Source organism: Sebastes umbrosus, chromosome 9 (genome assembly GCF_015220745.1).
Source record: "Sebastes umbrosus isolate fSebUmb1 chromosome 9, fSebUmb1.pri, whole genome shotgun sequence".
In the NCBI taxonomy this organism is placed as follows: domain Eukaryota; kingdom Metazoa; phylum Chordata; class Actinopteri; order Perciformes; family Sebastidae; genus Sebastes; species Sebastes umbrosus.
The window spans coordinates 7,025,686-7,169,864 of NC_051277.1; the positions used below are offsets into that span (position 1 = coordinate 7,025,686).

The window sequence follows — 144,179 nt, forward strand, 5'->3', positions numbered from 1 at the left end:
GATATTGTCCAGAAACCCTCACAGGTACTACATTTAGCATAACAAATATGCTTAAATCATAACATGGCAAACTGCAGCCCAACAGCTGTCAGTGTGTCAGTGTGCTGACTTGACTATGACTTGCCCCAAACTGCATGTGATTATCATAAAGTGGGCATGTCTGTAAAGGGGAGACTCGTGGGTACCCATAGAACCCATTTTCATTCACATATCTTGAGGTCAGAGGTCAAGGGACCTCTTTGAAAATGGCCATGACAGTTTTTCGTCGCCAAAATTTAGCGTAAGTTTGGAGCGTTATTTAACCTCCTTCGCAACAAGCTAGTATGACATGGTTGGTACCGATGGATTCCTTAGGTTTTCCTAGTTCCATAAGATGCCGGTATCTAAAACTGAGCCCGCTACCACCTCCAAAATATCGATTGCGTTAAAGAAATTAGTGACATATAACACATTATTATTGCGTAACCCGACATCATACAACTAAATAAAATCAGACCACATGACAGAAAAAGGAAAGCAAAATAATTTAATAAATTATTTCAAATTTATTCCAACTCCTTCAGCAGCGGCAAACAACCAACGGGAAAATATTATTACACTATTAACACCTTCAAAAATATAATATCCGCCCTCCCAACAGAAATGAAATGACTCCAGCCCCCCACCTTCTCTTGAAGCAGATGTTTAGCAGGCAGATGTGTCCCGTACTAACTTAAAATGCAGAATGAAAAGCAAAAAAAGCACAGTTGCTGTATGTTTCATGCCAATTATTCAAGTAGGAGATAATTCACTTGATAATTTGATGCACGTACTGTACAGGGTGGCATCCTGGATGATTAAAAACCTATTTGAAGACGGGGCTGGTCCAGTCGTTATCATGGACCACTTATTTACATGTGCATCCCTCCAGCACGTCATCTTTGGATCAGTGCAATCAGTCGCCTGCTGATCAGCTGCCAAACCTCACAAGAAAAAGTCACTAAATTTGGAGAACGTCAGAGTTTGGAGTGTGAAGCTGGCAGAAAGAGAAATGAAGTGAAAGAGAGGGATGTTCACTCTTTCTATTTGACCTTGTGTAAAGATCCACATGTCCATTAAATGGTTAATTAACACATTTGTTAGAACTCGTCTTTATAATAACAAAGGAATATAGTGATTTTTACGTGATAACACTCTGTTCTCTAATATTTATTATTTTGCATAAGCTGCTGCTCAATAAGTGCTATCGGATTTAGTTCACTCTTCAACTCTAGCATACAATCAAATGAAAAGTGTAATAGCAATAAAATCTATTCATCACAAACTGTTTTCATTAGAGGAGCTGCAGCAGCATCTTCAGTTCCTCCACTTTTACGTTAAAAGAAAGAAAAAAACATCTAGTATTGTCTAGCAGTTAAATAAATCTGGTTGGAATATGTAGCTCTCCGGTTTCCTTCGTACTAATGAAGGAAACTATCACTGTGGTTCAAGCATCACATTAAAGTAAAGCACAAGTCTAGTAAATGATACTGGTCCTGTTCGCTGAGTTTGCTTTTGAACCAGTCGTGTTTTCAACCAAGTCCAAACACATTCATGCAGGAATGTGAGTTTCAGTAATAGATGTATGTGAGATTTATTTCTCCTAAAATTCAAGCAGACTAATGACAGTTCTTAGTCAGGTTGAATTCTCGGCTAACTGAAGTTCAAGCAACACAAAGAAAGCACGATCACGGCCCGAACGCTGTCCTGGAGTACGACTGGTTGTGGACTATTCTACAGTAAGACTTGATGAGTTGTGCAGAGACGGTTTGTTTTGTGGTGGTCAGGATGGGAGGCAGATATGCGGAGGCAGGCTCGGCCCTCCCTTCACCTTTTCCTCTTCTTATTACAGCAGGACGTTCCCTCAGCACAGACCTGTCAGGTATTATAGAATCTCCAAGTCCACATGACGAACCTCCGGGTTACGTGCCTGCGGAGGAACAAAACAGAGGTTACACACAAATCTGTCTTTGCTGTGCAGATAAATTACAATAAATAAATTAGGGCTGTCAAAGTCCTTACTTTGGATTTTTAGGTTGTAGCGGGCTCAGTTTTAAATACTAGCATCATATGAAACAAGAAAACCTGAGGAATCCATCGGTACCAACCATGTCATACTAGCTTGTCGCGAAGGAGGCTAAATAAGGCTCCAAACTTGCTGCAGTTTGCCATGTTATGATTTGAGTACATTTTGAACACGTAAAAAATGTATAGACAATCATACAACTAATCGCGGTTAAATATTTTAATCGATTGACAGCCCTAAAATAAATAGACAGAATACCATCCTGAAATGGAAAAAAACGGAGAAATGGAGTTTCTAGGTATTTTCTACACAGCAATTTAGACAAGTTGAATATTTCAGTATAGGGCCGTCACAAGAACCAATACTTCGGTACCAAGTCGATGCCAAAATTCTGAAAACCTGCTGGTACTCATTTTTCTACAGTACCGCAGGTACCGTCAGGGTTTGAGACTTACATCATCCAGGGCAGTGGTTTTCAAAGTGGGTCTGAGCACCCCCAAGTGTCCTTAAGGGACTTCCAGGGGGTTCCCAGCAAAAAGTGGAATAATTTATTTTCACAATAATTCCATCTAGAAGTAACACAATGACAGAATCTATGACTATTTTGGTCATGGGTTTCATACACTTAATGTAATAAACCATCTAAAAGCAAAAAATCCTATCAGACCCTGGGACAAAATCTCAACGAATGGGGGTCCGCAATCTAATTTGTGTCACTTGTTCCTGTCCTTGACAAGAAAAAGTTTGGGAGCCACTGGTCCCGGGGACGATAGAAAATGTGTTTGGGACGCAGTTAAACTCACTATCAACGTGTCCAGGGGAGCCAGCCTATTTTTTCCTCTGATAATGCTTCATTGTGAACAACAAATCTGTGTTGAAGTCGGCAGGAAAAGAGCCAGTTAACGTTAGCTGTTAGCTCCGTGCAGGACTGTGCTGCTTACCGGCTGCTAACAGCAGGCGCCATTGATTAACAATATGATGCGTTCAGGCTCTGTTCAGTAAAATGAGTATTGGGCTGTGGTAAATTCTAACGTTATCATGATGTGTTCAAATGTAATCTTGCGAGAAACTTGAATAAATCAAGTTGTTTGAAGGAGAAGTTTTCACAGCAATATAAAATAGATAATAGAGAGTGAATTATGACCCGTTTAACTAAGAAAAAACAGTATGCAAATGATAATAAAGGAGAGTATGTTGAAGGGCATGGGATTTATTGTTTTACTTGTTCTGGAGAATCGTGGAATTTCACTGGTATTGGTATCGACTTCTAAATTTCTGGTATCATGCATCCCTACTTCAGTACCTTGAGTTCTTTCTCCAAGCGGTCCACCTCGGCCCCGAGGGTGTCAATAATGTTCTCCCCGTGTTTCAGCATGAAGTTCTCCAGCTCCTCGGGGGTCTTCACCAGCTGAATTTCCTGCAGAGACACAAAAAGCACACAGTCAGTAAAGATAAAGGTACGCAATATCAATAAATAAAACAATACATGTTTTTCAATAAATGCTTCTTCCAATGTGACATGAATGCAGCAGGAAACGGAGCATCATTGAAGTGACTTTTTTTTACCTAAATGTCCCGATCAGTGTGTGTTATTAAAGGTCGCTGTGTTATCTGCAGTGTGTAATGTGCAGCAGTGTTTCCAGCAATCAAGAGGTACATAAAAATGTATAATCTGGAAAATGCCAACATTTTTTCACTCTTTTACGACTCATAACTGTGATGATGGCATAAAAAACTGGAATTATCCTTTAATGACTGAAAATCTTTGTTTTGAATGGATCTGTGATTTGTTCAATGTGTCCTTGGCAGAAGGATTCATAATGCATTTCCAAAGACACATTTATTGCCTACCATTCATCACAACAGTAAAGTAGAGATTAAAATTCAAAGTAGCGATATTTAAGGAAAATGATGCGGTTTTAAACTACGTAAGAAAATATTTATACCAAACTTACATTGAGGATTTGGTCAATGTCTTGTTTTTCCAGATAAGACCGTGTCACCACTCGGCCATCGAAGTCAACTTCAGCCTTGAAGCGGACTTTGCTCAGTCCCAGATCAGTGGCCTTCACATCGTGGATGGCCCTGCTCATAATAAAATAAAGCATAACAGGAGTTCATCTGGTTAGACAGGTAGAAAAATCATACTTAAACATAGCCAGAGAACAAAACATTGTTACTGGATAATAGTGGATTCCCTCTACAACATGATGTGTTTATAATGTGATGTGAATGATGTACAAACTGGTTACAAGACCACGAGGTTTAATTTCTTAAAGGAACAGTGTGTAACATTTAGCAGAAATGGAATATAATATTCATAACTATGTTTTCATTAGTGTATAAACACCTGAAACTAAGAATCGTTGTGTTTTTCGTTAGCTTAGACCAACGAGGTGGGGGAGTGAGGCGAACACGTCATGACCACGCCCTCTTAGGATACAGGAAGTGTACACCATTTCAAACCATTGGTAGAGCTTAGAATGCATCATCTTTGTTATAGAGCATCTTTGCTCACATTACCACAGTCTCGGAAAGGGAGGAGTGAGCGGAGGGATACTCAGTTGGTCGCAATCTGCAACCACATCAGTAGATGCCGCCTAACCCTCACACAGTACCTTTAAAAACGTTTGTTACTCGCACGTTCATGCTGTGACTGAGGCATTAAACTGGATCACTTTGCACTGCTCGGCGTGCAGCTGGCCCTGATGACGTTCGCAATGTAAAGACCAGTAAATACCAGATGGTCTATTTTAAGCCTGAATGTTGTCCATCAACATCAGCAGACCATAAATTCACTGTTAGACCACGTGGTCTCGAGTTGAGGTTATTTTAGATTCAAATGAATGATTCCAGACCCGACATCAGGACCTGGTTCATGTTTTACAGGCGTGGAGGTGTGTGTGTGTGTGTGTGTGTGTGTGTGTGTGTGTGTGTGTGTGTGTGCGTGTGTGTGTGTGTGCGTGTCTGTTCATTAGCTGACCTCACTGCGGGGTCGTTCTCCAGGAACTCGGTGAGCTTCTGTACACGCTCAGCCTGTATGGAGCGACCCAGCAGAGCCTCGGTGTTGGTGTAGATGAGGAAGGCTGAGACAGCGCCCAGCAACGTGCCCACGCCCAGAGAGCCCAAGCAGTCGTAGTGGGGGTTACCTGGGGACGACACGGAAACAAATAGAAAGACAGAGAATCAGTAAAACTTTAGAAATCTGGATGATTGCAAACACTGACAGTAAAGACCAAAGTACAAAAACATGAGAAAGATTATCCTGATGGTACTTTATCAATAGAATAATAATAAATCAAGAGAATAAAACAATAAAATAGACTGAAACCGACTCCAATAATCCAACAATGCCTCTTAGTTTACCTGTGAGTGAGGTGAGCCCCATGCAGCTAGCAGCCATGATGACTCCTAACACAGCAGCAGTGTCCTCCAGCAGCACCACGTTAGTGCTGGGGTCTCGACTCTGCATTACTGCACACATAAAAACAACAACGCAAGACCACATTTACACCTGAATCTTCAAGCAACATTATACCAATTGGGGATTTATCTACATAACATTTACATTTATTGACACATATGTGTCTTTGGTAGCATGATGGCTGACCTAATGTCCTTCACATTATGCAAATAAACTCGGCCTGAATGACACCTTTAGTGTACAATGACAGAAAACACCTGGTTTCATTTACTCCAGCGTTAAGAATCATCCATATCAAACTGATGGCAGGTATATTCAGCCGCTCTGGGACTTTCTCTCTCCCCTGGCTGTCGATGCCTCGTTCCATACATCCGTCCAAGGAATTTTCAATTCGTTTTATTTTAGTTTTGACTTTTCGATTTCAATTTAGCTTAGTTTTAATTTGCGTTTGCTATTTTAAGTTTAGTATCAGTTTTTCCAGAAAGGTTTAGTTTTAATATATTTAGTTTTAGTTTGTTTTTTGTTGGAATGACAGCCCTCTCGGGGAACTGAAACCGTTGTATCCGTCTATGCTCTCGCCAAAGCCACCAGGCAAAAAAATCTGAATCCAAACTAAACAAAATCACACAATAACACAACCAAATAACCGATCGAGGCAGCGGTAGACCAGCAACCACCGTATTCTGCGAGGTAAAATTACTGCTTTTTTCAATGGAGTCTGGTTGCTTTGGCGAGAGCATAGATTACAACTTCTGTTCTCCGTCGGAAATATAGACTGTATAGCTGTCTCACTGGTTTACCATGCTGGTAAACCAGTGAGAACATTCAAAATATAGCGTACACTTAAACTGATATTGATGTTTTTAGGTGGGCCTTTCTTTTAGGTGGCTGCCCCCGTCCACAGCCCCCGTACTTTGCATTTGTGTGGTAACTCCTGTCTGTTTCTTCAAACTGGGAGTGTGGCGACCGTCATCTACTGTAGGTGATACATTGACTATGGATAAGTACCTCATAAAACCCCAATTCAAAATGCCTGAGCTATCCCTCTAAAGTTTTCTGGGGGGAGTTTTCGCTTATCCGAATTGAGGCTCTAAGGACAGAGGGTGTCTGCTCAGATCAAAACCTTGAGCCATTCCTCTGTATATTGTTAGAGAGATCATACAGTATATGTGGCTTGGAGAAACATTTCTATTTACACTTGGCCATTTTGCAGTCACAAAACCCTGTTGTGTGATTTCAGCAAATTCAATTCAATGAGAATCCATTCCCCTCCCCTACAGTATAACTTCAGTTCATGTTACCTGCAGGTCAGGTAGATAAGGGCTGTGTAAACTGCTGTCGGATCACTACAGAGTCATTGTAATGCCAGGTTGAAAATGGCATCATCAGTTAATAACATAAATATTTCAGATGTACATACCATATTCATAAAAAGACACTCCATGTAGTTGGGCGCTCCTCTTTATCTCATTGACGGCTACTAGTAACGTGGCTGAAAGAGGAAAACAGAAAGAGATGTTTCAGTACAAAATGCTACTTGACATTTTGATGTCATCAAAAGATTTAGAAGTTTTATTTTTTATAAAGTACCTCCTTCAGACACCAGAGAGCCCGCCAAAATACAGTAAGCCTGCAACACACAAACGTGGCGTGTTGGATCATTATTATAAATCTTGTATTACAGACAAGAGTCAACACAGACGAGGACTCACCCATAACAAAGATTCAATGGGCTCTGGGTGCAGCAATCCCATGATGCCGTGGTACCAGGAGAGGCCTGCTCCCATCATAAAAATGCCCACCCCACTGATGAGGGAGGCGATGTAGCGCATGTTGGAGAAGCCATACCTGGAAAAGACAAAGGGTCTCTATTACAGCTATTACACCATCATCATCTTGTAAATGATACACACACTTACCCTCTGCACAAATGCTGTTTGCAAAGGATTAAAGGTTACATTTGCAAATCTATACTTGTACTCTTTGGTGTTATGATGATCCATTTTCCTTTGCTCACGTTCCTCTCATCATCATCTTTTTAAAAAAAAAAAACAGTAAGGTGTGGTGCTTACGGGTGCCCAGCATCGGGGTTGCGGACAGACTGGCTGATTCCCAGAGCGAGCAGAGCCTGGTTGCAGGTGTCGGCCAGAGAGTGGATGGCCTCCGAGAACATGCTAGCTGATCCAGTGTAGACCCAAGCCAGGAGCTTGAAGAAGAAATTCAGCCCATTGCTGAGGACAAGAAACACAAGTAGATGAAGAAATCAATCAGGGGAAACGCTCATCATCTAAAAACATAATTTCATGGTTTAAGGTTCAGTTGGTAACTTTTCGGAGCTCTATAGCCCCTTTCCCACTGGACAAAAAAAAACCACAAACACCCACTAACATCTGGCTTTTGTCTTCAGTGTGCCAGCCGGTGTCTCTGTGACGTCGAATATGACAAACCAGGAAAAGATTTGGGGCATACTCGCAATGGAAAACGAATCTTTCTCCTATTTTTAGCGGGTTTTTTGGTGGAAAAAGGGTATAAGAGGAGGCAGAGGAACCTGATTTTTTCACAGAGTATCTGTGTCATGTTCTACTGTCAGAATATAGTGACAGTTTCCGCAATTATGACAAAAAGTTATTTTTATTACCAAATGAACCTTAAACAGTAGTTCTGACTGAGGTGGTCGACAGATTAGCTTGTACTGGACATAAAAACAAAGTTAGCTACCTGATTATGTGGCTGTCAAGTGTAGACAAACTAATTTGGCTGGAGGTTAATAACAAAATACAATTGCTCCCCATTTTCCACTACTCAACTATTTTCTGTTTATTGAAAAGTATTTCAGCTTTTCTGTTTTGATGCTCCTGAATCACAGAATTTACTTGAACTGGACTGGACCTCTCCTTGACTAAGCACTTAACTTTTTGGAGTCCCGTGAGTCCTTGCGCATACACTAAGTGCAGGAAACATGTTGCTGTTCATGTGACTGCACAGCTCGTCCTCTAACACAATCATCCTAATCCAATAGTCAGGACCAGACGGGACCTCATGTGAGACAAGGTCACATGCAGTTCCCAATACAGATTTTGACATCCTGTAAAATCTCTCCAACGTGTAGTCAGTTTTTTTGTTCAGTTTCCCAAATGTTACACTCTGATATTCGTCCGACATACTGCACGTAGTATCCCCGCTGAGAACAGACTGGTGGTTCCTCTCTAATCCAATACCTCCTACTGTGAGAGCTACAGCTCAGTAAAGTCACTGAGAGCTAGACTTGCCACGGTAGTCAGTGTGACAGTGTGTTTGGTCATACACCGATTACACACTGATTACATTACTTGCCCACCTTTATATATTTATATATTTATATATATATATCTCCGATGTTGGAGGATTTGGTTTCAAAGCTAAAAGCAAAAGTGGGGAAACACGACCAACAATATTTGGCAATATTTCGGATTTAAAGCCCTCTACAGATACTGAATGTCACTGACGAATATCTTTTCTTGTAAAATGTCCAGTGTAATCGGTGACACTGGTGTTGTCATAAGTTTATTAACTGGTGGGAAAATGGGAAAAATGTCCTCACCGTGGCATCCCCACCGAGTACAGAAAGACTTTACAGCAGTCAGTAACAACGAGTATTAAAACTTACATGCAAATAGCGACCATGACCACCTTCCCCGGCCCTTGTAGGAAAGTCGCCCTCTGGACTGATCGAGGCTTTGTGGAACAAAGAAAAGCAAATTTAGCAACCAGCCTTTGATTTAACATTCACATGGTATATTTACATTAGATTTATAATTTCAAGCTTGCTGTTGTCATGACAATCTTATACAGTTGATGTTATCTCGTGAAAGATACTGTGGGAATATTCTAGAAAAAACAAGCCAGCAGAGTACAGAACATACCATGACATACCAGAGGAGTGTGTAGTCACTAAAATAACATCCCTGTACACTAAAGAGGGGGGGACTTCATGAATGACAACAGATAATGACACTGACATATATACGCAGTGACCTCTGTAACAGGGACAAAAGGTCACACAAATACAACACGTTTACTTTCTCTTTCACATATAAAACAGCATGTGGAGAACTGATCATATTATCAAACAAAATGGCAGGCGAAGATAAAAAGCACTCACCTTAGTGTTTCCCCAAAAGTCTTTGTATTCCTTCAACAACTGTTGATTCCGAAAAATATCTGGAGGACAACAAACGAGATACAAATCAAACGATTTGTCCAACAGACCAAAGAAGTAATAACAGCTGTGAAACAATCAGGTAAGTTATACAAATATTCACCCAATATCTGGATTGAGCTCAGCTTTAACATTAAAGGAGTAGTTCGACATTTTGGAAAACACGCTTATTTGCTTTCTGGTGGAGAATTAGATGAGAAGGTCGATACTACGCTCATTTTTGTCTGTTAAATATGAAGCTAAAGCCAGGAAAAGAACTAGCCTGGCACTGTTCAAATGACAAAGTAAGTAACAAAATCTGCCTACCAGCACCTCTACCGCTCAGTAATTACCACGTTATACCTTTGTTTGTTTAATCTATACAAAGACCACAGCGTACTATTTTTTGGCTGCGAGCGGTGACTTCATGGAGCCGTTTGTCTGGCGACTGCTCAGAGCCAAGAAACAGTCTGGCACAGTGTTAAGTCAAGTCAGTCTATTTGTAAAGCCCAATATCACAAATCACAAATTTGCCTCAAGGGGCTTTACTATCTGTACAGGACATGACACCCTCTGTTCTTTACAGTACGAACCTCTCATCGGATAAAACTCAGAAAAGGGACTTTTCAACTTGCAATTTTTAGGTTGTAGCGGGCTAAGTTTTAAAGCTAGAGTGAAGATACTGGTATCATATGAAACTAGGAATCCATTGGTACCAACCATGTCATACTAGCTTGTTACTAAGGAGGCTAAAAATGCTCCAACCTTATGCAACATTTTGGCAAAGAAAAACTGTCATGGCCATTTTCAAAGGGGTCCCTTGACCTCTGACCTCCAGATATGTGAATGAAAATGGGTTCTATAGGTACCCACGAGTCTCCCCTTTACAGGCATGCCTACCTTATGATAATCACATGCAGTTTTGGGGGCAAGTCATAGTCAAGTCAGCACACTGACACACTGACAGCTGTTGTTGCCTGTTGTGTTTGAGTTTGCCAATTTGTGATTTGAGCAAATATATACATACATTTGCATAAAGCAAGCATAGTTGTCCACTCCCATGTTGATGAGAGGATTAAATACTTGGCAAATCTCCCTTTAAGGTACATTTTGAACAGATAAAAAAATGTATGATTCATTTGCGATTAATCATGATTAACTATGGACAATCAGGCGATTAATCACGATTTAATATTTTAATCGATTGACAGCCCTAGTAATGAAACATCTAAAAGCAAGAATTCTATCAGATGGTGGACAAATGGGGGTCCGTGGTTTAATTTGTGTCAGCTTAGGTGTCCTTGGTGTGAAAAGGTTTGGGAACCGCTGGTCTGGCACATAACCCCCGAAAAAATTAAAGTTTTTATTACACTTGTTAACTCAGGCTAGCTGTTTCCCCCTGTTTCCAGTCTTTGTGCTAAGCTAAGCTAACCTGCTGTATATAATATGAAAGTGGTATTAATCTTCTCATCAAACTCTCTGCCAGAAAATAAAAAAATGTTATTTCCCAAAATCTTCAGCATTATTACATGTTCACACAGACGCACATCCAGACAGGGAGAAATAAAAACCTACTCTCTTGGTACTCTCTCTCCACCTCTTTCCTGAGATTTCTCTCTCGGGCTAGAGCTTCATGGCTTCCCCACACCTCCAGTGCTCTAACAGTCACAGAGAGAAATAAATGAAATCAATAAAAGCTGAAGAACATATCAATGAAAATGGGTGGAAGATATATAGTGTTGTATTCTTAATATCTCTTGCGGTGTAAAACGAAAGGGTGTAGAACTAACTTGGCCTCCACGTCCGACCGTAAGAACACAGTGAAAGCCTCTGTGTCGTCGTGGGGGCTGCGTCTTCTGATCTTCCGAAGCTGTTCCAGATCACTGTGAACACATAAGGGGATGGGGGGTAAGAAAAAGATTTAGGAAGACCTGAGTTAAATGAAGTGAGGTGGTCTTTTATCAGCTAATCACAACAGCATGTTTACTTATTAACTCAAAGGAATTTGTGTTGTGGTCTGCAAGCATCTCAGCCAGCACTGAACATGGTTACACTGAACAGATGAGCATTCAGTACCGTTGATTCAGCTTCGTCATGGTGACATACAGTTTAGTGTTACTGTATATTTATCAAATAAATGAAACATGACACAGTTTAAGTTACCTTGGTTTGAGGCAGAACTCATTCATGGCTCTGACTGCTGTGATAAAGTTGTTCTGAGTGTACTTGGCTCCATATTCCCTTTTCTTCAGGACTGCCCGAACTGCATGTGACAACAGAGTGAAATTATAATACAGGGTTTTCATCTTGCATTCATTAGTCCTCATTACAAGAATGAAGCCACTAAATCAAAGCATGCACAAATATAGTTCATTACCTTTCACTTGGATTGTCTCAGCTTTAGTCAGCCCCTGAGGTCTTGGACCTGTGAGAGTAAATATTTAAATGTGACTCAAGACTGAAGAGAAATTCTTCTTGAATTGTTCCTAAACATCTCAACTTACCGGAATCATTTTCCGGTGCTTATGTTGACAGGGCATGCAATGAAAAGGAAAAATGAACATAAACAGAATTAATAATAATAAGGGCTGTCAAAGTTAACGCAATAATAACGAGTGAACACAAACTAATTTTTGTGTCTGTCTCTGTGTGTGTATGTGTGAAAACGCGCCCTGTACTCTTCCTCAAGCAACATCACAACCTTAAAACATAGCGGTAATTCAAAATGAAGAGAACTATTGATTGTTTTGTCAAGCTATATGTTGTGGTGCCGTTACACTTGTAACACCCTGAACGGCCCAGCCCAGACCCGACATCATCGTCAGAGTACCGCTGAGTACACTGTACATTTAATAACACGAGACATCTTTACAGCTAAATTCTTCTCTGCTCCGATCGCCAAACATCTGATCTGAGCGCATCTTTCTCTCTGTCACTCGTACACTCAGTCGCAACGCACACATTACATTACACTACTCTGATACCATCGTAATATGTAAGCATTTGGATACCTGACGGTACCGTAGGTAGACTGCTTGGGACGCAGTAAACTCACTATCGACGCATCCAGGTCAGCGCACTGACACACTGACAGCTGTTGTTGCCTGTTGGGCTGCAGTTTGCCATGTTATGATTTGAGCATATTTTTTTATGCTAAATGCAATACCTGTGAGGGTTTCTGGATAATATTTCTGTCCATTTGTGATGTCACGAAACTACAATATTTAGACAATTCAAAGTTTTAAATGTAAACATTCTAAATGTGTCCCAGTTTATTTCCTGTTGCAGTGTATGTGACTGACATCAGCTGACAGGAAGTAAACATGGACCCTAGCTGTTGCCTAGCAACGCAATTCTGTCGCAATTCCATTGAAATGCACTAAAACGGAGCGTTTCAGACAGAGGGTAAATACAGGTATATTCAAGCAGACAGCATGAGGAAAATAAAGGGTTGTTTAAACATTGAAGTATTTAAACATGTTCTAGTAGAAACCCAAAATACAAGTATGAACCTGAAAATGAGCATGATACGTCCCCTTTAAATACTTGACAAATCTCCCTTTAAGGTACACTTATAACAGATACAAAAATGTGCAATAAATTTGCGATTAATCACGATTAACTATGGACAATCACGCAATTAAATATTTTGATTGACAGGCCTATACACAATACAATGCCACACAAAATGCTAAGAACAGACAGGCATCAAACATAAACAACTTCTGCAGTAACATTGAAGTCAGTCACCTGGGGAGCCTGGAGGAGCTTTGGCAGCAGCAGACAGGACTTGTTCTGCTGATGGAGCATCACCAGGTGTTGATTTTGGGGGACCATCTTTACTGTCGCCAGAGGTAGAGTAGTAGTGCACCTTGCCCAGCCCGAGAGAGGCAGAACGGCAGTCTGGAAGGCTGAACCACAAGTTATGTATGCCTCCACTCTGCCAACCTGTGCAAATGAATGAATGACAACAGTTTCTTCAGTACTAGTAACAGCCATAATAGTATAAAACAGGTGTCTAGTATCACTTGGATAGTCCTCCTCACCGTAGCACAGCTGTGGGAGCCTCGGGGACCGGTGAGACAGGGGCGCCCTGTGCTGCATGGAGACCCTGCAGAAGACATGCCATGGTCTGTGGGCCAGGCTGGGGAACATCCTCTCTGTAGCGGGGCTCGGTACCGGAGAGAGCAGGAGGTTGCTGCACAGATAGTCAGATAGTCACTGTTATGTTAGCTTGCCAACTTAACCCAATTCAGACAGATTAACTCCAAGACATCATCACCTCCTCTCAACTACCATCTGACAGTTACATCAAGCTATAACGTTAGCATGGCTATAACTATATATATATCACATGTTTAACACAGCTGGTGTCTAACTGTTAAATGCTTGTCATTGTTGATAAGACTAAGCTAACAGACGCAGCACCAACCGGCAACTACGGAGCCACAAACCCAGCAAGGCCTGTAGAAGGAGGCTAGGACACGGGTCTTGTTGAGAGGGGTATGACGCATGCGCAGTGTAAGGACAGATAATAATGCACACAGTGCACTGTCATAGACTAAACTACTGGAGTTACCCTGCACTATACTCATTTTTAGCAGTCTCACCTGCACTATATTCAATGTTTTAACACTTTTCTTCATCTCCTTGTATTTTTTTTATCTGGTATATCTTTTTGTACTTTGTACTACTAACTTTTTTATACTATAGAACTGTGATGCTGGAAATTTGAATTTCCCTCGGGATCAATAAAGTTACTAGCTATCCATCTATCTATCCATCAATCTATCTACCTACATATCCATCCATCCATCCATCCATCCATCTATGCAGATAGATTATATAGTGCAGACTAGATTCTACTGCGCATGTGCAATACCCCCGGAGATATGACGCGTGAAGCAGCCTCCTTTATTAGGCCTTGCAAAAACCTCGGCTAACCTAGCTAGTTAGCTAGCATCATAAACTAGCCTCGTTATCCGCAGTAATAAACTGCTGTTTAACTTGTTATTCACACAATAAAACACGTTCCTTGAATAGCGAGTACATTTATCTAGATGAGGTCATTTAAAACAAAGCCATTACCTTTCTATTGTGAGGTTTGTTCAGCATAATATGAGTCCATTTAGAGAATCTATGGTCCAACTGATGGTCGCACTACAACAACACACAACGGTGACCTGTGACACAGCAGTGACGTTGACTGTGTTCTCGCGAGAGTGTCCTCAGTTACAGCGTTGCGTCAGCTGGTATCGCGATATTCTGTAAACAAGGTCATCTGATGTTCAGAGTTTTTTGATCTTGATGCTGTTTGCATAAAACTAAATCATTCATTTTTTGTTAAAGTAGCCTGTAGTTGAAGATTATTTAGTTGGGAGAAACAGGCAATACCACAGACTAATATAAATATAATCCATTACATTATAAATATGAAATATATGTGATATATATATATGTATGGAACACCAAAATACATGTTATCAAGAGCTCGTTATCCTTAGAACATTTTAAAAGGAAATTATCATCACATTTAATTAATGATGTCTAATTATCTTTTTATATGTTTATATATATTTTCTTTTCTTCTGTAATGTTTTTTGTATGTATTTCATTGTTTTTATTGGATTGTTTTCCACTGTTTGTTGGGTTTTTCTGCACATTTTGTGTACTTCTTGTTGTTGTTTAACTTTTGCTGTATTTTTAAAATTATTTTAGTTTAGATCTTTCTTCCTTTTTTGTTATTGTTTTTTTTTCTCCTGGGGTTGGGGGGAGGTCCTTTGTATAAGTCTGTGGCTTCTTGACCTCTCCTGACACATTTCTTGTTTTTATTTTATTGACTGGATTTTGTGCAGTTTTATATATGTGCAAATAAATAAATAGATACAAATAAATAAATCTTACTGTAGTAAAAGTACATTAGTGTTGTCCACAAAATCCCCAATAAGTACCAAAAGTAAAAATACTTACTCAAGCCACAGAATAGCCTCTGTCAGGGTAATACTATATCTATCAATTATTATTGATATATTAACATCTAAACATAATTTTATTGTTGTGTAAATGGTTGACATAGAGATTACTTTATATCATGTTGGGAAGTTTATTATATAATAATGAGTATATCATATGTTTTGTATGTAATAAAGTATCTATTAACTTTCAAAGAAATGTTTTAAAGTACAATATTATCTTTTGAACTGCATTTGAGTACAAATATAAAGTCAGGAAATGGAAACTGAAGTACAAGTACCTCAAAGTACCTTTGTGTTACTGCAGTACACTAAACAAAACATCTGGGTAGTAAATAGCAGGGTAATTATTGTGTTTTTTGTGATGAAATTGTGTGCAAGTTGTCTTAAATACAATGCTGTTATGAAACATTTTGACTTGAGCTATGAGCAGGAATGCAGCTCCCTCTGGCCAAATAAGAGAAGTACTTCATTCATTGCTCAACCCACGTCAACTGTAAACACAGACAGGGAGGGGCGCTAGTAGAGAAACACAGCAATGATTTAAAAAAAACAAAAGTCTTAGTCACAGAGTCAAGCGAGATGAATCACAACAGTTAAGAAAAAACCCTGCGTGTTTATTGAATCTTTAGAACAGTACATTAGATATGTTATGACCTTGCATTGGTAGTAAATAGGTACCGTAAGGAGCAGCAGTGTTTGTAATATATTCATCTGACAAATTACTCACAAATCAAACACATACACTAGGAAAGAGGTCTTTTTGATTTCCCATGCAATAACTTGACAACAATACCTGCAGATCCATCACTTCCATTTCACAATGATTAAAATGGAAAATTCAATCAATAATCAAGACCCACAGTACACTTTAAGGAGGCCATAACTCGGTCTTGGTCCATTTAGGTATAAATTAGAAAAGATGAAACACTGCGCACATGTAAGGTCACTTTAAGTGAGAGAAAATGGAAGTATGTAGTTTTAGAAAGCAAGTCGTCAAGCTGATGCGAGAGTGGTACAGTTACTGGTCGTATAGGGAAGCAAGGGGGGGGGGGGGAGTTTGTGTTTGTGTTAACGCATCGTGACAAACTCCTCAGACGAGGTGGGGTGAATGGCGACGGTCTTGTCAAAGTCTGCTTTGGTAGCACCCATTTTGATGGCCACAGCGAAGCCCTGCAGCATCTCATCACAGCCCAGGCCCTGCATGTGCAGACCCACCACCTGGGGAAATGAGACAATTCAGTCTTTGAAAACAGTAGATGGCGCCAGCGGTCAGCATGCCCCCCAATTTGGAGAAGCAGACGGGAGTTACTGCACAAAAGTAAAGCAATGTACTGCTGTGAACGGGGCCGGCAGCACAACATATTTTAGTCACCTCAAAAAAAGGCTCACGGAAAAAAAAATATCAATATCAGTTTAAGTGTACGCTATATTTAGAATATTTTCCCCGGTTTACCTTGCTGTCAGACAGCTGTACAGTCTATGTTTCTGACGGGGAACTCAAGCCGTTATCTAGGCTCTTGCTAAAGCAACCAGACTCCATTGAAAAAAACAAACAGTAATTTTACCTCACAGAACACAGGAGTTGCTGGTCCATCGCTGCCTCGATCAGTCAGTTTGTTTGTGTTATTGTATGACTTTGGTTAGTTTGGATTTATCAAAGTCACACAATAACACAAACAAACTAACCGATCGAGGCAGCGGTATTCCAACAACTCCCGCGTTCTGCGAGGTAAAATTAGAGTTTTTTTCAATGGAGTCTGGTAGCTTAGACGAGAGCATAGATTCGGCTTCAGTTCCCCGTCAGAAAGGGCTGTCTGACCGCAAGGTAAACCGGCGAAGATATTCTATATATAGCATACACTTGAACTGATATGGATTTTTTTAGGTGAGCTTTTCTTTTAGGTGGCTAAAATATGTTTTGCTGCCGGCCTCGTCCACAGCAGTACATTGCTCCTGTTCTGTGCGATAACTCCTGTCTGTTTCTCCAAACTGGGGGCGTGTCGACCGTCATCTACTGTAGGTAATACACGGACTATGGATAAATACCTCATAGAACCCCACTTCAAAACACCCAAACTATCCCTTTAAGTTTTTAAGAAAGGTTTTGAGGCTTTCATAATCTTACAGACTCAGAGATAAGTCTAAGTGACGTGTACCTCGAGAAACAATGACAGTAACAGTTAATGCTGTTTTTTATTAATACCAGTTTGAACTGTTGTAATAATTGAAGTGACGTAAGAAAGTAAAACAAAATAATTTCTGATCTATACAGTATTGATAATATTGTTTTCACCAACTGTAACTAACAGATGATTCCTACCTTCTCCTCCTTGCCCTCACACACCAGCTTCATGATGCACTGACTCTTCCTGCTCGTGATGGCGTGATACATCGGAGTGAAAGAAGTCTTGTAGACCTTCACATTCTCCTTTCCTCTGGATTTAATGGCCTCCTCTGTGGCAAACACAAATCAACCATTTGAATTATTGTCCTACTGAGTACTACAAAGGATGAAAAGCACTGGGCATACAGGCAATTTCTTTGATTATGAAACTCCTGCTCACCTTCTGTGAGGCCCACCGTGCCGATGGGAGGGTGGCTGAACACCACTGTGGGGATACTCGAGTAGTCCAACTTGGAGTCCTTCTTGCCCTCAAACAGTCTGTGTGCCAGCTTCCTGCCTGCAGCTATGGCAACTGCCCAGACACACAACATAACGTCAGAGAGAAACTCTACGCACCAGTAACTGTCCTTAGAAAACATTTCAGGTGCCCACAATAACACTTTATCCTAAAACCAGAAGAACAAGTACAAAGCAACGCTTCACCTATTTCAACGATGCATGGAGCACGGAAAAAGTAAACTGTCACTATGACTATGCATAGTATATGTTGTGACTACATGGAGGCTTCGCCACAGAAAATTACATATTTCTATTAGGGCTGTCAAGGGCTGATTAATCGCAAGATTGTCCATAGTTAATTGTGATTAATCGCAAATTAACAGCACATTTTTTATCTGTTCAAATAGTACCTCAAAGGGAGATTTGTCAAGAATTTAATAATTCTATCAACATGGGAATGGGGAAATATGCTGCTTTATGCAAATGTATATATATATTTATTAGGTTTTTAAGCATAAACCTCCATAATAAGATAATTGGAGTTATTATTGCGACTTCCTACCAGGTGTGAGGAGAGCTTTGCCACAAACGTCCCCTACAGCGTAGATCCCTTGTCTGCTGGTGTTCTGAAACTCATCCACAGCGATGTGGCCTCGTTCATCTGTATCCACACCCTGCAAACAGACAGAAACACAGTGATGTAATTATTATAAATTAGCTAGAACATCACACTTTAGCACTGAAGTCTTTTCTCTTACTTCCTTAGAAAGCTCTGTTTGGGATGCACCACGACTATGAGGAAAGATACTGTATGTTTCGGTCATTTCTGTTCTCTCCCACACTGACCACAAGCTGCTGAGCTGCAGACAACTTTAAAATAAGGAAGGAGCAAGAGAGCAGAAAGGTTTTGTTTCTGTCTACAGTAAGACTATAGTTGAGGCTTGGAGCATTAAATGTAAACCAGAATACACATAGGAGGGGCAACCAAATATTCACTGTTTAACATTATCATATATCAACAAATCTCTGCAAAACCTGTTAAATCAAACCGGGCGTGAATTTACCAACTAAGATGATAACGACAGAGCACATCACTTCTCCTTCTTACTTCCTTTGGTTTGTTTCACATCCTCCTTCATATTACAGGTTAGACAATAAAAAGAGAAGCCAGAATATGTGGTATTGGGTACAAATGTCTTTTAAACTTTCCTTTCAATGGACAATCTGATGGCCCACTTCCCTACGCTACTGTATGTTGAAGTACCTCAAATAGAAGAAAGACATAACTACGGCAGCAACTAACGATTATTTGCATTGTCGATTAATCTGTTGATAATTTTCTTGATTAATTGATCAGTTGTTTGGTCTATAAAATGTTGATCAGTGTTTCCCAAAGCCCAAGATGACGTCCTCAAATGTCTTGTTTTGTCTACAACTCAAAGATATTCAGTTTACTGTCATAGAGGAGTAAAGAAACCTGAAAATATTCACATTTAAGAAGCTGGAATCAGAGAATTTTGACTTTTTTTTTCTTAAAGGTCCCATATCATGCTCATTTTCCGCTTCATACTTGTATTTTGTGCTTCTACTAGAACATTTTTACATGCTATAATGTTAAAAAAACAACCTTGAATTCCCTCATACTGTCTGCCTGAATATGCCTGTATTTTCCCTCTGTCGGAAACGCTGTTTAAGTGCATTTCAATGGAATTGCGTTGCTAGGCAAAAGCTTGGGTCCATGTTTACTTCCTGTCAGCTGATGTCATTCACATACACTTATGTAGCACTTAAACCTGCTTCATAATAAAAAAGGCATGATATCTTACTTTTTTACAATATGGGACCTTTAAAAAATGACTCAAACCGATTATATGATTATCAACATAGTTGAAAATTAATTTAATAGTTGACAACTAATCAATTAATTGATTAATCATTGCAGCTCAAGACTTAACTACCCCTTTAATCGTTATTAATATGCCTGTTAACTCTGAGCTAACAAGCATTTCACTCCTCACCTCTAACAAACAACAATACAAAGACTGCCAAGTGACTGTTGTCTCGTCTAGCTCCTGGATTATCCCTAATGATTTAAGGTGATCCCATGCCTGGTTTATTTTAGGCTCTTTTTATATAAAGGTGAGATACGATTTTTCCAAATAAAATACACCTATTTCTGTCAAATTTTCTGATCTTTTGGTAAAACATGCATGGCTCACCATTACTCCCTTTTCAGCTTTACAATCAAAAAAGTCTCTGCCATCCTTAGAAAATAGTACTTAGTTAGCTTGTAAAAATCGATCACGTAGCAACACCTGGCTTCTCCTCTCCGACACCCCTCGTGTCGCTGTAGCGTTAATGATATGCAAGGTCCCTACTGGAAACTGACACGACTGATTTCTTAGGTATGTTATGAATGAAAACCTGACTGTCTGACTCCGTGTTTTGTAGATCGACATTGGTACACTGCAGCTCCAAGGTGGAAATGCTCAGCCATTGGCGTTGACTGTTTATTTCACTCATAATATGTCCTGTTGCATATTAAAAAAAAAACACCATATGGACATACTATCAAAGTGAAAATAACTGGATTTTCAGAGATCCAATAGTGTGTTATTGGATGTAGTTCCTTCACAAAGCTGTATGTAAAGAAAACAAATACGTCTTCTGCTATAATCTACGAGGACAGTTAAGCAGCCAGGATGACACCAGGAAAACTGCACGGAGCCAAACACTAATTACAGTAATTCCCTTTGCAGACAGACAGCGGTGATAAGCTGTAGTCATCTGTTTTAAATGCACCATTACAATTTTAGTGATGGGTGTTCGGCACTCTTTACAGCTGCAAAATGAATCGCCTCAATAAGGAGAAAAAAGATGTTCAACTATTTTGTTTGTCTGAGAACATCTGACTCAGCTTAGATGTTGTTTATCTCCACGTTTCAGCATCCGGTTTACAGTAAACATCACAAGCAGCCCGTTACCATCTCGCCGATGTTCAGTCCAGAAGTGTTGGGCTGCCTGCCGATGGCCCAGAGGAGGCAGTCCACTTCCTGGATTTTGCTGATCTTCTCCTCGTCGTTCTTCTTCTCCGGGTCTTTGGTGACGAGTGTCACCTCCAGCCCCCGGTCCGTTTTACACACCGAAGTCACCTGAGAGTTCTTCCACAGATCCACACCAGAGTTGTGCAGCTCTTTGGTGCAGTTTGTGCTTATGAAGCTGTCAAAGTTCCTCAAAACCTACACAGAGAATATACATGTATTTTCATTATTGCACACTTTTGAAAATCATAATTTGGTATTTAGTTGTGATTTTTATGGGTTTCTTACTCCCGTCTGTCGAATAATGAGGGATGTTTTGGAGCCCAGGGTGGAGAGGATGCCTGCCATCTCCACTGCAATATAACCGGCACCCACAATCACAGTGCGCCTGTTGAGAAAACAAAACTTTTAATTATGGACACAAACTTTATACATGGTATAAACACTAAAGATGTTATACGATAAACTTACTTTGGCAGAGATTCAAGTTCAAAAAAGCCATCGCTGGTAATGCCATAATTTGCCCCTGAAATGATCAATTTTGTAATTTTATAAAGGCTGTCTGATTTGATTAATGGATTAAATAAAACAAACTTTTCCAAGTAAAATATAAGTGCATAATATCGTACCTGGAACTTCAGAATCAGTCAAAACAGTAGGCTGCCCTCCAGTAGAGATGAGGATGTGAGGCGCTGTGTATTTTCTTCCATTGACCTCCACAGTCGGCTCACGATCATTTGTAAACGTGGCGTGACCTTGAATAGTTTGGATTTTAGCCTGAAATGGATCAGATGTCATTATTTTTCCCTGCAATAACTTTCTTCTTTGGCAGACACACTGATATAATAAAGATGATATAAATATGAACTTACTTTGTCAAGATTGTTGCGATAAATGCGATTTAGGTGACTAACATAAGCATCCCTTTTGGCCTTGAGAGCTCTGCAAACACAGGAAATTATATGAAAGCAAGATAAGAGGTTGTTTGTTTGCTTTACCCATATTTACTCAAGGAAGGCTTGAACACACACTTAAATAAATGCTCCACAAGGCAGCCTTTCAGAAGACTGAATTAGGGATGTCAATGGATTAAAATATTTAATCGTGATTAATCGCATGATTGTCCATAGTTAATCACGATTAATCGCAAATTAATCACACATTTTTATCTGTTAAAAGGAAGATTTGTCAAGTATTTAATACTCTTATCAGAATGGGAGTGGGCAAATATGCTGCTTTATGCAATTATATGTATATATTTATAATTGGAAATCAATTAACAACAAAAACAATAACAAGTATTGTCCAGAAATTCCCACAGGTTCTGTATTTAGCATAAATAAATATGCTTAAATCACAACATGGCAAACTGCAGCCCAACAGGCAACAACAGCTGTCAGTGTGTCAGTGTGCTGACTTGACTATGACTTGCCCCCAAACTGCATGTGATTATCATAAAGTGGGCATGTCTGTAAAGGGGAGACTCGTGGGTACCCATAGAACCCATTTACATTCACATATCTTGAGGTCAGAGATTAAGGGGACCCCTAAGAAAATGGCCATGCCAGGTATTTTCACTCTAGCTTGTTGCAAGTTGCGTTAATGCTTTTAAAGAATTAGTGCCGTTAAAACGAATTTGCTTTGACAGCAACACAAACAGCCTACTATAGAGTAGAAACAGTTTTGACATAGTGTCAAAAAACATTGAAACATTAGAAAAGATGAGTTATTATATGCAAAGATTGAATTAGATTGCACACATTTCCTGCATATTTGAATATCTACTTTTTATATAATGTACTGACAGTTGGACACAGTTTTACATAAACTCATGCAGGGGCCTTAAATGACCTCCCAGCCATGCTTTGAATCCCTGACTCATGTTTCCTGGTGTGGCAGGCGGCCACTCCTTCCAGTGGCTTATCTTTAACTATCACTGTGACTTAGCCGTGTTGTTCACAGAGACACAGTTGAGGGCTGAAGTGAAGCAACAAGAGACGTGGCAGACGGGGAAGTAGTGCTCTGAAATGGACACCTCTTTGTTCCAGGAACAACTATAACAGGTTTCAAAAGAGCTCATTGCAGTTGCACAAAAAAAGTGAGTAAAAGGGGATGTAACTTACTCCCAACTGAAACGAACATTTCCAACGTCAAAGCCGTAATCACCATGATCGTGGAGATACTCGGCGTGAACCGCTGCATTCCACATAACCTGTGAAGACAGCAGGATTAGAGATCTAGAGATCATTATGTCTCCGAGTTAAAACTCGGCCTATTACAACAAGAATAGAAAGAAAATTGTACCTTCTTTGGGACACAGCCAACATTGACCTGAAAAAACATTCAAACAGAGCAAATTAGTCCAACGTAAGCTTGATGAAATACATCCAAGCACATACTAAGTTAAGGCAAAAACATTGTTTTTCATGCACTGGTCAATTTTGAGGACTATTTTGCTTCCATAACATGTCTTCTTTCAGACTAGTGGAACGAAATCATCCAAAATACACATTTAGATATTCATTTTACTACTTTGTATATTTGTTCCTGTAGATTTCTCCTAAATTTAGATAATGCCTCATTTGCATTTTTAACCATAACATCTCAGAAAACTCATGATATGATGCCACTACTACTGGAAGTCAGTAAATGATAAAATGAATATGATCTTTATATAAAGTTTTATTGTCAGCCAAAAAGGCAGCTAACATCTGCCAATAAAAAGGTTCATAAATTTGATTTGGCTGGATTCTAACCATCCTTCAATCACTTGTTATGTGGTTTGTATGTACAACATGATGCTATGATAATGAGCTTATTTCCTTACTTATTACCAGTTGGACTAACTGTGTTGTGCAATTAGGATGTGGTTTTAGTGGTTTGTGTCACAACCACTGCAGCAATACATTTTCTCATCATCTGTTATCATCTCATTAGTTAGATCAACTGACTGGGTAAACACAATAATACTAATTAACGCCTACATGCAAGATGTAATGCCTTCCACTTGAATTCCAAAAATACTGTTAAAATGGCCACCAAATGACCAACTCTGGAGTTATTAAACAATAAACTTCAGATAGGTACTTTTGTATTTAAATTTCTTAACAATTCACTACCCACTTCCTTATTTGATTTACTATTATTATTATTTTTTTTTCCTTCCTGTCTTTTTTATCTCTAGTATTTCTTGTTCAGAAATAGTATTTCTTTTAAATATCTAAAAAAAATAACACAGCTGTTTTTTATGTCAATGTTAGTTGGGTTCCTTTTACAAGCCCTCGGGGGATATTTTCAACCCACCTGTGCATTTATTTATGTTATTGTACATCTTTTCTTTTGTTTTATTTTATCATAGGCACAAATAAAGAGACTAAAGCAACTTCCTCATATTGAAGCTCTTGTGCACACCAGTCTGAAAGCTTATATGTCTATCTTTAATTAATAGATGAGGGGTGATAGTTGATAGGGTTAACCCAGTTTAATTTAAATGTTATATTCTTGTCTGTGCCGTGTTATACAGTGTATGTTAGCTTCAGTATTTCAGAGATATATATTTTCAACCCACCTGTGCATTTCTTTATGTTATTGTACAACTCTTCTTTTGTTTTTGTTTTTTTATAGGCACAAATAAAGAAACTAAAGCAACTTCCTCATATTGAAGCCCTTGTGCACACCAGTCTGAAAGCTTATATGTCTATGGCAATCTCTTGTTTTAAACTTCATTATTGTTGACTTTTTGTACACAAGTCTTATATTCAACATTTTATTTTGGCCTATGTTTTTACGTTTTTATTCTGTATTGTTTTTATCTTGATGTTTACTCTATTTTGTTTATTATTATTATTATTATTATTATTATTATTATTATTATTATTATTTATTTTATTTTATTTTTAATGTAAAGCACTTTGTAACTATGTTGGAAAGGTGCTATACAAATGAAGTTTATTATTATTATTATTTAGAAATTATAGATGAGGATTGATAGTTGCTAGGCTACCAGGTTTAATCCAGTTTAATGTAAATGTTAAGACCTTGTCTGTGCTATACAGTGTCTGTCAGCTCCAGTATGTCAGAGCTCTACAGTGTTTGTTAAACACAAAAGCAGTCCGGAGGTTTCGCAGTGAACCTGGCAACCAGCATGTGACATGTGATATAATAATAATGACAGTGTTATTTGTATTTTTACTCACGCAGGTACCTCCGAGTCTGTGGCTCTCGATCACGGCGGTGGTCGCTCCGAGCTCCGACGCCCTCCGAGCTCCGGCCAGACCTCCGGACCCACCGCCGATCACCAGGAAGTCGAAGCGGGTCGTCTCTGCTGCTGCTGCCGGGTCTGGGGCCGCTGCCGCCGGGTCTGAGGAGGCCATGCTGCGGCTGCTGCTGCGGGTGATAATAACTCTGCGAAAGGACGAGAAGAGTGTGTTCCTGAGTGTGAACCAGCAGCAGGCAGCTCTCGTCATTAATATTGTTTCCATAACCAGGAAGCTGTGATGGACCGACCGGTGATGGTGATGGGAGGGTCAACAGAGAGCCTCCGGTCAGCTGCGTCATTATGAACTACAACAATGGTTGTTTTAACAATAGTTAACCTCACATGAGCTGTAGGGGGTTACAATAACAGCTGAGATAATGCTGCTATACAACTATACAATTATATTCAAGAAAACATCATGACGATGGTTTGAAATAGTTGTCATGGAGACACTGTTATTACTACTGCGGTCAAACCAGCCTCCACGTCGTTTTGCGGTGCGTGTTTATCACAGACATTACGGTAAGGAACTGACTTCAAAATAAAAGCACGGTTCTGATGAACGTGATGAGCCTTCAAAATAAAAGCACCGTTCTGATGAACGTGATAGGCCTTCAAAATAAAAGCACCATTACGATGAACGTGATAGGCCTTCAAAATAAAAGCACCGTTCTGATGAACGCGATAGGCCTTCAAAATAAAAGCACAGTTCTGATGAACGCGATAGGCCTTCAAAATAAAAGCAGCGTGATAGGCCTTCAAAATAAAAGCACGGTTCTGATGAACGTGATAGACCTTCAAAATAAAAGCACCGTTCTGATGAACGTGAAAGGCCTTCGAAATAAAAGCACGGTTCTGATGAACGTGATAGGCATTCAAAATAAAAGCACCGTTGTGATAAACGTGATAGGCCTTCGGAGTAAAAGCACCGTTCTGATGAACGTGATAGGCCTTTAAAATAAAAGCGAGGTTATGATGAACGTGATAGGCCTTCAAAATAAAAGCACGGTTCTGATGACCGTGATAACTGTGCTTTTATTTTGAAGGCCTATCACGTTTATCATAACGGTGCTTTTATTTCCGTTTCAGCACCATTATGATGAACATGCTAGGCCTTCAAAATAAAAGCACTGTTCTGATGAACGTGATAGGCCTTCAAAATAAAAGCATGTTTCTGATGAACGTGATAGGCCTTCAAAATAAAAGCACCGTTATGATGAACGTGATAGGCCTTCAAAATAAAAGCACCATTACAATGAACGTGATAGGCCTTCAAAATAAAAGCACCGTTATGATGAACGTGATAGGCCTTCAAAATAAAGGCACCGTTATGATGAATTCAGATTCATTCAAGAGGTCAGTCAGTCTGTCAATAATAAATAAATGAATGAATGAACAATAATAATAATTAATAATAATGTAATTTAGTATTTCATATGTATTCATTTTAAATGTTTAATTATTCATTCATTCATTTATTTATTATCGACAGACTGACGGACCTTTTGAATGAATCCGAATGGTCCATCAAGTTCATCATAACGGTGCTTTTATTTTGAAGGCCTATCACGTTCATCAGAACCGTGCTTTTATTTTGAAGATAGATAGATAGTAACTTTATTGGTCCCGAGGGAAATTCAAGTTTCCAGCATCACAGTTCCATAGTGCAAAACATGTTAGTAAAAAGGCAGTAAAAGTTAGTAGTACAAAGTACAAAGTCAGTTCCTACTCGCTCTTACCGTAATGTCTAGGACAAACACGTACCGCTAAACAACGTGGAGGCTGACTTGACCACAGTATTACTCACCTTGGTGACACCAGTGACACTGAAGTAGGAAGCAGTCTGCAGATTCTTATAAACACCATGTTGTTTTTATTCGTATAAGCGCATTTTAATGAGACTTTAAACCCAGCGTGCTGTTGTTTACCTCTCTGCTCAGACCCTAACTACACTGGGATGACGTTAAATACAAACAGCTTTAAACACTTCCTGTGTCACCGGGTCAACTCACTGAACGGACCAATTACAATTCATTTACATTTCATTTATTCTACTTTATTGTCATACAGACGTCTACAACATAAATTAAGTAGATTGTATTTAGGATCAAATATATGTATATAAATATATATTATATATTATATAAATATAATAATAATAATTATTATAATAATATATATAATATTATATTATATATAATAATATATACATTATTATTATTATAATAATATATATTATTATCGATATATTTATTATATATTTATTATATCTTCAACTGTGCAATACTGACTTAACAGTGCAATAATTTAATGCAATAACTCAGCTGTGGGATTATCTCGTCTACACTGGCATTAACAGTGCATCTATTTATACAGAACATTATTATCTTATTTTTTATTATTATTAACAATATTCTTGCATTTTTTTTATTAATGCATGCATTTATATTATTTGTATATAAGTTATTTTTCAGCAGTATTATTTGCCCTAGTCGTTATATATATATTTCTTATTTATATTTTCTTATTAATTCTCTATTTTATTTATTTATATCTATATTTATAGTCGGGGTTTAAAGTTAATATTGGGATGATAGTTGTCATGTTTAAGGGTGTGGATAACGTGGATGCTCAATCAAACGTCAGCCTACGTGTTTTTTGTAGCGGATTTATAAACTACCGTAAACAATCCCGTAGTAGTCTGACAGTATAACGGAGGTTTGCGTAGTGTCTCTTCCTGAATGGCGGCTCCGCTCCGCTGCACCGCCTCTCTCCAACTGTCAAGAACAATGTTATGAAACGATAACTTCCGGTTACAACTTTCAAAATAATACTCTCATTAGAATCAGATTATTGCTAAATATGAATGAATGAATGACTTTATTTCGAAATCATTCACATAATACTAGACAGGTTAATCATCTTCACCTGCCTTTTTACAAAACAAAACATGGCCAGTACTCCCGCAGATATCGTGGTGTACAAATATGGAACACCAAAATACATGTTATCAAGAGCTCGTTATCCTTAGAACATTTTAAAAGGAAATTATCATCACATTTAATTCATGATGTCTAATTATCTTTTGATATGTTTAGATATATTTTCTTTTCTTCTGTACAGTTTTTTTTATGTATTTCAATGTTTTTATTAGATAGTTTTCCACTGTTTGGTTAGGGGTTTTCTCCACATTTTGTGTACTTCTTGTTGTTGTTTAACTTTTGTTGTATTTTTAAAATTATGTTAGTTTAGATCTTTCTTTCTTTTTTGTTATTGTTTTTTTCTCTCCTGGGGTTGGGGGGAGGTTCTTTGTATAAGCCTGTGGCTTCTTGACCTCTCCTGACACATTTCTTGTTTGTTTTTTTCATTCACTGGATTTTGTGCAGTTTTATATGTGTGCAAATAAATAATAAAAAAAAAAAGAACATAAAAATAAATAAAAACAGATACAAAATACTAACAAACAAAACAATAGTAATAGTGTCCGAAAACAAGTAGGTAGAAGTAAAACTTTTTTTTTTATTTTCCTACCCCTTTCTCACTTCTCTTCTATTAACTCATATATCGTAGAATGATAATATAATATAATATAATATAATATAATATATAAACTATCCCAGATTTATTTACATCCCAAATGAAATATATGAACAGCATCCCAGGTTTATTTACAACCCACATATCCATCCGGAGTTAAAAAGTTGATATAAACCAACCCTTATCACAACTCTTCATCAACCATATCCCTCCCAAAATTATCTTTTTTGTATAGCTTGTTAAATTGATTTATATTTGTGGGTAGTAGGTTTTCACATACTGAAATCTGCTGTGGTGTATTGGTGCATAAACATAGTAGAGGAAATTAAATTAAAAATAAAAGTAAGTATAATAAAAAGTAAGTAATATTTAAAAATGAGGGCTGTCAAAGTTAAAGTGATAATAACTCATTAACGCAAATTAATTTGAACGCCAATAATTTCCTTAAAGTGGCAGTAGGCAGTATATTTTTGGCATCATTGGCGCAACCCCGTCCACCGTCAGGGACCTCCAGAGCAGGTCAGCAGGGTCAGCTCTGCAGGGTCAACTAGGTTATTGTTTCATATTGTACTTATTGATTTGAAGTTGTATTTGTGCATGTATATATATTTTTAATATTTATATTTTTTGTAATATCTTTTAATCATGAGTTTTTATAGTGCATCCTGTATTGTAATGTATTATATGTAATGTGTTGTTGTTTTTTCTTTTTTCTTATCTGGACCAGTATTCTACACTCTTATTTTGAAGGCATGAACAACCCTCTTCCGGTACTGTGCTAGCTAGTTAGCTACAGAGAGCTAACGCCGAGCTACAGCAAAACGGCTCTGGTTGCCCGCGTTGAGAAGCGTTAATATCACGACCACAGAGCGGATTTATTGATCTAAAAACACACAACAGATGAAAACACAACCCTCCTGTCAGGTATGTATGTGATGTTAGTCTCTAATGTGATTATAAACAGGTTATTAGCGGACCGTCGTCTCTGCGACCCCCCTCTTGTCTTGTTGTGGTCAGAGAGGAGAGATGAGGCCTTTTGCTCTGGTTCAAAGGAAAACAGCCTCCGACAGCAGCAGAGACACGTTAATACACATGATTACATTATATCTAGTGAGCTGCTTTCTGTGTGTTTGCATGTAAATCCGTTATGTGGAGAACAAAATGCTGCAGGCGTTAAAAGCAGTGCAATGTGAGGGAGGAGGGGCTCTGTGGGCCTTTATACTGGAGGCTAAAGATAATATAATATAAGATAGGATAATATAAGATAAGATATAACTTTATTAATATTATAAAATTTAAGGAAATTCTTGTGCCAGAGATTGCTAAAAAAATACAACAAAATTACAACAAGTTCAAGTGTATAAAATAAAAAAGTACTATTTCTAGCACCAGTGCCTAATAGAATAACAATTAAGTAAGATGCATTTAGTAAAATGAGTAAATAAGATAAAATAAGTAAAATAAAAAAGGTAAAGTAAGCTAACAAACAGAAAAAATAAGTAATATTGCACATGTTGGACATTAATATTGCACACAATGAACAGTGATAGATAGATAGATGGATAGTAACTTTATTGATCCTAAGGGAAATTCAAGTTTCCAGCATCACAGTTCCATAGTGCAAAACATGTTAGTAAAAAGGCAGTAAAGAAGTTAGTAGTGCAAAGTACAAAGTAAAAAAAAAAATATACCAGATATAAAAATACAAGGAGATGAAGAAAACTGTTAAAACTGAATATAGTGCAGGATAACAGCTGTGATACATGACTATTAAAAAAGTGAATATAGTGCAGAAGAGACTGTTAAAAATAAGTTTAGTGTAGGGTAACTCCACAAGCTTAGTCTATGAAAGTGCACTGTATGATATTGAATGTGTATGTATGATATTGCACATGAGAATTTAAAAAGTAGTATTGCACATGATATTGATATTATAATTGTACTCAGTGTCCGGTGTTTTCAGCTGTCCTTCCTGCAGAAGGGGGAGGAGTTATATAGTCTGATTGCCACTGGTAGGAAAGACCTCCTATACGGGTCATTCACTAATATTTTTCTTCTTTTTACAGTGTGAAGACGTCTCACTTCTCTGTTTCTGTTTTGCACATGAGAATTTAAAAAGTAGTATTGCACATGATATTGATATTATAATTGTACTCAGTGTCCGGTGTTTTCAGCTGTCCTTCCTGCAGAAGGGGGAGGAGTTATATAGTCTGATTGCCACTGGTAGGAAAGACCTCCTATACGGGTCATTCACTAATATTTTTCTTCTTTTTACAGTGTGAAGACGTCTCACTTCTCTGTTTCCGGTCTTCTCCGACTCCCCCTGTATGATATCCAGGCTTTGAATAGATGAGATCAGCTGCCAGGTGAGCAGCTGGACCTCACCAGCTCACCATGAATCCTGTCAGCTACCACCACAGCATGCTGTCCTCTGTGAACAGTGGACATCATCCCAACTTGGTGATGGATCGTGTTTTGAGCTCCACAACCGCGAAGCGTTGTGAGAAATGTGGATTTGTTTGTACGGACCTCGCAGAGTTCACGAAGCACATGCTGGAGCACAGGAGCACAAAGTTTTACTGCTTTTACTGCAACAAAATCTCGTTCAGCGAGGCGGAGTTGAGCGCTCACCTGAAGCAACACTGTTCAAAATATCCGTTTAAGTGTCCTCACTGTGGACAGGGATACATGAGGAGGCTGTGCCTTGTAAAGCACATTGATCGTTTGCATAGTAAAAATAGTAGTCAAATACCTGCCAAGCCTGGAACGACAAAAAATCCACACGCTCCTGTCTCCAGTGCCTTATCAAGCATGCCCGCTGCTGATCTGTCATCACGTCTACCAGCTGTTCGCGTCACCGTACCCGCTCTGAGTACACCTGCAGTCCGGCTGGGTAAAGATGAACAGAGAGGGAAAACACTGGACACAAATGCATCAAATGCCACTAATGGTAATGCTGAACTTTTGACCCCTTTGAATGGATTCATTCAACACCACCACAGGGCTCTCACGGTTTCACTTCCTGACGAAGTATCCATCCCTGCTGGCTGTTTGGTTGAACTTGTTGAGGTGAAAACTGTCAACGGGACAAAGGAGCTGAAGCTGAGGCTCGTCTCTCAACAAGAAAACGAGTCTGTGATAAAAGACACGAGGACCACAGTGTCTCAAAACACCGCACTGGGAAAGCCATTCTTATCTGCGTTAAATCATCCAAACACGGTGAAGTCTATGAGCATGGGGATGTGCACGGTTAACAGGAAACAGTGCGAAATGAAGATGGTGAATGTGGAGCGTCCTGCTGTTGCCAATATTTCCCAAAACCTCCAGAATCAAGCAAGCAAAGAAAAAGGTGGATTGAAAAGAGCATCGCCAGAAATAATCAACTTGGAATGTCACACAGTGATTCCAAACAAGGTTCCCAAAAGCATCCTCAATTCTGTAAGAGAAGGAATCAAAGTTACACAGAGGGAACCCGTGAACCACAATGCAGCTCTGCCCTCTGTTATCTCCAACAGTGCGCTCAACAGGTTCAATAGCGCCCTGCATCCAGAAAACATGGGAGCATGTGTTTCCCAGAGAGCGATGGATGAGAGAATTCCAGATCATTCCAAGTGTATCCCACCCAGGAGGGCAAGTGACATAAAAATCATTCCTAGAGATGCGTTGGTGGCTGTTAAGCTGGAGCCCGGGGAGATGCGCCTCAAGAGCAACACTTCTTCAAAAATAAAGAAAGAGATGGTGTGCTTGAACCAACACAAATCTGCTTCTCCTGCCTTGAGTGTTCTCTTAGCTGCAGCTCCCCAAGTGAGACCTCCAGTGACTTTAGCTGGTAAAGATAACTACATTGCAAGTCCGTCTTTTTCAGTCCCCAGGACTCTAAGTGAGCACTCGTTGGTCAAAACACCGGCGCTTTCTAGCCGCACACATTCAAAGATCTCGGCTTGGACCCAGGACAGAGCCGGAGAAGGAGACATGCTAGAGCCTGAGGGGTTCCCCGTCATCTCTTCTGTGTTCTCATTAAGTCAACAACCAGAGGACGTCCAAGGCTCCATGCAGCCACTGGTGATGGCTCTGCGCGGTATAGTGATGGATAAAAGTAACGGTTCACCTGAAAATCACATCAAGATAACGAATGTCACAGGGCAGCAGGTGAAGGAGGCGGTGCCAAAATACTGTGCTCAGCTGACCCAAAGAGATGGATCCATCATCCGCAACCTTTTACTGACAGAGCGGACCAGTCAGCCTGTCAAAGTAGAGGAGCAGGATAAGGGTGTTCAGCATCCTTCTGCACTGACCCACAACCATATCCACGTCAACGAAGAAAAAAATAGGTCCGCACCAACAGCCAATAAGAAAGGCAGTGACTCTCCTGCTGCAGATGTTTCCCAAATTGCTGCGCATGTAAATGCACATGTGGCTGCAGAGCCTCCACAGCAAACTGAAAAAAGTGAGCACGACGTCTCCTCAAAGTTCCTGACTGTCTCTCTGAAACGGGTACAAGTAGGCGTGTGGAAAAAAAGCAAGAAGGGACTGAAGCTCAGAATATCCAAATATAAGACTCAGGTACCTATGAGCAGTCTAACTGACTGTACAGTTATTTACCCAATGCCGCTGAAAGTGGACCAACTGGTTAAACGGCCGGGCCCAAACCAGCCTGTGGTGGTGCTGAATCATCCAAAGCCCAGGGCCTCCGCCCAGGCAGCAACAACAGACACTCTAACGGACACAGGAGCCTCTGAGGAGGCTCCAAAGTGCCAAATCTTAAAAATGAGGCTGAGCAAAGTGATGGGGCAGAAGTATGAGGTGATGGGGTGCACCGTTGGCGAGTTTCCATAAAGTTATCAGACAACGTATCGAAAAATCAGAAAATAACTAGTATTACAACAGGACGATGTTGACTTAAAAAAAAAAGGTCAGGTATAATGGACATCTGATTATCACTGAACATTGTGTTACACGTATGTTGTTTATATAGGCATGGGATATGGAATATTCAAGTGCAATGCAGTTTGACTGCTTTGAGTCATGGACCATCTGCTGTAGTAGATTGCAGTCAGTAATAAACAGATGTTAAGTACTGTGTCAGAAGTTTGAGAAACCAGTAGATCTGTCAAAGCCGAGGCATAAATGCATGCTGTTTACTTAAAAAAAGATGACATACTGTATTTATTTTTTTGTTTGCATCAGTAACGTTTTGCATAGGGCTGCCCCGAATGCTTCGAAGCTTCGACCATTGTCATGGTAATCAACCTCGAAATCAGTATTTGAATGCTTCGTTTTTTAAATTTTTCATTTATTTTTATATAAATAAATATGCAATAAGTAAGGGATAATGTACAGCAAGACAGTCATTGTTGTGAAATAAACCCCAACAGGATGTGGAGGGGTCCTGTATCGCCCTGGAGGGGTTTATTTCACAACAATGACCCGCTAGCTGTGCATTATCCCGCTTATTACATTTTGATTAAGAAATCAATAATTTGACACAAAAACGGTCCGCCAGAGTCCGAGATCAGAACTGCACCCATAGCAACGGTCTGTTATACGTAGCGACAGTCTGCTATAAAGAAATAACAGACCGTAGAACGCTGTGATTGACCAATCAGAATCGAACAACGCTGTGCAATAATAATGTATAAATACCTTCGAATATTTTGTCATCGAAGCTTCAAAGCCCGAAAACTGGTATTCGGGACAGCCCTAGTTTTGCAGTTCATCTGGCTCCTCTCTAAGATACAACCTGAATAAGGTGCAGTACAGTGTGCTAACCCACTCAGAATATAAAAAATGTCATGAAGATATGGAACATGCACATCTCCCAACTTTAATGATGGAATAATGTTTGGTTTGTGACGACATTTATGTAAGAAGTAATTTCTTGTGGGGGGAAAACCTCACGCAATATTTAGCACAAATGATATCAGATGAAAAAAATTCTTATTTGAGTATGAATCCCCATTTTTCTGTTGTTAATGATTAACAGTCCAAAGTGAGGAAAGCAAATCAATTCCCTGTCATCATACGTGGACAGAGAGCACTTACAAGCCCATAAAATGTTTTACCTCTTCAGCAGTGTCCCCCCCTTTTCTTCATTTGTTGTCATGATGACTAGTTGTATGGACAGTCCAGGAGCTGCATCCAAAAAGTGAAACAGTTCAACACTTATTGTCTTAAAACTGGTCCAAAAGGCGCACTCCTCCAAATTTGCCTTGAGAAATGTGGCTTTTTAAGAGATCACAGCCAGTGTCAGATGTGCAGTACTCAGTACCGGTCAGTAGTGTAGTGGTGCATTCAGGCGCTCTTTGCAAACTCTTAAATTAGGGAAATATTGCGTGACCATGTTGCATATACCAGATGTTCAACAGTCACTGGTAATAATGGGAGCTGGGCATGCACACCGCTGTTTGTTCTTGTAATCAGTTTGTTGTAAATCACCGGGTGTTGCAGAGAGATGGGCGCTATGTTTACCAGCTATCCTTCGTGTGTTTGTGTGAATTGATATATCACAGTTGTACTGTAGACTTGGAGCGTGCCCCAGTTTCTCACCAGTATTTACCACTTTGCTGGTCATTCTCTGTGATACATTATTAAACTTTACCAGTTGACGAGGAGTGCCTGAATGCACCGTTAGTTTTGGTGTCTGTGAGGCCAGAGCTTGGCTGTGCCTAATAATCCAGATGGAAAAGAAAGGTGAACTTAAAGAATCATTCTGCATTTTTGTTTACTTTTTCAGTTTCATGTTAACCTTGATTTCAATATTATTATATCATTTTTTTATTATTCTTGCCACATTAAGTGTTTGTTTTGATAAAATACCAATGTGTAATTCATCACAGATATTTTGTGATTAACTTATTTGAGGTCCCAGAAACAAGTATTAATCTTGGATCATTGTTAGTCCTTGTGCCATACTGTTTTCTTTAATGTCACAACTTCCATGTATGCAGCTCCTTAAACAGTGGCGCAAAACGGAGTTGATGGAAGCAGCCCAAAACTGGTTTACTACTGTAACAGAAAGCCACATGCGTGTATTTTATCTTATGTACATACTAAGTGACCGTGGTGATCCTGGGAACCTGCTAAAACTTGTATATTTTTCATCAAAAGGATGCTTTGCAGATCTGTTTCTCTTCTTATGACAGCATTACAACACCTGTGTGTTCTTGTTTATAATCCGTAACCATGATGTATGAGGTGCTAGACCTATGATTCAATTTATAGGATTTGGTTGCCCAGTTTTTATCGTGTATATATGTTTTGGTCACCCACAGATTTTATTGTGTATATACCTATAAATATAAAACGTGATAAATGGTGTTCATACTCAGTAGGGAATGGTTCACATTCCACAGCCTCTTCAGCAAAAGCAGTTATGTTGTGCTTTACTTTAACACTGCAGAGACTGACGCTGCCGTGTTGTATTGTTATATATATATATATAAATATATATATATGATTATTTTAAAGGTGTTTAAGGGTGTGACAGTTCTTTCTGAATGTTTTACTTTGCCTTTCATTCACTTGTCATATTTGTGTTAGAATTACTCATGTCCTTGTTAAAGTTGTTTTTGGTTTATTCTCAATGTTCATTATCATGTTCCATGCTTTTATAATAACAATTATGTAACTCCTCTTTTTTCTATTAAAACATGATCACAATTTTTATGGGTTGTTCCCTTTTGTTCAACAGAATTACATAAAGTGCTCATTATCATCATATTAATCTTTCTCATAGTAGATCAACAGGTCTCTTAAAGGGACAAATGTAGGATTTGTCGACATCTAGTGGTGCCCTCCACTCACTCCTTCCTTTCTAAGACTGTGATAACGTGAACCGCCGAGTGCAAAGCTGTGGTAATCCTTACCATAATAAAAGCTGCGGCAGCCACTCCCGAGCTCAGCAAGCTGCGGCTGTTTGATTCGTGGCAAAGTACAGCCAGAGAGGACCCGCAGCCATCAGGAAAACAGATCCTGTGATTCCTGTGACATGTTGGTCGAATCACAGGATCTCAACACTTCGGTGCAAATGGCAAATAAAACTCTTGAATCTTAAAACACATGAATACGCCTCCCAGCCGCAGAAAAATGTAATTATTGCGGTAAGCCACAATTCGCCACCGCCTGGTGTGAATTTGGCATAAATTAACAAAAATACAATTCTTAGTTTCAGGTGATTATACACTTATGAAAACATAGTTATAAATATTATATTCCATTTCAGCGAGAGACTCTCAGCCCTGTTGGTTAAAAAACAAGCAGTGTTTTAAGACCTACATTGCTTTTTTAGCGTGCGTGCATGTGTGTGTGTCAGGGTCATGCTGCTAGACTTGTCCGACTGGCCTTTAAAATGATTACAGACTAATCTATAATCCACATACACTCAGTTTCTTATTCTATACACACTCATGCTTACATGACTTAGACCAGGGGTGCCCAATACGTCGATCGCGATCTACCGGTCGATCGCAAAGGTAGTGTGGGTAGATCGCATGGCATTATAAAAAAAAAAAAAAAAAAAATTTAAAATAGACGTCAGCCAACAAATTGCAACACGGTTTCACCTGAACTCATCTGGAGTGGAGGATGAGATTTTGACACTACAAGCTGACATTCAGCTTAAGTCCAGGGCTCATGGACAGTTCTGGAACTTACTCACAGAGGAAAAGTACCTCAACATGAGGAAATGTGCTACCTCCTTGACTGCATTATTCGGCTCCACTTATTTATGCGAGTCAGCCTTTTCCCACATGGAGATTATTAAGTCCAAATACCGTTCCACCTTGACTGATGATCATTTGGAAGTGTGCTTGAGGCTGGCTATCAGCAGCTACTGTCCGGACTATGCATCCCTGGCTGATTCCATTCAGTGCAAGTCATCAGAGTAAGGTAATGACAAAAAATGTACAGAGTTATATTGTACAATATGGGTTCATGCAGTTATGCAAGGTACACCAACATATATTGTACATATAAAGAATACTCAATATATTTATAAATAAATATATGTTTTGCATTTTTATAGTAGGTAGATCATTTTGACTTGGTCATTTTATAAGTAGCTTGCATGCTGAAAAAGTGTGTGCACCCCTGACTTAGACCAATGATACAGCACATGCAACAGGCTTTATCTCTCTCTCACTGTGAATCAGAGATAAAGGCATCAAGATCAAGACAACATTTTAATTTTGAACATGATGCCAGAATGTTGTCGTCCCATTTTAAACCCACTGTGCCAGGATTCAACATAACTGTGTTATGATGATATATAAGGTCATTATTATTATTATTTATATTTGGCAGTAATAGTCCTAATCTGTAAAGTAACTAGTAGGGACAAAGGAGGACTGTCTGCAGGACAGATAATAAGGCACACAGTGCACTTTCATAGACTAAGCTACTGGAGTTACCCTGCACTATACTCATTTTTAACAGTCTCTTCTGCACTATATTCACTTTTTTAACAGTCGTGTATCTCAGTTGTTACCCTGCACTATATTTAGTTTTAACAGTTTTATTCATCTCCTCGTATTTTTTTATCTGGTATATTTTTTGTACTTTGTATTTTGCACACTGTTTTGCACTATGGAACTGTGATGCTGGAAACTTGAATTTCCCTTGGGATCAATAAAGTTACTATCTATCTATCTATCTATCTATCTATCTATCTATCTATCTATCTATCCATCTATCCATCCATCCATCCATCCATCTATCTATCTATCTATCCATCTATCTATCCATCTATCCATCCATCCATCTATCCATCCATCCATCCATCCATCTATCTATCTATCTATCTATCTATCTATCCATCCATTCATCCATCCATCCATCCATCTATCTATCTATCTATCTATCTATCTATCCATCCATCCATCCATCCATCCATCCATCTATCTATCTATCTATCCATCTATCCATCTATCCATCTATCTATCTATCTATCTAGTAGCCTAACTAAAGATGTCAAAATAAATCTAGTGGAGTAAAAGAACAATATTTTCCAGAAAAATGTGGTAGATATATAAAGCAACATAAAGTGGAAATACTCAAGTAAAGTACTAAAGTGCTTGATTTTGCCATGATAGGCTCTGATTGACAGGGTCGTGTCCAGAAGGTAACCCTCATATTGCAAAAAACGTGATTTACGTCGTCACTTCCTGAGAGCCTCCTCGCTGGTTGGAGTGTGGAGACATGTAACCATGGAGACGTGTAACCATGGAGACATGTAACTATGGTAACCCGTGCCAACCTCATGTGTTCAAACCGACGGTTTGTGATAATCAAAGTCTGAATTAATTTATATATAATATGTATTACGCCTAGCAAATTGAAATCTTATACTTACAGTTAAATTGAAGCGTTATTGATATTACAGTCCGTCAACGTCCGTTATTAACGTTGTCGTCTCTACTGCATTGCATTGTGGGATATTTATGCCGCCGTAGTTTCCAGCGTTACATACTGTAATATTTCACCGGAAATAGTTTACAATTCACTTACTCTCGGTTCCATACTAAGGTTTCAGACATACTTAAATATCTCACATACAGTTTTAGCTACTAAATAGCATGTTAGTGTGGAATATCGGACGCAACACAGATGATTGACAGGCTCTGACATCAGCTGGCGTCATGGAAAGAGTCTCGCTAAAGGAGAAGTCTCGTTCTGAAATCTCGCGATATGACCGGAAGACGACGGTTGGAATACTTCCATGGAGGAAACCAGAGTGCCAGCTGGCCGAGTTTGTTTTGTTGAAGAACAGAAAGTGTAGCTTAGAGTTATTAATTCATATTTAAAGATGATTTTGACAATGTGGATGAGGTCTTTGAATCCGAGGGCCTGCGGTAGGCTTTTTATTTAAGCCAGAGTAAGTTTATACGGACTTTCAGATACTTCTCGTTGAGTGAGACTTGGACACAAACAGACCGGATCAAGTAAAAGGTACTAAAAACATTTTATTTCTCTGTAGGGTACGGTGACCAGACGTCCCGGTTTCAAGCCGACATGTCCCGAGTCCCGACACATATCTGTAAAACACTCAAATGTCCCGGTTTACAACAGTCACTAACAAATTCTCTATAGAGTGATGTGGCGCACGGCCCAGCCACAATTACGCAGGGACGCAGCAGATATCCGCTGCTTACATTTAGTGCAGTTTTGAACCACAGAACCCTCCGTGCTTATCTGCACATCAACGTGTCGTTTTGATTAATTATTCTAAACAATTCCTTCTGCGAATCAACAGGCGTTTTCGCTCCTCTTATAACCTCAGGACCGGCCGTATCTCCGACCGTGTCTCCATCCTGGCCAAAATGTCGTCTGAGCTCCACAATTATAATTATAATAGCCTGAGACAAAACAAGCTGAAAAATAATGTACGTAGGCCCAGACAACTCCTCTGAGGGAAACTCTCTACAGGACTCCCAAACTGTCAGTGCTTCATGAGGGGGAGAGTCCTGTGATTAAAGAAACGAGAAAGTAGTGAATGTGATAAATCATGATTGTCACTCACAGCCTCTAATGCACCCCCCTATAATAATACCTTCTTTCTGATCCCACTCCGTGCTCAAATGCGCTACAGGTGCACCAAGTTAGCCATAGTGATGAAAACGCCTATGGTGCGTGCATATTAGCCCGTGCCCGTGCGCGCGCTAATATATTAAGTGTCTTGGGGGTTTGAAAATATGGTTAACTTACTGTAGGGTCCTTTCCCTAATGTTGTCCGACATTTTTAATAACAATGTGAGCCTGTCAGTGGCAAAAACAAGCACTTTTAGTGGCCGTAACGTACATTGACGCTGCTCACTTGTATTTGCAGCTCGTTTAGCGGCTGCCAGTTACAGCATTCTCCCTCAATACTGACCAGTTTAAAAAACTGTTGTCCCTATTAGTCACTTAGACACAAACAGATAGGAAAATAAGGTTGAAAAATACTGAAGCATTTGCAGCTGATAAATGTGAACTAATGTTATATACTTTATGTACTGGCTTACATCATGATTTATTAGATTATTTTTGTATAATAATCTGAATCTGTAAAGTAACTAAAACTGTCAAATAAATGTAGTGGAGTACAATATTTGCCTCCAAAATGTGGTAAAGTAGAAAGTAAGATGAAATGGAAATACTCAAGTAAGGTACAACTACCTGAAAAAGTACTGTGCTTATGCACTTAGTTACTTTCCAAGACTGATGTTGACCTACTATCTTACAATTTTTATATGCTTAGAGAAAATTAATTGTCAACTATTTTGGTAATCGATAAATAAAAGTTATCAAGCAAAAATAACAAATATTCTGTGCATCCAGCTTCTCATATGAGAGTTTGCTTTGTATAATTTTAAAGTGATTATGTTTGTAGACCGTTGGTAAAAAAAAATAATCAACAGATAAATTGATAATGAAAATAATCTTTAGTTGCAGACTTAGATACAAAAATGTTTTAACTGACACAAGCACTTTCACACTTTGTATACACAGTCAGCTCTTTCCCAACATGCTCAGGATGACCTTCAGTGGATGTTTTGGTTTACAACCAGATGGGATTGAACAGATTATCTTGTGTTATTGCAGCAGCAGCAGGGCAACATCCCTTTTCGTTACGGGACATGTCAGCACGCAGTTTTCTGGGCATTTGCTTCCAAGCATATTTCTCCCGCTGATGAGCATTATTGGGAATATGGAGTGAAACTTGATGATGTCTGGCACAGCGTCAAACATCTGAGGAGGAAGAAAATGTGAACGTTCAGTAAATATAATGTGCTTGTTGGAAGTATAATTTTGAACATGTCCACTCACGTCATTTGATCGCTGTCCCGTTCCCAGGGCGTACTTCCCGGAACTCTCCATGAATCGTATTTTTACATTGTAAACCTTCTTCTCGTGATACACAGCCAATACCAAGGGCTCACTGTTGGTGATGACAGAGCAGTCCCGTACCAAAAAAGCTCCGTCCTAATGTGGTTAATGTGAGAAAGAAAATAAGTTCAGCTTCAGACATATTCAGATTTGTTTGATTCATTTCACATTAGAGGAGATTAAGTACCTTGTTTACCAGGTGTAGGGCGTGCTCAGCATCTGCTCGAGTACAAGCCCCAACATACCAGTGTTCTTCACAGTAGGTCTGACAAGTATTGGAGGAAGAAGTGTTCAGATCTTTAGCAATACTAAACCAAGTGTAAAAATACTCTGTTACAAGTAAAAGTCTTGCATTCAATATCTTACCCAATCTAACAAAAAGTATTAGCATCAATCAAAATATACTTAAAGCATTTGTAAGGGATAATGAACATGAACTGTCATTATTTTGAAATAAACCACAGCGTCATGTTGGGAAATAACACCTCCCCGGCGTCGTTGTTGGGAAATAATCCCTCCTGGCTTTGTTGTGAAATGAGCTAATGTTCTACCTGGAACAGGTGGGGCCAAATTTAATGACTTGATATATTACTGGGTAGTTTAACCCAGTGGTTCCCAACCTTTATCCTTAATGGAGCCCTTTTCTATCATAGAAAACATTATTTTATGGATATTTCATATTATATTCAATGCATAACAATAAAAGTACAGAACAACTGATAAACTGTACAATTAACCCAAATAGTGAACGCAATAACTGCAGGAAGTTTGTGTAAAACGAGCAAAGAATTGGAAGAATGGAAGAATTTTGAGCAGATTATTTCCTGAATGTTGTATCAGAGATGAGTTTTTCTGTTATTTTTAGGATTGTTTAATTAATACAAATCTTTGTCTGTATTGTGTCTTTTTTATTTTGACAATCATACATACTTAAAGGGACTATTTGTAACTTTCAGAAATGCTTGTTAACAGCGAAACCTGTCAACTAAAGTCAGCGTTGGGCTCACGCTTGTGCTCGCTCTACATAGTCATGAACGAGCATCGCTCAAAACAGTGAGGTAACACACGTCAACTAAAACCACAATATCACTCTATATTTCACCTGCTTGGCAGTAATGTTAGCAGACCTGACGAAGGTCTCTCCATGAATCACTGCTGATCCTAGTGTTGGCTTTTCCTGCTTCAGCCCCGGAGAAAAGCTAGTCGATGCCGGGGCTGAAGCAGGAAGAGAAACGTAATTGTCTCCCAACTGCGCCCGCAGGGAGGCGATAACGTTTCTCGCTGCGGAGCCTCGTCACTTCACAAGACACGGAAAACCTCTGTTGGTCTGGAGGAGGTGCAGCAGTAATTTCTGCAGAAACGTCCACTGTACATTCACTAGATATTCTCAGAGCTAAACTCTTCTGCAGTGTGGAGTGAGCGCGCTTGAACGTGAGGTGGAGCGAGACAGCGAGAACGCGCGCAGTGTGAGAGTGAAGGCAGGCAGGCAGCGAAGACTCCGGCCACACGCAAGCGCGCATGGGATCCCGACCCGGTAGATTTATACGTGTAAAAAGTTACAAACAATCCCTTTAATAGGCTTCTTTTTTGACAAATTCAATGTTTTCTCCTCCCTGACGCCTGGCCATTGTTCTATTAGCTCTTTGGTTGTTTTAACGGCGTACTTTTATAATGCAGGGCGAGGCTCTTTAGCTGAGAGGGAAGGCTCTGTGAATATAGCCTGTGTTCAGGTCTTTACCGTGCCTTTATCATTTTTATATCTTAAATAATAATCCAAACTTTGAAATTAACTATTTCATTTAGTTTTCTTCTCAGAAATGAATGAAATGCTGAGATATTAAATCAAGAAGGCCTCACGACCCCCCGTGAAGCTTTGGCGACCTCTAGTGGGGGTCGGGACCCCAGGTTGGGAACAAGTGGTTTAACCTATAATAATACATCATAATTTCTTAGTTGATTTATATTTTGTATTAATAATCTAAATCTGCAAAGTAACAAATAACTAAAGTTGTCACACGTAATGGAGTAAAAAGTACAATATCTGTATATATGTATGTATGAAGTAGCATAAAATGGAAATAGACAAGTACAAGTACCTCAAAATTGTGCTTAAATATAGTACTTGAGTAAATGTACTTAGTTAATTTCTACCACTGAATATAATAGAGTTCAGTGAATAATGGCTTTACACTAGAGCTGCAACGATTAATCAACGAATCGATTAGTGAACTATTAAATTAATCGGTTTGAGTAATTTTTAAAGAAAAAAAAAGTAAAATCCTCTGATTCCAGCTTCTTAAATGTGAATATTTTCAGGTTTCTTTACTTCTCTATGACAGTAAACTGAATATCTTTGAGTTGTGGACAAAACAAGACATTTGAGGACTTCATCTTGGGCTTTGGGAAACACTGATCCACATTTTTCACCACTTTCTGATATTTTATAGACCACAAAATAAACAACTAATTGATTAATCGAGAAAATAATCAACAGATTAATCGACAATGGAAATAATCGTTAGTTGTAGCCCTACTTCACATAGATATAGACTATTTCTTTGCTTTATTAAATTAATATGAGTGTACCTGTTGAGGCTTCTCCATTGGAACAAAGTCGTGTTGGTCAAAGTCTTCTTTAGTTTGAGGCCACTCATGGTGATAACGTTTCGATGGCACCCTTTCTTTAAGGAGACCTTAATGTTGACTCATTTCATCAATAACTGGTATAATGATACGGTGGATCGATAATATTACTTACCATGACTTCGTTGTGATCTACATAAAGGAAGAACGAGTAAATCAAACATGACATAACATGATAATTATAATAATTGTCCTGAAAAGTCCTGAGCAATGAGAGTCACACCTTGTTTCTAGAGTATGAGTTTCCAAATCCAGAGAATGTCTTAGATTGTTATGAAGACTTTCAGAACTCTGTAGACCTAAAAACAAATTCAATATTATATAACTGTCATTTTTAACCAAAAATATTACATTCACACTTATTTAGCTCTTACCTTTGGTATGTGGACTAATTTCTACCTATTAGAAGTGTTAAAAAAGACAAATATATTAAGAAAAAATATTGTTAAGGAGTCCATTCTAGGCAGGTTACATGTTTATTTTGTAGAATAAAATATAATTTACAAAATTATAATGAAAATAGCATGGCTGAAAGTGCTGAAATTTGACACATTATTTTATTGAAATAATTATACTTACTTGTTTAGTTGCTCTCTGTACACTGAAATGCAAAAGGGGAATTATTTATTATTATTTAAACATAAAATCACAATATTATTTATCAGAGAAAGTCTTTTCTGGGATTATTTTTCTAACCAGCAGATGGCGTCACTGCTACACTGCACAGAGTGTAAAATAAGAAGGCCTCGTTTCACTTTCCTTCATTTACACAGAGGAAAAGGTAACATAGGGTCAACCACAGCAAAATAAACAACAACAGGTGACGGTTTGTCTTCCTGCTCTTCCTGTCTGGAAGGATGGATTTATTATGACTATGCCAGTCTTGCTACTGTTAATGTTCTTCAATCTTTTAAGATCTATTACTTGAAATATAGGCTATAAATGCTGTAAAGTTGAGTCCAAATGCAATTTGAATAAAATCACCCTTAAAATGGCAGTAGGCAGTATATTACTGGCATCATTGGGCAAAAAAAACCCCCACTAATAACGGATTATCTCATCTTATCTTCAAACAGAAAATGTGTTCCTGTTTATCACTATGAAACAGGTCTGAAGTATTTAGGTTGAAACGTTTTAGTAGTATAGTTCAAATGGCATCTAAGAGTACAAATGGTGGTAAGCATATGCTTAATAATTGGTGTTATAAAGAGGGGATCCTTGCTTTAAGCATCTTCTTTACTTGTTACTGTTTCAAGCAAGCAGGTTTGGTGATTCAGCTTCATGCAACGTGATGGGCAAGTGCAAACAAAGTGCTCTCAAAGCTGTTGTTAAGTTTAGATTTCCTGGTAGTCCAGGAAGGCTGCATGTCAGATCCTGCTACTTGTGACTACAAGGGAAGGAAAAACTGGATTTTGTTATTCGAATCGTTTAAGGTGTGAAGAGCTTGTGTAATGTAGCCTCCATTTTTAAGGTGATGTACATGTTAAGAGGAATAAACTTCAAACATCTCAAAATTCTGATTCTTTATACTTTTACTTTCAATACTTAAGTACATTTAATATCAGAAAATTACTTTTGATACTTAAGTACATTTGATATCAGAAAATTACTTTTGATACAAGTACAGTAAATATCTGATACTTTAAGACTTTTACTCAAGTAATATTCTAATAGATGACTTTAACTTCTACTAAAGTCATTTTCTGGTTATATATCTGTACTTTTACTCAAGTAATATTCTAATAGATGACTTTAACTTCTACTAAAGTCATTTTCTGGTTAGATATTTGTACTTTTACTGTAGTAATATTCTAATAGGTGACTTTAACTTCTACTAAAGTCATTTTAACTTCTACTAAAGCAATTTTAACTTCTACTAAAGTAATTTTCTGGTTATATATCTGTACTTTTACTGTAGTAATATTCTAATAGGTGACTTTAACTTCTACTAAAGTCATTTTAACTTCTACTAAAGTAATTTTAACTTCTACTAAAGTCATTTTCTGGTTATATATCTGTACTTTTACTGTAGTAATATTCTAATAGGTGACTTTAACTTCTACTAAAGTCATTTTAACTTCTACTAAAGTCATTTTAACTTCTACTAAAGTCATTTTCTGGTTATATATCTGTACTTTTACTGTAGTAATATTCTAATAGGTGACTTTAATTTCTACTAAAGTCATTTTAACTTCTACTAAAGTCATTTTCTGGTAAGATATCTGTACTTTTACTCAAGTGTGGCGTTCAGGTACTTCATCCACTACTGGTTGTTACAACAGTAAACCAGTACTCACTCTCTCCTGCAGGGTTCGCGTAGAGTCAGCCCGGGCAAGTGATTCACTAACTCCACTGGAGGTGATGGAGAGCTCCTGGAGGGACACAGACTTCAGCCGTAAGTCCATTCACAACCCATTTAAACCCAACAAACAATGAATATAACTTCAATAGTAGTTGAGCACATTACCTGTGTGTGAGCTGTGATATTAGAAAGAGAGAAAAGTCATTGCCTATTTTATGAGTTGCAATTAACACGATTTAATGACACAAAAACAGAGTCAACACTGTAAATGTTTGGTGTAGGTGTTTACCTGTTCTCCTGGAGGCACCGGTGGTACCCTCCTATCTGTAAGAGCAACATGTGAGTATGTGGGATACTTCTGAGGCCAGAGGGTGGTGAAAGTAAAGTTAAATCTTCTAAGTATAGCTGCAACGATTAATCGATTAGTTGTCAACTATTTTGATAATCAATTAATTGGTTTGAGTAATTTTTTAAGAAAAAAAAAGTCAAATATCTCTGATTCCAGCTGCTTAAATGTGAATGTTTTCTGGTGTCTTTACTCCTCTATGACCGTAAACTGAATATCTTTGAGTAGTGGACAAAACAAGACACTGATTGACATTCTTTCAGCATTTTTATAGACCAAACAACTATTCAATTAATCAAGAAAATAATTTTTCAGATTAATCGACAATAAAAAAATAATCGTTAGTTGCAGCCCTACTTCTTAGTTACCTTACCTATTCTGGTCTTTCTTCTGCCTGGCTTCAGGTCTCTATTTATAGCAGGTCCTGTGTTTAAAAAAACATAAAATAAAGAAAAGTAATTAATGTACATTTCCTGAGGTAGTGCTCTTAAGTGAAATTTTGAGGTTATAATATAATAATAATAATAATAATAATAACTAATAGATTAATAAAGAAATTAATTAAAATATTAATCGACAATGAAAAATAATCGTTAGTCACAGTCCTAACTGGTTCCAGGACCAAGTAAGACTTTTACCACAATAATCAAAATTCAGATTATGGAGAGTTTTGTCACTTTACCTGAAGTAGGTGTGGTTTCTCGTGGGGGAGGGTTGGAGTTACCCTGGTGGAAAGTATAAAGCAGACATTTACAGCAGTACAGTATGTGATGAAGCTTAATTTAAAGCAAACAAAGCAGAAAACTCACAGTGGAGAGCGATGAGAGGCTCTGGGCCGACGATGACCTTGGAAGATCCCTGTCTTGAAAAAGCAAAAGAAGCTGTGATGCTCTCACTCTTATCAGTGACAGTAATGATAGCAGTTTCAGTAGTTCCAGCTCTAGCTGACAGTTTAAACACTCCACGAGTTTGTATCATTGTTCAGTCGTTGCCAGTCCCAGCAGCACACCGCAGCGGCAGACTGTATTGATTACAGAGGGAGAACACTCCAAGTGTGAACACATTTAAAAGCCACATTCGGTATAAAGTTGTAGACGTGCAGCTGTGAGGCCTCTGGCTGTGGGCCACATCCATGCCGGGGAGTAAAGGGAGTCTATTCTCACTACATGCTTCCCTCTCCGTCTCCCCCCTCGGCTGCTGGATAATTGTAATCTCCCGCAGTCTGACTCAGCCAACAGATGGCCCTGGAGACCCACTGGCAGATCATGATCACTCAGCATGAGCTCCCACTCTCTCTCTCTCTCTCTCTGCTTTCATTCTCACCACTGTTTGCGATGGGGTTGTTATTTTGTGTCTGCACTTCGTTTCAGCTTCACTCTAATTATGTTCACCAGAGGAAAGTGAAACAAACTCATTGTGTCAACTGCAATGCAAACTTTAAGTTGAATCCTTAATTTATTTGGATAAAGCTTTGGTTTATGAACTATTTATGAATTTTATGTGCTATTGCTAGGGCTGCACGATTTTGAAAAAATATCTAATTGCGATTATTTTGACTGATTTGACTAGAAATTGTGATCATTTTTTACATTATTATTCTCTATTTCAACATTAAAATGATTATGGTGTGATTTTTTGCAGAGATCTGTACCAAAAAAAGATTAAGTCTTTAGCATATGATGTGTAGGCCAGGACATCTCTGCAGCACCACAATATTTTATTTAAAATGGTATTTTGACTCACACATTTCACCTTTAACAAATATTGCGCCCCCTGCGAAAATTGCAGTTGGCCATATTGTGATTTTGATAATATTTTGATTAATTGTGCAGCTCTTTTATGTACTATATTTTTATACATTTAAGGGTAGACAGGAATGATGAGAATAAGACAGATGGTGACAAATAGTGAAGGTCAGATTCACTCCTACAGACGTCTCAGCCCACTGAACGACAATTTTGTGGTTTACTGTTGTTCACTCAAGGTTACAAAACAGAAACAAAGCTTAAACTAGATATTTGTGAGGACTAAATGCAACTAAACACTAAAATCTAAGTAACCTAGACCGGATTTGAAAACAACACATAATAATGTGAATGTGAATGAAAAGTCAAGGGCCTCATTCACCAACTGTTCTTAAGAGGAAATTTCCTCTTAAAACCCACTAATGCAGTTTTCACAAAGATTCTGACATTCACTGATGTTTTCCTATTTGGGATTTGTTCTGAAAATGGAAATGAAACGTTCCACCACGTTAAGCCGGTTTACTAAATAGATCTCCACTCTAATGAACTATTATATAACAAACATGACAAATGTCAGCATTTAAAAGAAAAAAGAAGATCCGTTTCATCTTTCGTGGCAAGAGCGCTGCCACGTTGCAGTACTCTAGCCTGTGACGTCACGAGACGGAGACTGAGTACTGCAACATGGCGGCGGTCTTGCCACGAAAAATGAAACGGATCTTCTTCTTTCTCTTAAATGCTGATGTTTGTTTTATAATGGTTCATTAGTGTGGAAATCCATTTAGTAAACCAGTTTATCTTGGTTGAATGTTTCATTTCCACTTTAAGAACAGAATCTACACACTCTCAAGAGCAGACTTGAGTGCTGACATGTTTGTGCAAAATAATAGTTTTCTTTTGCATTTTTCTTCAATTTGTATAATATAGGATTTAAATTACAATAATGTTTTTATTATTTGTAACATTTTTAATAATTATTTTCATTACATGTATTTTACAGAGCAGTCTGGTCTTTTAAAATAAATAACCACTACACTATCACTTTAACACAACGAGTGAAAGCATCGCATACATCTTTTATTGTGTTATTTTATATCCACTACTGACGCTATAAATATGTGTTCACTTCCTCCAGATGTACCTCCACTTCAGGACTATTGAAGTTTTTTTTATGTTTGGAGTGTTTACTTCCTAATTAGGAACAACTGGCGCACGCCTTCAGTTTACGAGGACAATGAGATTCATCATTATAAGAACACAGGTACAAACAACTCTGCAGTTTGAGAACAGGTTATGAATCTGATGTAGACTTTTCTTAGAACCTTTCTCAAGAACAAATTCAAGAAAAGATATTGGTGAATGTTTTGTTCTCTACCTGCATACTCTCTCTCCTCTTCATTTATGGGCCTTGCGGGAAGTATGCGCACTTTTAGCACTTCCTCCTGGTCATCCACCACGTCGTACTCGGGCTCCACCACGTTGATGTAGTTACCGCCTCTTTGTTTTCTGTTCCTGCCTGTCCTGTTGCGATCCTGCGGAGAGGAAATTACAATTACTTCAAATTGGAGATACAAAGTGTACAATAGTTAAACTTCATCTTCTTATTTTAACACTGAGCTCTTAGAAAATGTCACTAAGATTTAACACTGCATTCGTTGATTTAATGGAAACAAATATACTAATCTGCCTTAAAAACACCTGTGAGTCTTGCTGATTACATCAACCATCATACAGTAATGTATTCTGAGAAGACAACTAGTGTTAGATCATATACACGTATAAAGCACTGATAAGAACAGGAAGCTATAATGAGGTGTTGCAACATAACCCACTGCACGTCGTTGAGGGATTTCCTTTTTAGAGCTTCACTCTTCACACAGACACATTTATAGCTGGTCAGAGTGAAAAAAGCGACAGTCTGTGACACAATGTTAAAGTGTTAAATCATAAACATGGTCTATTTCTGTTAGTTGATGATGCAAAATGCATTGTGACTGTGTATTTTTGTGCAGCTGGGTGAGATCAGGATGAACACATTATCAGTGGGTGCATCAATCAAACCAGCTTCTCTCGTTGAATTTAAAAGCAATGTGCTTCACATCAGATCCCGTTCTTTGGAAACGGAGAAGAGAATCCAGATTGGCTTTTTTTTAAACGAGAGGAAATTGATGTTTTTGTCCGGCAGGTGCAGTGCGTATGTGGTTGAAGGCAGGAAATGTCTCTTTTTGGAAGCTCTGGTTTGAGTGTTTTCATGATGAGCTGCAATAGTTTATTTTTAAAAGACAATGATTCACCACTTGTTTGGTTGTGTGTGTGCACAAATGGTGGACATGTCTTTTCTAAATAAAGCACAAGTTCAGGTTGCAAGAGGTGGTTGGACAAGATTGACTCAAGCTACCCATTAGAGCTCAACAATGTCAACATTTTTAAAATTGCAATGTCTAATATAACTGTCCATAATTGGCTGAAAATGTATAGACCTTTTCATTGTTATTCTGTTGCTGGGGCAACAGCTTCAGTCCAAGTTTACTTCCTGTCAGCTACCGCATTATGGAACATTGCAACAGGAAATACAAAGGGGCCCATTTAGAATATATATGTTGTCAAGTTTGAAAAAGGTCTGGGCTGTGTGTCTAAAATCACTCACTCATTCACTGCTCCATACTACAAATACAAAAAATTGCATTCATAACTTTAAATTGTCATCTCAGATTAACATGATCCTTGTTGAAGACAGAGAGAGTGAAATTGCGTAACCTAAAAGGAGTTCATGTGATTTCGAGAAGTCGATACGAGGAAGCCTAAAGCCAGAATCATGATATCAAAGAAAAGATGTTACACCTTCTTGTGCTGTTGCTCTGTGCTGCGTTTCTGATAAGCATCATGAGTCTGTTACACAGTGTTTCATTAATGTCATCAATGCTATTTCAGTGCCTGCAGTAAAAATGCACGTAGTATTCATAGGCAAGGCAGCTTTATTTGTAGAGCACATTTCAGCAACAAGGCAATTCAAAGTGCTTTACATAAACTTTCAAGAACATTGCGACAAAGTGCAAAAGAACATTAAGACATAATTAAAACAGTTATAAAAACATAAAAATATTTAAGATTAGAAAATAAAAACAAGCTAAAAATAAAAGCTACGATAAAAGCTAAAATATAATATAACACACAAGAGTAAAAGCTCTAGTGGAGTAATAACCCCAATAAAACACAATGTGGAGTGAAAAACATCTACTTTAATTTCATCATTATTTTACTTTATTCACATTACTCCCTGAGATGACATTAAAACATAATTAATCTAATGAGTTTTGGTGAATTTGTTAGATTATTAACTAAAAGACTAAATAAATTGAAATATTTTTAACTTCAAAAGGAATATTAATGCAATAAAAAACAATAGTTATGAATCATAATCCTGCTTCTTGCTGTGCACTAACAGTGACAGAGCAGAATCTCACTCTCTCCTCGTTTCTGTGCTAAAAGGTAATTACACAGGGGGGGCTGCAAACTCTCAAAGCATCCCCTGGGAACATTCATGTGGAACCATCGGGGGAAACGCTGTGGATACCGGTCGGGCGCCATAACTCACCATTATCACAGAAGACTCATGGCTGTTCCCTCTCTCTCTCTCTCTCTGCAGCTAACGAGGGGCTGAAACAAAAATGAAAAACATCATTAGTTTGGTGTTCTGCTAAAGAATGTGGCCTTCCAACACAATGTGTCCTTGGACTTTTCCTCCTCAACTTGCAGAAGAACGACTAAACAGAGCTGTTTGTGGCTCCTTTCTGTTCTCGCCGGGCTCCTCGGTTTGTTGTTACAGTTTTAACATTCAGAAAGAGAGAAATATATCTGAATTTATTGTGGAACACAATTTTTGATTCAGATTTATTGTTTTATTTTGAACGCAAGAATGACAGATGAAACACGGAACCATAATCATTTGAAAAATCTGATATATTTAATTGATCTTTACAACATCCCACAAAGCCACAGGATTAGTCAGTCATTGTAATGTGATTAAATTTATATCTCTAGAACTGCTTTTTAAAAAAAAAATAAAAAAAATCGGAATTTAGGTAAACATTATGATTAAAAAAAACACCTTATTTATTTCTATCATATGAAACTTTTGCTTTCACAACTTTGGATTAAATTACTTAATTACTTAATTAAACTACTACTACTACTAATAGTAATGATAATAATTGTATTGTTATAATTATAATTATAATAATAATAACAATAATAATAATAATAATTATTATTAGTAATAATAATAATAATAATAATAATAATAATAGAATTGCATTACACAATATTTTTTTAAAATATGTAAACCTTCAAAGTAATCAAATGATCTGATTATAGTGGTGAAGAACATCACTAAAGATTTAAGGATTGGTTTGTTTGATTGATTTGTGGTGATGACATAAGTTTTGTCTAAATTGTTTGTATACATATTTATTTTTCAGTACTTAAAGTGAGACTTTGTGTAACTGTTGAAAGAAGAAACAACACAGGGTTTCTCTTTTAAAGTAAAAGATTGTTTTATATACAGTAAAACAGTCCAGTACAGTCAGAGGTTTTACAGCCTTGTTTGTATGAAAAGTAGCTCAATGTTGCTAATGTTAGCTAATGTTTGGAGAGAAATAGCCGCGTAGCTGACATTACTGACACCACTACCTCGTAGTTGTCACTTGTGGTCAAAGTGGCTGCTTTCCAGCACATACAGTAGTTTTGCTTTAACGGGGCAGAGCATATAATGTATGTTGCTTTGCAAAGCAATAAAGTCAGGTGTCATCAGCATAGAGTAGAAAAAAGATGCCGTGCCAGCAAATTATGTGACATATTACACAGCAAATTCAGTTAAGATACAAAGCAATCTAGTCTGAAGGAGTTTTATGAAGTAACTAGAAGGCACTTCCACCATGGGCATTTCCATTAGTGAAAAATCATGCGTGTATCCTCCCCGTGATCCAGATCTGCTCCAAAATGTAATGCTACAGCCTTCCACCAAGTTGTATGTAAACCGGACCATTTCTGTAACCCTGCTGACAAACAAACCGAACAGAAAACATAGCCCTGTTGGTGGAGGTAATAACCGACTAGTATTCATAAATAAGAATTAATAAGATGCATTCAGAGCAACAGTATCAAATGTTGCACTTAACTTAAGCAGGTATACTATATTGGTATTCATTACAAGTGAACCAGTATTCATTAGTAGTGCTGGTTTCACCACTTTCTCTTCCCAATATTTATCTTAAACCTACCAGTATTTCTCAGGTAAGAAAATTAAAATATTTTTTCTGTCCAGACTTGCAGATCCAAACGATGACAAATTTGGCTTTAACATGTGCAGACAGTCTACAAAACTGTGAAAGAAGCTTCCATAGTTGTGACAAAGCACATATAAAATATTGATTTACTTTTTAACCTTATGTTTTGTTATTTTTAGATAGTGCAAACAAGATGTTGGACTTTTAGTGCTCCACAGTGTCAGGAGTATCGCAGAGTAAGGAGTGGCATCGTTTTCATCCGAATCTAAATGGCGAAAAAAGAGGACTGAAACTGATACGTGCGGTCTTTGTCACACTTCTTAAGACATATTATCAATTTTTAAATCGTGTTTCCAGGGAGATAGGCAAAAAGAGGAAGAGAAAGGTCAGGACCAATCAATCACTGTTTGATTGAGAGGTTTTTATCTTTGAATCCTTTTGGCTGTGAAGGAAAACAAAACAGGAAGCAGGAAGGAAATCTATCACAAAAATAGAAGTGAGGAGGACATTTAAGCGAGGGCCCGGGGATTGTGAAAATGCCAGGAGACATTACAGGCTACCGACTCACAGTCCCAGAAGGGAGAATCAAACTCTGTATTGGATTTGGTAGTGTGGTCCAACACTCAGCGGGGCTGTCTGTCTGCTTTGCAGAGCTTACTGGGCCATGGGAAGTGGTGTTGGATGAGACGTATGAAAAGGAAAGGAGATTAGATACTTGGAGCCAGCGTCTGAGGTTGAGCAGTTAGTCTGGAGAATAAACTTCTGCCCCATGGAAATTGGGTGCAGAGGATTTGTGGCAACTCAAACCACCAGACTACTTAAGGATTTGTGACCTGGCTTTGCTACGGGCATCGAGAAAGTATTGACTGCAGAGAGCGAGGAAGAGCTCAGTCAACAGGGATCAAACCGGGACATACTTGTTTGTCATAAAATGTTGCTATTGTTGATAGTATTGTTGTTGATGTTGACAGATATTTAAATGTTAAATTAGTCCTCTGAGTTTGTTTTGAGGCAGTAAATATGCATTTATACAGTTCCTTTTAAAGCCATGCACCAGATTTGTTTGGTATTTGTGCATCTATTTTAGTATGAATACTTTGATGATTAATTTGGTGTAGTAGTAGCAGTAGTAGTAGCAGCAGTAGTGGTGGAAGAAGTATAAGGACATTTTACTTAAGTAAAAGTAGCAATACTACATTTTAAAAATACTTTGTTACAAGTAAATGTCCTGCGCTGAAAGTCTAACTCAAGTAAAAGCACAAAAGTATTAGCATCAAAATATACTTAAAGTATCAAATTTAAAAGTACTCACTATGCAGAATAATATATGTTATTGAATTATAATGCATTAATGTGTTCATCACTTTAATGTTGCAGCTCTTAAAGGTGAAGCTAATTTTAAATACTTAATATACTGCTGGGTAACCTGTGATAATACATCATATTGTATTAGTTGTATATTGTATTAAAATCTACAATATTTGCTTTCAAAATGGAGAGGAGTAAAAGTATACGGGAATGTAAATACTCAAGTAACACCTCATAATAAGTACAGTACTTGAGTAAAAGTGCTTAGTTACATTCCACCACTGAGTTATCATACTAAGTATACACAGTATTTCACTTTCACTACATTTAATTCTTGCAGTGAAGATGTTATTTAGAGTGAACGCAAGATGTATAATCAGTATAACGCGCAACTATAGCGATGACTTTTGCGCCTTTTTTTGTTTGCATTATCAACCTGATTTATAGCGTTTTGACTAAACGTGCCCCCCAGTACCAAACTCACACACCCCAGGTCTTTATAAGACGAGATGGCTGCACATTGCAATTCATATATGACATTAAATCTAAAATCTACGAGCAACTGGAGACTGAATTATAGTCAAAGCAGGATTCTCAACTCTAACAGAAAATACTGCATTTCAAAGCTTCTTTATATTTCCATACTTGTCATTTTCATCTATTTTTACAACAGACCAACTCTATACTGCTTTTCTACGCACTCAGAAATACAGCAGTGACTTACCTTTTCAGATGACTTGCCTCAGTGGGTGTTCAGCAATTCCTGTCTATTTCTTTGAATGTACTTGGTTACAGAAATAATAGATAGTCTGCAGTTTTTATTTCCCTCGCACAGACATACAGAAAACACCTGGGCTGCTTCAAGTCTGACTGTCGGTGTTCAGCAGCCCACTGCTGTAACCCAAAATGACTTCCTGTGTGGTGAATAACTGGCCTATAACCTGAGGTCTCTACTGTTGTTTTAGATAGTTAAAGGTTTGTTTGTGGAGGGCTGCTACTTCGTCTTTTTCTTCTTCTGCATCTGTGCTCTGATTTCAAAACATTGTTTGCGATGAGGGTGTTTCGTTTTTTAAATGTTTCTTCTGCATCAACCTACTGATATATATGAAAAGGTCATTGAGTGTTTGATCATTGACATTTCCTATGTTAGCTTATGACATGCAGTGTGAGATTATTTTCACACAATTTAAATGCGCAAGCTCCGCAGGCTATATCTGGAAACGAGGCCCGGACCATTTGTTCAGTAAATCAGGGTCAAATGAATCTGCCAGTGCTGCAGGTATTGCTCTTAATTTGAGCAAGAACATGGTGACATTTCAACATTTACTCTGCCGAGTGCAAAAGAAAGCACGGTGACATTTACTCTTTTTATCAGATCATCGTCTGGTTTCATTTTTTAATATCAAACAAGAATGTTTTTGACTTCCTCAAAGACCGAACACAGCAAGTCAAACTAATCACACCTCCCCCACCATCACCCTAAACACAGGAATCCCACAGGGCTGAGCCCTAAATGCTCTTCACACCTCCATATGGTGGGCAACTCCGAGGTCTGAGAAGTGCAGCCAATGAGGAAGTGCCTTAAACTTGTATTCTTTCTAATAGCCAGCAGGGGTCGATTCTTCTGGTTGCAAAAATAAGTCTGATTGTATAGAAGTCTATGAGAAAATGAGCCTACTTCTCACTTGATTTAGTTTCAAGTCTTCTTCAATACAGCATGATGTTCATTCAGTAAATTATGGTCCCATTTAGAGTTAAATAGACCATAAAGCAGGGGATGCTTTAGGGCGTGGCTACCTTATGATTGACAGGTCGCTACTACGGCGTTGTCCTGTCTGGGTGTTGTCCGTATTTTCATATTAGAACTTTAACCCTTTCACAGTGTGTTTTCAGTTCATGAAAGTTAATTATAACCAGTGGCTGAAGCTACAAAAACAAAAGCCAAGTTTTCAAAGTTTTCCTTTAACTGTTATCTTTGGCCTGAGTGACCCAGAAAGGTGTTCTCTTCCCTTAGGGGTTAGAAAGTAACCGTGGTGAGTATTGCACATATGGTTTTAGGTCACAGTTTTTTGAAGGTTACAGAATGAGGCTTTTAAGCAGAATATGGCAGCCAGGTTTGAAATAAGACTGAGTACTGCTCCCCTCTATATCTCGACTGTCAGTGTTCACGGGCCAATAAAACTCAGCTTCACGGCCGGTGTTGAAAATATTCTCAGCATGATTCAGCAGATTTTTCTGCCTCATTTCAGCTGTTATATAACAACTGTTAATAACTTGAGTTTAATGCCTCTCATTGTCTGAATTTTGGTTTATATGTTAACCAGCCTGCTGATATTAATCCATGTTGTAACTGGACATTTAATTCTTTAAATATGAGTGCTTTAGATGTGACCAAAAGTTTGTTTTTTTCTGGGCAGTTTTTAAAGTGACAGTAGACTCTTCATTAAGTATTTCTGCTATAAACTGAAAATATTACATTAAAGGGAAATATCACTTTCAAAGGGCTTGGATAAAACATTGTCACCATAGACTGTACATAAGAATGACGTCACCCACTGGTTTGTGGACTACTCTCTAACCCCTCTAAGGGAAGAGAACAACTTTTTAGGTCACGCAGGCCAAAGGTTACAGTTAAAGGAAAACTTCAAAAACCTGGCTTTTGTTTTCGTAGCTTCAGCAACTGGTTATATTAGTGGTGATTGTTTTACCCTTTGTGTGATGCACCTTGAGAATTTGCTGTATTTTAAATTGTGCTATATAAATTAAATTCATTATTATTATGATAACTTTGTAGTCACCAATATAATGCTGAAATCTCGTAAACAAACATGAGCATCCAGATGATCTTGTTGTAAACATACAAGCACACCCCTTGTCCAGATTAGCTACCACTTAATTTGGAGGTTTAACCAAAAGTGAGTGCACCTGTTCTGTTGCTAGAAATCCCTCACTGCGTAGGAGAACCATAACTGACCTCCAGGTCCATGTTGAACCAGGAAGTCGATCAGTAAACTGTGCGGGATGTTTAAACAACAGAGTTTAGGTAATAATTTCTGCTGTTTGTTTCTCTTCCAAATAAGTATGGCTAACCTGGAGGTTTCTTTTCAACCTGTCTGATCATCTAACAGCCCATGCCTCTTGACCTATGTGACACATTTTTAACAATGTCGCCACGTTCCCAGATCTCCAGGATTATAACCAATAGCACTGATGGCAGATCAGCAAAACAAAACCCAAGTTGTAATAAACTGTAGTTTTCCTTAAAAATTGTAATGGGAAAATGCATAGGCCCACAGAGTATGTGTACATTTTGTTTTGTATGCTTATAAACCTGTGCAAAAATGCAATAAAAAAAAAAAATATATATATAAAAATATATTTTATTGGGATATTTGGGAACCCTAATGAGGTTCATTATATTAACAATAGGTCAAATGAGTATATGTAAAGTGAAAGACGTCACTCATAGTGAAAATTATACAGAGAATCATTTGTTTTATTGAAAAATGCTTAATTTACAGTGAAATTGCAATTCCATTTGTGCATGAAAAAAATTATTTAAAAGAATGAAAGAGGAAAAAAATACACATGTGTAGGTACATGTAAATGTACTTCAACATTCAAGTAAATAATGATATATTAAACAAACAAAAAAAGAAACAAAAAAGGAAACACATGCGTATGAATATGCACATACAGAGTGAACGCACCAGACATGAACAGCAGTAAATAGAGCAATGATCATTATTTTAAAGCTGTTTTAAGTTTTATAACTATAATCTACAACACTGAAAATGCCGCTGATATATGTTGAACAGTTCCCAAACTATAAATTCAAATTTTGTTTATTCATGCTCACGGTGCAGCGATCATACAGAAGTTTAGGGCGACTTGTCTGTGATCAGCACATAAACTCTTTGGTTTTAAACAGAGCCGTACTCTGACAGAGTGTCTTCCTGTCTGCAGCGGGTCGGAGGCCTGGCCTCCTCCGAAAAAGCGATGCAGCCGAGCACAGGCGCACAAGGTCAGCCTATCTCCTGTGGTTTCTTCTGCAATGGTATAGCCTGACTTCCTGTGAAAGATTACCATCTAGCCTCTCATATTCTCACTGATGCTTATCTTTTGAGCCGCAAACGCCAACTCCCCGAACATCTCTACACCTTGGCCCCCAGCGACAGCCCCCATCGGCCTGTCAATCTGGCAGCTCATCCTGTGTCCTCAACCCCCCCTCGTCCTCCTCCCAGCAGCCAAAAAATGAACCGACCTCCCCTCCTCCGTCCTGGACCTGTCACTAAGAAATAAGATCCAGAGTCCCAGCCTGGGGGGGGTGAGCAACACAGAGGTTGAATATGGGTGAGGTGTGTGCATGTGTGACCGACATTTCAGGATTTTTATAGGTTATTCACATTCTCGTGCATTCACGGGCATCTCGCTGAAGTTAAAGTCATGATGTTGAATTCCAGCTCCACAGGAAGGATGCATGTGATCATGATAAACCACATCAAATACAAGATACCTTGAGTTAGCAGCTGCAGAGGTAGTCAATATCAGGAGGCCCTCCGATACACAGAATAACCACAAAGTGATGGTAAATGTGGGCCGACGTTTCCTAAAAGAATTACACAACTTTCACAAATTACCTTTTATTTAAATTGACCTTTTATATACTTATGTAGGATTTTTTACATTGTCCTCTACACTTTGTAACTGTTGGGGATCACCAACTTACCAACTACGGTCAGGGAGTGAATCATTTTTATCTCAACAGAACCACATAGAACTGATGTCTCATCCTCTGGGGGAACATGTTTTTTTTTTTCAATACTATATTTATTGTTTTTTTGTTCATTTTGAAACAACATAACAAACATTCACAAACGTCCCCAATAATAACATTCTCGGAAACTTAACAAACCTAATATTAATATAAAATAAGCCAGTATAGATACAGGAAAAAAATATTATATACAAAAAAAGGTAAATAAATAAAAAGAATATACACAAGTAAAAACATTAAATAAAAAAAATAATTAAAAAATAAATAATAAATAAATAAATAATTCTCTTTTAAAAAGAATAAAATTAAATTAAAAATAATAAAATTAAATAAAATCTATTTATATATACATACATACATAAATAAATATATATATATATATATATATATACTGTATACATATATACATACATACACATATACGCACACGCAGTATATACACATACAAAAACATATATATATATATAATCAATTAAAAAAATAAAAGCTTATGTGTTTTTTTTTCAGCCATGCTGGCAGCGTAGCTCTATGGATGGTAATATCAGTCTGTTGGTCTGGCCATCACTTGGTTAAGATGGACTATTGGTTGGAGTGGCACAAAATTTGGTACATACATGCATGTTCCCCAGAGGATGAATCCTACTGACTTTGGAGATCTCCTGACATTTCCCTTTTGCGCCACCAGTAGGTTGACATTTTTACTTTTGAGTGAAATATTTCCGCAACTATCCGATAGATTGCCAAGATATTTTGTACAGACTTTCATGTCCCCTTCAGGATAAATTGACATCACTTTGGTTAACCCCTGCCTTTTCATCTAGAACCACCATCAGGTCAAAACTTTAATCTGTCCAATAGTTTGATTTACCAAATATGACCAAATATTTGCAAAACGAACATTTCCATCATCCTCAGCTGTGCTTTGTGTTTACTGCTAATTAGCAACTGTTAGCATGCTAATGTAAAAAAAAACTAAGATGGTGAACATGGTAAACATTACACCTGCTTATCATCAGCATGTTAGCATTGTCATTGTGAGTATGTTAGCATACTGATGTTAGCATTTATGGTGCATTCCATAAATCCCCCTGAAGTCGGATTTCCGACACTGAATGTCGGACAAACCTCACCAACCTCGACCTCAAAATCCAAGATGGCTGCTCCTCACATCAACGGTGAAAAAAGCTGTAGGAATATACTGTTTATTAGCAATTCTGTCTTATTTGTGTCTCATTAAATCAGTTGAACACACAGTACCATCCAACTTCTATCTGTGGACATGTTGCTACAGTGTTTGTATGCGCAAAATACTGTGTAATGCGTTGTTATCAACTGGTATTGATAACAATGTCTGGAGCAAAATCCCATTAAGTTTTCCGACTTTTTGTACTGGAACCCGTTCAACACTGGTGTGACGTCATTCCCAGCTCCGACTTCCAATGTTTGATGTAAATGGAACGCAGTATTTAGCTCCAAGCACCACTGTGCCCGATTACAGCCTCACAGAGCTGCTAGTATAGCTGTAGCCTCGTAGTCTTGTTTCAGAGTTATGTCTCCAACTTTGAAAGATCAGGTTATATCTTTGAAACCGCATCAACATTTTGCTAATTAGCACTAAACACAAAGTACAGCTGAGGCTGATGGGAATGTCTCCTCAGAAACACAGCCAGAGAGGACAGTTTATTGACACTTTTAGAGTAATTTGTTATTGAAGGCATTCATACTGTTGCACTCCTTTGTATATACAGTTTGGAGAATAAAAAAAGAGATCTTGAGAGAGAAACCACACCTTCCATCTCACCTCCGTACACTTGATCAACCGCTGCATGAATTGTGGGCTTTCTTGTGGGATTGTTGGCTTCGGAAAGTTACAGAAATTCCCCAAATTCCAACATCAGAAAAAGATTGCGGAGGAAGAGTTTCAGACGCTGTTTGACCCTTTGTTATGGCAAACATGATAAGCAGTTTCATCGGAATGTGTCATCAAAATAGGACATATTTCAGGTTGTTGTTTTGTTTTTATACTTCATTGTGTACCCTCCACTTCTGAAACCAAACTTACACTCTTGTTCTCAGTCACTCTTGTCTTGGCTTAATTAAAGACCATATACTTGGTCACCGGCGAGCCCAGCAGTTGTCTTTTCTAATCTCTAGTATATAAGAGAAAGATGAGATAGTGTCATACAGCCAGATAGATAAGATCAGAGAGGGCAGGCAGTCTGGCCGGTCTGGCTATCTCTGGTGAGAGTGTGATTCAGCAGCGTGAATAATTAAAGCTGGGAGCAGCGATAGAAATCTGTAGACGCCGGGGTCGGATAATACGGGACGGATATCAGGGGCCTTTGGTGCGGGGAGGTGGCGGCTGAGACTACATTAGTCACTCTCCCCGTGCCCCGGGCAGCCGTCAGGGCACAGAGCTGAAGGTCAGGAGATGATGGATGGACAGAGACCGGCGGTGGCTCACCGCTGAAGTTGACTAGAAAACGAATGTCCTGTACATGAAATATTATCCTCATGGAGGAAGATACCTGATCTGATACTGCAGCAATGTGTCATAGCTTTGTGAACTTTGTGAGGAAGCATGGTCCATCAGCTTTAAATGAACATGGGGAGAAAGAGACAAAATATATTTATTTATTAGCAGAGGAAGCATATAGATGATTGAGAACACTTTCAGATTTGTCTAGAATTTGCCATTTTACTGTATTTAATTATCATAATTACACCTTCACCAAGGATGAAACGTATTCTTTTGTATTTCCTGGTCTGTGTTTGTGTGCTGCAGTTTGAAGGGTCACACTAACGGTGTTTTTTTTTCTCCCCTACAACGACATCGTTCTTTGTTTCTCTGAACCAGATGTCTTTCATGTTAGCTGCACAGTAACTCAGTCAGCCGTGAGTGGGAATGTTCGAAGGAGGAGGATGATGTGTTATTTTTGAGAACCAGTCCTCTGCAATCAACCACAACTGCTTCCTCCTCGCTGACTGTTTTATTCATGGGTTTATACAAACTAAAATTCACATTGTTTGTCTGGCATATGATGCAGCTCCAAATATAGACTGTGGGTAGTCGTCACAGCATGCAAAAGTTGTACTGAAACAAGCCTCCGTATGAACTCAACCACAAAAGAGCGTCCTCCTCCTCCTCCTCCTCCTCTTCCTCCTCCCCGAGCATTAGTGTGATCGTACTCCCTCTCAGTCCTCTCCGTGCACCGCTCAATTCATTATAATGGTAGCAGTGTGTCGGCAGAGCCTCCATAACGGCAAGGAGCCCCATATTGAGGTCAACTCACAGCCGGAATGATTCCTTGATTATTCCTTATTTATCCCAGTCATTCCCCCCGCTGTGGTATGGAGTCTCAGGAAGATGTGTGTCAGAGTGAGAGGAGCCAAGGCTAATGATGAGCTGATTGTTAGCAGGCGAGGAGCTGTGCTTGGCCCCACTCACAAAACACATTCAAATCAGCAGCAGCCCAACACATTATTCAAGCCAATAATGCAAAATAGTAAAGCTAATGTGGAGGCGTTTACTGTCTTGTTTATGTTGATATAATAATCCAATATGTATCCACTAAAAGACTCACATGCTGAGGGAGATGTGATTTGTAGTGAAGCAAAAATGTGTTTTGCTTGCAGTGTAACAAATATGTTTTCAATGATTATCAGCTACATGTATAAGAATACTATTTCTGGAGGTTAAGCTAAAGCATTTTGACAGTCTGACACTTGTGTTATAGTGAAATGTGGATAAATCAGAAAGCTATGCAGTATTATGTTTGCAAGTGCCTTAACTAACTACAGTAGCTTGCTAACACATAGCTATCATTAGCTTGCTAACTTCAATATCTTCACCATCATCCATCATCGTTTTAGTTATCAACGGTACTCCTGGTAGATACGGGGTGTTTAAATAATAATTAGACATGCTGAAATCTGATGCTTTTAGCAAAAGCTACAGGCATTTGTTTTGTTAGCGTTTCAGCTTAGTTGCATATTGTGGCGCTGATTGTTTTCCCCTCCGGTGGGTTGTGGTTTTCAGAGGATGACGAGTTGCGTTCTGTCTCCATGCTCACAATGACAATGCTAACATGCTGCAGGCATAATGTTAACCAAGTTCACCATCTTAGTTTAGTGTGCTAGCATGCGAACATTTACGATTTAGCAATAAACACTAAAAGTAGCCTACAGCTGAGGCTCATGGGAATGTCATTAGTTCTGCAGGTATTTGGTCATAAACAGTATAAAGTCTAGGACAAATTGGAGTGAAACATTTAAAAACAATGATAAACTAGAACTAACTAAAAATTACGTTCCTATACAACGAAACTACACGTAGTCCGTGTAGGGAGGAGGTCGGGGTGGTGGATGGGTCAAACAAACACAGGGCTTTAACCCAGGAGACCACTTGTCATGTCCCGTGTGAAATCAAAAGTCAATGTTCACGTATATATATATATATATATATATGCAAATACATGTAGCCGACTTACTGACGTACTTGCGAAATATTTCAGTGGCTGGTGATCATCACAGCAGCCTGAGGGCTTCTCTCATAAAGACATAAAATAAACAGTGAATGAAAGATTTAATGTGATCTCATCTCAAATGTGTATCCTACTGACACCTGTCAGTGACTTTACATGATTGTGTTGTCTTGTGAAATAAGATTTTTAGTAATCATACTTTATGAGTAATAGTTGGTTGTGAGGTATGTTACGAAGATATTAAGAATCAACAGAATTTGTTGCAGGTAGTTTACGATTTTGTTGTTCACATTCGCCATCTGAAACAGATAAAATTCAAAACAGAAAACCACGCACAAGTTCACAGAAAACATCTTGATATAATTTCCTGAACACTCCGTATTAAACATGCATCTGTGCAACAAAAAAGTCCAACTGATTAAAACTGCTCGTTTTTCCAAGAATCGTACCTCATTCATTTCCTATTAATGTGGCGAACCACTGCCGTTCAGCTCTCATCTTTGCTCCATCTGCCTGTGGTGACAAACACAGATACCATCAGCATGTGTGTTCTGTTCAAAAACAACAAGTAAACACAGTATTCTTCTCTTATTAAGGCACTGAACATTGCGAAGCATCTGCACTTTATTGAATCGTGTTTAGGAGCCAAAAACGAGACATTTGTTTGCTTCATCTGTTCTCTTTTATAAAAGCTAGTTTGATTTTGCTTTTAAAGTGAACGCTTGCTTTGCTCCCCAGTTGTCTGCTTTCATTTCTGCTATTTAATTAATAGCAACACATTAGTCTGTTCCTAATGGATTCTATTAGTTATTTATAAAGTAAATTAGAGAATTTAATACTGTACAGGGCTGTGGTAAACATTCAGTTACATTCTACAACCTAAAAACAAATACATGTTGGATATTTTATAAAGGCTTGTAGTCAAAAATTAGACCAACAAAAACTCAATAAAGTAGTCAGTATGCCACTCAATGTGCTTCAAAATAAAAACAAGAAAACAGGCAAAGATCATTTAACTGAATAAATAAAATGCAACAAATACATTTTAATAAGAACATGAAAGACTTTATTTTGGGGGCTACAGCTCTGCTCCTTTAGCTTTAGCATTAGCTGAATAATTTGACTATATTTGGTTTGTCATATTAGATCATTAATTCAGCTGTCACATCAATGATTAGGTATAATCATTAACCTCAAATACTCAGAAAGAAGCTGTTTAGATTTTGGTGGTCAAAGGTCAAGGTCACTGTGACCTCATGTCCGTCCCATTCTCGTGATATCTCGAATTTCTTCAAATTTGGCACAAACATCCACTTGGTCTCAAGGATGATCTGATTAGATTTTGGTGGTCAGAGGCCACTGTGACTTCACAAAACATGTTTTTGGCCATAACTCAAGAATTCATATTCTAATTATGACAATTTTGACACTAATGTCTAACAAGATAAAATGATGAAGTCATGACATTTTGGACAGACATGGGTGTTAACTGCAACTTGACTGCTTGGCGGGGGCATACAACAACGAGACGGTAATTCTAGTTATTCAAAACAAACTAACAGGTTTCCAAAGTTTTTCTGTCGTGCTCCCCGTTGGAAGCTGAAATACTTTCATGCACCCCAAATGGGAAACATTAAATATACTGAACATAAAATGTCAAAAGGAAGTAGGATGTCAAAGGTGGCTGTGGTTCAGCAGGTAGAGTGGGTCTGTCATGAACACGAGTAGGATCCAAACGCAGGACACAGAAAAAGACTCTTTTATTGCCACAAAGGATGAGGATATGGAACTGATGATAAAGAAGATGAATCCAGGGTCCGTGGGGAGGAACGGAGACGGCAGAGATTGAGCTGGCGTGGGCGGATAATGAGGGGAAGCGTGGAAAGCAGGCGTAGCTGATGGCAGACAGGCGAGTGGTGATCCTGAGGATGGAAAAGCAGGTTAGAACACGAGGAAGCAAACACTAAGAATTAACGACACTGAGTTTGGCCTTAATGTGTGTGTACCACTGGGACAACAATCTGGCGATAAGTGGTTGGAAAGCAGGAGTAGATTGTAGTAGTAGTAGTAGTAGTACTGTAATGGTGAGCTGATGAGAAGTAGGTGTGCTTGATGAGCTGATTGCAGACAGGTGAGGGTGATGAGCAGAGCTGGGAGCCTGGAGAATGAGGAAGGGAGAAGAGAGACAAACAGGGGTACACAGAGAAGACAGGGAGGAGGAAACATAAGGAAACACTAAAGAAAATACATAAATTATCTCCTCATGTGGAAAAGCAAGACACTGAACCTCAATTGCTCCTGATGCTCAGGCCATCCAGCCCGTTCTCATTCCCATTGCGTCAAATACCAACGCTTTGTCACACCCCTCGGCGTGTGATACAGACGCGTCTGCATGAGACGCAACAGGCATTCAAGTTACTACAATGTAAACCCATCCGCGTCAATATTAAACACTTAGAGAAAATGCTCAGGGAGTGTGGTGACGTAGTTTAAAGAGCGGAAAAAAACCCATATCGGGCGGGTTGGAGGGGGGGTGCATGGGTCAAACAAACACAAGGCTTTCATCCAAGAGACCGCTGTTCGTGTCCCGTGTTCACAACCGCTTGGTGCCCCCATTTTCGAACAAACTGTTGCAAAAATGCTCTTTTGGATGCCCCTATGGTGGAAAAAACATGATAAAGTGCCCTCCAGGGTGGCCTTAACATTGAGAAAACATGATGCAGTGCCATATAGGCTGCCCTACATGCTAGTAAACTTTATTTTATTTTTTTTTCGCCCGTGACCCTCAGACAGCCTGAGTCCGTCACTCTATACAATAGTTGGTTGTAAGGTTTTTTACAAAGAATAAACAGAATTAGGTAGTTTAGGATTTTGTTATTCAGATTAACCATCTGAAACAGATAAAATTCAAAACACAAAACCACCCACAAGTTCACAGAAAACATCTTGCTATAATTTCCTGAACGTTCTGTATTAAACATGCATCTTTGCAACAAAAAGTCCAGCTGAAAAAAAGAAAGAAAAGAAAGTGCTCATTTAACCAACAATCAGGCATTCATTTCCTATTAATGTGGTGCACCACCGTCTCAATGCAAACATAGTCATTTTAAGCCCAGTCATGATGTTTTTTTCCTAAACCCAACTAAGTGGTTTTGTTGCCTTAAATTAAGGAAGTGTTTTTGTTTGAATTCACAACATTAACCACATGTTTACTGCGACCATAAAGTGACGCCAAGGGGTCCTGACAAAGCGTCCCCTAGGAAGAGCGCCAGACTTTGAAGCAAATTTTTGTAGTGGCTAAACGGTGGTACTACAACTTCCGTGTCCGTCATGTGATACCATTGGGCCCAAAAATACTTTTTCCCATAGACTTACATTGGGAAAGAGATGTCTTTAACTAAGAGGATAATTTTTTTTTTGTTAAATCAACTTCCCAGTACGAATACTTGAATAGCCCTTATTTAAATCATTAGGTCCTAAAAGTTGTAAAATGCACTAATAGCTGATTCCAGAGTTATTTTCCTTCCTCCGTTCATGTGAATGAGAGCGAAAGAAAACGCTACTGCGCCTGCTCTATGGGCCCTATGGAAGCTGAAGATCACCGGATGATCCGGGTACTTTATGACTCGGCAGTCGAGCCATTTTGGCTTCATGCGCCGCTGAGCAACTCCCATAGGAATGAACGGGAGCCCGCCTCCAACGCTGTATCCAGTTCTCTTTATACATCTGTGGATGAAAGCTTTGTGTTTGTTGTACCCCTCCACCTCCCCTCCCGCCCAGCCTGAATGTGTCTTTTCGCTCATTAAACTACGTCACCACACTCCTGGCACGTGTTTACTGCTGCCGCGGATGGGTTTACATTGTAATAATGCCCGGTGTGTTTCCTACCGGCGCTAAGGGTGCCTTGCACGGAGGTATATTTATTGCCGATGGCCCTGACAAAGTCTCGGTCTTTGACTCCTTGGTAACGGGCTGAAGTCACGGCAAGGCCTTAACGGTGTCATCCACAAGTCGTATAGGGTTCAATCCTTAACTCCTCATGTCGAAGAGCAAGACGCTGAACACCAGGCATAGTCAGGCCACCGCATTGCAGTACAAATCCATTATTAGCCTACTGCATTCAACATCATTTCCCTTTAAAATGTTGAGATTAAGTTAGACTCTGGTACATAAAAGCCAAGATGAGTTCAGAAAACTTTGCAGAAACTAGAGCGGTCACATTACTTTATACCCTCTGGTCAAATTACATTAGTTAGCTAAAACTCTACGGGCTCCTCTCTTGACTTTTAAAAAGAGCTACTCAAATACTGTATACACACACACACACACACACACACACACACACACACACATACAGACACTATACTAAGTGGAAGCAAGGCATTTCTCCAGCAATTCCAAATGAGCATCAGTGGGACCAGGAATAATGGATGAGCAGCAGCAGCATGGTCAAGTCTAATTACTGCAACCTCTCGACCATTGAATCCTGGTCCGTACTTTCCGGGCCACCTCTGGTCCGGTCACATGTGTAATAGCCTGTTGGGAGAGCAGGCATCAGTCTCCCCATGCTGATGTAGTTCAGCGGGCTCACAGTTCAGGTCCTCGCTCCGGCTGCAGCCTCCAGTAAATGTGGCTCTACATCACCCCGGACACAATCCATCCCCATTAACTTCAAGCAGGTGCAGCCTATTTCATCCTCATTGCCTACAGTGTCTTGAGCCAGACAGCCACTCCATTCATATAATCCATGGATCTCAACTTGTTATGCCCAGGTTTCAAGTGGTTTAGGGGACACGAGGGGGCAGAGAAAGGAAGTTAATTGACTATGCGACGGCTGTAATGACTTGATCCCGGTCTGAGAGTGAAAACCATCACAAGATCCTCCGCAGACTGCGAGATCCACGGCTGAAATTAACATTTAACGCTGCTGCTAAATAATGTACGAAAATATACAGAGATGCTTTAAATACTGTTGATATGAGGATATAATAATACTAACAAATAACATATAGTAAAACCTTCACACGCAGGTTATTGTCAGGTCATGTTAAGGCTTTTTAAAACTATATTCTTGTACCTTTTATGACTTTTTTAACCTTGATGGACCACATGTCCAATCTGAGTCAAGTAAAGTCAGACATGTGCATGTACAGAGCAGGCAAAAATAACAACAGTAAATCTACTAAGTTGGAGAAATCAAATGATAATATTAGGTAAATAAAGTTCAATTGTGTTTAAAATATTATACTCTTTACAAATACAATGACATACAAAAAAACCTTACAGTTTTGAGTATGATTCTTGTGCACGAAAAGATGGTAATTTCAATGAGACTACCTGTTGAAAGGATGAAGCATCAGTCATTATTCTACATTACATGTTACACCTCTTTCTAACATACAGCGCCTGAGCGAACTCCAGCGAATGGAGCGTGAAAAATAGTCCAGATGTACCACGAGCGATGTCACTGTCCATTGCATACAGAGAGTGATATTGATTAACTGTCAGTTACTGTCAGCATCGATTTTGACCAGTGAAAATAGGTCGGATGTGTGCGAAACTTTGCATAAATAGAGCCAGGGCGAGCGATGTTTCAAACAAGTTTGGACATCTTCATTGGAAAAAACTGAAACAATCTGATGTTCGCTTGCTCGTCGCATCGTGTCCAGTTAGGAAGAGGTGTAAGTCTGTCTCTCCATAACCTTGGCAGTGGTTCTCCCCGACCAGCGCCCATTTGCTCCTACTGAAGACTTTTAAAAACAGCTCACAAATGTATACTGTAATTAAAAAAACAAAAGGCAAAATAATTTCCTAAAACAGCTGGGCATTGTATGTTTTAGCACAAGTTACTTAAACAGAAAAAAGTGCATTTGTTGGGGTCTATTTTCAGCTGCGGAATAACACGCATTCTGCACACTGGTGAGTATTTACAGCAGCAGGACAGTGAATGTGGGTTCGACTGTATAGTGCTCATGTTTATGAAAAAACATGTCACACTGCAACGTATTGTCATTCAACAGTTTGTATGATATCTTACGAAAAGTTATACCTCATGTGCAAACTTGGTTAGGTGTAGGAAATGATGGAGGTTTGGGTTAAAATAGAAGAAGGGGCGTAACTTAAGTACGGATGTTATGTGACAAATAAATCAACGTTGACTTCTGGTTTCACACGGGGTACGATCATCGGTCTACTGGGCGAAAGTCTAGTGGTTTTTTTTACCCACCCATCCACCCCGACCTCTGCCGTAGGTCGTTTGTCGCTCTTTATAGTTCCTGGTTCACAATTATGTGGATTACATACAAATTGATTTTGTGGGATATATACGAATTACAGTGCACTTACTCATAGTAGGTATAGCTACAAATGGTGTATGAGAACAGCCTGACTCACTGATGTGTTTTTAATAGTTTTGGGAGCTTTATGAGGAGTCAGATACATAGACAATACTTGTCAGTTAGATCAATTCATTATTATTTTTTGGTCTTTTTGTGGGATTCGTTAACATAAAATATCCATTTTTAAGATTAAAAAACCAACTAACTAATAAAGTCTCCTTTTATAGGATATTTGAACAATTTATTTCCAGAATCGGTGTCTCTGAGAAACCGAGAGCAGCATCCTTTTCCTGTTTGCTTCATTAAAATCAGCTTTATTTAGTTCAAATAAAGATCATTTTCACAGAACTGCAGCAGCAGTATGAAAGGGGCTGTGTTTAATTATGTGAGCTGTGGTTCTCTTTCGTAACATGTGGTGGAGGTTGATGCTGTGATCAAATGCACCCTCTTCCTGCTTGTTTATCTGCATTTCTTCCTGCTTTTCGTGGTGTGTGTGTATAGTAAGACTGTTTGTGGGTTGTTGTAGTTTACAGAGGAAGTCTCTGAAGGAAATGTGAAACCATGCATGTTGTTCAAAATATCTCACGAACCGTGCTGTGAAAACTGAATGTGAGTATCTGAGTGATGGATCAGTATGTTCTAGCTCAACCACTGCTTATTTAATTTATTACAGTAATACTTGTCTATGGGAAGGTGTTGTGTTCACTGACTCCCCTCATGTAGTAAATGAGATGTTTTCTTTTTTTGCAGTCACCACTTGGTGGTGCCAGCAATCACAAATCTTTAATTTCTCTGGTTTACGCAGTAAATATATTCAGCAGCATTTTATTATTAGATTTTGAGGGGGAATTATCTGATTCAGTTATATAGAAGGTACAGTGGGGTAGTCAAGACAGGACAATATCACTAAAGCATGTTTTTACTCTACAGACATTTTGTAATTCATGCAAAAAGACGGAATTAAGTGCACCATGTCTGTGGTTAAAGTAATCTAAGTAGTAGTTTTCTGTGCTTTAACTGCAGTGTCAGTGTTATAAGAAAACAGTGATAGTCCCAGGTGATCCAGTGCTGAAAAAATAAAACGTTTTATTAAGAGAGTTTTGTCCACAAACTTTGTGTAAAACGTCTGTGAAGCGGAGCAGCTGTGAGACTCCTTCACCTTTAAGTGTAGAGAACATCTTTGACCTGTCTGCTGTGACCAGATGAGGCTTTCTTTCCCCTGAGTAACATACACACACACGCACACACAAAGATGGCGACCGGCCTCATAGACGGAGAGAGTTTGAGGCAGGTTTGGTATTTCAGGTCTAGTGCTTCTAAATTGGAAAGGTTGCAGTGTTTCAGTTATTTTGTTCACCGAAGCCTCTTGTGGTACAATTTACAAGGTGAGGATGGAAAAAAAAGTCATGACTGACCTGTCTGATTATATTATCAGGTCACTGACCACAAGTCTTAATTCAAACTGTCGCCGGGGGCATTTTACTATGAAAGGAGTCTGTGCAGGTATTACTACCTGGAAACCAACCTGTCAGTGACTCAAAGAGATGATGATTGTTTTTGGCTAGATGAGTGAAAGTGGCTGAACCTGGACATACTCAACCCGGTCTCACGGGAAGTCGTATATATATTACACGACATTACACGGACATTTCCTGTGTCACGAGGACACAATTTAGCCTTTTGTATACGTCATGCAGCAAAATGATGGTAACGTTCACAGTTAGGCAACAAAACCGCTCACCTAGGTTTAGAAAAAAACGTCATGTTTGGGTATAAAATAAGTACATAAACACACACAAACGTCACTAATGTAACACCGGTCTCTTTGGACCCGTCCACCTCTCCACCCGCCCGCCATAAACGGTCTATCTCACTTTTTATTCTACGTCACTAGCTCTGAACGTAGCATATTTACGCAGATGCGTTTTCATTGGACTCCGTACAGACTACATGGTGTACAAATGAAAAAAGCAAGAAGGCCGTTCATATTGCACGCTAAATACCTTGCGCATTATGTTGGCATTCATACACATTTTCAAACATTTAGCTCATCACGCACAGGATTACAAGACGCTATATATCAAAATATACATAATAAATATAATAAAGATAAATAACTAAATATTAAAAGAAATAAAAAGAAAAGAGAAACATCAATTATGACATTATATATTTCGGCATACATTCGGTTTTCAACAGAAACAAGAGTTATATGTACCTTTGCCGTCATATCAATAGCACGCGGTCAGAAATGAAAAAAATAAATAAAATAAAATAAGAATAGTAAAAGTAAAATAGTGCTATCCATCCATTCTCAATGGAAAACCGCCCCCCTACCTCACCTTGGCATTACACACAGAGGCTCCATAGTGTCCTGCATATAGACAGATTATTGATTATGTATAATGTGAACAAAATGTATAAAAAAAATTGTTCACCAAACAGCAGAAAAAGAGAAGGCTACAAGCCTGAAGTTTATCCTGATAAGCAGAACATGTGAAAGGTTTACAGCTTGATTAATGAATGTCTCAAAGCTCTTTTAGTCTCATAGGATACAGTATGGAGAGAATACAACTTTCTGTCACTGAGGATAGGTGCAGGTAATGCCTTGAGGGCAGCGAACAATGAGATCGATCGGGATATAGCTTTGAGACATCTTTTCCTCGAGGGAAATACTTCAGTAAAGAGGAGAGGAGGAGTGGGAGGGAGAATTTATGGACCAACACAGAAATGGAGGGTGAGGAGATGCTAAAAGTGCACCACACACAGATATAGTCTCTTAACAGGAATCTATGTCACATCTGACAACAAAACTGGATATTTTGTATATTTATTTTAGTGAAAGTAAAAAATGCTAAAATGAAATTGATGTACCTGTTTCTTTGTCTGAAAATAGCAACTCATTTATACGAATTGAGAAACATTAATTTCCTGCACCTTCCATCTCTGCTGGATTAATACTTCATGAGTTCCTGAACCGTCCCTCTTGGGACTGAAGGAAAAGTGCAGCAACAGTGCAGCAATCATATAAAAAACATTGGCAGCGCCACAATGGCTTCATCTGCACATGACAAGCTGGAGAAGAACAAGTTTTTGAAGCTGACAGCATAGTGAAGTTCTCCATGCAAAACTTCTGTCCTACATATTTGAAACAGCTCTGAGCAAGGCGATGAAATTATTACATCAAACTGAGACATCAGGCTGCTCTTATTCTTATTTCTGCTGGTATTAGAGGGAAGAAACTTTACTTAAAGGGTAACTTTGGTATTTTTCAACATGGACTCTATTTTACCGTGTTTTTGTGTCTAACTGACTAAGGCCATGTTCACACCTGGCATTAACATTCGTCTTTGGTGATCCGATCACAAGTGGCCAGATCTAAATACGTCTGTTCTCACCTGGTATTACAATGCATCTCCTCATGCGTCTCCAGTATGATCAGATCTCACTTCCCTGCGCTATATGCAAATAAACACGTAGTAAACACATGGCTAATACAGCAGACGTTGTGACGTAATACCACATGAATGTCAGTAGTAATATCCTACATATTCCTGAATTCTGGTATATTTTATTAATATTAAAATAAAAGGTTTTTGTATACCGACGGTGAACAAAAACACAGACACATCACGGACAGTATGATAATAATGCACTTCCCATGCCTAGCCGTTTCCATGCCACGACACAGACAAGCGCTGGCATCTGCCTGTCTATTCACATGAGCAGCACAGTGAGACCCCGCAGATGCAAGCAGGACATCAGTTGAGTAGGCGGTCCTTAATGTGGCCCCTGGACCACCTCTGAATGTGGTCTGAGTGATCAGATCTCAATGCGTCCTGAGTGCGTTCACACATTGGTCCTGTATTGAGGGATAACGCCATTTATGTCCATTAAAAGTGTTTTTTTTGTCATGACAGGCTCCAATTGTTATTATAAGTGTCTGACAACATCATGGAAAGAGTCTCGCTCAAGAAGAAGTCTCGGTGTGAAATCTGGCGAGGTGACATATTGCCAGAAAACAACGGTGGAATAGTGGAATACATCCATGGTGGAAACGCAGAGTGTCAGCCGGACAGAGTTTGTTGTGTTGGAGTACAGAAAGCGTAGCTTAGAGTTGTTATCTAAAAGATTTTCAATGTCATGGCTAAATATTTAGATGATTTCCACAATATGGATGAGGTCTTTGAATTCAATGGCCGCCCGTATTTATTTGAGCCAGAGTATACGAATATTCAGATTTCATAACAAGACTTCTCCTTGAGCGGGACTTTGGACACAATATCAAACAGACCGGATCAAGTGAAAGGTAGTTTGGACAAACTAAGCTAGCTGTTTTCCCCATTTTTCCAGTCTTTATGTTTAGATAAGCTAACTGGCTGCTGGCTGTGGCTTCATATTTATTTTACGGAGTGGTATCGACCTTCTCATCATCACACACTCGGCAAGAAAGCAAGTAAACATATTTTCCAAAATGTCAAACTCAGTAATATGTCAATTATGTACTGTTCAACAACATGCAGCACACCATACTGTACATGCAAATAAAGGTGGAGCACTGCCAGGTGTGAAACCAAACACGTCTTCACACACTGTGAGGCCTCACACATTCTCTGGGTCAAAGGTGAAATTTTCCTCCAAGCTATGCGAGCAAACAGGAATGTGTGCAGGTTGACTGCAGTTGTAATGTTTTCTCCCCCCAAACAGCAGAAGTGTTGTAGCAGCAAGTGTAAGAAAACAAGTGGAGCAGCACCCAGAAAGAAAAGAAACCACAAGCCCGGCTCTGCATCTGCCCTCCTAATCCCTCCACCTTTCTCTTTTCATCTCCCTCCATCACTGGAATTCCAAATGGGTATGAATGTTTTTTCTGCCCGCTTTTCTCAAAGCTGCGTATTAACAATTGCATCGCGCCGCAAATGGCATCTCCAAGGTAGGGGCCGACCTTCATTCGTCTGCAGAGGGCACGCCAGTAAATCCATTTCTCTAGAGATGCGGTTCACTGAATAACAAATCACGGGGGCAGACGTGGCTCTCTCTCCTGTTAAAGAAGCCCATTGCTAGAAGCTTCCTTCACAGAGACTGTAACACCAGGGGTTTATTATGAGGAGAGGCGAGTGGACAAACACGGGGAATGTGCTGCAGAAGGGACCTCCAGACATGTGAAACCCACTCTTCTTTCTGCAATTCTCTGCAGATAATCATCTCGTTAAATTACACATATTACCATGTGACAAAAAGTAATGAAGCCCCGCTGTTCACACATCCACACAATATCAACGACGCCCTCAGCATCATCGGGGAAAACGCACAGCCCCATTTTGCGCTGATATCTCACAGCTTCTGCACATATTCCCGTATCTCATTTCCTATGTTCTCCTCCCTCGAACCATATTAACTCCAGCTACCTGTCAAAATCTGTTAAGGTTGGCTCACATTTCATGAAACACCTTATCTCACTTCATGACCAATGTAACGTTATTTACACCCTGCAAACAAAATGGCTCCGGCACTGTCGCCACTGATAAGAAGCCTTTAGTCGTGGAACAAGGTGACAGCAGCCAGATTACAAGCTGGTGATTTACCTTATTCATTCCTGTGACCTAGAAAAGAAGACCAATTTCGGTATACGTTGCTGCTCCGCTGCAGACAGACCTGATTTACTGTCTGGCCGCGTGTTTTATTGAATCTTCCTCCCCAAGAATTGTTCAAACAACTTTTCCTGTGATTTGAGAAAAGATTAGTTTGCAGATTGAAGGAGATAAGATTCGCAGCATTTGAAGAAACCAATTTTTACAACATTATGGTGCCTGGATTACATCTAATTTCTGTTTTGTTGACATCTATAGAGACTATGCTTTTCTGGTTTTATTGTCATAATGTAGCTATTCGGGATAGTCTGGCAAAACAACGTTCATCTGGGGAAGCAACTCAAGCCTCCTAAAGCTTTCCATTATAAACTTCAGTTTCACATGAATCATTTTAAATGCTCAGACAAAAGTAAATACAGAAATTAGCCCCCTGGATTAGCTATTGTAGCCAGCTGTTTAGGGATTAGGTTCAACCAAGGTAGTCGTCTGTTTGTCTGCACTCGACGTCGTTGACAATATAGTGAGTGTGCATGTTAGAGAAGTAGTGGCAAATAAGTGTTTATTTTATTGTCTTATAAGGAAATTAAGGGGGGAAAAACAAGAAACCATTAAAAATAAACCAACTGATTGTCTGCTAATACCCATGATGGCCCTTAGCAACTGTTGCTACGTCGAGCTTTCTATTCTCACTCGGCACATCAGCATAAGGGAGGACCTATTGACCTTGACGTCATCATCAGTGACATTGACATGGGAATTTGTGTGTTTGCCTGGCTGCACTCTTTGTGGGTTTTGATAGTCTATCTAACATTTTATCTTTGGTTATTTGATGCAGATATGAAGCTTTGTGTGCTTATGATGTGTTTTAGACGGGTTTCTGGCAAGGTTATGATTTGGGTTGTTTTTTATTGAATTGGGTGGGTTTTAAGTTGTGAATGGGCTGGAAACTGTCAATCTGATCTGGTTATTGATGTGCTACTTAGGAGTAACGACAAAGAAAGTATATTGCCAGGAAGTGAAAACCAATTGTTCGTTCCATTGCAACATCAGCACTCAGCAGCAAAGATACACTTCCACCATTTTGGATTGAAAACAACTTCTGGACGCCAGTAAAACGTTCGCCTACAAAGTGCAGTACAAAAGTAAAACAAAATTATTTCAATTCTTTTGTCATATTCTACCAAAACGGCCTGTGTTGAACAATAACATATTATAAATATAAAAAGCATTTTCAGTCCAAAATGGCGGCAGCGGCTGTGTTTTGTCTCGGTAGGTAACGGTTCGGCTACTACTGTGCTACTGAACTGTACCTGGTAAACTTGTTAACCAGGCATGTTAATGTTTGCAATTTACATCAGAGCAGATAGATTCACAGTTTTTAATCCTCTCTTTATACTTTTGTTGTCTTATGTTTGGTTTTGGAAAGGCTAAAAAATAAAAAAAGACACCACCCTGCCAGCTTTTATATGCAAAGTATCACTCTCTCCAGCCCCGTGCACACTGACAATCGTTGTTCTGGGAAGGGGGTTTAGTAAACGGTCAATTGTGAGTGATTTCACTTTGATGCCGACCACATTTAATGCACCTAAAGTAGACAGTTGCCCTTTAGGTTGATCCATATGCATTTAGCTAATCCAGAGGGCTAATGTCTGTGTTTAGTATCGGTTGGAGACAGAAATAAAGTTTATAATTTAGAGTAATTTTGCTGAAGTTGTTTCACGAAACTTTACACAATGGTGGCGGTGAGTGCAAAGTTAGCTTGAATCAGAATTACAAGAATAAGGTCCAGGTTGAAAAATACTGTGATTTCCCTTTTGACTAATAACGCACTGCATGCCTTCGCTGTACTCATAATCCAGCTACCTAGACTGGCTTTAGACCGGAGACGTTGAAGCTTATTCTTTTTTTTTAGATAATGAGACTTTTTAGAGTTTCTTTAATCTTCTGTGTTCAGGTTTCTGTCCACTGGTCACTTTTTTCTGTGTGAAATCTAAAAAAGTTTTTGGGAAACTTGAGGAAATAAGAGAGTATTGATTTGAAGGCTGAGCACACATGGGACACAAAGGTGCTAAGAGCCTTCAGAGTGCATGTAGGATCACTCTCTTCTCGTCTCTCACACAAAGATGGAGCACGCAGTCTTGCGGGGATGCCCACAGCTACAACCTGATAAGTGCACCACACACACACACACACTTTCCCATGTAGGAGGCAGGTTACACACACACACACGGATGGATGTGGCCTTATTAAATAAGTGGAGGTCCTACATGGTGAAATGGAGCGGTGAGGAGGAGTTATATGCACTGCCTCCTCCGCAGTGTTGGTGGACCGCCAGCATCACCATAAGCAGTCAGTCAATAGGCTGACTCAACAGTGTGTGAAATTAAGAGGGAAATAGAAGTAGACAGACATTAAGCCTCTCTCCCACTTCCCCTTCACCCTCTCAGACGCCAGACAGCGGCTAATGCACCCCCTGGAGCCCCCACACACTGCTATCACACACCAGCAGCACCACCGCTACACTTCTTGTCTGCGCCTCAAAAAAAAAAGAAGACACACAGAGTGACCTTCTTTGACAGCGTCAACGTAAATACGACACGTCTGTTTAAGCGAGTTACAGGTTTCATTCAACCGGCAGAGATGGAAGTGTAAACATCTTTTACATGCAGCCACATGGCTCCAATCTGCTTTCTGCTAGATGAGGTTTTGTTTGTATGGTGTGTTTTCTTTACATATGGAAATGATGGAGACAAATAATTACAGTTTGTTCCATTAACATAAAAAAAAAGCTGAGAAATATCACAGCAATGCATCATATTACGATTGAAATCCACACGGCTGAACTACTTCCAATAAAACCAGACGTCTATTGTCGGACGTCTACTGGGAAGATGTTTAGAATATCTTTTTTTCTCTCCGGCTCCTTGATATGTTAATGCAGGTCTTGTTTTTGAGTTAGAAACAAAATCCTTTCTGCTGAGAGCCTCATTTTGTCAAAGCAGGGAGGAGTCACATTTCCATACCAAATGTCTTGGTTAGAATGAAACTACTATTAAGGAAATTCTCAACAGCGGCCTAATGATAAAAAAGGCAGTTGCCAAGGTAATATGCAAAACAGCCTCATTGACTCCGAGTTGAACCACCTTCAAAATGGAGGCTGGAGAGTTGAACCCAATCCTGCTGACTGAAATAAACTTTGCTACGTCTATTTGCCTGATAGTGTTAATTATCCAGTAAACAGAAAGCTGAATATGTTTGATATATCGCTACATGAAGCTACCAAAAGATTCTCAAATAGCCAGTGGTGGAAAGTAACTAAACACATTTACTTAAATATCGTATCGTAATATTTTATAGTTCTACACCACTATGTTTTAGAGGGAAATATTGTACTTTTTACTCCACTACATTTGCATTTGCATTTGCATTTAAATAAAGTAGTCAACGTCACCTTGAGCTGCTATAATGTCAAAATGCGTTTTACACATTCATGCATCAGTATAGGGAGGATGATATGGATCAAATGTTCTTTCAGTATAATTTTATATCATGATATTGATATATATTGCGATGTGGTAAACTCTTTAATAAAGCGTATACAGATGAATTAACCAGATCAGAGTGTCAGTTTTTGGCTAATCCAATGAAATAAATACATGAACGATCAAAGTATCACATCGATACCAAAAATACTGTAAATGTAGTAATTTTCATTCACATAACTTGAGGTCAGAGGCCAAGGGACCCCTTTGAAAATGGCAATGCCAGTTTTTCCTCGCCAAAATCTAGCGCAAGTTTGCACAAGTTAGTAGCTAGTATGACATGGTTGGTACCGATGAATTCATTAGGTTTTCTAATTTCATATGATACCAGTATCTTCACTCTAGCTTTAAAATTAAGCCCGCTACAACCTAAAAAAGTTGTGTTAATGTGTTAAAGAAATTAGTGGCCCTAAAACAAATTTACGTTAACGCGCTATTATCACGTTAACTTTGAAAGCCCTAATTATTCTATATTAATATATATATTTGGTCATATTGCCCAACCATGCATCAGTAATAATACTCCATTAATATGACATATAATAGCAAAACACACACAGGGAGTATTCTGCTGAATAATGAGTTTTACTTTTACTGTCGATACTTGAAGCACTTGTTGCTGAATGCAGGACTTGAACTTTTAAAGAGGACCTATCATGCTCATTATCTGGTACATACAGTACTTGTATTTTGGGTTTCTACTAGAACTGAGTAGAACTGTTAGCTCCGTTTGAGTTTCAGGTAGTTCAGGAGCAGTGTTTCTGTGGGGGAGAGTAACTCCCTTTGGCCTGGACTTTGGGCTTTATAACTTTACAGACTTACTTGCACAAATAACAATATAACACACCAAAGCAAAGGGAAAAAGCACAAAAGCATAATTGGTCCTCTTTAATGGCGTATTTATTATACTTTTACTCAACTAAATGATCTGATCTGAAGCAAATAACAATTTAGAAGAAGGTATAAATGATCATTTAAAATTTAAGTCCAAGGGGACTCAAGAAACCACTAGAGGGAGCAACAATAAACAAATGCAAAGTAGTGAGGATGTGGTGTTAATCCTCTCTGTGCAGTTTACAGCCTCAACATGAGCAAAAGGCTTTATTGTGTGATTATTCATTTAGCAATCAAAATAATCATGGTGTCATTTCAGAATTCAACCTTAAATGTAGAAGGCTATTATTAGAGCAGAGATTTCTACTAGTGCACCAGAAACAATACACTGTTGTCTTATTTCTCTGGAGCATGCCATGCTCATCAAGTGTTTTTCTCTTTCCTTAACCTTTCCTGTTGCAATCTGATTGTGTGCACTCGCTGAAAGCATCTGGCTGAAGATGAATACAAGTGGCTGAGGGCTAAGGGAAGACAATGTCTGCAGAGGTTCTTCAAATGGATATTGACCAAAAGGGGAAAAAGCTGATGGGATTTCATTGACCTATGGCAAACTGCACCGTGTTACACAACCAGATCAATGTCCTCTCTCCCTCTTTTCTCCATTCACCTCTCTCTGGGGGACTTTTAATGCTCAAACTTGTTCTTGCTGGGGAACCGGGAGGCGGGGGAGCACCTGAAAACGTTGACAGATGTGTGTGAAAGTGCTCTGTGAGGCTCCTCGGGATTGTTGGTAAGTGCGTTTGATCTGCGAGATTGAAGGACGGCGAGCCAAGGTTTCTGCTAGTGTTGTATATTCCTCCGCCGACTTCAGAGGAAATGTAAGAAATAGAGAGATTCTGTGATGTAGAAGATCCTGCACAGATGCTGCATTATGCTTCTCTGGCTCCGAGAGACATTCTGTATTCACGCTGTTAACGTGCAGCCTTTATGTTCTGTGACCAAGGTCAGCGGTTGAAAATATCTGATTGAATCCCTCTGGTTGATTTGCGATTCTGGATTTTTATTGAGTAAAAGCGTGGCGGGTCAAAATCCCTGACTTACAACAGGCACAACAAAAGATGATGTCGGTGTTTCATGTCTGCTGTGGTGAGAAATCTGTCAGGCCTGAAGCTGAGAGAAACAGAGGAGGAAGTTTGATGAGTCAGACGTTCGTTGGATCAATAAATTCTTATGATCATATTCTTATGTTCAGTACATTCTTATATAATTTGAATACAGATGCTTATTTTTCTAATTTCAGTGTCATCCACATCTGGGAAACAAATGCAGTTTTTAATTTAATAGTAGAGCGATGTTTTGATCTACCAGAAATCTTCATACGTCAGTCAAGACTCGACTGTGCCTGAAAGTTTTTTTGGATGTGCACAGTCTGCAGTCATAAAACAAGACTAAACTCATTGTGAAGAAAACTAAATGTTCGAGTTTTGCAGCTGTAGTAATGATTGGCTAGAAGTTGGTGTTGCAATAAAGGTCTTTGCAACTTATTACAGAATGGATTATCATGTAAAGAGTAGCAGTATTACAGTATTGCAGAATTTGTGTGAGAGTGGTTAAAGTAGAAAGGTCATAATGTGAGATTTTATGATATCTTGTAGTGTTGCATGAGCAAAGATGTGAAAAATGAGATGGAGAGATGTAAAAAATACACACTTACATATTATATATTTATATATATATATATATAGGGTAGTGGTTGACATTTCTGTACAGTTTAATCATCATCACTTTTAAAGGAACAGTGTGTAACATTTTGGGGGAAACACTGGCTTTAAAGAGAGTCTTTTATGTTTTTACTAGGACTGTCAATCGATTAAAATGTTTAATCGCGATTAATCGCATGATTGTCCATAGTTAATGTGAGTGTAAAACCGTGGTACCGCCAGCCACCGTCTGACTTCCGTTGCTTCTAAAGTAGTGTTATTATGGTAATGATGGCCGCTGAGCGAGGCGAACGGCGTTACCACGGTTTTGCACTCGGCAGCTCACGTTACTGCAGTCTTGGAAAGGGAGGAATGAGCGGAAGGGTGCTCAGTTGGTTGCAATCTGCAACCACACCAAAATCCTACACACTGTCCCTTTAAATAGTTTAGCGTGTGAACATGCTAACTACAGCTGAGGCTGAAATGTCATTATTTCGCAGGTATTTGGTCATAAACAAAAGTATTGGACAAGTTAAATGATGGTGCCAGATGGAAAATCAGGGGATCATCAAAGTCATATCAATCATGAATCATGTCAATGTTCATGACAATCCATCCATTATCCATCCAGATATTTCAGTCTAGACCAAAGTGGTGGAACCTCAGACCGACATTGTGATCCCTAGAGCCGGGAAAAGCCACAGCATTTGTTTGTTTAAAGAAAAATCCAAAAAGCTCCATACTTTGAATGTTGCCTTGAATATATTTTACTTTTTAATCAGGAAGATTTGAACAAACCCAGCCTGAATATAGAGCTCAAGTTTACAAGTGTAATGTTTATTTAACTGAAACGTTTCTTCTAGACTTCTAGAGTATAAAATCAACAAAATGTCAGAAAAACAAGATAGAAATGAATCCATGGCATTGACTTCTCAGCTGTTCACATAACAGAAAAGAACAAAAGCAGCTCCACAGAATGAAAAGGGACTTTAAATGACCATGTTTCAATTAGTGTAGAGATTGCATTATCATTCTCCAGATGAGAAGCAATACATCAGCCGTGCAGGTCATTGGATTTCAAGACTCGCAGGTGAAGGGATTTGGTCAATCATGAAACAGCCAATTGATTTTCCTCTCTTTATTTGCAGAACTTGGCACAAGGCAGAGGGAAATTTCCCTCCCTGGACACGCTGATTGAATGTAATTTTGTCTTTACGCAGGAACCACACTTACCACCTGTTTTCTATTTTCTTGGGTTGACATTTGGGGATATGAGATACGTTTGTGAAAAGCTTGAGAAAAACCAACTGTAGAAAACCGTGTGGTTTGACTTGGAGGAGTGTAGTTCCTGTGATCGGTGTTACTGGAGTGTTATGAGGAGATTATATGGAGAAATATTTGACGTGTGCTGAATGTCAAATCAAATCAGGCTTTATTTGTGAAGAAACTTTTGTTAAATGCATTCAACTGTAGTTCTGTAATCTCTGAAATTCAGGCTCAACATCCAGGGTTTAGAAACTTATGAATGGTTGATAATAAGACTCGCATTTAAACCCTGGCTTGAATGCCAAATAAACACTGTTACATATTCTAATATGAAATGATATCAATAAATAGCTGCTATTTGTAACTCTAAATAGCCTACAGCCATGGACAGATTATAGACAACGGGTCCCTGGACACAGACATGTTAAAGTCTCCCCAACTCTTCCTACATAAGAGCAAGACCCCCAGACTGGCATTTCATTTCATTGTTTGTCTCTTTGCGTCTTTTTGTGCTTGTTTTGCATCTCTTTGTAGTCGTGTTGTGTATCTTCGTGGATGTTTTATGTCTCTTTGTAGTTGTTTTGCATTTCTTTGTAGTTGTTTTTCGCCTTTTTGTGTTTGTGGTTTTTCTCTTCGTGGCTATTTTGCATCTCTTTGTAGTCGTGTTGTGTTTCTTTGTGGATATTTTGCGTCTCTTTGTAGTTGTTTTGCATCTGTAGTCATGTTGTGTCTCCTTGTGGATATTTTGTGTCTCTTTATAATCGTGTTGTGTCTCTTTGTGGCTATTTTGCATCTCTTTGTGGTTGTTTTGCATCTGTAGTCATGTTGTGTCTCCTTGTGGATATTTTGTGTCTCTTTATAATTGTGTTGTGTCTCTTTGTGGCTATTTTGCATCTCTTTGTAGTCGTATTGTGTCTCTTTGTTGATGTTTTGCGTCTCTTTGTAGTCATTTTGTGGTTGTTTTGCATCTCTTTGTGGTTGTTTTGCATCTCTTTGTGGTTGTTTTGTGACTGTTTGTAGTTGTATTGTGTCTCTTTGTGGTTGTTTTTGTCTCTTTGTAGACATTTTGTGGTTGTTTTGTGTCTCTGTTATTGTTTTGTGACTCTTTGTAGTCGTGTTGTGTCTCTTCGTGGTTGTGTTGCATCTCTTTGTGGTTGTTTAGCATCTCTTTGTGGTTGTTTTGCGTGTCTTTAAAGTCATTTTGTGGTTGTTTTGTGTCTCTTTGTTATCATTTTGTGACTCTTGGTAGTCGCGTTTTCTCTGTGGATATTTTCAGCTCTTTGTAGTTGTGTTGCATCTCTTTGTGGATATTTTGTGGTTGTTTTGTGTCTCTTAGTTGTCATTTTATGAATGTTTTCTAGTCATTTTGTATCACTTTGTAGTAATTTGGTGTGTCTTTGTAGTTGTTTTGAATCATTTTATGGTTATTTTGCATCAATATGTGGTTGATTTTCGTGTCTCCGGTCGTTTGATTGACTTGCCAACAATAAATGTTAACAGTAATCTCATACAGAGGCTCTGATACTAACAAGCCAACAGCCTATTATATTATCCTTTCTCTAGTAGGGCGGGCACCAGGGGGGGCGCCGTCCCATCCCTCGTCACCTCTCTGGTCCCCCCTCTGTCATCATCCCTTAAGAAGAACCCACAGTTTAATTAGAATATCATTAATATGTGTTTTGTTTTCCATTGACCTGGAACAGGAGTGTGTTCAGCAGCATGGCTACTACCAGGGGACGAGCCAACACATGGTTTCAATACGCCGCAGCTCTACTCCTTTTAATCAAGACAACACACACACAAAAACTCACTTATGTTGTAATGTGAGACTCGAGTGATCTCACATGACGTTTAGCTTTGATTTGAACCACATGCGGCATGTTCACAGAGAACATTTGTTGCGTGTCTGGAGAACTCACTGTTTTTATGTCTTTTGGGTAAAAGACATGATGTTTGCTTATAAGCAGTGTGATGCTGAAATATAACTCGTGCATTAGAAGCTTCCAAATAAGCTCAGCAGTGATGTCGAAACATTCCCAGTATTGAACCCATTTAGAGCTATTCTTGGGTTTCTCTCTCTTCGGGGAGTGTCTGGGTCTGGAGCCCGATGTTTGAAAATCCTGCTCTGTATTTGAAATCCATATGGTCCGCTGCTGCCACACATGCATAATCCCACACACATGTGCTTGCATGGACACTTGCGGATTGTGTGCGCACACAAGCATGCAAATTCACAGAAAAACACAAAGCAAGAAAACACCCATCCCGCCTGTCACACACAGGTTTGCACACACACTCACAGAGGGAGTGAGGGCTATCTGTGGGCCCAGTCATGCTTCACTCATGCAGAGGTGTCTGTTAGCAGTGGGAGTTATCATTGGCCATGGAGGCTTATTCCTCTGCCAGGGGAGACCATGCCAGGAAATGACTGATAACACAGCACAGCGACGACCGGCTCGCGCAGCAGCAGCACATGTAGACCCGGGCAGAGATGAAGGAATGATGGGAAATATGTGCACATACATCATAAAGTGCAGCTCGGGCCCTCCCTCCTTTAGCCTTTTTCCACTAATGACATGTATTTACGTTCCATTAGCTCTGAAAGGGTAAACAGGATTGAGGGAGCAGCTCACTCAGAGGTAGAACCACATTTTTCTGATCTAATATCTTAAACATTATTTGTTGCAACGTGAAGCTGCAAAATGAAAAGGCTCATAGATATAATAAGCATGGAGGGGAATTGATGGTTTGTGTGATCGCCCGAGAGAGAATCATAACTTTGAGTCACATGCTTGTGGTATTTAATTTCGGTGATTCAATTTATTCACTGTAATGTCGTCATCTACCGCCAAAATCGCTTTCCGTCTGTGCCGAGGAAATCGGAAGGGTCTCGATATCCTTCACATTGCTTGACAGTTGAAGGACCAAGGTTTTTTTTCAGGGGTTGAGTGTTTTCTTGTTTTAGACGGAAACGCTACTCCAGAATTTCTGAAGAGCAACTGGGTGAATTGAGGACTCTGGGTATTTCCAGTAAGTAATTTAAAACCTGCATCAACAAGAGGCCACACAGATCTTGGATTCAATTTGTGAAATACGTTGAGTGAGGGAAATGTGAAATAGTTCAAGTATTACAGTTTTTGAAGGTGGTGTGTTTTTGTTTTTAGCCTCCAGAAATACAAGAAGAGAAGTGTAAGGAATGGATTTAACTGTATTTATCATACATTTTTCATATTTTTGGTGTTGAAACGGTAATGAATGTACAACTGTTCATTATCAAAAACACCTTCAGCCGGAGTCGAGAGCCTTTCAGATGTGCTCATGAATATACTGTACCTCTTAATGGTGAAAAGCAGTCAAGGAGGACCAACGCTGCCCATAACCACCCACAATTCAAACAAGGTCAGTTTGCCTTTTAATGACAGAAACCAGCACTTTGATTCAATTATTTTTTTGCTTCACTTTTGTCTGGTTTAATCAAAGATGCTTGTCGAGGCTGCAGATAAGATATAAAGGTTTTCTGAGACTCTTTTATTTACCTGGTATTTCCTTGTCTCAAGGTTACCTGTGGGCGACACCTGGAGAGGCGTTCATTGTGCGCTTTGGTGAGCAGTCCTGTAATAAACCTGCTGACCAGACTTGACTGGAAACATGTAAAGACACTTTACCCTACCATGAAGAAGTATTTCACAAGTAAGCATCCAAACAAATGTGAAATATAGACATACTGTTGTTATGTTCTGGTTTAACAAATAGCGTGGACTCAAATGCAGACACACACAAGTCTTTTAAAGGTGTAAAAAAAATCTAATTTTATTCTCCAAGCAGTGGAATGGCGTTGGCAGTGAACAGGGATCCAGGTTGAGGAGGAGCAGAGGGTATGAGTGAGCAGGCAGGTTGGAACCAGGAAAACAGCTGCAGCTGATAGGTGAGGCAGACCTGAGCAAAGCACGAAAAAACAAAGTAAGTCCAAAAACAAGAGCATGAGCAAAGTCAAAAAAGTACAATCTAAGAGAGCCTGAATCTGTCTACTACCACTGAGGGTGACGGAACGATCTGGCGATGAGTGGCAGGAAGACCGGGGTAGATATACAGCAGGTGTGTGTGATGATTGGTGATTATTCTCAGCTGCTCCAGCAGAGCCCGCCCAGAGGAGGAGGAGGAGGAAGGCCACACCTCCCAACACACTGACAAACTAGATAAACCAGGGGAAAACACACAAGAGACAAAAGGACAGGGAAACAGAGGAAACAAAAGGAAACCCTAGACTACAGGCAGAGAAATCATGACAACTGTAGGCTTTGTCTAGAATTTTGTTTTCCTTTTCAAACCCTGCTTTAAAGATTTAATTGTGCCCCTTGAATTTCCTAAAAATAATTACCCTGCCATCTCTGAAAAACCCTGAAGGTCATCCAGCGAAACTCACTGCCATTTTGAAGTAATTTCCAAAATCCTTCTTTTCTAAAAACTCTTGTAACCATCTGGATGAAAAAATTCTGATAAAACAGACATTATTTCTTAATCCAGGTAGCTGGAAATGACATATATCCTTGCTCTTTTTGTAAAACACACGCATAATATTAATACTTTGTATGAAAATATTGGAAAGGAACATGAATATGTTCAAATATTTACTCACTTTACCTTTATTTACCTTTATATACTTTACATACTGTTTTACAAACTGATACACCTCTTTATATATATTAGGATCAAGTCATAGTGTGTTGTTAATTGATTTCCAATAATAAATATATACATACATTTGCATTAAGCAGCATATTTGCCCACTCCCATGTTGATAAGAGGATTAAATACTTGACGAATCTCCCTTTAAGATACATTTTGAACAGATAAAAAAATGTGCGATTAATTTAAATGACTCACGGAGAATCATGCAATCTGAAATACTGTCTTCAACAAATTTTCAAATTTACATTTACATTACTGTTTTAGATTTACTTACAGTATGTTTATATTTAAGCCCGATATTTAAACTGCACTATTTTATGCCTTAGATTATAATTTTTGCTTTTACTTTTACTTGTGCGATTTCCCCTTTTATATAGACATATTTCATGAGCATTATTGAAGGAACCTGAGACCAAAGATTGTCATTACCAAGGGACGCTTCGTTGGAATTGACAAAAGACAAATAAAGAGCCTTGAACCTTGATACATTATTGATAACATTGAGTACAGAGGTTTTGACATTTCCAGGTAGCTTTGTTTGGAAATAAAGACACAACTTTAAGAAGCAAATTAAAAATCGACTTTATTGTGCAGCGGACTGAAACATTTTTTCATCCAGATGGTGAAAAGAGTCCTTCAGGATTTTGGAAATACCTGCAGAACAGCAGTAGCTTTTTGGAAGTTATTAAAATATCTCTAGGAAAGTCCGGATGCTTAGCTCTATGACTCAAGGCTAGGCTAACAAGTAAACACTGTGTGCGTGCGTGCATGCAATCCTATTTCTGTGTTTGCATGCAACAGAAAGAGAGACGGAGTGGGTGCATGTGTTATTTCTGCCGGGCTTCACACATTGAGCGGACAAACAATCTATTCCAATTAAAGCGAGCTGCAGCCCTGGTGACTGCAGAAGGGGCTGTGCTCCATCGGATCACATCATCCTTTGAAAAAACAAAACCTCCAAGATTGGCTGATTGTGGTTTGAAGGGAAACAGAGCCCTTCAGGAACAACTAGTGTGGGCTGGCAGCGGGGTGGGTGGGAGGAACGGGGTGGCGGGCTGGCTCTAAGTTAGTCCAGAAAGTTCCTCAGCAAATAGTGTTGAGGTGGAGGGAGGGAGGGAAAGCGGAGGGAAAGCGGAGGGAGGAGGTCGGGCGAGGCCATTAATCCTGGCTGCAGCCCCGCGGTTTACCGGTTTATGTGGGGCGAGGAGGCAAATTAATTATGTGGCTGAGATTAATTAGGTGATGTTAAGGGAAATCTGTGACTGTTAAACTTTAGAGGGCTGCACAGCTGACTAGACTAATGGGGCGTTCATGAACTCTTAATAGATGCTACTCTGATGTTGAGTAGCGTGTAAGTAGAGCAGCCAGAAAACCGGAGACAGAAGCAGCGAGAGCAGAGAGACGATGTGTCCTTGCTGAAAGTGATTTCACCATTTGGAAAGCGTCATCTAGGAGCACCTGCACGAGCTAGAGCTAAAGCTTTATATTTATCTCCAAGTACATCTTTATCCCCTCAACGTGTTCTTCAAGCTGCTATAATCAACATTTTTAATATTAAGAATGTGTAATGTGAAAGAGGTTGTAGTGACGAACCCATCCACACCTTGTCGAGGCTGCAGATAAGATGTACAGACTCTTTTTATTTACCTGGTATTTCCTTGTCTCAAGGTTACCTGTGGGCGACACCTGAAGAGGCATTCATTGTGCGTTGGTGAGCAGTCCTGTAATAAACCTGCTGACCAGACTTGTCTGGAAACATATAAGGACACGGAAATATCTTTACCCTTCCATGAAGAAGTAATTCACAAGTAAGCATCCAAACAAATGTGAAATAAAGACGTACTGTAGGCTTTGTCTAGCATTTAGTTTTTCTGCTTACAGATTCAACTGTGCTAACAAAGTAGCCCCTGAATTTCCTAAAAATAATTACCCTGCCATCTCTGAAAAACCCTGAAGGTCATCCAGCAAAACTCACTGCCGTTTTGAAGTAATTCCCAAAATCCTTCTTTTCTAAAAACTCTATCATCCATCTGGATGAAAACATTCTGATAAAACAGACGGTATTTCTTAATCCATGTAGCTGGAAATGACATATATCCTTGAACTTTTTATAAAAAGCACACATAATATTAATAATTAATATGAAAATATTGGAAAGGAACATGAACATGTTCAAATATTTACTCACTTTAACTCTATTTACCTGTATATACTTTACATAGTGTTTTACAAACTGTTACACCTCTGTGTATATATTAGGAATGTCAAATTTAGCGCAATAATAATAGTAACCGTTTGTTTTTTTAAATTTAAATGAAACCATCTGAGAAAATGAAATGGAAATACTCAAGAAAGTACCAGGGCTGCCTCCTCTTAGTTGATTAGTCCACTAATCAGTCGTTTTGGTCTTAGTCCACTAAGATTTCTTTAGTCTATTAGTAATTTTTCATGCTTTTTTCATGCTGAATGATTTATTTCTAAGAAACTTATGAACTCATCTCTGGTAAACACAAGATTTAAAGTGGTGCTTTTGTTTGATTCTTTGTGAAGAAACTCAGTTTTACGGATCTGCCGATTAAATCAACTAATCGATTAGATGGCAAAATCGTATGAGTGTTATTCAACTAAGAATTTCTTTGGTCGATGACAGCCCTAGAAAGTACAAATACCTCAAAATTGTACTGTAAAATATACTTAGTTGCCCTGCACCACCAGCGTTATTCCCAGTTACTGTATGTTGTTTTCTCCCTCTTGTTTCTATAGAAATGACTTTGCAGTTTGTGGCATTGAGGTGAAAACAGGTTTATCTGGAGATTGCATCAGTCCTTGTTCGACCCGGAGAAACGTGACATCAATGCTGCCGCCTGATGTATTCTTGATTTGAAGTAAAAGAAAACTACTTTTCCTGCGAGTTCCTCCGAATGTGACTGAATCTGGAGACCCGACACCTTCAACGCAAAACCAAAAAAGCCAGTTTGTGTGTGTGTTATCGCTGCACACGCCAAATGATGCAAGCATGTGGTCTGATAATCTCACAGCAGAGACCGGCGTCTCTTTACTCTTTCTCCTGCAGCCAAACCTGTCCTGCTGATAGCCGTTGATAGTCTTACTCAACACTATCACTGTGAAAAACACATGTTGGCAGATCGGGGAATAGTATTCCTGCTCTCCGAGGGCGAAAACGAATAAGAGACAGAAATATTGCTTTGGTCTGCGTTTAAGGGGCAATGAGGTTAACATGCTGTCTGCAGAGTCCCAGTAAGCCCCCAGAGTTAATCTAGGCCACATTCAAATATGAAACAGCTACTGTAGGTTTTTCAGAGCTTAATGTCTTTGAGACGGTGCTGCTGATGTTTTCAAAGTAAGATTTGAATAAATAATCCCTTGCCTCTCTAAAAAAACGAGTAAGAAGATCGCACCCTTGGGCATAAACAACTTCATCTTTTGATTTCTCATGGTTCGGATTGTGCTTGAGTTTACCTATCTGCCCACTCTCCTTTCTCTTATCCTCATTTATCATACTACAAGTTACTCTAAATAGGTGTGAAAACAATTAAAGCAAGTTGTTTTCATTCATACAACAATAACACTGCGGTCTACACAAGCTGACAAAGACAGGAAGTTCAAGATAGTCGCACCTGTTCAAAACATCCTGCTAGTAAATGCATTCAGAAAACTGTAGTCCAGTAATCCACAGAGATGGTGCATACTTGGGCACCTGGGTTAGCTCAGTTGGTAGAGCGGGCGTCCATGTATTAAGGCTTGGTCCTGACTGCGGCGGCCCGGGTTCGAATCCGGCCTGTGGCCCTTTCCGCATCCACTCTCTCTCTCCCCCCTTTCAAGACTCTATCCACTGTCCTGTCAATAAAAATGGAAAAATGCTCCCAAAAAAATAACTTTAAAAAAAAAAAAAAGAGATGGTGCATACACAGAGACACATGCTCATGGCTGTTAACTGAGTGGAAATCACGACTGGAGTCATCCTCTTCACTTGTTAAGATCTGAAGACAAACTGCAACAGCAGACGGATGCATAATGGATGAATAAAAATAGATAAACCAAGAAGAAAAAGAAACATCAGACATGCTAAAAATAAAATACATCTTTATTATGGTATTAATTCTTCACTTTTTGAAAAAAACTATTTACAGTACACCGTAATGATTGGCAAATATATGATGTGCGCAGAGCATTTATATATATATATCTAACTCTTACATGAAGAAAGTAACATTAAGAAAAAAAAACGTCTCGTGCCTGAAAGTGACTGAGAAAATCATATAGCAGCAGGTAAAGGTCCCTCAGAGCTCTAAATGCAGTTAGACGTTAATAATAATGTCATATTATATGAAGCGAAACATGAAGGTGTGACAATAATAAACTGCCTGGTACTTATCTTTATGTAACACATTAACTGGCGCAGTCTAAAGTCTGAATGTCATTACGAGTCTTTGATCAGACGAGCTGAGCAGCGGTGAGCGTTTCTAACGGTACACAGAGAGAAATGCATGTTTGACAATGAAAAGAAAAGAAACATGCACTAACAGAGCATGTCATGAACTGCAGTCTGCTGCCCTGATATTTGGCTCGATCATACTCCTGTTACAAACGTACTAGTAGAAAAATAGATTTAGTTTAAATTTACATTAGCTTTGTCTCTTCATCTACATTGTTAGTGAGGAAAACAGTTCATCCCCAACAAACTCTACGCCCCATTACTCCAGTCTGGTCGCACTAAAAGGCGTATGAATGAATGAATTCTCGTGCAATAAGAACGCCGTTCAAGCTTTCGTTGTCATTTGTACACCGTGTAGTCTGTGCTGACTGCAATGTAAATGCATCCGCGTAGATATGCTACGCTCAGAGCTAGTGACGTAGAATAAAAAGGGAGAGAGAGACAGCTTATGGCGGGCGGGAGGGGAGGTGGACTGGTCCAACAAACAGGACTTTTAACCAGGAGAACATTTTTTGCGTCTCAAAGTGTTTGTTGATTTTGCAGCACTTTTTCATCCCAACTCGTCACATACGGCCGCTTTGCGTCACTTTGTTTTCAGCATCAAAACCACTATAGTTACCCCTGGCGTCACTTTAGGATTAGGCAACAAAACCACTATATTTAGGTTTAGGAAAGAACTACAAGGTTGGGCTTAAAATGACTATGTTTGTACAGTAAAAATGACAATGAACGTCGTGACCCGCGGGACACGAACAGCGGCCTCCTGGATGGCGCCCGGCGATAAAGGGTGCCCTGTGCGGCGGTAACACACGCTGATGGCCGTGACAAAGCCACGGTGTTTAACACCCTGGGAATGAGAACGGGCTGGTTTTTGAGTGACGTTTGTGATGTGTTTTCCGCACTTCTGTTCCGTTGTTTCCGTACGTATTTTACTTTGTCAATGTACACATTTTACTTAGTTTGCATATGTATTTTACTTAGTTTATGTACATATTTTATTTAGTTTACGTACGTATTTTACTTAGTTTACGTACGTATTTTACTTAGTTTACGTACATAGTTTACATACATAGTTTACGTACATATTTGACTTAGTTTACGTATATATTTTAAGCCCAATCATGATGTTTTCCTTAACCTAACTAAGTGGTTTTGTTGCCTAAACCTAACCGCGGCCGTTACCATAGTTTTGTTGCATGGCGTACAAATGACACACGAAAAGGCTAAAATGAGTTCTCATCACACGCAGAATGTCCTTGTAATGTCGTGCTATTTATACGCCTTCCGGTGAGATCAGTTTGGAGACTCGGGCGTTCATTTCCAGTCGAATGTTCGGCCCACCAGCTCAAAGAACTTCTTGTTGGGTTCGTGGAAGAACTGGTAGAGTTTTTGCAAGATGGCGGGCGCCACATGAGGGTGAGCCCTGCCTTTTGAGTCATGTAAACACCGCTCTCGCCCGTGGTCTCTCAAACAGTAGAATCCTTTAGTTTTATTGAAGTAAAAATTTGAAGCGTTTATCTGGGGTTCCAGCTTTAAGAACCTCTCCACCTTTTTCATCTCGGGGAACGGGTCCCTGATCAGCTCGTCCCCGTCCACCACGTGGATGCTCTCCAGTGGGAAGTACTGCAGCCAGTTCTGCATGTGGACATAGTACAGGCTGCGATTGAGAGCCTTGTATCCCAGGTTGATCTCGCCGTCCTTCACCAAGATGGACTCGATGGACTGATAGCGCTTGTGCTTCTGGAGGCGGTTGTAAAAGACCTGGGTGTAGTCCGACAGCACCCGCTCTGTGGGGTCTCTGAGGATGAGCAGCAGCTTGATGTTAGGGTTCACCTGATGGATGCGTTTGGGGACTTTGCTGGAGGTGAAGTAGGCCGGCGTCTTCTCCACCGTCAGCTGGTCGGGGAAGGCGTAGGGCATCTGGCTGAGGTACCAAGGCAAGCCCTTCTGAAAGTGAGTCTCCCAGTCGAAGAAGTGCACCTCGTTCTGAGCTGCAGCCACGGCACTGTGCAGACTGAGCATCTCTATCAGCGCCCGCGTGCCCCCCTTCCTCACGCCAATGATTATAATCTGAGGGAGCTGCTGGAGGGTGCCGTTTGGGTGGCTGGTGGTCCCGTTGTCGGCGGGCGACGAGGTGGGAGGTGGAGGCGGCCCCTCGTCAGCCACGGGCCTGGAGGGGACGGGGGGAGACTGCATCGCAAAAAGCAGCAGCCCGAGGAGCACGGCGGCCATGAGGGAGGTCCTGACCCTGGAGGATTTCAGCCTGGCGAAAGCACCAAAACTGTATCCCACATTGAAAGAGCAGCTGCCGACGCACAATGGTCCAATTGAAAAACAAAAACTGCCTCTTCTCTGCCAGCAGCAGTGACTGCAAGGGAAGAAAAACAGCTGGGATTAGAAGATAATATACCTAGTGGTGAACATCTGGCACAAAGACACAAAAACACCTCTGGAAAATACCTGCAGGTACACAATCCATCCCACGTATACAAACAATCATCACAGTTTTATGACTCAAAGGGAGAATGATATCATTCATGGAGAAGGATTAAACTTTAAACTCCACCCAGTAATAAATGTAAGGCAACATAAACCATAAATAAGCAATGATTTAAACAGTAAAAATGTCTTATCAGTATAGTATTAGTCATTATTTTATGTCCTGAAAACAAACATGTTTCAGTGTCATTTATTTAACAATAACAATACAGCATTTATGACATAAAAACACATTACCTTGCAAAACTGTGTATTTTATAGGCTATTATGTAGAGTTTATCTGGTTTGAATCTGCTTTATAATCCATAAAGATTAAATAAAAAAATGTTAATGTTTAAGACTGAATCTGAGCTGGGAGATGTTTACAGGCTCCAGGAAAGAAGCAGGTGTGGTGAATATTGCAAAATTAAAAGGCTAAAACAGACAGAAACTATAGAAATTATAAGTGTGCGCACAAGAACTGCATGTTTTGCTCCTCCTCTCATGTTTTTGTGGAGTATATCTTTTAATAAGACCAAGAAATCCACCAAGTGAAGCTGATCTCTTACCTGTTTAACTACAATCCTCTCAACTCGACACAGATTTCATTCCGTGCAGCTCTGAGCACCGATCCTCTCCAACAACAACAACACAGACACAGACACAGCAGGTAAATGCTCCAGCTCTGCTCGTCTCTCTCTGCTCTCCAGTCCGACTCGGTGGCTCAACTTCACCGGAGCTTCTCCTCCTCTCCTCGGAGCTGTGATTCTGATCCAGACGGTCCTCCTCCTGGTATTTGAGTGTCAGCTGTTGAAGCCTCCGCCTACTTTACATTACATTACATTACGCCTGCAGGACCACTCCTCCTCTGTGAGTCACGGTGTTGTAATGTTGTGGTATTTGACAGAGATAACGCTGCTGGTAGTTTGGGTGATATGAGGGGAGCAGGTGATCCACCAGGTGCGTCATGGAGACAGAGAGTGGAGACAAAAAACAACATTAGAAAGCAGGAAAATTGCTCCAATCTTGCAGGGAGTTCTTCATGTGGCTCAGATTAACCCCTCACCATTCCAACCTCTTTTTTGGGGGATGTTCAGGGGTAGATAAATAGTCAACAGTAGAAGTCACATATAAGTGATGTACATCAAATGAAAGCTGGGATTAATGCAAATTAATGAATTTAAGTAATAAATAATACTAATAACTTTTTATGTAATGAAATAATTAATGAATGAATGCTATTTTGTCTCAGATTGTTGCAGCTATTTTGGGGTCAATACCATTTGTTACACAGATTTGGTGCTAAATTTAACCATTCGAGAATTGATATAAGATAATCAATAATCCCTCCAAAATACCACATGAAGACACCAACATCACCTGAAAGCTTGGAACCTGAAGATTAATTTGAGATGCAGCTCAGCACTGTGTGTCAAGTTGTTTGAGTCATTAATAAGAAATAAAAAAATAATTAATTAATTGAAATAAATTGTGAAAGTGTATAAGAGCATAGAACATGATCGTTCCCATGCTCTATTATGTCTCGTAAATTGTTGCAGCAGTTTTTGGATTGACACCATTTTTTACACAGTTTTGCTGCTAAATTTAATCTTTTTTTTTTACCTCTCAAGAATTGATAAAAAATGATCAATAATTCCTCCAGAATACCACGTTAAGACACCAAGACCTTGATGAACATCATAGAAAAAGCCATGCTGGGATTTGGGATCAAAAACTTTTGACATTTTGAGATTTCTGCAAGAATTGCATTTTTCGGCGATTAGATGGCGAGTACGTTTGTTCTGGAAACTGCTCGGAAACCCCCTTAGTGTCAATCTACCTAGGAAAGCCATCCATCCTCTGAATGCTCCAAGTCTGTAGTTTGTGCTTGTAAAGTTTCATGAGGCTGTGATTATCCTAGAGGTCACAGCAGGTCATTTTATACAGTGAGGTCAAGTTTAAAAACTATGAAACAATGAAATGTCTCCTATGGGGACTAACATCATCACACATGAATACAATCAGGCTCATTCGATTCACAAGAGTCTCAGCTTTACAGTGATACCCAATTTATGTAATTCCAAGTCTGTTCATGGACCCCAGTATGCAGAAATATTCAGATACACCATTTAAGTATAGGCGAAAATAACACATTTATACTGCATGCATCAAAACTGCATGTGATTATCATAAAGTGGGCATGTCTGTAAAGGGGAGACTCTTGGGTACCCATAGAACCCATTTTCAGTCACATATCTTGAGGTCAGAGGTCAAGGGACCCTTTTGATGATTGGTACTAATGGACTCTTTAGGTTTTCTAGTTTCATATGATACCAGTATCTAGCTTGAAAACTGAGCCCGCTGCAACCTCTGAAAGACAGAATAGCGGCTGGGCCCACCTGCGGGCCGTCTGTATTATAAGGGGTTAAAGAGTATTTACCAAGAAGCCCACAAATATTCAAATCAAGCACTTGCTCTTTACAGAAATCTGTAGCCCATAGAGAGCCTGCGCCTTCTCAGGATTTGGGTTGAAAAAGTCTTTTCAGTGGAGCCTCCAGGAGTCCTCCCTCCACCCTCTGCTTTCAGGGGAAATCAATGAAAGAGACAGACCAGTTATTCATCCCTGGCATTCTTCTCCTCCTTTGTCCACACAGTGCAAGTGCATCTGTGGGTAGTCGCCGAGTCCAAGTTGCACAATCTCGCCACCTGTTGAGCTGCATTTTTTACATGTTTTTCTTATTAGAGACGTTCAAATCCTTCCAGCAACAGCAGGCTCCCGAATATCGCTCCAATCCAAACGGCAGATTTACTGATGTTGGACACAAAGCACTGTGGTGTTTCGCAATTTCCTCTGAGTCACATTTTGAATGTACAGTCAGTCAGCGTGAGAAAGTTTGGGTGACTTCACAGAGGCGATGAGTAAGTGGCACATCACTGATGTCACAATAGTTTCAAATGCCAATTTGTGCCTCACAGCAGCTTGTGACGCCCAGCATAGGTTTGTTTCAGCGCGTTCTCATCCCATCTCGTCACATACGGCCGCTCTGTCACGCCCCCTGGGCATCACTTTATTTTTGCCATCAAAACCATTTAGTTAGGTTAAGGAAAAAAACGACATGGTTGGGCTTTAAACTACTCTGTTTAATGAAGCTGAGGCTACATCCACACGAAAACGTTTTTGTTTTGGTGATCTCCGTCCAGACAAACGTTTTAGGGTCATTTCAGAATTACTCTTCGTCCTGAAAACACATATCACATGACCATTCACGTACACTAGGCATGCGTGTGCCGGTGCAAAACAGGAAGCAGCGCTGAACACAGGAATTGATGCAAAGCGCTCGAATGATAGCTTGCCTCCTGCGCATGTAGGCAGTAGTCACAATATACAATGCAGAATTTAACTGCACAACAGCTGCTAGCATAGACAACAAGGTCAGCAACGCTTGCAACTCGTTATCCATGTTGAAATTAATCACTGGTGGTTGCCGTTTTGTTTTCTTACGGAAAAGGTTGACGTGACGGGACGTGACGAATCAGGGAAGGACACGTCTTGACTGATAAGACCCAGTCAAGAGGCATCATTTTCAAAGGTCTGTCCAGAGTAAAACGTAATCCTGGAGTTTTATAACCAAAACGGGGTCAGCAGCGATTTCAAACGTGTACGCTTATGGTACATGTCCACAGGGGCGTTTCTTTGTATCGTGAGGGATCGCTTCGCTTCCCAGCATTGGACACTTAATGGACTACCACTAGACACTCGGCACTCGGCACCTGATTGGACGAATGCTTTCCCTCGTGGGCTGCTGTTCACAGCTTTCAAACCAGAACCAACATGGCGGCTCGTTTGGAAACTTTCTTCTCTTATGTCACGAAAATAGTTCACCGAAATATGTTTCTGAAAACATTTTATGTGAGAAATAAGCCACGCAGTTGCTGAACCTGTCTTTATTTTAGATTGACAACGGTTAGTTTAAAAGTTTTTAGGGAGTTTCCAGAGGCGGTGAGCCTCGCCGGACGCCCCTGATTTGTATCAAGTAGACCTCAACTTTATGCAAATGAGGAGCGCCCAATGTGATGCCCGGTCTCTCGAATCGCGCCGTCACGCTACCAGAATGCGTTGCATGGCTGCTTACATAGACAATGAATGGGAAGCGTGGAAAGGACGGAGGCTGTGGACATGTTTACATTGTAGTTAACGGAAAGCCCAGTGCGTCTCACACTGGTGCTAAAGGGTGCTTTGTGTGGCGGTAACACTTGCCGAGGGCCGTGACAAAGCATCGGTATTTGACGCCCTGGGAATGAGAACAGAACGTTAATTTTCATGGTGTAACAAAGTCAACATGTTAAAGTGAACACTATTTAAATTTTAATCTTTCGGGTGTAAAGTACAGCCTGCTTCCCATGCTGATATTAAGCCTAAAGCAAGGAAGGCTTAAGGGCTGAATATATCTGATTTTATCCATGTTTGCGAAAAAATTCTGCTGTGTAGCTCATTTAGGTGAAGGCCAAACACACATTAAAGCAATAACGCTCTACGTATACAAGCAGGAGGTTTGGAGCCACAGCAAAAGGTCAACCCCACATCTTAAATACATCCTTTCCTGTAGAGAGAAATGCAAACGCGTGTGCTTTACTTATTCAGTGCACAACATCTAAATGCTGATACGGCCGAGAGTTTCCCCCCACATTGATTTTTAGATGCAGCGTAGTAATCCTCACATTCTGCCCTCGTGTCTCCTGGAGAAATGTAAATTCAGCCGAGTCGTACAATATAACCCCGCTTTGAGGATCATCAGAGGCGTCCGACCGCATTAACATGACAATAGTACATATTCACAGACCATAAATACCCTCAGTGCCACCTCAGCGACTTCCCTCACCCAACGGCATGAAATAACAACAATAGCTCCTCTGTGCTTTAATGGGTGTCACATCTACTGCACATTTCACCTTTAAAGTGCCAAAACAGGTTTAATGATGTTACAGACAAATTGAGTGTTTTACCCAAACAGACAAATCTTGCGGTGCAGCTACACGATCAGAATGCTCGAAAACATTTTCTTTAGCACTTGTGCCCACTGTGTATTCGGCATTAAAAACAGGTTTTATCTGACTCCGGCAGGCTTAACAGATTCCAAACGGGTACACAGATTGTTGTGGGTAAATAAATGATATGCCTGCTGTGTGTGTGTCACGGCTCTGATACCAATCTGTCTGGTGAAAATACTGTAAAACCTGAAAAATGTGTACGTTTTACCTGCTCACATAATAAGATGTTTAATGCCACTACTGGTATGTTTTGAAGAGGATACACCAAACAGCTGTTAATGTCATTATCCATAGCTAACTTTCTCCAATTAAAAAGGAGCTGCAGTCATTTAAAGTAGTGCCTCGTATCCATATACCAAATCAGCTTGAATGTATCCTGATGTGGACCCTACATGTGATAAATGTAAAAGTGCACCTGCCTCACTCCCTCACATGTACTCGTCATGGCCTTCTTTAGTTAAGTTTTGGACATCAATCTTTGAAACTGTTTCAGAAAACCTTCACCACCAAATCGAGCCAAATCCAGTGACTGACATTTTTGGCATTTCCCCAGACTTGGACTGAACTTGTTGGCTTTTTCTTCTCTACTAGTGCGACGAGCTATGTTAATCCTTCCACTGAGGAAGGATCCTGCCCCTCCTTCCCACTCACATTTAGAGACATTATGTCCTATATGAATCTAGAGAAAATCCGTTATACTACACAGGGAACAGAGAGTACATTTTACAAGGTGTGGCGCCCCTTCTTGACATCAAACCCACTATAGTAATCTCTGAGAATCTTTTTTATTTATTGTATTGTATTTATTTATGTATTATTATTTTATTATTATTTATTTTCTATTTATTATTATTATTATCATTATTTCTATTATTATTATATATACAATTAGTAGTAGTAGTATTTTATTTATCAACTTTTTTTTTATATGTATATATTTTTTTTTCCAATCCTATTTATCAATTTTCTATTTCCTTCATCTTTTGACTTACTTTTTCTGTTACCATTAAGGTGTATTATAGATATTTTCTCTGTTTTGTCTATAACTTTATTTACCCATAATTTAGAATAGATTTTCTGTGGTTGCTTGTGTGTTTGTTTTTTTTGTGAGTTGTTGTGAGTGTCGTTGGGCAAAACAAAACCTGTTCACTGTACAGTTGCTGTTTAATTCATTATTGATAATCAATTAAAAGACCTTTGAAAGAAAACAGAGCTATAGTCACATTTAGGCTGAATGTATCGCTGTCTAACATTTCATTATACAGAAACAGAGCCATGCATGTGCATCAAATATTACTATTTAGGAAAGTATCACTGATTATCTTCATGGACACAGAGGTAGAGCTCTGTAACTGCTGTAACATTAGGCTGTTTTTTCAATTCATATTCTTGTTTTTCATCTACTTTCTTATTAGTTTTCTATACAGTGCGTTGCTACACCCTCAGGCTACAAAATGGTAATGTTGTTTGGCTTTTTATTCTCCAAATTAATATTCTTGAGTCTGAAATTAGAGTTTCTTGTGCTCCTTCGGTTTTATTTTATTCATGAAGTGAAAATATATTCAATACATTATGCTTCTTTGTCATTCTAAACACCTGAGGAGGAACAACAGTTATTTCTCCACTCAACGGCTATTATTTTCTATCGCCTATTTCCTCGGTTTAATTATAAGCGCTGTGAATCATCGCCCACCGCACACCCACCCGTGTCACACCGCAGGTCATCGAGCTCGCTCTATAGCTTCAGCTGTTTAATCAAACACTGTACTTTGCTGGAGTGGGTTCACTGTATGGGTCATTACTGCAATTATTTATGCTGGTTATACAAGATGATGGCAAATGACACAAATAATCAAAATAACATAAGATGAAGCTGATGACACGTCGCTGGCTGAGAAAGCTACATACAGAAATACAGAGAAAAACGTTCAATTATTCTCTTTGTTGTGGAAGGTTTCTCAAATAGATTTATTTGGCTTGTTTTCAGTTATGACAGAAACATGGTTAAAAAGAGTGTTTTCCTTTGTTTTACAGCAAAAGTTGGCAGGTGAAGCCAGTTTCAGTGCCCAGATAATGGAAGTTGAACACGGAAAACTGTCAAAAGAATTCATGAAAAGAAAACAACAGCAAAACTGAAATCGTATTCCCCTTCCACTGACAGATTAGTGAAAAGGAAAAGATGAAATCAAGTTTTAGATTTATTTACACTTTAAAATAAAGTTTATTGAAATGTTTTTTGTTTAATAACTCCAAGCTTGTATCTCTGAGCAAAGTCCATCAGCTGATAAAGATCATGTAATAGTGTTAATGTTGCTGGTATGTGGACTTTTAGATCAGAATGTTTTTCCAAGGCCAAGTTGAACTTTCATGCTTCAGCCAAAATGGAAGAAAAAGTCCTAAAAGTGCTGCGGCTGAAATCATAACAGATATTGAGCTAATCTAAAGCACATAGATCCCAAAAAAAGCCAGTAAGTGGACCTTGATTTGGGACTGTTTTGTCAAAAGTTGATTCATATTTGTATTGATTGTCTTCTCTGGAAACTGTAGATGTATTTAAAATGGCTGTTGTGTAGCATGAATATAAAATCATCTTTGAATTAACCTTAGCAAAGAATTAACGTCCTGGTTCATTTTATACCAAGAATGTCAGTTTTAAAAGTCGATGATTAGATTTAGGATTTTGAAAACCTTATGAGTCATATTAGTGTCAATGCATGTGACCAGATTGATTCAACTCTCAACTGACTGTTCTCAGATCTTTCAATATGTATTCTGGGTTTCATTAGCAGTTAAAGGGATAGTTGGGTGTTTTGAAGTGGGGTTGTATGATGCCAAAGCCACCAGACTCCAATGAGAAAAACTGTAATTTCACCATTGGTGAATCCCTACTAGCCAAAGTCACACAATAACACAAACAAACTAAACGATTAAGGCAGCGGCAGATCAGCAACTACTATGTTCTGCAAAGTAAAGGTGCTGACCATCTTCTACTGTAGGTAATACACTGACTATATTCAGGAGTATCGACTGCTCAGGACTTTGTTTCTTGCTCAAGGACACCTGTGCTAACCATGCCACCCAGTAGCGTACGAATTATGTTCATATACGATCAATTTGCAATATTTAGACTAGTAGCAGGGCAGTAAGAAGTCTGATGTTTACTAAGTGCAGTTCAATATGAACGTTTTTGGATTGTGTTCAGCTTGGATGTATCTTCAAAAATACTTTGGCAATGAATATATTGCAGATGTGTTTAGTGTTGTGTCATTAAATCTCCTTCTAAAAAGCATTTTTGTAGTTGCATATAATTATAATCCTTATGAGAAAATGTTGCCTAGAGGCTTGCTGGCGGTCACTGCGGCTACACATAAAAGATCTTCAAAACTGAAAAACCAGTCAGTCTGGCTGGTTGGTTGGGAGGAGTTGACAGGAAGAAGAGCTACAGCAGGATAAAGTAATTAAGATCACATTATCTGTTTCTAGAACGCTGCCAAACCAGTTGAATGCAAACACACACACACACCCACACTATCTGAACACTATAAATATATTTCCATGTTTGTGTAATAACGTCTCAACTGAAGGAAGTAACAAAACAAAAGAAAAGCACATTAAACGACTCACTGTTCTGTGTGACGTTCAATGACTCCAGTTTACTGCTGTCATTGTGCATCAGTCTGTGCATCACAATGCGTCAAAACCCCAGCTTTTGTAAGATGAGGCTGGAGGGGGAAGGGAGGAGGAGAAGGTTTGGGCTTGATCCTCATGCCCGGGCGTGCACAGTGACGTTAGGTCATGGGAAAGCAACAGTGGTGCTACATGGGAAACGGGAGTGTTTCACAATGATTCATCTGGGCTTCCACGGAGACGCATGCAGGTAACTCCAGGGAACTGCAGAGAACTCTTTTTACACCTTTCCCAGGAAACAGAACATGATGACTATAGATTCAGTTTGTTGTCTTTGACAAACACTTTGAATAAACATACATTTATAAATGAATTAGGGGACAACATAAAAGCTTTCATGCAAACATCTTGGAAGAGCAGGAGTGTCTTCGCTCAGGTTTACTTTATTTATTGTATGTGTCTGCATTATTATTTCATCTCATCAGGCAAATCATAACCAATTAAACAAATAGATCATAGAATGAGCCGGAACAAATAAGCCTCTTTTCTTTGTCGACATGTAATGCACAAAGGTGGAGATGTTCTGTAACAGTAAACATCATTATCAGTCAGGAGCTGAAGTGCTGAAGATGCTGCATTTTCTGCAGGTTTACAGTTCTGCAGAGTGACGAGGGATTACTATTTATAACCCGTGCTAAAGGCTAAAGGTAAGAGGAATCTCTCTGTATCGGTAATTACTGCAGAATTTGGCGTCTGTGCCAGGTGCAAATCCTTGGAAATGGCCTTGATTACGGGGATGGTGGGGGGGGGGAAGCTCGCAGTCTGTGGCTAAGAAGTGAGGATAATGACAGTGTGGGATTAACCCTGCTCCCAACTCTCTTTACTCCTCTTCCTGCTCCCTCCTCAGCCAACCTCCTTCTCTCCCCATCCCTCGATTCTCAAAAGAACCCCGTCTCTCAGACAATACCAAAGCTTGCCGAAGGGGGTTTTGATCATCCTGTGATGCTGCGCTGTGTGACAGGTCTCAGACACAGATATTTAGTTCCCCACTCAAAGAACCACAACTCAGGAGATTAGCAGGAAAACTTCTGACACAGCTGCAGCTGAAATATTTTTACTACACTGCAATCAGCCCTTACCCCCTATCTCCACCTTTAAAAAGGGAGCTGGATGTGTTTGTATGTGACTGTGAGTGGTGCTTGTGCCTTTTTAAAGAAATGTTTTTCATCTTCTCTCATATTTTGCCGGTATTTATGCTTCCCCTCTCTTCTCAAAGTCAGGCCAAGGTTTACTATGAGGTCTGAATCAGCCAGCATTTTCTATTTAAAAGTTTTCAAGCGTATGAAAAGAAGGATTAGCGGCTATTTGGCGTGAAAAATGTTTTGGAAAATCCACTTTGAAAAGTCTCCCCAATCACAAAAAAGGGAATTCAAATAGCAGGTCTTGCATCTGGGCATCTGGTGATAGTGAAAGCATTGAAAGCATTTTCTATTTCATATCCAGCTCTGAGCATGTTATGTGTTCATTAAAATAGAAATCTTTGACCCGCAAGAATGTGCCGTCATAATTAAAGGTGTCAGGATGAAGGTTTGTATTCTACCTGCTGCAACTTTAAATGGAATAATACCTTGTTTATTATACATCAGACAGGCAATACATCATCCAAAGTAGACTTGCACGCCCTTTTTTGGGGGAAAACAATCCTGTGTCCCTCATAGACGGTAGCATAGTAAACATAAGAAGTTGGAACATTTTTCCAAACTTCTACTTTAAACAAACCGGTAATAGTAATAACGATATGCAGAAGAGTTGCTGTGTAGCTGGTTGTACCAACAATAAATCCAAAAATGCTGATCTGATAATTATTAGACATGTGTATAAAATAAACGTTTGTTTAACAAGAGATGAATGCATATGGACTTCTCAAAATTACAATCCAAACACACGTCAGATTGCATTGAAGTCTATTGGATCTTCGGTTTGCTTTCCCCGAAAAGGCCTTGACTTGCTGCCAGTCTGTTCCGGTCTGTGCCGGTCTGATGTGAATTTTAATAATCAAACTGAAACTGACAACATGTTGGAGAAGAAAACTGAAACAAATTCCAGCCAACTCAAAAGGAAAGCAAATTTATTCATGGATAAGTTTTAAGACACTTGTAAATGTGTTTACAGGTGTTTCAGTTTACACTGTAAATACCTGCAAACATGAGCTGACCTGTCAGGATGAACCAAGAGCAGATGTTGAACTCAAGACTCAGATGTTAATGCGGCTGTAAAAAAACAAAACGTGTGGAAAAATGTGGAAAACTTCAACACCACGATTATGAAATCAGAATTTTTATTTCTCTCATGAAAAGGGCCAAGAGCAGCCACGACACAGTTAGTTTCTGTGATGAAAGCAACAGCATGTAGGAATTAGGCTCCCTTTAAATATAATATGGCACCATGGTGAACGTACTGAATACTGACTGATATGTGTTTTATTTACTGTATTTGATTGATTTAACATGAAGATAAAAGCCCCTGTGTTTGATAATACTGTAAACGTAACACCTTCTGTTCAGTGTTGTTCATGCAAACACAGACTGGGCTGCAGGACGTTTTAACCAAAGCCACAGTCTACCCTAATAATCAATATAAATGGACTTGTCTCTTATCCTCTATTCCCTGTGTATTTGTTCATCTGTAAAATGCTTACTAATAATGAGTTTTTATTGATGATATAATAATGTGAATCTTAATTCTGTTTTATCACTTTGTCTACTTACATATATGGATGCCTGATATTGTGTGTAACCTTATCTTTTGTCTTCTTCTGTCTCTCTTTACCATCATTTTTGATTAATATTTTATTCTCTTTTTATAATTGCACTGGAGAGTGCCCTGATCAAGCCCCTCTGAGGGTTTTATGCATCTCTCCATTACATTTGTTATTGTTTATGTAATATCAACTTCTTTTTTATAAGTGTAAACAAATAAAATCTAAATTGCTGTGTGCTGCAACTGCACATTTTTGTGGTGAATTATATTACAGAACAGCACCAGTCTGAAATAAAGACATAGTTTGGTTACTATTTTTTTCCCGAGGAGCAAATGGATCTGGCTCAGGTGTCATCAGGTGATCTACTACAGTAAGTGATAAACATCACCTGATAACAAGTGTTCAGCGTCTCTGTTCAACGATGGTCTTTGGACTCATCTGATTGGCTTCCTTGATTTTTTCTCCAGCCCTCCAATCACACTGTGGTGTTCATGCGGTGGCCGGTACACAAAACCTTGCAAAAATATCCAAAGTAGAAACCCCCCCCCAAAAAACCCACAGATGTTCAACACGGAGAACACTGATTTGATCAAATAAAACAATGAACTACACAAACAAGACGCTATGCACAAAATTGAATCAGACACAGAATGAAAACACAAAGTTAACATATGTTATTTCCAAAGTTAACAGCTGCTGGTTGTAACTATTGTTATCACAGCATATTGCATCTGCTGTAAAGAAACAGGCCTCTATGGAGGTGTGTGTGATGTGTGCAAAGCAGCCAGCAGAGAGACTGAAAACGTGGGCCAAATTAAAAATAATTAGCTGTGTGTGTCGTCCATCTACCAGTGTCTCAGCTACTGAGGTCATGAGGTCATCCAAGGAGAAATACAAAGGTCATCTAAGGAAATATCAAAATAACAATTAGTGAGAAAATGTGTCATTGCTTATTAGATTTCTCTGTCATGAAAGTGGGATGAATGTGTTGCATTCAAGGCCGTATTATAAACTGGTCTATCCACATTTATCTTCATAGGTTCATACTGACATTGTGTTGTAGCTACTCAATAGTGAGTTCATGATATTATTTCTAACTAAGTAACTAAGTAAATTTAGTCAAGTACTGTACTGTTCAATTTTGAAGTACTTACAAACTTAAATCAAAGGGCTACTGACGCACCATGGGTATGTGGTTTACGCAGGCAAAAGAGTACATTGTCCATGCAAAATGTATGTGATTCTAGTGATTTATATATATACTGTATATATAAAAGCAAGCGAATGAAGCACAAAGAAAACATGGATGTCGCTGCCTCTCTTGTTCTGGTAAAAAAACATAAACCCACCCAGGTGCTTGCTGGTCCGACCTACCTACCTACCTATATAACAGCGGGGACCCACAGTTTTACCCAATTCATTAACTAAAAAAAACAAAATACTAATTATGCAAAAAAATAGAAAATAATGAAACCAAACAAATAACTAGCAAATGAAAACACTATCAAACATCTAAATAAAGTAATCGTCTATAATAATAAATCAAACAATACTACTTATTATTAGATAGATAGATAGATAGATAGTAACTTTATTGATCCTGAGGAAAATTCAAGTTTCCAGCACCACAGTTACATAGTGCAGACATGTTAGTAAAAAGGCTCAAATTAGTAGTACAAAGTATACAAAATATACCAGATATAAAAATACCAGGAGATGAAGAAAACTGTTAAAAAATGAATATAGTGCAGGGTAATAGCTGTGATACAGGACTATTAAAAATGTGAATATAGTGCAAAAAGTAATATAGTGCTGGATAATAAAATATAGGAGATATAATGACCAGGGGATTAAGAACTGTCAAATATGCAATATAATGCGGAACTGAGGTACAGAGTTTTAAAAAAAAAAATAGACTTAAGTGCAGAATAAAGCAGTACATTGTTTGTAGAATACAGTAAAACCAATCTATAAAGGTGCAGAGTAGAGCTGTTTGTGGTGTGCAGTATTAAAAAGTCTATTAAAGTGCACTGTGTGCATTATATGTCCTGCAGACCGTCCTCCTTTGTCCCCCTCCTCCTCAGAGAGGTGTTGTACAGTATTAGTAAAACAACAACTAAATACTAACAACAAATAAATAGCTCCTAGACTGAGTATTTCCATTTCTGCTACTTTCTACTTCTGCTTTATTATATTTTAGAAGCCAATATTGTACTTTTTAATCCACTAGCCTACATTATAGAACCATAATTTACTAAATGAACATCATGCTGTATTGAAGAAGACTTAAAACTAGCAACTGAGACCATAAGCTCATGTTTACAATGTTTACTGAGGTAATACATCAAGTGAGAAGTAGGCTCATTTTCTCATAGTCTTCTATTCAATCAGACTTCTTTTTGCAACCAGAGGAGTCGTCCCCTGCTGACTGTTTAGGAAGTTTAAGCCACTTCTGCATTGGCTTCACTTTTCAGAGGTCGTGTTGTGTTGTTCTTATATATTGTTTCTTATTTTTTGGCTTTTATTGCCATAATCCTATGTATTTATATGGTTCTTATTGTAACTTGTCCCTCCAACTGCCAATGCCTTTAATAGGTTTCCTTTGACTTAACTAATTAATGGTTGTCTGTTGTATTAATGGATGTATGGACTGGGAATGCTACAAATGAATTGCCCCCTTGGGGATAAATAAAGTTGTCTGAACTGAACTGAACTGAACTAGAAGGTAACCTGCAAATTGCCAATTCTGATCTGAGACCTGCAAAAGACGTGCAAAAAACTATCGCGAGACTTACTGCCCTACGACCAATCAATCATGCTATCAAAATGCCTAATGTTAACCACTTCGCGAGAGTTTCCCCCCTAAGGTTCCCTTCTAGACACTACGCTCTACAGAACAAGGCCTATTAAAGGAGGCCATGTCACTGGTCTAAGGGCATTGGGTATACGCATGCGCAGTGTAACTGAAGCTTCTGTCGTGCGTTTTGATTGGCTGAATTTCGGCGAGTGCAGACCAAAGCTATGACGTATTGATGACGGACGCGTGTCCTAGCCTCCTTCTATAGGCCTTGCTTCAGAACCGGAGTTAACCGCCTGGTTGGGAGCAGCACCGGTTATTGGACCGTTATACGGCGGCGTATTTAAATCACCGACGCCCCGCCTACCTAATTTACTTATTATGGCCAATCAAGCTCACATGCCACCTGTCAACAGTCCCGTTATGTTGCTTCTGGACGACTTTATGGAGGAAATAATCATGTTTTTTTACCGCACTAACGGCTGTAATTTGTGGGCGGTTAGCCACATTAACGGTAGCAGTTGGTCTCAAACTGCGCACTTTTAGCCGTTGGTCTCAAACTGGACACTTTTAGCCGTTTGTCTCAAACTGCGCACTTTTTAGCCGTTGGCCTCAAACTGGACACTTTTTAGCCGTTGGCCTCAAACTGGACACTTTTAGCCGTTGGTCTCAAACTGCGCACTTTTTAGCCGTTGGCCTCAAACTGCGCACTTCTACCGGTAGGTGGAGTTATCCTGAGGACCGCACCGACTCGTACCTGTCCAACAAGATGCACCTGAGACCACCACAGCTTCACTTCATACAGGTGAGCTTTTAGCTACTTTAGCTAGCTGCTGCCATACAATGAAAAGCATTAGAAAAATAAATAATCACACTGATGTTCAGAGAAATTGGCTGTTATATACAACAACAAACTCACTTCGTGGAACTAGTTTTTACTTGTAGGTATTAGTCGTAACTTTATGTTGTGATATCATATACATATTTTATGTATATTTTCTGAAAAAATCAATTTAGAAACTGTTTTATAAATGATATAGCCTGACAGGAATGTCTGTTTTTGGTTAATCCAGCAAATTAAACACCATACAAAGCGTCACATTGATGCAAACATATCTGACACTTGACAAACAATATATTGTTTCATAGTATGTATTGTCATATTGCCAGTGGTGGAAAGTAACTAAGTACATTTACTCAAGTAATGTAATTAAGTAAAATGTTGAGGTACTTGAAGTCTACTAGAGTATTAAAGTTTATACTTCTGCTTCATGACAATTCACAGAGAAATGTTGTACTTTTTACTAAACTACATTTATTTAAGAACTATATATAGTAGTTAATTTTCAAATCAAGATTTTATATACAAAAGTTTCAATAGATCATCAATATGATCATTGTTACAGATTAAACTACCAAAAGTATATAAAGTTATTAAATTTAGCTCCACCTTGACCAACTACAACATTAACCTACCCCTTACATATTAATAAGTATAATATAATAATCAATAATAATGATCCAATAATGTAGTAGTATAACACTGACAGTAGCCACTTTGCTATACTTTAAGTACATTTTTGTTGCTAATACTTCTGCACTTTTACTTTAGGAAATGTTTACTACAGGACTACTTGTAACAGAGTATTTCTACACTGTGGTATTTGTACATATACTGAAGTAAATGATTTAAATACTTCCTCCACCACTGCATATTGCCCAATTCTACCATGAAGCTAGTATTAAGTGCAGTATGTACACATATTTTTGCATCAATGTGACGCTTTGCATGGTGTTTAATTTGCTGGATTAACCAAAAACAGACATTCCTGTCAGGCTATATCATTTATAAACAGTTTCTAAATGCATTTTTTCAGAAAATATACATGCAATATGTATATCGATATCACAACATGTAGTTACGACTAAAAAGTACAAGTAAAAACTAGTTCCACGTAGTGAGTTTTTTGTTGTACATAACAGCCAATTTCTCTGAACATCAGTGTGATCATTTTACAAGTTTTTGTACACATTTACCACTGCGTAGTAAATACTGATGATAGAAAAATATTCATATTAATATCGGTATTCATTTAAGCCCTATCGCCCAGCCCTATTCATGGGAAACTCGGCATGACTCTCATAGGCTTATGTTCATGTTTTCTACACTACACTTCATATACAGCTAAGCATTGTAGAAATATTTATACTCAAGGTAACATGTTTATGTGACTGCTTGTTTTACTACATTCATATCATAATTACAGCTAAACTACTTGGCTCCTGTTCTACGCTTTATACTGCTGAACCACTTTACTGATGTTCATCTCATACTTGTCAAGGATACGTAACATTTCACAGGAAAAGATTGTCTGTCTGAATTCTTGTGAATTTAAAAAAGACTTGTGTGTTGTAATAATCATCTGATGCATAGCTGACATGCCTTTGCCTGCTGCTGCATATCAGGTGGATTGCTGTTGTATAACCATCTTCTTCTCTCTTGTGTAATACACATGCATTCATTCTTTAATCAGTCCTTCCTTACATCCATCTATTAATTCATCTGTTCTTTCATTTGTGAAGATACATTTCTGCTAATTAAAGTAATTATTTGTGTCATAGCTGCCGCAGTTGACAAGTAATGTGTTGACCATTATGCTTGCAAAGAATTTAAATTAACGCAGTGCTGACCACGAGGACAAGTGAAACATCCACACAATGTAAGAAAAAGCAGCATATTAGGCTTGCTTGCTTTGTTAAAACTCCTCCACTTTATTGTAATGGTATCAAGCTGTTTCACACAGCTTTGTACTAATGGCTTAAGTCTCAGTCTATTAATTGCAATGTATTTTCTTGCTGTTTGTTCTCGCTGAGTAGCTCACTTGGTAGGAACTGCCATAGCCAGAGGTTCAGTTCAATGTTGTACAATTTGTGCCAAAATGCATCTATATGCAGTGATGTAGGGGGAAGGAGTATGAAGATGAGTGGACAGAAGTTAGAAAAGGACGTCCTGTTACTGTTTGTATAATACGAGTGCTAAAGCAAGCTTGTGGCTACCAGCTCCAACACAAGCTATGTTCATATGATGTGTTTTGACTCCGCTCGCTGTCAGTTTTCAAAAGACAATGCTTGAATGAAACAAAAAGCCGTTTCCGTGCATAAAAGCAGCGTGGCAGACTGTGCAAAGATGAATTATAGCCTTGGATTGTCAAACATATCAGTCAGTGTGGCATTTTGATTGAAAACTGAAAAGGATCCCGCGAGCAGCTGAAGGTGAAGCTACTCTGAATAATTTATGTCTTGATGTGCTGTCGTTTGATGTGATAGGACGTAGGTGGGTTGAAATTTTTCAGGATAAGTGAAAATGTCAGCAATAAAAAAACTGAGTTTTCCATGCAAAGACGCAAATAGAGAAACTCGCACAGGATGAGCAGTTATGCTAGTTTCAAAGAGCTTAAGCCTTTACTGTATACCTTGAGGCGACAGGGCAGGAATAGCGTGTTAAATTGGCCAAATCTCGGAGCAAATAGCGTGGCCACAGAGGGCAGCAGTTAGGAGTCCAGTGAGGCCTCTTACAAAGGCCAGCTGTCATACAGAGGTGTGCTGAGAAGAGAGAGAAAATCAATGACCATAATTGCTCAATAACAGTACGACTATGGAGGTGTGGGGAGAGGGGACATGGGTCACAGCAGACACACTGACGAAGACGGAGTGTATTTCCTCAGTGTATCAGTGCAGTTTGCATTGTTATACTTCACAAATCAAGTACAATACAACCACCACCTCTCCATTAAAAGATTCACAGCTTTTCAAGTCTGTCTTAAACAGTAGTCATGTACTATATGGACATTGAAACAGGTTCTGCTTTCTGTAATCACTCCTCATCTTCCAGTGGTGGCAAGTACATGTACTTGTATTTAAATATTTCCATTTTATGCTACTTTATACCTCCATTTCACTATTTTTCAGAGAGAATTGTCATTCCACTTCACTACATTTAACAGTTATAGTTACTAGTTAATTTTCAAGTAAAGATTTTACATCCAAAACATATCAGTTCATAAAATATAATCCATTGTCACTAGAGCTGTCAATCGATAAAGATATTTAATCACGTGATTGTCCATGATTAATTGGGATTAATTGCAAATCAATCACATGTTTTTCATCTGTCAAAATGTACCTTAAGCGACATTTGTCAAGTATTTACTACTATTATCAACATGGGAGTGGACAAATATGCTTGCTTTATGCAAACTTATGTATATATTTATTACTGGAAATCAATTAACAACACAAAACAATGACAAACATTGTCCAGAAACCCTCACAGGTACTGCATTTAGCTATGACTTGCCCCAAACTGCATGTGATTATCATAAAGTGGGCATGTCTGTCAAAGGGAGACTCGTGGGTACCCATAGAACCCATTTTCATTCACATATCTTGAGGTCAGAGGTCAAGGGACCCCTTTGAAAATGGCCATGACAGTTTTTCTTCGCCAAAATTTGGAGCATTATTTAGCCTCCTTCACGACAGGCTAGTATGACATGGTTCGACAATGGATTCATTAGGTTTTCTAGTTTCATATGATGCCAGCATCTTCACTATAGCTTTAAAACTGAGCTCCCTACAACCTAAAAATCCCGAAATTAGTGGCGTTAAAACAAATTTGCGTTAACTTTTACAGCCCTAATTGTTACAGATTAATCTACCAAAAGTATATGGAAAAGTGGCTCCATTTTGACCAACTACAAGTAATGCCACTTGCATATTAATACATCAATAATAATGATCCAATAATATAATAGTATGAAGCTGACTTTGCGTTATGAATACATTTGCTATTCGATACTTATATTTTGTTGCTAATACTTCTGTACTTTTACTTAAGTGACATTTTGAATGCAGGATTTTACAAGTAATGGAATACTTTTTATACTGTGGTATTGCTGTTTAAGTAAATAATTTGAATACTTCTTTAACCACTGTCCTTTAGGCCATTAAGAGATCCATTTCTAATGCACTTCTAATGTCAGTAAAAGGGGACTAAATTCAGTCTTTTTACTAAGTTCCTTCTGTGTTTATCTGGACAATATTTCCCTGAAAGAGGGAATTTCTCACTTAAACAATTGTAACTTAAGAAAATACCCACTTAATTTGTCTAACTCAGATTACTGATGCTTTACAACCTGCTTCAATGTTCATATTGGCACCTGACTTGATAAATTGCGAACTTATCCTTTAAACTGAAACCAGCTGAATGGACGTGGTTTTCCTTTGCATAAAGTTGTAAGTTACTTTTACTCTGTTACCATAGCCTGTGTTAATTTGTCACCACCGTCTGTGCCACTAGTCACCCTGATTTACTTAGGAGCCAGAAGAATTGGTATCCTAGCAACAGAAGCAGATATCCCTACTTTGTTTGTTCTGTCACACAATGCAAGAGTGTGTGTGTGTGTGTTTATGCATACGGTGTGTGTATGTATACATGAGAGCGTTTGTGTGTGTATGTGTGTCCGGTTCTCTATAGAAACTTGCTGTTAGCATGCAAACCGACGCCTCGCTCCCGCCTGTAATGGCTCTGGATTTATTGGCATCTGGGAGAGAAAGCTGTTTACATAGTGCCCTCCACTGTTACCAATAGCCATGATAATACTGTCAGACAAGGCTTAGTGAGCCCATTCCTCTGTCTCACCTCACTTGATAACGTTTACACACTAACTTTAAAATGTGGTCCGCAGTACTGCATGCCAATTCTGATCCAATCCCACAACAAACCTGCCCTCAGTGAGGTCATTGCTGGAAGGATGCCTGCCGACCTTTTTACAGACAAATTTTCAACATTCCCAGTGCGGATGATTTAAATCCACTGAGCAAGAATCTAATTTACAACAACTGGATTTAATCAAGTGTAGAAGAATGGATGGAAGGTATCCAGCAGTCCTTGTGAGGGATGCTGTGTGCTATTCATTGGGTCTAATTGAATTACTGATCTACCCCTTGGAGCCTCTTAAGATATCTCAGAGCTGCACTCCTGTTATACATAAGCTTCCTAACGTGGTTTTAGATTTACAGTGTACAGAGACTTTATAAATAAATGCAACTTGGGTCTACAGTATATAAGATGGGGAAGTTGATATAAACTTTAACAAAGTAGACCACATGAAGACGTAATTCCTCTCAAGACGTGCGTTTCAACTTTACGAAATTGTTGGGTGTACTCTGCCAATTTAGCTTTGCACTTCTATACATTGTCATCCTGATGATAGTTAAAAAATGGATCAGAATCTATGCAGCAGAACCAATTTTTTTCTTATTCCACGTATTTTTCTTCCTTGACATAACCTGGTGCCTACATTACCCACAATGCAACTCGACTCGACAGACAGTATGCCAGTTGTGTAGCGGCTAATATAGCCTCGGGCTGCACAGCCTCCAGCCGAGATGAGGAGCGGGCTGACTCCACTTCCCCAGATTTTTTTTTCATTTTCAAACTTTTAGTCTCATCCCCTACCGACGCTGACTCAAGTGACATCACTTGAGACAATTTTTCAGACTTTATACAACTTTTTTTCACATATGCAGTAATACTCGAGACCTGTAAGCAGATTTTGATTTATAAAACAGGCACACTTCCCCTTTTAATTTTACACCATTGCTGTATTTAAAACAGACATTACTCACTTTATGCAAGATGTAAATATTATTTATACTGAAACTATGTTTATAAAGGTAAAATAATGTCCAAGCTTCAGGTAGAACGACTTTGCAGAGCTGCAAACAAAAGAAGCATACGTAACAAACATTTGTTGTTTACTGTAACCATATAAATGTGTCTAGGTAGCATTCGTGGGTGATCCTTACCACATCCCTAACCAGAAACATACAGTTTATGGGAGAACTGAGACCACAGGAACACAGAGTGAAGGATCCAAAGTAGTGTTAGTAGGAAAGTATCGTGACATTGGTAAATAGCCAAGAATCAGACAGGAGGTGGGGTTGGATGGATGAGTCAACAAAACATGTGGTTCTATGGGTACCCACGAGTCTCCCCTTAACAGACATGCCCACTTTATGATAATCACATGCAGTTTGGGGCAAGTCATAGTCAAGTCAGAACACTGACACACTGACAGCTGTTGTTGCCTGTTTGGGCTGCAATTTGCCATGTTATGATTTGAGCATATTTTTTATACTAAATGCAGTACCTGAGAGGGTTTCTGGACAATATTTGTCATTGTTTTGTGTTGTTAATTGATTTCCAATGATAAATATATACATACATTTGCATAAAGCAAGCACATTCGTCCATTCCCATGTTGACAACAGTATTAAATACTTGACAAAATCACCCTTTAAGGTACATTTTGATCAGATAAAAAATGTGCGATTAATTTGTTAAATATTGTAATTATTGTACACCAGGCAGTACTTCAATCATTAGTAGGCTAAATGTGGCAGAGAAGAAACAGCTCTTACTATTTCCTAAAGCCACATCTTTGCAAAAATAAATGGGTAGTGTAAGTGTAACCATAGAAACTATTGTATGTAAATTGCAACCGAAACTGTGACGAAAAACAAATCCTGAACATACTGTGCAGCAATGTTACTCACTTTATTCATCTGCTGTAACCAAGTAATAATGACTTTGATGAGAAATCAGCACAACACAAAAAACATGTAGATGAAAGTTCCCCAGTCCTCAAACTGAGCGGCGTTCCTCTTCTTAAAGATGATTTTCAGATAAAGATGTTAACACAGCTGGAAAACAGCCAGCAGGCATTTCTATTCACTAGGACCAATCATCTGTTTCTATCTTCAGTGGCACCCAACTCCCCCGAGTTTGTCCTTATAATTTAAACTCTGTGAAGGAATGTGATTTCTGATAAGGTTAATCTTCACAGTGATTAAGCTCCTATAATCTCGCAGATAGAGGGGATCACATGTTTGATGCCTGAGATAACAGGCTGGGTACAGAAGAAGCTGTCCTTAAACACCCACACATACAAACATTCATGGATATCTCACTTAAAATGTAGCAGGGCAACCTAGTAGGATTGCTAACATCTGTTCTTGTTAAATTGCAAAGAAGTTTATTGATCTGGTGCTGGGGCCACATTCCTTCGCAATTTACTGCGGTGGGAGGAAAAAGCAGAGGGTGTGGGCTTTTAAGGAGGATCACTAGTTCAGGTAGTTAATGCCCACGGTCTCTTTTTTTCCCCTTAAATCTACCAGGAGGGGAATGCGGAGGGAATTCAAATGAAAACAGACTCCTGTGCCTCCTCTATAGTCCAGTCAGCACGGTCTGGAAGCTTTGTGTGATTTAAGGAGCATTGTGCAAGGGCCAAATTGGCTGCAGATGGGTAGGGGGTCTGCAGCTTCATAACCTCACAGCTTATATGTATGGATTATCTGAGGTAAGAGCGCCATAAATTACACATGGGAGTTGTCTTGACCTGGCAACCCCAACCTGGCTGGTGTAATGGGATAGCTTGGGGAGCCAGTGGTTCCAATTAATGAAGGCTGGCTTGGTGATCTCATTGCTCTACCACAGGGCTCATACCTGACTCCTAAACAGGACCCATGCATATAAAACAGCTGCTTCAGTGTTTGGTTGAGGAGGATTGGTTTCTCGTTCCTGTATTGATTGTGTGTTACAAACATCCTTAAGGGGATTAGAGTGGGGAATAAAGTGCCTGGAGCATCATTTCATCCACTACACTTCTTTTATGCAGAGGGGTGTAATGATATGTTTTTATGATAGGATACGTATCACTTTCCTTGGTTCCGATACGATTCAAGGACGATATTTGGCTCATCTAGAGCGATACGATACGATTCAGTGACGTGTGATCGATGCAGTAACTTTTTTTTGCCAAGAAATCAGTCAGTGTGACTGTGAAATAAATACCTGGATACTAGACAGTATGGGTCAGGTGTTTCTTGTAAGGGAATCAGTGATAAATTAATTATGGATATAAACAAGTAAACACAACCATTATTGGCAAATGGTGCTAGAGTTACCTAGGCGTTCGGTGTTAGCAATCCAATGGTGCCTCAGTAGGTGCATGGAAAGATTGGTCATGTTGCTGTCATATTTTATCTGGCTGTTGCATATTCTGCAAACGGCGAGTGATTCATCAAGGACATCTCCCTTTTTGCAAAAGCCAAAATATTTCCACACGCTGGACCTCAAACACGGCTTGAAAATCTCTCGCTCATCTGGCTCTTCCTCGCCATCAGCCATGCTTCGTTTTGTTGTTTTCTTTCTGAGATTGGCGCTGCTGGCGCATGTCGCTGACGTCATACGCAGGGAGAGTGAACCGGAATAATGTCTAACATTTCTTTACTATTAAAAGTGCTAAAAAATACATCCATATAAAGTTTGTCATGCCTATATACAAGGTGCAAATTCTTAGTATCGATACAGTAGATTATTTACCTCGCAAATCGATTTTAGATCGATATACGTTCCCCGTGAAGGACAACTTGCCGAGTACCTATCGATGTAGTTGGATCGTAGGAATATGAATCGATACATCGATGTAGTAGATGAATTGTTGCACCCCTATTTATGCATATATTTTGTTTGCATAAATATTAAAGAAAAATACAAAATGTAAAGTCAAACTGAAATCTGTTTTTGTGTAAGGAAATATTCATATTCAAACTACATTCATATTGCAGCTATTGTGCATATTTTCCCTTTTTTTCAAAACAAGATAAAAACTGTTTTGGACATATTTGTGGACACTGTTTCTAAGCTTCAGGCCTCTGGCTAGACGTCTCCCTTCGAAGAAACTGACTGACATTTGAGACGCAGTGTTGCTCTCAAGATGCGCTGTGAACTTCTGTGCCGCCCTACTGACTGATGTATCATACTGTGTAGACTACGAATGTCGATACAAGAAGTTTTCCCCCTTTTTCACTAAGTCCACATAGCGTTGACTGTCAGCTGTGAGCGATTAAGCTGTCTTCACCTTTTTATAGAGAGCCGTAGCAAAACCATTTCAGATGTAAGGAAACCTCATCAAAAGTCACATTGACATTTGTAATGACGCAAATAATTTAAAATCCAGCCTTGGAACAGAGCCTTACTCAGCAGAATGTTGAGTGTGGTTCACTCCATATTTCTAGATAATACGGTTGAACCCGAATCAGGAGTTTAAGGCATTTAAGGCCGATGCACGTTTTTGTGTCCTTTATCATCATCTCTGATATGAAAACATAACTTTTCCACACAAAGAAATAAAGTGAGCATCAGAGGATACTTTTTTTTTGATGAATCATCTTCCCAACACGAACACTTAAATAGCCCTCATTTAAATCATTATGTCCTAAAAGTTGTAAAATTAACTAATAGCCAAATCCAGAGTTATTTTCCACAGCATTATGAACTTGCATCAGATCCAGAGGATTGCACCGCCCTGCACGCTCATATCACATAACCGGTTCTGCCAGCTTCCTGCTAGCTGTGTGCGGCTGTAATAATGGATATATTGGCTGTAATTCATCACTTTTATTATCTTATAATACATCCATTGGCTGTATGCTGTAAACCTGTACCGTGGTGGATGTATTAACGTCTCTTTTCCCAAACAACCGGCTATCGGCCAGCAGCTTGTAGTTCTAGTAGCATGACATAAACAGAATTTAATGTAGTTGTAGGCTATTTACTAACACACAGGGCAAAAGCACAGAACACAACCTCTTATACATCCATGGTCTGTGGTCTATTGTTCATCTATTTTGTAGGTCCTTTTATGTCCATTAAGCTTTGTAAAAGTTTACAGCCTGCGTTAAAAAAAGGCAGTGATTCGACTGACAAAATGCAATTCGACTCTCTTAAACAATTTGATATTGTTTATCCAATATTTCTGTTTTTAACAGCCTTTAATGAACACCATTTCGCATAAGTCCATCGGTGAGTCGAGGGGACGCGACTAATTCAGACTGTCTGTAATGACAGCAGGACAGAGAGGACTGAACGATGCACATGTTTTTAGACAGCAGAAATTAAAGCTAAATCATTGGGAAAATGACTTTAGAAGTTATGATGAAGTAGCTTAAATCCTGCGCTGTTGTGTCGGTAAATGTATTTTCTCAAAAAGGTAGATGAAAAAAGTGCTGAATGAGAGATTGCACAGAAGCTAGTGGAACAGAGACTAGCAAAGATGTGACGTCAGGACTTCAGCTCTCTATAGAAAAGAGAGGGTTTAGCTAGTGTTAGCTGTCTTTGTCATGGATCCAGATGTGTTGGCAAATGACCAGACTGTCAAAACTCTAAGAAACCGGTAGTCCGGTAACCTAATCACATGGATGAACATCGGGAGTTCTCAAATCACAGATCGGACGAAATAAAGGCTGAAAACATTGAAATAAAAAAATTATTTTAATTTCAGTTTGACCATAAAAACAAAACGCCTTACTTGAGTATTAGATAAATGCTAAGGGTACCAGTGAATCTTGGTTGTTTTTTAATCACACCCATGATAAAGACAGTTGTGGAGCAACATGGGCGTCATTCTGACAAACACTGAATCTTATCAGGGAGTTTAGGAGGCAAGCCAGAAAGCCCATGTTCCTAGTGTGAACTGGGCGCCGGCAATAAATCACTAGACCCTTCTACCAGTCGGGGTCCGAGCATGCCAGGAAACAGTTGTTTCCTTAAATTCTGATGCAGAGAGAACAAACTCTCTGTACTGCCAACAGCTACACTTCAGACCACGGCACCACAAGTTTATCGCAGCGATTTGTCGAAAAGAAAATATTTGCTGGAAAGCGATGAAAAGGTTACTGTGAAAGGTTGACATGCAGGCAAGAGAAAACCGCAATAAATTTGAAAGCTCAGAGCAAACTTTACACAGGTTATTGCTGTTTTTTATTGCAATGTTTGCTTTATTGAATTTTCTCAAGGTTAATTCACAAGAGCTTGTTTACCTCCACACACAAATTCTATTCCCGAAATACTTGAAATTGAATTGACACCTTGTGCTGAAAAGCATGTGTTGAATTGGTAGAAATATTTTAAATATTCAGTTAACGTCTGCAAACACAATGCAAATGAAAAGACAGGAGTTAAATTCATTATGTGGTTAAGAAACACAAAACAATCTAATCAGAAAAGAGTATTTCCAAATAAAATGCACATAGTAGAGGACTGCATAATCTCAAGTGACAGCCTTCTCTGTTAGATCAAAGTGACAGGTTAAAATGGTATCATTTAGAGAAATTGCTACCACAGCCGAGATGTGATAGCTCTGAGCAAACATGCCAGATCAAACAGTCGTGGTCAGAGATGTGAAGTCTGAACGCAGCAGAATAACTCAGCTCAGGATGTCATCAGCTCCTCACACAGCTGAGGTCTGCTCTCTCATTGTGGAAAACACTATACGCTATGTTGTCTTGTATGTGCACAATAGTTCAGAAGGAAAGGCATATTCAAACAATTTACAAACATTTAACAACATTGTTAAAAGACTAGAAGAAGAGGGGAAGTGTTTAGCTCCAACAACAACAAAGCTGTAGTATTTTCATATTGTATGTTTTTAGTTAACATGTGTAGAATGAAAAACAACACTTTAACGTTATATGATCCCCAATTGAACCCCAATATGATCATGTAAACGCACTTGTTGTAAGGAAATAGTGCTTATTTGCGTATCTGCTGAGTCAAATCTGTGCCCGTAATCACAAGTCAGACCTCTGGGGATGTCTGTCTCTTTCATGGCTGATACATTATGATGCAATACGTCATAACGCACGCATGCATGCATGATGTATGTGGGTGCGTTGGATTATGTCACATTCCTTTCTCTAGAGATTCAGAGCTGTGAGCTGCAGACATTGTGATTACTACACCACAAAGGAATGTACCGACATGCCCTCAACTTCTTCTTGTCTGCAGTCAGTAAATTAAAAGAAAACAAAACTGCAAAAGTCTGTCACCATGCCGACCAATGGTGCTAATAGTTACACGCTTGTTTGACTGATTATATAAAAAAAACATTATATCACAGTCGACCTTTATGTCTCGCTGTAGAAAGAGCCAAAGCCCCCACGTTAAGTGTTGCGTAAAGCGTTCTTGGTGGAATTGCAATGCTGTATCATTAAGGAAAATCAAGATTAAGATTTTGTTCGGCACACAGGTGTAACAAGATGACAAAAGCCCTCGCGCTAATCATGTTATTTTTAACAAAGCGAGTAGCTGTGGGCTGCGACATTGCATGTAATTTGTCTGAGTTAAAGTGATGGAGCTTTGGGAAAACAAAGGTCAGCTTCTGTTGGGTGATCATTTAAATCTATGGAAACCAAACACGCTTGACAAAACGAAATGACATGCTAGCCAATTGCAATCAGCGTTGAGAAAGTAATCAGTGTTTGATTAGATGTAATGCTCCCCGTATTGATCCCCCTCTGCACCAGGAGGCCGCTTCAAGTGCTCTGAATGAGAAGCGTTCGATCAGCCGGTGAGGTTAAACACAGACTGTTACCACAGAGTGGATTGCCTTGGACAACAGGAATGACAGGCAGGAATGAGATAACTGCCTGTGATTCTTGGCTGAATCAACGTTTACCCACTTCTGCCAACATGTTGCTGATATATCCATCGGAAAGGCTGTCAGCTATTTTTCTTTTTTTATTTTCTGTGTCAAAATTGATTATTTTTTCAAGTGCCTGGCAGACAACCCTTTGACACTGAAATCTCAGTGCTTCTATGATTTGACAAGACTCCGCAGAAAAAAGTCTGGCCAAGAAAATATAATTATTGCTGTTATATTGTGATGCCCCTGGATAGAAGGATTTAATTTACTGCAGCTCAGATATATTTTTATTTTCTGGAAACTTGCTGTCATGCTGGTAGGTGTGAGAAAAGTTAAGTTCAAACGTGGCCGCTGTGATACAACGATATTCATCACACTGTTGATCCCATGGTTCACAAGCAAGTTTCTTTCCGCTTATTTAAAATTAACAAGTTGCTTATCCCTATAAACCCACTTCTTTATTAACAAGTGACTCAATCTGTGAGTGCAGAGTGAGATGATGTCTGGCAGCAGAGACCAGCGTGCCGTGCCTCATTATTTCAGCATATTGTCACTTGTTTTGAACGAGGTGCTGAACTGCTTTGAGAAGACGAGTGACAGAAAAATATCACCCGAGATTCACTTCATTAAACAGGAACACATATAATGGCTTGTTCAGTGATATAAATATTTGGTGATGTAAAATCAATTAAATATTGCTCAGTTAAAGGTTCTCTATACAATATTAAGAACATTAATATAGCATCAAATAACTATTTGCTAAAGCTATAGAGGAGTAATGTCTACCTGAGCAGAGAATGAAGTCACTCTCCCTCTGTGTGTGTTGTAATCTGAGCTTCTCTGTGCTTTGTTTACGTATCCGGCTCAGCCGTCGCCATGTTGAGAGCCATGTGGAGGCACTGTGGCTGAGAGGAGGCGAGTTGCCCACCCAGTAATATGCATCTCCGCCTTTTAGGGGGATTCTTCTACTCTTAGAAAATGACGATGACATGTTGTTACTGACCAGTTTTCCAAACAAACAGCCGTCAACTTTAAACTCCGATATTTATAGAAGTGTTGGGACGCATATTAGGGGTATAAATCACAAGTTTAATCACGATACAATATTATACCAATTCTTTGGACAACAATACGATATTTGCTGATATCACAAAGTCTGCCACAATACGATTTTGATTCAATTCAGGGGCCTGCGATCAATATGAGACTATATCATATTCCCACTTAACACAAGCCGTTACATTGGAGCAGGGAAGTATAAACCTATATATTCAAATAATTAATATAAAAAGATGAATTTAACTTGAAGGGCATTCATGAAACACATTATTAAGTGTATTAGCGTCTATACACATGAGAGATAGCAGGTAAACCTGAGAGCTACTCTACACTTCTAAGCCGATTCTGTAAAAACTCCTGATCTTGCAATCCTTAGGACCTTGTTCAGACCTCATCAGCCCCGACACACACAGCGCATGACAACTGCTCTGCTTCAAACGGCCCATATGTCCCCTATAAGGCCAGGCCGGTCACCTCATCTGAGAGATTAGAGCAGACTGCAGCAGTAGGATTGGTCTGGGGGGAAAAAAAACTCAGTTTGAGGTTGACTCACGGCCGTTTAAGAAAAAAATAAAGTAAAAAAACTCTGTGATGATGTCTTTGAGGGGTGTCCACTAGCAGATGGCAGCATCCAGTGGGGTGCCATTTGGTTTATTCCTATCTTTGGCCCGCATAGGTGGGTGGTGGTGCAGATCTCTCGTTCTGCTTTCTCCTCTGGGGAATCTTTAGCTGGCCGGGGTTTGATGTGGCAGAGCCCCAGCCAAATAATCACGGCTCAGACAGAGGGGGGGCGTGTGTGTGCGAGCCTTCACCCAAGCATCCAGGGATTTGTGAAAAGTTGTCTCAAGGGAGGGCGGGGGTTGGACGCCTGGCGAGCATCGTTTCATAGACGGATGATATATGTGGAATAGGATCAAAAGGGAGGATTTTGGCTGAGTGGTGGTTTTCACAGTGGTGTTCGGCTGAGTGGCTGCGTTTCTCAGCCAGTCTGTGTTTTTGTCATCTTTTTTTTTTATCTCTTCTTCAAACTCTTAGTCTTTGTGATCTCTTCCTCAATCCACTCTTTTTTTCATCTGAGTTATTGTTCCTTTATTCTCCCTCCTGTTTTATTCTGTGAGAGGCGGCAGTGCCGGGGCTTTCAGGATGGATGCTACGCTAAGGGCTCGTCCACGGGCATCACATCAGCTTTACTCAATTTTGCTGACGGCTCACTCTGAACTGTCAACAGTTGCTTTTCTTCCCGTATGCCAACACAGTCAGTAATTACTTTCATCATCCCCCTCACTATTATTATCATCATCAACGCTATCGCCATCATCTTCAATCATCAGCCCTGTTTTGACCATTCAATCGGTCTTTCTTTCAAAATGCTTGGCAAGTCATTTCCACAGTATTACTGAATCTGACTATAACTGCACACAGAAAAATAGGAAGGAGAAATGCATTTCCAGATCTCTAAGCACCACTCTGGAGCAAAAACAACAACAAAACAGCTGTCTGTGCGCAAATTGCAGCTTTAGCATGTCCAGGCAAACACTTTAACTACTCCACATTCAGCACGTGGTGCACCTGTGGAATCTGCTCACAGCTTTCAAACCAGCAGTCGTGATGACGAGAGGTGAAATCACTTGGCAGTGGGGATAAAATGGCATGTGCTTCTGCTTAATGCTGCAATCTGTGGGCAATGGGCAAGAAATAGCAAATCAGCTATCTACTGTTGCCTCAGGTATTTTCCTGCTCATTTACAGCAAAACTTTGTCTGCCATTATGTCCCAGGCAAGAGGAGGAAACTGCATTAGTTGCTAATTTAAGACAGAGCCTCATCCAAAGCTGAACTGGTGCATAATTGCACAGTGGGGAGTGTTATGAGAGAAAAGCTATCAGAGCTGTTTAACAGAGATCCATGTAGTCACACTCTGCTGTTCAGTATCGATGGAATATTTGTTTTATATGTGTAGGATTTATGAAATAAATTGCATCAAACATGGCTTACAGGTATCTCCCAAGTTGCTACAGTTTACAAGAATGACATATGTAAAATATACATAAGAACCGAAGAGTAGGGCTGTTTCAATTTCTGTACATTGATTGTATTCTTTCGGTGATCTACCATGTGAATAGATGATAAAACCTACTAGTGGGTGTTGTAGGCCCCTATTGACCCACATCTATGGGGCTTATAGCCACTGATAATGCCTATTTAATAGCCTGACAACAGTCTAATCGGCTGGATATGTTGACCTTGGATATCTACTGATTCGGAGTACTGATGTGATACCAGTGATCTCTTCTTACCAAATTAAAAATCTTTCAAACTCAATGGAGTCATTCTTATGTAAGGTAACATGAGGGCGGTTTTTGAAAAGTCTTAAAAAGAGGCATTCTTTGACTGTAATAACCATGAACCATTAAATTGCACTCAACTTTAATTTTGTAAATGACAGTAGAAACATTTAATTTTGTAAATGACAAGGCTGATACCCGATCTATTCATTAAGGTCAATAACACAAGTAATGTTGATACCGACGATACAGATCGATGTATCCCTAAACATGAGCTGTTAACCAGATACTGATTTTAAGCTAAATGTACTTTTAATTTAACGTGTGTGAAGAGTTTTGTCTGATGTAATGGAAACAGTCAGTTGCACTCAACATGAATTTGATTTGACAAAATGACCCAAACTTAAGGTTCACTTCCATCAGCAGATGGAGTTTGCTCAGTTGTCATGGAGATCTGTTGTCATACGAGCTCAGTAGCAGTTAGGATTACTCGTCTGTGATACCACATTTAGGACTGTTGGCTTGAAGTTAAAGGTACCTTGTGGGGTTTTTGACCACTACTAGTGCTTTGGAGAAATGTTTTTAGGAGTGAGTCCCCATTTTGTTTGTATTGTGCACACACACCAGCATGTGAATGTAAATAGGTGTTATTTCAATGCGTCAGATACATATACTGTATAATCAACATTTAGGTAAGCACAAGTATTGGATCGGACTCGTTATCGGCGATACCCAATATTAAATCACTTGGATTGGGATCAGGGCCTTAAAAACTTCATCGGGTCATCTAAATCCAACTCAAGGTTCACATTGTAGCTTTCAACCATGAGCAGATGGAGAGACAAGAATGTTATGCAATATATATTTTTAATCAAATTTTATTTATGTATTTATATTGTTATTAGGGGTGTAATGGTACACAAAAGGCATGGTTCATACCCCGTTTTAGGAATCACCGTTCAGTGCGAGTTCGGTACAGCAGAAAAAAACCCCAAATGCATTAGTATGCATTTCTTTTCATTTCTTTTGAACAGGCAGTAGAGCAAGTGTCAAAGACAAAATCCTCTTGCTGGGGACAGAGGGAGCATTTTGCCTAATACTTTGGTAAACTATTTCCATTATAAAAATAAGGAACATTTCAAACACTTCTGTATTACACTAAACAAACACTTTCCTAAAAGGCAACAGGTCACAATAGGCTATAAAACCGAAAAGCTTCTCTTATACTATGGAATTGAAAACAACGTACAGCTAAAAGTGAACAAGTGGAATTCGGGCGTGTGAATTTTGGTCAATCTACATACCATTCATTCTGTGTGCAGCTGCATGCACCGAACTGTAACCTTGTACCATGACAGTTCGGTACGAATACACTGATCATTACAGCCCTAATTGTTGTTAATTTGATAATAGTTTATTTTATTATTATACATATTTGATTATTTTATGATTGAGCATGTCTTCTTGACATATCTATATTAGATGTTTATTTCAGCTATATCTTCAAGCCCTAGAAATGAGCATAGACCTTTAATATTTTTACAAAAAAAAGATGCAAGTGGATACTAGGAAAAGTGGCCTGAAAAACTGAATGCATTTTAGACAAACAAGCATAATTCTAACTGCAGACAAAGAGGATATTTTTCATATTGTTTTCATTGTAAGATATTTCCACCTGCATACAAAAATGATCATAACAATTTGTACATATGAATGAACAAGATGAAAAGTACCCTGAGCGAGTTGCCTCAAAATGATCAAAAATCATCTGTTCAACAGAGACTTGTGAAATCACAAAACACCAAGCGAGAGGGGGAAACGAGCTGAAGAGCAACCAGGTAACTACAGAGCAATTCAGTGTTCTCTGCAGAGGTAGCCATTTCCTCACTTGGAAGATAAAGGGATGATAGATCATCCGTGTTTTGGATAGATGTGCTTATGTAGCCTCACAAACACAAGGGAGTCATTTTCCTCACAGTGGGATGCTCTCGCTGCAGAGAGACTGGCCCTAACCATGTGAATAATACGTCTTCATTAGCTGATATATATCCGAGTCGGACCATCACCCGCGTTTACATGGGGGCATGTCAGAGATGAATGGTGTCGCCTTTAAATCAGCTCGTTTATGAATGTTATGGAGGTGTGGTAATATGTCTGGTTATTGTGGATGTTGATATAAAACAGCTCTTTTTATGCACAGGAGGGCACACAGAGTTTTTATGAGCTGCACCGCTTGTCTCTGTGATTAAAGATGTGTTAGAGACTATAAAGTTTTACAGCACAGGAATAATTGCAGGCTGTTTTTAGGAATATGATATCTCTCCAAAGGGATCTAAAGAGGGAGAATAAACCTGCACTGAACAATGTCATGGCTCAGAGCTTTGTGATTGTTTGCTGCAAAAGCCAGACATAAATCACACAGCACATGAAAACGTCTTTAATGTGAACTGTATAGAGTTTATGACAGGATATCAAAGACCGCTTTATTAATAATTATTTTCACAATAATTGCCGGCAACTGACAAACTGCTGACGCCTGAAAAGACTTCTTAATCGTCTGCATTTGACTGTTCAGTGCTGGAAGGTTCTGTATATCACACAGACCCATACACTAAAGTTTATGCTGATAAAGGTTTGACCATCTTGTGTTGCTGTAATGAGGGGAAATATTCCTCCAAAAGGATGTGAGATTGGTAAAGGGTTACAGCTTTTCTGATCACCAACATGAAACTAGTCCTCACAAATTTTATATAATCTCCAGCACTTGTTTAATTTGGCGACTATTGCATGTATGTTTACAAAACAATCCACTCCGTGTTTAGACTATGTTTCTGTGCATGTACAATAAAAATGTCTTCCACCAGCCAAAAAGACAGAAACAATTAAAAAGCAAATATTTGGGCTTTGAATCTTTGAAGCCTTTTAACCACAATTTTCCTCTCGGCTCTAAAAATATTATGACTGCCGAAAGAAACTGTGATTGCTCTCATTGTGGGGTAGAAAACAAAGACTTTCATTGGATTCAGCTGCAACAACAATAGTTCTGGTTGAGAAGGTCAACAACCTGATGACAGCGACTCAAAGCTTCCATCAAACGGTGGAAACAGCAGTTATCTTTGTCATTTAAAAAGAAGCAATATACTTAACAATAGTCTGGCAATAAAGCTTATTTATGTAGCCCTAAAATCAAAATTAGTTAAGTAATTTGCAAAAAAAAGAGGAAATAATACCGCAAATTGAGCCAATCATTATCACCGCATGGGAAATTCCTTCACCGCGACAGCCCTACTAACAGGATAAAGTGATGACATTTTGGACAGACATGGATGTAAACTGCAACTTGACTGGTTGGCGGAGGCATACAACCACGAGGTGGTAATTCTAGTTTAGATTGACATTCAAGCCCGACTGATTTTTGAGGCAGATACCGATATTGATATTTGAGAGTTTAAAAAATGTAACTATGATATTTTTTTTAAAAGAACGACTATCAAGATATATAACGAGTGTGACCCTTAACAGTGTAAAAATAAATTAGTCAAATCTCTTTGATACTTTGACAAAATAACTTCAACTCAAGGCCCACTTACTAGATTGTGTTAATCAGAAGATGTATTTTGCTCAGCTGTCGTGGAAATGTAGGTGTTCAAACTTTCCATGATTCTTCTCACCTCTACGTCCTTATTGGCTTAAAGGTTGAGGTTGATGATTCATTCTTTACTTTAGAAACAGCAGATGATGATAAAGACAGTGTGGTTATAGCATTGGTTATAGCTACGGTATATAGTGGTATGGTATAGCTCCAGATCAAGGGAGTAAGTTGACCTTGAGTTGAGATTGCTTTGTCAACAGCTTTCTTTGTGCAGATTCAGGTAGCAGCAGAAACGCTTTGATTATTTTTCCAACAAATATACAGTACATATCCATCTCATATCTTTTAGCGGTATATAAACAGTAGACTGTGGCAAAAACCCCTTCCCTCCCTTTTCCCCCTCATTTCTTTCCTGCTTTTCTCTTGTTAAAATACAACCAATTTGTTTTAAAAATGTTTGTTACCAGCATTGACATAATACAAAAAATACAAGGAAGAAGAAGAAATAAATAAGTTATTGTGACACTTTGTGGGTCCACGATGTCGCTCTGCAACATAAATTCAAAGCTGAAGAATATAGCTGCAATAATAGATCCATTTAAATTCCGTCGGTACAATGTGCTGTATTTAAAACTTTAAATGGGCGAGTTATGTTACAGACTAAACACAATAAACACGATAAACGTGTCACAGCTCCACATGAAGAATATTGCATGACACGCTCATTTGTCTCCCTATAGAGACGCCACTAAACAGGTTGCAGACAAGCTGCAGTACTTGTGCAGTGTCTCGCCTGGGACGCTGCCATCTGTTTGTGCACACAAGCTTGTGTCTCTTTGTTGGAAGACAAACTGCTGCTGGAGCCACTTTATGTTATAATCAGTATCCATATATGTACCTAAACAAATAAAGGTTAGAAAGTGACATTAAACAGAAACTTCTCATTTTACTGAACTTGCTATTTCAGTAACTGTCACTGCAGAAATGACTCACCAGGTGTGTTTTTCTTAAGATTAAATTTTGCGAACCAAGGAGGCAAGGAGTGTGCTGCTCATGACACAAACAACCTCAGGGCCTGATAATTTTTTTGCAGTTTGCTGCGTCTTTTTTTAAAATTATTGTTGCTAAGCAACCACCGAATGAGTGCTAACGTTAGCTTAACACAAACCATGAACTGTACGCTACCTAATAGTTAATAGTTTGATTTAAATGAATAAAAAACACTTATCCGAAATGTCAAGTACCGCACTAATTTGCCTCCTGCTGTTTTCTGTTCAAATCATGGTAACTACGTTTGGTAAAGTCATAAAGCTCTGGGTATCAAGCAAAAGTCACCACAATGAGAAAAAACGCTAATATTGATGGGCATTTTTCCGCTATGAGTTTAATTCTTTTCAACTGGAGGTGTTCAGGGCACTCCTGCAAAAACGCACATGGAGCGGAAAAATGCAAAAGCAGCGTGCAAAACGCTTCCTTCTCACTGAAAAAACTACAAAAAGCCGTCCCAGGCTGCTAAAATGCGCTCTGTCTGTCTGAACCTGTGTTACGTTTGTGGACGTAACCAAAGCAGCATTTTACCAGCTTTTTATCAACAGAAATTGTTCAATTGTCTTACTCTAAATCTTTTGAGAAACAAGCATTTAGTTTTTGAGTTAGTCTGACTTCTGTTCTTTGACAATTTGTTACTATTATCTATCTAATCTCTGCCCCTGGTACAGAGTGATGTGAGTCTAATATCAATAATGAAATGCTGCGAAAAGACAACGCCAATAATTACCTGCACCCCACTTATTATTCAAGAAGTCAGTTCTATAATAAGCCAGCTATCATTTTCATCTGCTGTGATGAAGTCAGAGAGGCAAATGCTCCTCCATTTATCACCAATGTGGGCTTTTTCTATCTGAATTCTGAATTTAGACTTCCATGGTTTCTTCCATTTCACAAGTCTGTGACCTTACACGTATTTATCTCATTCATTCCTGTTACCAGTCTGAGAGAACATGCTACTTATGATGCAACCTTTTTTTGTTACCTTTTGTAAGGTTTGTGTGATTGTAGACGCATACATTTGATCCATTGCCAGAATATGTATATTTTATATATGTATATGTCATTGTTTTGTGTTGTTAATTGATTTCCAATAATAAATATATACATACATTTGCATAAAGCAGCATATTTGTCCACTCCCATGTTGATAAGAGTATTAAATACTTAAAAAATCGCCCTTTGATTAATCTGCAATTAATAGCGATTAAATATTTTAATCAATTGACAGCCGTAGTATATTTATACATCTCTACTTAACCAATTAGTAATATTTAATTATTGATAATAGACACTGATGGTACTTTTACCTGTAAGTGTGGCCCATGGGCCAGACCTGTTTTGGCCAAAGATTTGCTGTTGGGCCGCTGTTGCCTCCAAGTTCCCTTCAAGTACAGTGTAGTTGTTTTTTAAATTCCCAAACAAATGTGCAAGTAATCAAATGACCAAAAAACAACTGAGACATGGTGAATCTGGGGCAGCAGTTGCCCGTCTTGCCTGGTTGGTAAACCAGCCTTGGTGCAGATTTTTGCTCTTCAAAAAGTCACTAACTACCATTTAAAAAAAAGTACTATACATATACATGAGACCACAAATAGACCAGACATGATCACTCATAATCAGGTAATTTACATCTAAAACAGAAAACTCGCATTATATTCATCATCACCTCGTCTGTGATCTTTTTATAGTAAACAGGTCGACCAAACAACACCTGCTGTAATTACAGAGTGTGGTACGTGACGGTTTGTACTCATTAATGAAAGGCTGCAGAGTGAGAGAAAGTGGACATGAAGTGGATTAAAAAAAGGGGAATAAGTTTTACAGCAACAGAAGCACCTCATCGGTGCTGCTCTATACCCACTAATGACCGGAAGAAAGATCACACAAACTAGAAAAGGCCCTTTTTATCAGAGGTTCCTGAGGTTCTTGTGATGAAGAAGACTTCTTGGTGTGTAAATCCATCATAACTCAAAGGTCTTTATTTGATCTTTCGGAAACTATCATAATGCAACACCTTTTTAATTGCACCTTCATTTTCAAGTCTGTATGCCGTTAACTAGCTTTCAGGGTAGAAACAAAGAGACTAGATCATTTACACCTTCCTGTACATGGAGAAGACTTCCATCAGTTAACGTGTGATGCTCCATGGCCTTTTTCACAGAAGACATTTTGACATGTCACAGTAGGAAAATCACAGCTACATAATGATATTTAAGGTACATTATGTAGGACTGACAGTTAGCGTTTAAAATGGGTAACCGCAGTCCAAATTCAAAACATTGGAGCCGTGGCCCGTCCGCTCCTCCAGTGTCACTGAAAGCAGTTATCGTAAATTTTCGCAATTTGAGGGTTACCTTCTAGACATGACAGCGCTATCCTCTGGCCAACAGCAGTCAGAATCACTTCCCCAGCTGTGTGTCTCCAATACTCGCTGCCTTGATAACCCAGCTGCACACGGACCACAGAGACATGTACTGAGGCTTTTCAGGTCGGGTAGAATCTAACGTTAACGTTATCTCTGTTGATCCAGTCTGTTTGCTTGCTTCCATGGCTGCAGAAGGCTGGGTTTGCGTGCCAATTTGTTGCAACGGGGTGTTGAAATGGGCAGTGGACGGGATCACACCGGCCAAAACAAAAACAGACGTTCCGGACCAGAATGGAAATTTCAAAGGAGAACATACTGGCTGTAGCGTTGATGTTGGAGAAGCAAGTATAGCATATTTCCTTAATCTCTGAAAACATATCATGGTAATTTTATGATTTATTACAGTGAATATACTACATATTGTTCCTTTAATGATGGCTGAATTCCATTTAGCTGGTCATGGTTAAAGTTATTAGGAACACCTGTGCTTTTCTTGCTATGACAGGTCAAAATGAAAAAGGCGTACTATAGTGTAGGATCATCTTGCTGATTAGCAAGGAAGAAATGATGCACCATCTGCGATTATTAAATTCAGTGGGATTTTCCTGTATTAAATTATTAATAGTAATAATGATTAATAGTAAATTATTTGTTTCCTTATGCTAGTTTTGAAATAATTATATGATTACTGAATACACAATTTCAACTGTTTTTATTGGTGAACTGTTGGACTAAACAAGCTATTTGAAAACCTGTTTTTGGTCTGAAAATTGTGACTGGAATTTTTTCACCATTTTATTGATTTAATCAAAAAAGTAATTCACAGATTAATCAATAATACGTTTGTACCAACATTCTTTTAGATGCAGGACTACATTACGTGACTGGTATTGACATAAACTTGACTGAAATGTTCCTGAGAAGTTCACCTGCCCTCTAATAACTTTTCCAAAGCTTGAAATCATAATGCAACACAAGTCAAAATATAATAGTAAATCAATGAAAAACAAAGGTAACCGAAGACACAGAAGTAGCTAATGCAAGAACAAGTACCCCATAAATATAAATGAGGTCGCTTATTTTCATAATATAAATTGTAGGATTATGTACTTGTTATGTTTCTTTCTTTTTAAACATGAAAAATTTAGACAAACTTCATAAATCTTCCCTGGGTAATTATTAGTCCTTGAGATGGGGAACAAATCCTTTTTTCTTAAACATTTCTCATATTCCCTCTAGACAAATCAGCCAGTAAACATCATTCCACTTTGTTGCTCTCCATCTCAGCGTCTTTGTGAGTACTATAAGTACCAGTTGGCAAAAGTTCTTCAATTGTTCCTTAAAAGTGTTATTCTCCCCTGCTGATGGCTCGAATCCACCAGAGGATGTTATAGAAGTGAACACCTATCCTGTGCATAGCTTGGCTTCCTCTCATTTGCTGCACATGAAAAAATAAACACATTTTGTACCTTTTTTCTCCTCACACAAGTCAAACACAACCTTGTTCCCCTCAAAGGGTACAATTAGGATGAAGGATTTGTTCTGCTGCATCCCGATTCAACCTCTCATTACTGCCGCGACTTTGAAATGTTCCTTTTAAAAGTCCGTAAGTTGTTTATGGCATTCTGCTGAAAACTGTTCACCCACCGAGCTTCTGTAAATGAAAAGAGACGGTGAATTATTGCAGGCTGGGCTTTAGAAAATCTGCGGACTGCGAGAGTGATGGCTTTCTCTTTTGTTTCAGATCTATTTGAGTGATTACATTATATCTCACACAGTGTCCTTTGACGCAGGGTCAAGGTACTGCACAGACGCAGCAAAGTGGGCTCAGTGTATCAAGCTTTTCACCACAGATGCATCTTGACTAATGGAAACACCTTTGGCACATTATTGTATCTCATATCACCATGGTGGCAGACTGTAAACCATTAAATAACAGTCGCAGTGTTATTTATACTCTAAGCACTAAGAGCAAAGGCAGGAGTGGCAGAGAGTGTTTTCAAGGTGTCCTTAATGGCCTCAACTCGTGTTCACTCGGCAGTAACTTTGAAGCCTGTGGAGGTAAGTTTTGCTGTTAATTGAATTAGTTTGCTTACACCTACGGCCAAAAAAAACAAGTCAATCTGTATACAGTTAGTGCTTTGGGGAAGAAAAAAAGGTGATGGAAACACAAATAGAAAGATATCTCTCTGCACCCTTTTAAAAGCCAATATCTAGAGTCCCACTGATGAGGTCATGCCAGAGGTCACTCAACACATTTTCTTTCTAAAAGCGGTAAAGTAGATGTCAACACATTGCTTTCCTGTGAGATTTTCAACACACTTTAATCATAATTTGTTTTTCATCACTAGTAAGATAGCTCTGACAGACAACGGGAAGTAATTCCTCACAGAGAAAGAGCAGTAATGACCAAGCTTTCGATCGGCGGTGGTGGAGTGTCAATGTTTTTCCCCTCTAACGGCTTCCCATAGTGTTGTTTCAGCAGTCCCTGTCTACTCTTATCTACCTCACTGGCTATTGACCAGGCGGGAGGTCAGACTGTATTTCCCAATAATTCTCAGTGTTGGCTTTATGTTCTTTGGAGAAACAGATGGGTTACGTTTGCCAGTTCTACATCACATATACAAGTTGATTTAGAACACATTTTCCTGATAAATTATCGGATCATAATTAGTATATCCTGATGAATCCTTACCCTTGTCTAATACATTACGAAGGACTATTTTCGGCCACCCTTCTACTGTACGCCGTTCTGCTGCTGCTTTTCTTGTTGATTAGACCTCTGCTCAGGTTGAACACCCTGGAAATTACGTCACTAATATTCTTCTCATAATGAAATTGGTAAAGTTATAATTTGTCCCCATCTATCAGGTGCAAGAAGACAGACAATGTCATTAAAGCACAGCCTATGCAGGCCCATGCAGTCTTGAGAAGAGGTTTATTCAGGCATAATGTTTTTTTTTTAAATGTATAAAAATTTACTTTAAAAAAACGCTTTTGTTTAATATTAATATATTATTTAGCTTTTCCTGTCACTGATTTGAAAAAGAAATTTGATTTAAGTCAATATTCATCTATTTTTTTCATTTTATTAATTTTGTGTTTGTTTGTTTATTTTATTTTTTGTATTTATTTTTGTATTTTTATTTTTATTTTATTACTTAATTTTGTGGGCAGGGAGGAGTGAAAATGTTTTGTGTCAAATATTACTATATTTATTTCTCAAATAAAAATATTATGCAAAAAGTCAATATCCATTTAAAGGTATATTACAATATCTATATATTTATCTCTCTCTCTCTCTCTCTCTCTCTCTCTCTCTCTCTCTCTCTATCTATGTATATATACATATATATATATATATATGTATATATACACCATTAATCTGTAGTAGAGTCGATTGTCAAGCCACGTTAGCTGGTCCCAGCTTCACAATTATCAAATCAAGTCAGTTTAAAAAACAAGAAATCCCAGAAAGACCAAGAGAAAATAGAGGTTTTGTGTACAGACTACAGAGCAGAAAGAAGTAACAATTGTAAAATTACAGTATGGAGAACCAAAATGACAATATTATGTAGATGGAGTGTAAGGATTTGCTGTGTTTCCTCTGTTTTAATATATTTTTTAAATCAAAAGTCTTTGGGTTTTAGACTGTTGAACTCACAAAAACAAGCAATTTGACGACGTCACTTTGTGATGCGCATTTTTCATTATTTTCTCTTAATCAATAATCAAGTTCGCAAAAATAATTGTTAGATTCCTCGATGTTGAAAATGACTCATAGTTGCAGCACTAATTCTAGTAAAATGTTAACATGGCTTCCTTTGAGCTCAATGATCATATTTTACAAGGCAGACTGTGTCTGATCTGCAGTGTCACACATTAAATGTATTATCCACACTCGCTGGACCTCTAAAGAGCTTTTAGCGTGAAGAGATGAGTCGATGTTGCCGAATATTTAGAACTGCCAATTCATGCTGGAGCTGCCTGGTTGTCTGATCAGACAAAAACTATTACTTTAAACTTGACCCTACTGACGCCTGATAATGAATGTGGTGGCAAGTAAATGTATTTAATAACTGTTATTCCACTTCAAATAAGCTCAAACCTATTTTCACATTATCTGCAGCCTTCTAGGTGCAAAATAAACAATGAAAATGTTTCCTTAAATGATGATGATTTAACTTGTCTGTGAGGAGGAACGAAAGCTTTGAGAACCGAGATCCTGTTATGTACTAATCCTCCCCGAGGGCAAAGGAAGGAATTCAGGCACCTTTGCCAAAAACTCAGCTCAACCAGCTCATCTGAGGAAATGCATATCATACCTGTATTTTTTCATGAGGAGAGATGTAACATATTTTCATATTCCAGCATTTAAAGGCTAACTTTGACAAAAAAAAACATGGGAAAATAGGGTGCAGTTTGAAAAATAAAATAAAATTTGCGAAGGAGGTAAAATAACCCTCCAAACTTATGCTACATTTAGGCGAGGAAAAACGAGCAAGGCCATTTTCAGAGGGGTCACTTTACCTCTGACCTCAAGATAAGTGAATGAAAATGGGTTCTATGGGTACCCACGAGTCTCCCCTTTACAGACATGCCCACTTGATGATAATCACATTTTCGCAGTTTTGGTCAAGTCATAGTCAAGTCAGCACACTGACACACTGACAGCTGTTGTTGCCTGTTGGGCTTGAGTTTGCCATGTTATGATTTGAGCATATTTTTTATGCTAAATGCAGTACCTGTGTGGGTTTCTGGACAATATTTGTCATTGTTCTGTGTTGCTAATTGATTTCTAATAATAAATATATACATATATTTGCATAAAGCAAGCACATTTGTCCACTCCGATGTTTATAAGAGTATTAGATACTTGACTAATCTCCCTTTAAGGTTCATTTTGAACAGAAAAATGGGTGATTAATTTGCAATTAATCGCGATTAATCATGGACAATCCCGATTAAAATATTTAATCGATTGACAGCCCTAGTAATCATATATTATATCATAAATTAAGTCCACTATAAGAGCTTGTTTTTACCACTGACAGGCTCAGGTTGTTATTATAAGTGTCTGACAACATTATTGCTTGTTCCATTTTGTTTGTTATTGTGTCTCGTTCTGAAATCTTGCATCGCGTCCGCATTGTCGAAATCACAACACCGAAGTTCTGCGGCTCTTTTTTCTCCAACTCTCACTCACGTTTCCGACCATTGTCTTCCGGCAACAACAATGACACATGACACAATAACAAACAGAAAGGGAAAGGTAAGAAAAACGTTTTATTTCTCTATAGGGTCCTTTCCATAATGTTGTCCGACACTTATAATAACAATCTGAGCATGTCAGTGGCAAAAAACAAGCACTTTTAGTGGATGTACATTGACGGTGCACAATTGCCCGATATGATTACATTGCAGCCCGTTTAGCGACTGCCGTTTCTGCAGCGTTCTCCCTCAATACTGGACCGATTTCAGAAAGTGTTGGCCACATTACTCACTTAGATACAAAAACATGGGAAAATAGGGTTGCGGTTGAAAAATACCAAAGTTACCCCTTAAGCTTTTAAGATGTTTTCCAACCAGTACCGGCCTTGGATTGAATTTATATGTTTCATCTTTTCAATGGTGTGTGTGGCGTGTCACATATTTTCAAATCCACATGCGATGTCAGTAAATGTTGCGTGCCCTTTTTGCATGCCAGTAAGACTTGACGTGTCGTCCCGTTTTAAATTCTCACTAAGCACTGCAGAATATTGGTCGGGGATATGTTTAATTTTTTTATCAAAGGAAAAGAGCAAATGGACTGTGGATTCTCACTTTACTGTCAAACCTCTTCAGCTTGTTCATTTCATGTTAAAATGATGTTTAATGTGGATGAGGAATATCAGTTGGAGCAGCTGTGGTGGAGTGTATGGGCGTGTTTGTTTAGTATGTTGGCATGTCTGTATATCTGTGTGCTTGTGTTTATGTTTTGTGGGTGGGTATGTGTGCATGTGTGTGAAGTGCTGTGCAGGCTGGTGGGAGTGATTGGACCTTTCAACACGGCCCTTATCAGGGATACACACCCGCACAGAACTGCTCCAATGAGACTCTGAAAGATGTGGGTTCTCTGATTACCATCCTCTGCTCTTGTCACATGCCTGTTTCTTTACTCCGCTTTACAGGTTTTTAAAGCAGCAATAAAGTTTAAACCACAAACTAAACTAGAAGATCAGATAAAAAAAATCTTAAAAAAAAAAAAAGTTACAAAGTTTTCTCAAATCAAGGCAATCCTGGCGGTGAAATTAGAGATTTAAATAACTTCAGGCGGTGAACTCTTGAACTTAGTTGAATTATTCTCATATCAGCCGATTTATTATTACCTAAATGTTACAACAGCTTCTCTCTCCAAAAATATCTATATTTTTCATCTTTTGCTCTTCATTACTTAAGAAAAAATAAGCGACTCCCCTAAAGTAGCACTAAAATAAACTCCTTCATCTCATTTGCAGTACTTTTTGTCTTGTTGGATCCATTTTCAGCACACAGAGAGAGCTGCTTTAGGAAAGTTCACTCCATGGTTATAATGTACACAGTCTCATCTCATATTCACAGTATTCACACTATATTCATAGTGAGAATTAGCTATTTTCACGTGATAAAGCTAAGACGCTCTTGTTATAGATTTTATCAGAGAGGTGACGAGGAATGCATTTACGAGAGACCTGTTCATGTAAATAATAACCATAGGGGGGGAGTATCTATTATAAGCAGCGTAGGCGTTGCCAGAGCATTGAGTGGTTGATGCACAGCTGTGGCCAATTAAAAATGTAACTGTTTTTTGCCTCTTTACACAGAAGATGACACGTTCTCTGGATAGAGAAAGGCTGAATAAACACTTGTGCAGCTTGCAAGTAGCTGATATGTCTTTGCACAATGGTTTTTGAGACTCCAAAGGAAAACAACACTGTCAGTCATTTCAGTAAATGTTTACATTTAAGTAACAAAGCCCTCTGGCAGCATTCTTTTTTTTAACCCAAACCATGCTCTTTCTCAAACTCTACCAAGTAGTTTTTGTTCCATACCTTGCATTTGTCATTTAAAGGTGCTAAATGAGAGATTAGGAGCATTTCTATAGCCTCTTCAATTCTCTCATGGCGACGGCTTAGCAGGCAGCTTGGTGCTGACATCGCTAACTAGTGAAAACAACGGCAAGAGTGATGACAGAGCTAACAGTGTTTACCTGGGGGGGGAACTGAAGGGTGGGTGTTACGCTTCAGCAACGGCGCTGTCAGTCGGGATGGCGTTATCAGCTGTAACCGCCGTATGAGAGCAGTGCAGAGCGACGGCCGTGAGCTAGCCAGTGATGCACTAACATAACATAAAAGGCATGTGCGCCTGGCCCGGCTTTGTCAACAAAACATCAACAAGCTCTGATTACAACACACACAGAGGGAGAGAGACTTAATTTTCTGCTCAGGTAGACATTTTCCTCTTTATCTTTACATAGCCAATAGTTGTTTGCTACTATATTTATGCTCCGGATATCGTATAGAGCACCTTTAAAGCTGGGATAGGCAGTATGTTTCCGCACTTCATACAGTAACCTGTACGAGTACTAGTCATTGATTTCAAACATCATCCCGATCGTGATTGGGATCCTGATGCCGTTATATAGCGGCAATTCTATGGAAATTACCATCCTGCTTTTTTTTCTCTTCCTTTGTGATGACATACTTTTATTCGAGGTTCTAGTACAATATCAGCGAAGCGTTTCAAAGATGGAGGTAAATGTTGCTAATGCTGGTTGAGTTGGGAAACTCTCGCGAGATGGTTAAGGTTAGGCATTGACCTTGAACAGTTAAGGTTAGGATAGCTCGTTGGGGAGTTAGTCTTGCTAGAGTTTTTGCAAGTTTTTGCCAGATTTTGCAATTTGTTACCTTCAAGACACGACCTTAACAAACATTGCAACAGAAAATACAAAGGGGCCCATTTGTAATGTTTATGTTGTCAAGTTTGAAAAGGCTATAGCAACTTTTCCTGCAGGATATTCTGACGTTGAATCAGGCTTTCACCATCTGAAAGGACGTGCCGTGCCATGCATGCGCATATGTATTTGTAGAACAGCCAATAGGAACGCTCTCTCTCTGAAATTACCTGTGACTGGCCAAAGTCTCCCGTCACAGCCTAGATTTTTTAAAGCCTGAAAACCGAGCCATGAGGAGGTGCAGAAGTCTATTTTTTCTCTCAGACCACTTGCATTACAATATGTTGAAAGGTTATTATTGAATTTTTACCCCAAAATATACTGCCTACTCCAGCTTTAATTTGGAGAACTTGATTGTCTGCACTGAGCAACGTACGGAGTGAAAAGGTGACACTTCTGGAGGAAGATGTAAACTAACCAATAAAGAATGAAAACTTGCAAACCTTTCAGCAGGCCTCCATATCCTGTTATGGCAGGTTCATGAAGGCCGCGGGCATAACAATCATGTTGTCAGAATCACTCCGTCGTCAGCCACGTTGTAGGGGGAGTTCTTAGTAGATACATTTGTGGAAATGACAGATTGTTGATAAGGTTCATATTTGAGTCTGAAACCCTCTCAGACTGTAATCTCGGCTGTTCCAGCCCACTCTCTATAGCGCTCCTAAACATTCTTCCTGTACTGATTGCTATAGGGAAGCTGAACACTCAGCACGTCCTGTAGGCTGATCCAAACCTCTGACTGCTTCTCACTTGATCTCTATCTGCCAAGCACTTTGATCCGAGCATCCTGGGATCTTGTAATCTGCTCGTGTCAGGCAATAATAGTTGTTGTCAACTTTTAAGTCTCTCTCAGCTGAGTATTTTTAAATTTTTCTCCCTTAGATGAACTTTAGATGAGCATTCCCATGAGATACAATCTGAATTTTGGAAAACAATCCCAGTTAGCACCTTTTTAAAGGGCTCCCTGGATTGTGCCTTTAATAGAAAACACTATTAGAAACACAATAAAAATGATGTAGAGGTTCTGGATAAAATTGGCAACGCAGATCTGTTTACAGTAGAATAACAAATAAAAAGAAAATGTTACAAGTCAGAGATTTGTCAGTGAGAATAAATTCATCACTGTGGGAAATACTCTTCACCTCACCAACAGAACATTTATCTGACAGTCTTGTAATAGCAAGTAAAATGTTATCTGACATACTGTCAGCTGAAAAGTTGCACCTAAATTTATCCTGATGGTTATGCTTCTCTGCATGACCAAATGCAGTCTGACATTTGTCCAGCAACAACCATGTGGATAATCTTCATTACTTTAGTGTATGCATTTTTTTTTCCAAACTTCGGAAAAGTCTGGGTACCAGGTTGGAAATTAAAGTAATGAATTTGTGTGAAGTGTGTTGTTCAATGAAAAATTGTTATTCAGGGGATTGTTTTGTGCCTATTAGGAAATATTAGCATGCTGACAGGCTAAACTAAGATGGTTAACATGGTGAACAGTTGCCCTAAAACATGAGAATGGTTAGCCTTGACATTGTAAGAATGTTAGCATGCAGACGTGTGAGTGTGTTCATTCTTTGACATTATTTCCCACAATACAGTATGTGTTATATGTTCATGATTTCAGGGTGATGACACCAGGCTTTCTCTGCCTTTTCATGGGAACACATAGTGTTCTTATAGTGTTAGGATATACATTTAGCTTGACATGTCTTTGAAAATAAATACAGCATTATACTGATTAGCATCCAAATGATGAAAGTGAAATGAACAAAGTTGTTGCATGATCACGCCCACTCTGAGGTGATTATTTATTGCATGAAAAGGAAAGCAGCTGACGGGAGCTATAAATGACAAGTTCTCGCTTTGGAGGAAAGGCACAAATGACTCGAGCTGTGAGAACTTCACGCTCCGCTCAATAAAGGTTTCATTCTTTCACTGACACGAGTTACTTGAGTTCATCTAGTTGATCAATTCTTTCTTGTTCAGTTCAAATAATACTGTCAACACGTCTTGGCTGTACAGCAAATTTATATTATTGATTTACTCCGGTTACTGAAAAAGCATTTATGAATTTACAAAATAAATAAATATAATATACCGTATCTTTGTAAATTGGAACATTTTAATGACTTATCAATAATGCTTTGCATTCAAGCAAACCTACATAATTTGACTTGGCTGAGAAGAAACGATTACACTTCAGGTGGATGATCAATACCATATTACATCCATGACATAATTTTAATGAGCCAAGAATTTCTGACAGCTCAGAAAACTTTGTAGTTGTAGCTGCAGACTTTGTTCAGTTGAATGATGTTCATCCACGTTTTTATTACTATACTAGCTATAAATT

The 144,179-nt window shown here is 39.0% G+C and overlaps 5 protein-coding genes and 3 long non-coding RNA genes across 20 annotated transcripts in view; 4 read left to right on the plus strand and 4 right to left on the minus strand.

Moving 5' to 3' along the window:
* Window positions 1–509: 509 nt before the first annotated feature.
* On the minus strand, window positions 510–14,868 carry slc30a9 (solute carrier family 30 member 9). Of its 3 annotated transcripts, none has more exons than XM_037780075.1 (19): window positions 14,734–14,868; window positions 13,692–13,843; window positions 13,396–13,593; window positions 12,150–12,167; window positions 12,023–12,070; window positions 11,809–11,908; window positions 11,436–11,528; window positions 11,221–11,303; window positions 9,610–9,668; window positions 9,115–9,182; window positions 7,541–7,699; window positions 7,181–7,316; window positions 7,059–7,098; window positions 6,889–6,960; window positions 5,411–5,518; window positions 5,028–5,193; window positions 4,000–4,129; window positions 3,348–3,461; window positions 510–1,948 (listed from the first exon to the last, which is right to left on the minus strand). In XM_037780075.1, the coding sequence occupies exons 2-19, from the start codon at window positions 13,798–13,800 to the stop codon at window positions 1,904–1,906; spliced, it is 1,746 nt and encodes a 581-aa protein (XP_037636003.1). In that variant the 5' UTR covers window positions 13,801–13,843; window positions 14,734–14,868; the 3' UTR covers window positions 510–1,903. The 3 variants fall into 3 exon arrangements, with proteins under 3 accessions (XP_037636003.1, XP_037636000.1, XP_037636002.1); XM_037780072.1 differs by lacking the exon at window positions 14,734–14,868 and adding an exon at window positions 13,928–14,084; XM_037780074.1 differs by lacking the exons at window positions 12,150–12,167; window positions 14,734–14,868 and adding an exon at window positions 13,928–14,084.
* Window positions 14,869–16,213: 1,345 nt separating this feature from the next.
* On the minus strand, window positions 16,214–27,513 carry gsr (glutathione reductase). 3 transcript variants are annotated; one of them, XM_037780077.1, is made up of 13 exons: window positions 27,350–27,513; window positions 25,481–25,688; window positions 23,589–23,615; window positions 23,408–23,496; window positions 22,157–22,226; window positions 21,914–22,061; window positions 21,756–21,810; window positions 21,573–21,672; window positions 21,228–21,482; window positions 18,806–18,917; window positions 18,185–18,316; window positions 17,941–18,074; window positions 16,214–16,838 (listed from the first exon to the last, which is right to left on the minus strand). In XM_037780077.1, exons 1-13 carry the CDS (start codon window positions 27,406–27,408, stop codon window positions 16,689–16,691), a joined length of 1,539 nt encoding a protein of 512 aa, XP_037636005.1. In that variant the 5' UTR covers window positions 27,409–27,513; the 3' UTR covers window positions 16,214–16,688. The 3 variants fall into 3 exon arrangements, with proteins under 3 accessions (XP_037636005.1, XP_037636004.1, XP_037636006.1); XM_037780076.1 differs by lacking the exon at window positions 27,350–27,513 and having other exon boundaries at window positions 25,481–25,784; XM_037780078.1 differs by lacking the exon at window positions 27,350–27,513 and having other exon boundaries at window positions 25,489–25,767.
* A 2,337-nt stretch (window positions 27,514–29,850) lies between these two features.
* Window positions 29,851–34,164, plus strand: LOC119494878. The gene is made up of 2 exons (XM_037781086.1): window positions 29,851–30,003; window positions 31,357–34,164. Exon 2 carries the CDS (start codon window positions 31,474–31,476, stop codon window positions 33,913–33,915), a length of 2,442 nt encoding a protein of 813 aa, XP_037637014.1. The 5' UTR covers window positions 29,851–30,003; window positions 31,357–31,473; the 3' UTR covers window positions 33,916–34,164.
* Window positions 34,165–39,677: 5,513 nt separating this feature from the next.
* On the plus strand, window positions 39,678–52,694 carry LOC119494989. 3 transcript variants are annotated; one of them, XR_005208332.1, is made up of 5 exons: window positions 39,678–40,023; window positions 46,893–46,978; window positions 47,167–47,224; window positions 50,112–50,237; window positions 52,623–52,694. It is a non-coding gene; the product is annotated as an uncharacterized LOC119494989 (long non-coding RNA). The 3 variants fall into 3 exon arrangements; XR_005208331.1 differs by having other exon boundaries at window positions 39,683–40,023; window positions 52,466–52,633; XR_005208333.1 differs by lacking the exon at window positions 50,112–50,237 and having other exon boundaries at window positions 39,686–40,023; window positions 52,466–52,633.
* Window positions 41,508–56,574, minus strand: LOC119494988 (cytokine-dependent hematopoietic cell linker). Its single transcript, XM_037781265.1, has 17 exons — window positions 56,294–56,574; window positions 52,572–52,633; window positions 50,352–50,508; window positions 48,041–48,093; window positions 47,914–47,956; window positions 47,605–47,655; window positions 47,175–47,209; window positions 47,051–47,061; window positions 46,881–46,955; window positions 45,163–45,184; window positions 44,958–44,982; window positions 44,807–44,882; window positions 44,699–44,715; window positions 44,527–44,621; window positions 42,128–42,205; window positions 41,881–42,036; window positions 41,508–41,802 (listed from the first exon to the last, which is right to left on the minus strand). Exons 2-17 carry the CDS (start codon window positions 52,572–52,574, stop codon window positions 41,647–41,649), a joined length of 1,053 nt encoding a protein of 350 aa, XP_037637193.1. The 5' UTR covers window positions 52,575–52,633; window positions 56,294–56,574; the 3' UTR covers window positions 41,508–41,646.
* A 29,802-nt stretch (window positions 56,575–86,376) lies between these two features.
* LOC119494699 lies at window positions 86,377–92,389 on the plus strand. Its single transcript, XR_005208275.1, has 4 exons — window positions 86,377–87,497; window positions 87,656–87,788; window positions 90,456–90,595; window positions 91,551–92,389. It is a non-coding gene; the product is annotated as an uncharacterized LOC119494699 (long non-coding RNA).
* A 2,012-nt stretch (window positions 92,390–94,401) lies between these two features.
* Window positions 94,402–96,512, minus strand: hs3st1 (heparan sulfate (glucosamine) 3-O-sulfotransferase 1). Its single transcript, XM_037779220.1, has 2 exons — window positions 96,291–96,512; window positions 94,402–95,611 (listed from the first exon to the last, which is right to left on the minus strand). Exon 2 carries the CDS (start codon window positions 95,473–95,475, stop codon window positions 94,558–94,560), a length of 918 nt encoding a protein of 305 aa, XP_037635148.1. The 5' UTR covers window positions 95,476–95,611; window positions 96,291–96,512; the 3' UTR covers window positions 94,402–94,557.
* A 14,083-nt stretch (window positions 96,513–110,595) lies between these two features.
* The window catches only part of LOC119494876, a 241,928-nt gene continuing 208,344 nt past the window's right edge, over window positions 110,596–144,179 (plus strand). For all 7 annotated transcript variants that reach the window (XR_005208318.1, XR_005208314.1, XR_005208313.1 and 4 more), the window contains exon 1: window positions 110,596–110,760. This is a non-coding gene — a long non-coding RNA (uncharacterized LOC119494876). The remainder of the gene's footprint in view (window positions 110,761–144,179) is intronic.

Coding starts and splice junctions, on each gene's coding strand:
- slc30a9 (XM_037780072.1), bottom strand. Junction 7,700..9,114: donor GTCATGGTCGCTATTTGCAT/GTAAGTTTTAAT, acceptor TCTTGTCCTCAG/CAATGGGCTGAATTTCTTCT. Junction 3,462..3,999: donor ACATTGACCAAATCCTCAAT/GTAAGTTTGGTA, acceptor GTGTCTCTGCAG/GAAATTCAGCTGGTGAAGAC.
- gsr (XM_037780076.1), bottom strand. CDS start 25,765: ATGGAAACAATATTAATGACGAGAGCTGCCTGCTGCTGGTTCACACTC. Junction 22,062..22,156: donor ATCGCAACAATCTTGACAAA/GTAAGTTCATAT, acceptor GATCCATTTCAG/GCTAAAATCCAAACTATTCA. Junction 21,673..21,755: donor GAACTTGAATCTCTGCCAAA/GTAAGTTTATCG, acceptor TTTTCTCAACAG/GCGCACTGTGATTGTGGGTG.
- LOC119494878 (XM_037781086.1), top strand. CDS start 31,474: ATGAATCCTGTCAGCTACCACCACAGCATGCTGTCCTCTGTGAACAGT.
- LOC119494988 (XM_037781265.1), bottom strand. Junction 48,094..50,351: donor AGAGGAGAGAGAGTATGCAG/GTAGAGAACAAA, acceptor TGCTTTTTCAAG/ACAGGGATCTTCCAAGGTCA. Junction 45,185..46,880: donor CGCGAACCCTGCAGGAGAGA/GTGAGTACTGGT, acceptor TTTGCATTTCAG/TGTACAGAGAGCAACTAAAC.
- hs3st1 (XM_037779220.1), bottom strand. CDS start 95,475: ATGGCCGCCGTGCTCCTCGGGCTGCTGCTTTTTGCGATGCAGTCTCCC.